The 127,656-nt window shown below is 34.4% G+C and overlaps 12 protein-coding genes, 2 long non-coding RNA genes, 4 other non-coding genes and 3 pseudogenes across 22 annotated transcripts; 13 read left to right on the top strand and 8 right to left on the bottom strand.

Annotated features, from left to right (window-relative positions):
* Window positions 1–9,243: 9,243 nt before the first annotated feature.
* On the bottom strand, window positions 9,244–10,917 carry LOC106423666. Its single transcript, XR_001284691.3, has 3 exons — window positions 10,384–10,917; window positions 9,550–9,571; window positions 9,244–9,467 (listed from the first exon to the last, which is right to left on the bottom strand). It is a non-coding gene; the product is annotated as an uncharacterized LOC106423666 (long non-coding RNA).
* Window positions 10,918–17,780: 6,863 nt separating this feature from the next.
* On the top strand, window positions 17,781–19,708 carry LOC106437890 (probable xyloglucan endotransglucosylase/hydrolase protein 32). Of its 2 annotated transcripts, XM_048752513.1 has the most exons (5): window positions 17,781–18,069; window positions 18,183–18,283; window positions 18,368–18,585; window positions 18,746–18,835; window positions 19,147–19,708. In XM_048752513.1, exons 1-5 carry the CDS (start codon window positions 17,856–17,858, stop codon window positions 19,511–19,513), a joined length of 990 nt encoding a protein of 329 aa, XP_048608470.1. In that variant the 5' UTR covers window positions 17,781–17,855; the 3' UTR covers window positions 19,514–19,708. The 2 variants fall into 2 exon arrangements, with proteins under 2 accessions (XP_048608470.1, XP_013734352.2); XM_013878898.3 differs by lacking the exon at window positions 18,746–18,835 and having other exon boundaries at window positions 17,785–18,069.
* A 7,790-nt stretch (window positions 19,709–27,498) lies between these two features.
* TRNAY-GUA lies at window positions 27,499–27,583 on the top strand. Its single transcript is given in 2 exon segments — window positions 27,499–27,535; window positions 27,548–27,583. It is a non-coding gene; the product is annotated as a tRNA-Tyr (tRNA).
* An 11,757-nt stretch (window positions 27,584–39,340) lies between these two features.
* On the bottom strand, window positions 39,341–41,076 carry LOC106451490 (aquaporin TIP1-1). 2 transcript variants are annotated; one of them, XM_048752512.1, is made up of 3 exons: window positions 40,609–41,076; window positions 39,732–40,117; window positions 39,341–39,573 (listed from the first exon to the last, which is right to left on the bottom strand). In XM_048752512.1, exons 1-2 carry the CDS (start codon window positions 40,990–40,992, stop codon window positions 39,746–39,748), a joined length of 756 nt encoding a protein of 251 aa, XP_048608469.1. In that variant the 5' UTR covers window positions 40,993–41,076; the 3' UTR covers window positions 39,341–39,573; window positions 39,732–39,745. The 2 variants fall into 2 exon arrangements, with proteins under 2 accessions (XP_048608469.1, XP_013748874.2); XM_013893420.3 differs by having other exon boundaries at window positions 39,341–40,117.
* An 8,083-nt stretch (window positions 41,077–49,159) lies between these two features.
* LOC106451488 lies at window positions 49,160–50,803 on the top strand (annotated as a pseudogene).
* A 5,159-nt stretch (window positions 50,804–55,962) lies between these two features.
* LOC106364201 lies at window positions 55,963–57,523 on the top strand (annotated as a pseudogene).
* Window positions 57,524–62,604: 5,081 nt separating this feature from the next.
* LOC125584725 lies at window positions 62,605–62,711 on the top strand. The gene has a single exon (XR_007321634.1). It is a non-coding gene; the product is annotated as a small nucleolar RNA R71 (small nucleolar RNA).
* Window positions 62,712–70,369: 7,658 nt separating this feature from the next.
* LOC106443521 (UDP-glycosyltransferase 73C12-like) lies at window positions 70,370–73,209 on the top strand. The gene has a single exon (XM_048752511.1). It carries the CDS (start codon window positions 70,774–70,776, stop codon window positions 72,313–72,315), a length of 1,542 nt encoding a protein of 513 aa, XP_048608468.1. The 5' UTR covers window positions 70,370–70,773; the 3' UTR covers window positions 72,316–73,209.
* A 1,404-nt stretch (window positions 73,210–74,613) lies between these two features.
* LOC106453690 (protein CHUP1, chloroplastic-like) lies at window positions 74,614–75,440 on the bottom strand. Its single transcript, XM_013802622.2, has 2 exons — window positions 74,979–75,440; window positions 74,614–74,868 (listed from the first exon to the last, which is right to left on the bottom strand). The coding sequence occupies exons 1-2, from the start codon at window positions 75,438–75,440 to the stop codon at window positions 74,614–74,616; spliced, it is 717 nt and encodes a 238-aa protein (XP_013658076.2).
* A 3,693-nt stretch (window positions 75,441–79,133) lies between these two features.
* Window positions 79,134–81,877, bottom strand: LOC106352309 (protein CHUP1, chloroplastic-like). Its single transcript, XM_013791962.3, has 2 exons — window positions 80,140–81,877; window positions 79,134–80,048 (listed from the first exon to the last, which is right to left on the bottom strand). The coding sequence occupies exons 1-2, from the start codon at window positions 80,878–80,880 to the stop codon at window positions 79,842–79,844; spliced, it is 948 nt and encodes a 315-aa protein (XP_013647416.2). The 5' UTR covers window positions 80,881–81,877; the 3' UTR covers window positions 79,134–79,841.
* Window positions 81,862–91,864, top strand: LOC125584274. 2 transcript variants are annotated; one of them, XM_048752510.1, is made up of 2 exons: window positions 81,862–81,979; window positions 82,118–91,864. In XM_048752510.1, exon 2 carries the CDS (start codon window positions 83,444–83,446, stop codon window positions 89,162–89,164), a length of 5,721 nt encoding a protein of 1,906 aa, XP_048608467.1. In that variant the 5' UTR covers window positions 81,862–81,979; window positions 82,118–83,443; the 3' UTR covers window positions 89,165–91,864. The 2 variants fall into 2 exon arrangements, 1 of the variants encoding a protein (XP_048608467.1); XR_007321251.1 differs by having other exon boundaries at window positions 81,884–91,278; window positions 91,417–91,864.
* LOC125584732 lies at window positions 84,086–84,192 on the bottom strand. Its single transcript, XR_007321641.1, has one exon. It is a non-coding gene; the product is annotated as a small nucleolar RNA R71 (small nucleolar RNA).
* Window positions 91,865–93,543: 1,679 nt separating the features above from the next.
* Window positions 93,544–94,703, top strand: LOC125584275. The gene is made up of 2 exons (XR_007321252.1): window positions 93,544–93,958; window positions 94,033–94,703. It is a non-coding gene; the product is annotated as an uncharacterized LOC125584275 (long non-coding RNA).
* Window positions 94,704–98,253: 3,550 nt separating this feature from the next.
* LOC106350826 (glutathione S-transferase T3-like) lies at window positions 98,254–99,147 on the top strand. The gene has a single exon (XM_013790666.2). It carries the CDS (start codon window positions 98,254–98,256, stop codon window positions 99,145–99,147), a length of 894 nt encoding a protein of 297 aa, XP_013646120.2.
* Window positions 99,148–100,951: 1,804 nt separating this feature from the next.
* On the top strand, window positions 100,952–102,775 carry LOC106352310 (60S ribosomal protein L24-1-like). The gene is made up of 5 exons (XM_013791963.3): window positions 100,952–101,343; window positions 101,645–101,720; window positions 101,860–101,961; window positions 102,046–102,194; window positions 102,268–102,775. Exons 1-5 carry the CDS (start codon window positions 101,333–101,335, stop codon window positions 102,410–102,412), a joined length of 483 nt encoding a protein of 160 aa, XP_013647417.2. The 5' UTR covers window positions 100,952–101,332; the 3' UTR covers window positions 102,413–102,775.
* Window positions 102,776–102,969: 194 nt separating this feature from the next.
* On the bottom strand, window positions 102,970–104,426 carry LOC106349090 (F-box protein PP2-A15-like). Its single transcript, XM_013788994.3, has 3 exons — window positions 103,940–104,426; window positions 103,697–103,815; window positions 102,970–103,607 (listed from the first exon to the last, which is right to left on the bottom strand). Exons 1-3 carry the CDS (start codon window positions 104,249–104,251, stop codon window positions 103,154–103,156), a joined length of 885 nt encoding a protein of 294 aa, XP_013644448.2. The 5' UTR covers window positions 104,252–104,426; the 3' UTR covers window positions 102,970–103,153.
* An 8-nt stretch (window positions 104,427–104,434) lies between these two features.
* Window positions 104,435–107,113, top strand: LOC106352311 (50S ribosomal protein L12-2, chloroplastic-like). 2 transcript variants are annotated; one of them, XM_048752509.1, is made up of 2 exons: window positions 104,435–105,664; window positions 106,551–107,113. In XM_048752509.1, exons 1-2 carry the CDS (start codon window positions 105,364–105,366, stop codon window positions 106,781–106,783), a joined length of 534 nt encoding a protein of 177 aa, XP_048608466.1. In that variant the 5' UTR covers window positions 104,435–105,363; the 3' UTR covers window positions 106,784–107,113. The 2 variants fall into 2 exon arrangements, with proteins under 2 accessions (XP_048608466.1, XP_013647418.2); XM_013791964.3 differs by having other exon boundaries at window positions 104,437–105,739; window positions 106,620–107,113.
* Window positions 104,660–104,732, bottom strand: TRNAR-UCU. Its single transcript has one exon. It is a non-coding gene; the product is annotated as a tRNA-Arg (tRNA).
* Window positions 107,114–107,313: 200 nt separating the features above from the next.
* On the bottom strand, window positions 107,314–109,679 carry LOC106349091 (leucine-rich repeat receptor-like protein kinase PXC1). The gene is made up of 2 exons (XM_013788995.3): window positions 108,296–109,679; window positions 107,314–108,208 (listed from the first exon to the last, which is right to left on the bottom strand). Exons 1-2 carry the CDS (start codon window positions 109,623–109,625, stop codon window positions 107,511–107,513), a joined length of 2,028 nt encoding a protein of 675 aa, XP_013644449.2. The 5' UTR covers window positions 109,626–109,679; the 3' UTR covers window positions 107,314–107,510.
* Window positions 109,680–115,601: 5,922 nt separating this feature from the next.
* LOC106352314 (AT-hook motif nuclear-localized protein 4-like) lies at window positions 115,602–120,167 on the top strand. The gene is made up of 5 exons (XM_048752508.1): window positions 115,602–116,091; window positions 116,494–116,561; window positions 116,947–117,078; window positions 117,255–117,416; window positions 117,492–120,167. Exons 1-5 carry the CDS (start codon window positions 115,851–115,853, stop codon window positions 117,693–117,695), a joined length of 807 nt encoding a protein of 268 aa, XP_048608465.1. The 5' UTR covers window positions 115,602–115,850; the 3' UTR covers window positions 117,696–120,167.
* A 75-nt stretch (window positions 120,168–120,242) lies between these two features.
* Window positions 120,243–124,434, top strand: LOC125584273 (annotated as a pseudogene).
* Window positions 124,435–127,656: the final 3,222 nt, after the last annotated feature.

Here is a 127,656-nt window from a genome sequence, read left to right as displayed (position 1 = left end):
TGAGAGATGTGAGTTGGGTTTGACATTTGGGAATGATTGTGTAATTGTATGTTTGGGAAAATGGTAGAACAATGGAGATTGAGCATTGTATGCATGAGTTGATCCCTTTCTTAAATATATTATGTGCAATGTCAAGTCTACTTGTTTCGAGAGTAAACCACCTTAAAGATCATATGTTTTGAACCTCTTGAATCACTTGAATAAAAGCCTTCCCTTACCCAACCAAATGATTTGGACCAACTGACCATTTGCAAGAATTCACCTAATGTTTTATGCTTAACGAATGTGAGAGCTGGTTGATTTGAATATGTGGATGATTGATGATGAGTGTAAAGGCAAAAAGAGTTGAGATAGGCCTAGAGAAGCTAGAGTGTAATAAGAGAGTGTGCTAATTGTGTGTGCTAGTTGTGTTTCTTTTGGCTATGAGCTCCCAACTTCAAACCTCTCTCCCTATGAGTTCTAGAAAGTTCACTTGTGGACAAGTAAAAGAACAAGTTTGGGGGAGTTGATATCTTGCATATTTACATTGTTTTATCCATTCATCCATGAGAATTTTCATCATATAGATTAGGATTTAGCCATGTCTAGGTTGTATTTTGCATTCATTGTCCTTATTAGGTGTTGGAGTGTGCCATGGAGTGATTTGAGATGTTTGGGAGCATTGTGATCCAAAAGGAGGTGAAAGATGAGCATGGATGGAGCCTTTAGAGAAATCTCCTGTTGCTAAGATTTTGTGGAAACACAGAAAATTGAGTTAGCTTTCTAATAGAAGTGGTTTCAAGTCATTTGGAGATGTAATGAAGGAGTTATGATCAATTTACTAGAGGCATATCCATCCTGGTCGAGCATCGCAGAGTGACCTCTCAGAGCGACCAGCCAGAGCGACTAGCTCAAGTCACTCCCAGCCAGAGCGACCAGCCAGAGCGACCAGCTCAAGTCACTCGCGTTTTGACGGGTCGAGACACAAAGAAACGCGTCGGGAGTGACCTCCTGGAGCGACTATGCTAGGTCACTCCGCGTGTTTTGCTTGGACGATTTTTATGTTATTTCAGGGGCCTTTTGGTCATTTGTTTTGATGTTTTTACGCTTTCTAAACCTAAGTTAAGTATTTTTGTAAGTGATTGGAGGCAGATAATCTCTTTTCGAGAGAGAAGAACTAGTAAAAACTTCTTTTGATTCAGATTTCATTGCTTTCATCTTGTGTTCTTGTTGATTTCTTATCTATTTCTCTACATGATTAATCTGAAATCCAATATGGGTTTAAGAGGAATCATGGAGATTAGTGAGTAATCACCTTTTGAATTCATGGGTTAGGGAGATTAAGGGTGATTAGGTTAGTTCTAGGATGTTTTAGTGTAGATCATTCTTGTTCCTTGCTAGTAGAGTATTCATAATGCATCTTCTGAGTTGGCCACTCAAAAGTTGATCAATAGACATTTCCCACCCAAAAGGTGTTTGATGAAATGCCTGAGACAACTCTCCTAGGCTTTTAGTATACTTTGCCAAAGACATTTGTTGTTAAAGGTGCTAAAATAGCTAATACACTTGTTAGTAATGATTGCTTTCATATTATTCAACCAAAGACATTTGATGTTTTAGATATGTTAGCAAATGAGCATTCATCTAGACATAGAGCTTGCTTAGAATTGTGTCTAGGCTTAAGGTTGATAGTTTGATTGATCATTTGTCATCCTTAGTTCGATACTTGATCACCCAAGGTCTAATCCCTATACCCATGAGTTCTCTTTTCCCTTAGTCAAGAAAGTATCATTCTGTTATTGCTTTCTAGTATTAGTAGTAGTTTAAAACCCATATAAATCATTGGTTGCACTTAGATTAAGTGAGTACTTGCATTCTCGGTGCTTTGATATCCCTCAGAACTGGTTCGACAATCTTTTATACTACAACATTTGTCTTAGGAGCCTTGAAAACTCTTAATATCAAGAAGTTGACACATATAAGTTCATAACATAAATTTTTAATACATAGACTAAACACTGGACGACTTACTTGAAGGTCTTCTGAAAGACTAAACACTGGACGACTAACTTGAAGGTCTTCGGGAAGAATAAACCCTGGACGACCTTCTGGACGACTTAATTGAAGGTCTTCTGGAAGACTAAACACTGGACAACTAACTTGAAGATCTTCTGGAAGAAAAAACCCTGTACGACTAACTTGAAGGTCTTCTGGAAGAAAATACCCTGGACGACTAACTTTAAGGTCTTCTGGACGACTTACTTGAAGGTCTTCTGGAAGATTAAACACTGGACGACTAACTGGACGACCTTCTGGACGACTTACTTGAAGGTCGTCCATGTCATTTCTTACATTGTGGTTTCGTATGGCATGTTTCCTTGCATTTTGAGCATCTATAAACTCTGTGTTGCTTCCGGGGTTTGCGTCCTCTCATCCTGGATAGCTCCAAACAATATTTCCATCTTGATTTCTTCTATCTTCCTGGACCACGCTTTACATCCGGAGGAAAGCATGTGCGTTCCTCAACTAGTTGTCCAACAGAAGGATATATATATTCTCTGAGTATCCTGCAAACAAAAAATCCTTTGAGTACACTGGACATACAAGTGTGGAGATATGCAAACCAACAGATGTTCCAGCAGATATAGGATGAGAAAAAGGTATTTTCTCTACTGCATAGACACCACAATCACACTTTCCATGTTCCAAATCAACCACACAGTCCATTTTGCCACCTTTCACAAAGAATCGCCATCCATCAATTGGTTGTACCGTCATCGTATCCGCTATCTCCGATCGAACAGCAAGCAAGTATTCTACACCTCGACTATGTTGAGTTGAGAGACTCAAAGCATCTTCTCTCCTTTTCTAAAACCACTTTCCTAGCTTCTCCCTTATGAACTCCAACAGGAACTGAACTGGAAATCCTCTAGTTCGCTTCAGAGTGGAATTAATAGATTCAGCTATGTTGCTTGTCTTTATGTTGTACATGTCCCCCTGACAATAAACCCTTGACCATAGGCTGACGTCGGCATTCTCCAAATAAGTTGCAAAGTCCGGGTTTGCACTCCGTATCTCAGCCATGTAACGGTAAAAATCTGAAACCGTATGAGCATAAGAAGCACCTTTAACCAAGTACAAGAGATGTTTCCCTTTATACTTTTTGACAATGTTATCTTGAAGGTGATAATAACATATTCCTCGGGTTGCCCAAGGAAACACCTTATCACACGCACTTTTAATGGCCATGTGCCGGTCGGAGACTATCACCAGAGGCTGCTCATAAGATACAGAACTACCCAATTTTGTGAAAAACCATTCCCAAGAAGGTTCATCTGCAGCATCTACGATCCCAAAAGCCAATGGAAATATCTGAAAATTCCCATCTTGTGCGGCTGCAACTAACATAACACCTCCATACTTCCCACTTAGGTGAGTTCCATCCACCACAATGACCCTTCTCTGATACTTAAAACCTTTGATAAAAGCTCCAAAAGAGATAAATAAATACTTAAATCCATTGATAGAATCAAGTTCTATAGCCGTGAAAGAATCGAGATTTGCTAAGGAGATTTGCTCGAGATATGATGGCAGACGCGAATACCCATCTTCTGCTGATCCTCTCACCAATGTTTGTGCATATAAAAGTGCTCTGTATGAAGTGGTGTAATCAAGCGTCATGCCAAACATGTTCTTCATTGCATCAGTGATATACTGCGGATTCAACCCATCAATGATTCAGACACGATCAATGAAAAGTCTACCAACATACTTCGGAGTACAGTGTCTCCGCTGAGCGAGTCGGTCTCCCACTGAGCATGTATGTTTTTCCACATACCTTGTTACCCAAAACGTGTTTGTCCCATGTTTCACACTCGCTCTGAAAGCAGTGCATCCTTGCTAACAAAACTCTGGTAGACATAGATACTGTTACCATTGACAACCACTAACCGGACATGTTGTCACAAGGAGAGTTTTCGTTGACTTGTATATTCTGAAGGAGAACCTAAACCTCACTGTTGTCAACCGCAGCTCTGAAAGCAGTGCATCCTTGCTAACAAAACTCTGGTAGACATAGATACTGTTACCATTCGATCTTCCTTCTTCAATCTTTTTGAAATCTTCAAAACACATATCATCATCTTCCTCATCCTCATCTTCAATATTTCCATAAACACTGTAATCCTCACCATTCTCGTCCGCTTCAGCAACAATAGAGATATCAGCATCCTCCTCCCCATCGTCCTCCTCCCCATCATCATCCTCCCCATCATGATTTTCATCTTCAACCAAATCATCATCATCATCTTCAAAACATTCATCAGCTTCATCAGCTTCATCATCTTCTTCCCTGAACTCTGAAACCGTTTCCACCTTGCTACGGCTTGATACACAAAGCCGTACTCCATGCGTTTTGGTTATCTCGAGCAAGTTTCGAACTTGTCTATCACTTGTAACATGAATAGGAGGGGCGTCTGGAGCCAGCATCATTTCTGCTGGTAATGAGTAGGTTATCTTCACAGATTTTGTGCTCATGTCCAGGTTATAATCTTCTTGAACCATTGCAAGAAGTTCAGCATGTGTCGAACCTTCCCTCAAAAACATGATTCACGCTCCTTTGACATTATCAACCACAAAATCCCAACGGCAATCTTTCAACAACCATTCTCCATACACTGCATGTAACTGACGCATCATCTACAAAAATTCAAAATAAAACACATTAGTAAACATAGAAAAAATGAAATTTTACTAAACATTGACGCAGACGACATACCATTAAGTCTTCTGGAAGACTTACCAGTAAGTCGTCCAAACATGTCATTTTTGCAATTGAATTTTAAATAGGACGAATTACTTGTAAGTCGTCCAGCTTTGTTTGTTAAAAAAAAAACTCTAGACGACTTACCAGTAAGTCGTCTAGGATTAAACGGGTTAGTTTTGCATTTGAATGAATTGTGTCAGATATTTGACTTTTCATGGACGACTTACCAGTAAGTCGTCTCTGGGTAAACAAAAATTTCAATATTTTATTAAAGGTAGACGACTTATTCGTAAGTCTTCTCAGGTTAGTTTGCAATTCGAAAAAGAAACTTAAATATTTAATTTTACCCAGACGACTTACTTGAAAGTCGTCTAGGTAGACGACTTACGAGAAAGTCGTCCGAGATAAGCAAGGTTTGACCAGAATCTAAGAAATAAATCTGGACTACTTTACTTATCCTGGACGACGACTTTCAAGTTCGCGTAAGTCGTCTGGGAAAAGTTAAATATTTAAGTTTTATTTTCCAATTGCAAAAGTAATCTGAGACGACGTCTAGCTTTAATAAAATATTGAATTTTTTGTTTTCCCGGAGACGACTTACTGATAAGTCGTCAAGGAAAAGTCAAATAGCTGACACAATTCGGTCAAATGCAAAACTAACCCGTTTACCAGTAAGTCGTCTAGGGTATTCTCTAGATTTTTTTTTAACAAACAAAGATAACGACTTACAAGTAAGTCGTCCGTTTGACCAGAAGACTTACCCGTAAGTCTTCTACAGCCAGACTACTTACGGGTAAGTCTTCTACGCGAACAGATCTGGAAAAAATTTCAATTTCATATCTTAAACTAGTGAGATGACTTACTTAGCACACAGAGTCTTCTCCAACCACCCAAAACCTCAAACAAAAATAACCCACCAAGAATAGTATGCTTGAATGGTTCTATCAACCATAAAAAAATTTGAATCAAAAGCTTGAGTTTTTTGGATGAATATGGAGGCAAAGTGAAAGAGATGTTGTTTTTAGTTCATAACAAGTGAGAAAGAGAGAGTGTAAATCGATTTGAGGTGCATTAAGAGCTTCAAATTGGTTGTTCATGGTGGTTGGTGTATTGATTGTAATGACAATCTTGTAAATACTTGAAGATGATGAGGTTGAGAGAGTAAAAATGCAATTTTCGAAAAAAGAAAGAAAAAAAAAACTAATGGCATTTTCCTGAATAATATGAACTTGTGGGGTGAATAGGACAAAAGAAAAATCCAAAAGAAAACATGGGTTAGTTTTAGGTTTGACTTTGAGTTTTGAATCAATTTTGAAAAAACCCTATTTTTCATCTAATGCAATATGATATACTCCCTCTGTTCTTTAAAATTACATATTCTAGATTTTTCACACGTTTTAATAAAATACATTAAATTTACATATTTTTTTGTGTTTATCTTGTTTCCATAATTTTAAGCTAATAAAAATTCAACTAGAACAATTAAGTTTTTTGAAGTTTGCAATTAATTAATAAAATATATATAGGAAATGTAAAAAATAGATCTTTTTGAAACACATTTTTTCTCTAGAATATGTAATTTTAAGGAGCAGATAGAGTATATCTTTAGACCGTTACACATGTATTTATTTTAGATCTTGGTGACAGCCCGAAGAAAAGCAGCTTTTTGTTACTATAGCTATTTTTGTTTACATTAGTTATTGGGCCCCCGACAGAATGTAATATTCATTCCCATTTTCGAATCCAATGAACACTTGTTACATCATCACATGCATTAAAACTTAATGGTTCATCTGATAAAAAAAATTAACAACGAGCTGAATTTGTTAAAAAGCTGGTAAAAAAATTGTTTTGAAAAAGTATTTACATAATCAAATTGTTTGAAACCGAGAATTGAGATGAATAGTCATTTCAATTGGTGATGATGAGTCCAAGTATAAAAATGAAAACTTTAATATAATTAAAACTATTGATAATTAATTAATTTAAAATAAGCAAAAATCTAAACGTTTTTTTACCAAAAAAAAAAAAAAATCTAAACGTTCTTATATTTAGATATTTCATAAAGCACATTATCCGTGAATAGCTTAGCTGAGAAATATGGTTGCTAATCTTTGTTCATTACAAGTAGAACACACTTATGACTTAACCCAGGAAGCAGAGAGGAGCTTATGAATTGGTTAAGAACTTTATGAATCTACTAGGGATATTCCGGCGCGTAGCGCCGGGTTCGGAGGTTGATTTTTCTTATGAATTCTATTTGTTTCATTTTGTTCTGTTAGTTGGTAGTTCATTTGAGTCTGAATTATTAGTTCTTGGCAATTAAGATTTGGGGGCCGTGAACTAATAATTGAATATATAAGTACATGTTAGTAGATCGCATGATGTCATGTCAAAGCGTTCCTTACTTTTGGTGAGTGAATTTTAGTTTTTTTGAGTTATGGGTTTGATGCAGTTTTTTTGGTTTACGTATGTATTAAGGTTTATATTTATTTGTTTAATTTTTGGAGTCAGTATAGTAGGGAGTAATTATATATTTTTTAACTTTAAGAAATAAATAATGTAATTATATTCTTTATTCATGATAGGAGAAATGTAAAATCCAGTTTGTTTTTAAAAAGCCAAGGAAACAAAGACATATTTTATTTTGATCTATTAGCAATGCAATCAACAAATTTCTCAACATTTAAGAAGTAGTAGCAATTCTTGCATAGATGATTTATTGTTTTGGAGGTCGCAACTTTTTGGGAGTTTGAGTGTGGCCATGTTGTTTGACGGCCGTATGGGCGTGATATGTGGGGGTCATATATTTCTTAGGTGTAGCTTAGAAATTAAGTTCTAATGCGGTAAAATGAAGCTTTGATCTTTGCTGACCAAGAGGTCCATATTCAGCATGTTAAAGCTTAGAATAAATTTTTTTGTGTGAATACCAAAAATTAAGCAATTAGTCTTAGGTAATACAAACATTTTTAGAGTTTGTCATAGCACAACATGGGCACATGAACTATTTTATTGTTTAAATTTTGATTTTTGTTGAAATTTTTATTTGTCGTTGGATATGAAGCTAAACGATGACTATATATGGGAGTCCTCTTTATGAAACTTTTGTATATTATCAATGCTGTCAAAGTAGAAGCACTTTTCTAGTGTTGAGGAGAGCAATAGTTTGCCTATAATAGTGAAATAAATTTTAAAATGGATTTGACATAGTAAGTTTGTTTTTCCCTTTATATAATCTCGACATGCTTAAGAATTAAAAAATTAGTTACTTTTATATAATATAGTTTTTTTAGATCATAAGTTTTAAGTTCAACTGAAACCTATTTTTATTAAGTGAATCTTTGGGGTTTTATAGTTCTTTTATGTCAAACGTCTTGTTATAATTTGTATTGAATATTACATAAATGTTTTTGAGAAGGAATATTACATAATTTGTTTTTATATATTTTGTATATTGTTTTTAGGTTCACTTGTTGATTTAGGAAGTGAAGACGAAGTCTTAACCTTGTAACAAAACAAGCACAATTTGTTTTAACCACAAATTCGTTGGAATTAAAAGATAAATTGTAAACCAAACCAACCACATGCACTAAATTTCATTTAGTAAGCTTTGCATCAACAAACGATAGAAACGGCAACCGATGACAAAATCAGATCATTGTCGGTTTGTAATCGCATAGCAATTAAGACTGGAAAGTGGATTATGGCTGTCATAAGGTGCTCACGTATAGAACCAAGTGTTATATAAACCATTTACATTTTTTTGTTCATTGCCGGGTTCGTATGTTTTATTCTCTAATGAATTCAAAATTGTTTGTAATCATGGAATCACGAGTATCTCTAAATAAGCTCTTACATCGTGTGTGTCCGTTCTTTTAGCTGTTTCAAATGATGTTGTTGGGAGATGATACATTTGATAGTAGATACGGGTTTCTAGCAAGCAAGGATTATGTTATTGTGTTTTGTAGTTGTGGGTATTTTTTCTTGTTCATCGGCATATATAGTTGTTTCAATTAAATAGTAAATTATTAATTTATTTTAGAGAAGTCGCTTAATGTACTATATCTTCAAAAGTATTTATGTTTCTAAATTTCCAACGTTGGTCTTCGTATTGTTTTGGTGCTGATTTTGAATTGTAAATTTACTATAATGGGCTAATTATAGATTTATTTTAGGTCAATAGATGTGTAATTCCATAGTTTTACAGTCATAATGAGTATTTTTATATTTATATAGTTAATGAATATACTGACACGTTCGTCATTCTATTGTTTTTAATTTTGTATCTCTCAATTCATTTTTTTGACATGTTTATTTTATTATTAGTGGTAAGTTTACTATCACATTGACGACAAAAAAAAGAAGCTTACTATCACATTATATTTATATCATATTTTACTATGATATTTATTTATTTATGGTTTCCTAGCCATTATGTTTTTCATTGCTGAGTAAATAATTTTACGTCGTTGATTTTTTTGTTTTAAAGAATACCTAAATAATGTAAATTATTCTTGTTTAATATTTTATTCAGTCTAGTTTTTGTTATACTACACTGCTAATATAAATCTCCTGCACTCCGAGGCAAACGTGCAGCTAAATCGACGGTCGAACCACTACCGATAGATTGATAGAGGATAATGTTCTCCTGCTTTGCTCCATAGTTCTCTTCCAGACATTTGTAAGCAGCTTCGATATCAGCATAAGTATTTTGTTCGCTGGGCTGCAACAAAACATAGATTTATATTAGCAGTGTAGATGGGCCAACAGAACTAAAGAGAGGCTTAGGATCTGTGGTTACTCACCTTCCCTGATGATTGACCATACCTGTAAACACCACAACATATTTAGAGGAGTTAAATAAGTGGAAAATGTGAACTTACGGAAGTAAATCCTACAATATTCCAGTTCAATTTTAAGATAAGACAGAACAAGGTTTATAGTTTATGCTTTGTATGAACCAAAAAGGTGTTTCATAAAAGAGCTACATTTTGACATTTCAATACTTTTGCCTTCAGAAACAGATACAAACAACAGATCTGAAATGTCTAGAAACTTTAAGTTTTTGGCCCAAGACCATTTTATGTCTACAACACAACCGAAACATCAAACTCAAACCCTACCTCAAAACTGCTTTTTGTCTCCAAGGACTATTGTAGATCTCGACTATGAAGAAACCATAAAGACAAAATCTTCCAAAAACAACAAAGACTTTTCCAGTAAATTTCTAGACTTTATAGAGTCTGCAAACCTAAACTTTCCGAAGATTATCAGCTTCAACACAATGAAAGCACAAACCTCTGCATCTGGAAGCTTCAAATCTACTTGAACAAATCCAGAAAACAGAGCAACAAAAAAAAATCAAAACTTTCTCAGAAAGATCTGTGCTTTAAAATTCAAAAGGGAAGAAAGAACTGAACCCATCAAATCCATAAGCATAATTTTGTCTGAGAATGATAAAGAGGACAAATGAAAAACTATGCTAAACGTATTAATCAACACAAGAACAACTGGTGAAAGGTGATCATTTATCTACTGAATCTACTGATATTCAGCTCTATATATGACAATCAATCATTTATCTACTGAATCTCACAAGATCTATATAAATAAAGGTGATGGATTTTCAGGACATAAACCTTTTCATCAAGAAGGAGCATGTCCACTCCCATCAGCTCTCCTCCCTTTGGGGTTTCCCATAATCGTGACGACCGTATCGGAACAACGACCAGTGCTAACATTAGAAAAAGGTCTGGTAAGCCACCATTGATGCAGGTTACGTTGTAAGAAGGAGATGATATTCTGTTGAAACAACTTGATCTGAAGATTTCTAAGACGTTATTTATAGAATTTTTTTTTTAGGGTTTTCATCTGGACTTTTGAGAAGGAGGCAATTGAATAAACTGTAGTGGGAAATATTGAAGGACCAATCAATGGTGAGAAAAAAAGACAAACTCTCATCGTCAAGGTAAAGTGTTACAGATCTGAAACCGTAGTGTAGGAAGATTTCAGAGATCGTGAACAGTGCAGGGGAAAGGCAGGAAGAGAGTTCTGAGTAGTTGGGCTTTGTGAATATTGGACATTGCCATCTTTGAGTATTTTTTACAGATTACGGGAAAGTGGTAGGATAAGTGCTGACGTGGCACAATTTGCCTTTTCCTCCATGGTGACCTGGCGCAAGGAAAAGAGAGAAAACCCTGTTTTATTTATATAGATAGATATCAAAAACAAACTCAATTTTCCCGCCAGACTATATATTAGTTTAAATACTCTCTGGTTGAACAGGATTAGATAAGGAAACATATGTTTAATGGAATGCATGCACCAAAACAATATACCTATTGTTAATCTCAAATTATCAGGAGCAAATAATTGAGGAATCTGGTCTATTAATTTAGGATTCTATTTTTTATCTACTATTAATAAGTCATAGTAAGATTATTTAAAGAATTAGTTAATATGACATATTTGATTATTTACATTAATAATAAACCAACTTTAAATTTGAATTTTATTTTTTAATTATAACAAATCTGTTGAGCAAGAATCTAACAAAATCTTTCTAAAAATTAAATATTTTTTTACAAAATAACAGATTTACTAATTTCGTAACTACTAATATAATATTATTATAAATCAATTTTAATTACAATTTTATTCTAAAACAATAAAATAGAAAAATATACTATTTTATAAATTTTATAATTATATTCTGTTTTATATAAAAATAGAAGTGATTTATGAATTAAATATGACAAAATTATATTAAATAGGTAAATTAACAAAAAAAAATTAATTGTTTCATTTAAATAAATTATCACTTATTATTAAAATGGGTTAAAATGCGAAAATTATATAATATTTTTATACAAAATATATTTATTAACACAAGTTAAATTTTTATATCTACAACTATATGTTCTCTTTTTATTTATTTTATATTGTTTATAAATGTTTATAAACAAAAATATAATAGTATATAGTAACTTTTAGTTCATATACTATTTTAAAAATATATTATTAGAAAACTATGAAATTTTAATAATTCATTTAAACTATTAATGACAGATCAAGTTTTAATTATAAATTTATTTTTATTTTAAAAATAACAAAATTTGTTGAGAAAATGTTTGAAAAAAATACCAAAAATTAAAATATTTTTATAAAATAATGTATTAATGTAGTAACAAAAAAAAATTCAAAATTCATGTAATCTTCCAAACTCAAAAATAGTTTTGTAATTTTCTAAAGTTTTCTTGGTAAAATATACAATCTTGACGATAAATATTCAAACTGAAAAATCAAATTATACAAAAAAATAAAATCATAAATAATAAAAAAAAACTTTTTATAATGCACCACGAAAAATAGATATATACTGTATGTTGTAAAAATTAAAGTAATCTAATATTTTGAAATTTTAATTAAAAAATATCGGCACGGATCAAAATCTAGTTGTTTTTAAAATCAAAGAGGCAAATCAATAATGAAATTGTTCAGTTGAAAAAATGAATTAATGATTTTTTTTTTTGGACAGGCGGTCCCACAACCGTCGATGATCATCAAGACTCTTGCCACCGTTACCGACAAATATAGTGAAAGCTTATATTTCATTTATTTACAAATATAATCATTTACTATTTACTTTTACATTAAAAACCGAATATTATTCAACATTGTCCTTTTGGGGACATCTGATCAATTTAATTTGGTTAGGAAATATAAAACTTAATTTTCAACTCAGTGGAGTAGGACCGTGGGACAAAAGAGGTTCGGAAGTATTCCATAATTCGAAAAATTGATTATAATACCCAAATTGTCTATTATTTTTTCAAAAATACATTCACTTAAAAATATTCTAGCATTTGAGTTTAAAATTTAGTTATTATTGTTTATGGTTTAATATTTAAAGGGTGTGGTTGAGTTTATAAACTTTTAAAAAAAATTTATAAATTATTCTTAAATATTTATAAATAATTTATGAGAATTAGTTTAATTTTTATCACAAATTTATAGTATTTTTGAAAATATTTATTTTTAAAAATTTAAATTTGAAAGCGGTATAATATTTATGGTAAAACTGAAATTTCCTCTTTCAAATATTATAAGAAATTTAACAAGCCTGCTAAATTCAAAATAATATATTTGCTGTGTTCCATCATAAAAATTAATTTACCACTGTCTCTGTATTTTCCAGAATATATATATAATCTCATAAAATAGAATAAAATAAAATAAAAGAATTGCAACTTGAAAAACTTTGAGAAAAATTTGGACATTCATTTTCGCCTCGATTTTAGTGTTCATATTGAATCTGAGTTCACGCGTTTTAAATATGTGTAGAATTATAAGTTAATTTTGGATCGCAGCTGTTGTGGTCAGTTTTGTTCTAAATATTTTGTACTTAAAAATACTAAAGCGTAAATATCATCTCTATTTTTCTATCCAAGATCCATAAATTTATTCAAAACTAAAAAATAACAACAAATAAACTAAAAAAATTTTAATTAAATATTTTAAAATTTAGATTTAAAATTTATTCAACTTAAAAATATTAAAATATGAAATTTATAAATAATAATTCGTTACAGCTAAATAATAAATGAAACATTGAAAAGTGAACACATATAACCTTAGTTATGGAGCTTTAAGATTGGAATTAGGATTATTCAAGTCGGTTCTTATCTTCTTCTTTTATTTTGAACACCCAAACATTATATTAAATTAAATACTAAACGGGTTTAAGAGGATCGCCAATGGTTATCCTCATTTTTTCCCTTATAATGAAGTAAACTCAAAATGAGTTTATATTTTGCTCCAATGGTTCTCTTGATTTTCCTCTCAGAAAATAGTTTCAAATATATTATACTATTACTACTTACTACTCCCTCCGTTCCAAAAATACATGTTCTAGAAAAAAATGGTTTCAAAAAGATACATTTTAAAAAATTTCCAACTAATAATAGCTAATTGTAAACTTCAAGAAAACTAATTGCATTTTCTGGATTTTTATTGGTTTAAGACTATAGGAAATAGATAATAATAAAAAAATGAAACAGATGGAGTATTAATTTTATAATAATTGTTATTTTTTTTATAAAACTTACGATTTTACCCAAATATGATTTTATTTTAATTAAATATTCTTTGTAGTTTAGTTTTTTTAAAAATATACACGGATTTATATAAACTTGTAATTATATTATGAAAGTATTAATAATTTCTTTAAAGTATAAAACAAATATTGAATTTTTTAGATATATTAAATTATATAAAAATTTAAAAACTAATTTATAAATAAAAAAGTTTATCACAAAATGAAAAAAAAAATTGAGGGAATACTATTTACAAACTCATTTTCCCTTCAAAATGATGCACAATTGAAAAGGTTTTTCTTTATTTTCTTATCTTTTTCCTCAAAATAAGTTACTATCGGAGTTCGGAGATGGTCTAGTTACATTTGAAACGCTTCTTATCAAGTTCTGATTTTATGTGTAGAATTTTTTTGACATTTTGATCGCTTTTGTTTCGTTTTTTTTTTGTCTGTTCCGATTCACGTTTTAGAATCGGGGTAAAATGTCCATGAAAAAGTAGATCAGATAAGCTTACCTCTTATACGAGTATATAATAAATGTATGTGAATTACATATTCATTGAATGTATTTAGTTTCACTGTTTTTTTTTTTTGAGCTTACCAATTTATTTACCATCTAGCATTTCCTTGGCCCTATCATAATAATGTTCTTATTTCCATCAAGTACGATGTAACTTAAAGGAACATACAAAAGAAAATTGGTAAGCTCAATATTCGATTAATCATTACAATTATACATATTCCGGTTAACACATTTTGTCATTTCTCTAAGCCCTAACACAGTCTCGGTTAGCAGTTTCATTCAATCAACAATTTTTTCTCATTTGCCATTAGTTTAATAGCTTTAACAACTTCACTTCATCTTGTAATATATTACAATCATAGCGAAAGAAGAAGAAAAATAGAGAGAAAATATAAGGCTGGTGGTAGATTTTGAAGATTATGAGACGCAGCGGTATCTGCTTATGGTTGTAGTAGGCCATGGCAACCAGTTTTGAAACCACTTGTCCTTGTATCAGTCAATTTTGTGTGCATGAGATCTTAACCTAAGATTTTCCATAAATTGATAGCATGCAAGTATATCACACGAGAGCAACGTAATAATGCTACTGCGGTTTTATATTTTTAGACTGTTTTAAGTCTTTAAGAGTTTAGGTGAGTGGACCACCCTCTTCGTTATGAATTTTTGTGAGTGGGTCCAAATACTGAATCTCATTTTCATCGTCTCTATTATTAAAAGAGAAGTACCCATTAAAAAATACCCTTAAGTTTTCTAACTTATTTACATTTTCATGCCACTGAGAATTAAATTAAGCTACATATTTTAATGTTTGTCTTTTCCAGTTAAATTAATGAGTTTTCCTCAATCAAATTTAAATTTAATGTCATTAAATAAACCTACATATTTTAATGTTTGTCTTTTCCAGTTAAATTAATGAGTTTTCCTTAATCAAATTTAAACTTAATGTCATTAAATGAACCTAAAAATACATCATATTTAAAGTAGCTTATTACGTATGAGTACAGCCCAATAATGAACTTGAATTTTATTTTTACGAAAACATGAATCACTTGACTTATGTAATATTTAAAATATATTAACTACAATATAACAAATGCATATAACCTACCTATACTTTAGTTTGAAATGATCATGTTCAAGTTTTATATAGTCAACATACATCATGCATCGATCGTTGTACAATATTCAAACCACCTATAGTTTTCGTTTTCTTTATAGGATGTATCAATCAACCAATCATCCAATTGATTTTCTAAGCTTTATAAAAAAAACAAATCAATAAATACAAACTCAAAATCCAATATCTTCTATTAATCAAAACAGAATATCTTCAATGTTGTATCTTTAATGTACCTATTAAATATAGAAACTGTAACCATAATTACACTAATTATAAGAATATATTTGATTCAAACCAATTGATTTGTTACTTCGGTAATTGATTAGCTTGCAGAAGAGGAAACAATAAATTTAAAATTTATAAGAATATAAAGATATAGAGATTCCAACCAATTGCCTATATTTGCGTATGATTTCCGCATAATAAGCTTCAAATTGAACATTGAAAAAGATAGAGATATTTTTTTTAATCTTTTACCGACACAAACTTAAACAAAACGAAGAGTTAAATGTAATTTTTTGTTACACTTCCCGAAAAAAAACGGTTACAACATGGACTTTCATAATATGGCCTTTTAACATATTAATGTTATGGACATTTAAAAATTATCTTGACGAAAAACAAAGACTATAAATAATTTATTATTAATAAAATTATGAAATTATTTACAATTTGATGACTAATTCATCGCCCTTTTTATATGTTAAATTTTTCATAAAAGTTTAAAAATCATTTTATTTTCTTTAAACATGTATAACTAATTTATAATCTTTTATGCCATTCTAAGTCATAATATAATATTTCTTCATATTTTACATTAATAACCATTGTTTTTATATATCGTCTACAATTCTCTAATTACGTCTATTTGTTCAATTTTTTATATGATATCGAATATTCATCGTAAATAGATTGTTTAAGATGCCAAAAAAATTATTTACTTGGTGAATATAATACATTAAATATTACAAATACATTATTTAGTTAAATAAATAACAAAAAACCAAAAATTCAAACCCGCGCTGGCGCGCGGGTCAGGGTCTAGTAAACACTTATAAGAGCATCTCCAAAAGTGAACTCTATTTTGAAGTTTCCAAAATTCTATATTTGAAGTTTAAAGATGTTCTTCTCCAAAAGCAAAACTTTAAACTCAAGTTTAAAACTATTTATATTTTATAATATGATCATTATATATATATATATTTTTTTTTTTATAACCGTAGTGTGATCCCAAAGGCTTTCTAGGCCCAAAGACTAATCACTACGAGGTCCGCAGGATCCTCGTTTTCACTTAAGGCGAAAAATTTGAATTCATAAAAATTTTGTAAATAACTAGCACATACATAAACATATTACAACAATATTAATTAATAAAATTTTATATTAAAATTTTAAATTTTAAACAAAATAACTTAATTAATATATATTAAACTTCAATCAAAATACCATATTATTCTATAAAGTGATTTTCATAATGCATATATGATCTACTAGTGCATTTTGAAGTAAAAATGGCTATCCTCATTTTTAATTTGTAGATTAGAGAAAAAAAATTGAAATTGGGTGATATAATACTTGTAAATACATTAGATAAGAACAAGAATGTAAAAGATAAACATAAAATATTGCTAAAAGACTAACTTTTATCGATGATATTAATGCTCGTGAATATATCCATATAAACAAGAAAGAATTGTACGAAAATACATCATCAACAACAACAACAACAACCATCTTCAGTTATACAAAAAAAATTGGACAATATTTAGAAATTTTGAAGGTTCCGGTTCAAAATTACCTGACTATTAGTGTTGTTGTAATATTTAAATTTGTGTAATAGTTATGTCTTCATGTAATTTTTTTAAAGCTTTTTGTTAAGTTTTTTTTGTTATCTAAATCTAGTTTTAAATATTTTAAATATTATTTTAAAGTTTTATTTAATTTTATGTATAAACTTAAATTTTGTAAACAAAATTTAAAATATTTATGAGACATAATTTTTATAAGGATTAAAACAATAAACAAGAAAATATTTATGAATCATAAATGTGATTTGTTATTATAGGGATAAAAATGCAAATAAAAATATGAAACTTCAAATTTGAAGTTTTGTGTAGTGAATCAAATTTGAAGTTTTGTGTAGTGAAACTTCAAATATAGAGTTTCACTCCTCAAAATTTCAAATTTGAAGTTTTGAAGTTCTTTTTGGAAAGCAAAAAACTTCATATTTGAAGTTATAGAATGTCTTTTGGAGATGTTCTAATATATGCCAAACTCATGTCCATCCATCCCCACACCATCTCTCTCTCTCTCTGCATTTATATACTCCATTCTTCTTCTCTCCATTTCACAAAAAAAGAGGAAAACCACAAAAATGGGTAGCTCTCTGATCTCTCTTCTCCCAATCTTCCACTTGTTGGTGTTATTAGGATCCTCAGTAAATGCTTATTGGCCACCATCACCTGGTTACTGGCCAAGCTCCAAGGTTGTTTCCTTGAGCTTCTACAAAGGTTTTAGGAATCTTTGGGGTCCTCAGCATCAGAGAATGGACCAAAATGCTCTTACCATCTGGCTTGATAGAGTCTCAGGTACTAACAATTCAACTCTGCTTTTCATTTTCTCAAATGTGTATTTCAAATTTGATTTGAATCTTATATGTCTTTCTATTTATAATGTACTTGGGGTGTGTGTATATATATAGGAAGTGGATTCAAGTCAGTGAAGCCATTCAGATCAGGTTACTTTGGAGCATCCATCAAACTCCAACCTGGATACACTGCTGGAGTCATCACATCTCTCTATGTGAGAGCTAGACTCTCTTAATTAGGACTTCTAACTACATTTAATTTGATCTTAACTAAAATTAATCAAATCAAATTTGTGCAGCTATCAAATAATGAGGCACATCCAGGCTTCCATGATGAAGTGGACATAGAATTTTTGGGGACAACATTTGGAAAACCATACACACTTCAGACAAATGTTTACATTAGGGGAAGTGGTGATGGCAAAATCATTGGTCGTGAAATGAAGTATCGCTTGTGGTTTGATCCCACTTCAGGTTTTCACCATTATGCTATTCTTTGGAACCCTAGAGAAATCATGTAAGCCATCTTCCACTTAATTATCTCATAAAAATACTTTTTAGGTTCTTAAGAGAGAAAGCTATGAACTTTATTTTCCTGGCCTCGGACCTAGGTGGATGAATCTAGTCGAGCCACATAGTAAACTAAAAAGTGAACTTTTATTATAAATTTAAAATAGTTTCCGTAGGGTTTCATTATTCGGGCAAGGACAGTTGCAGGTAGAGACAAACAAGACAGAGGCAATGACCGTACGACGTTGGACAATCAGGCATACTTGATTTCTTGTTGTTGTTTAGAAATAATTATTGATATTCTCATGTCCTTCGTGTTTGGGTCTAACCATAGTGCCAGCTTTACTAATTCTTCTAATTAAGTACGAGTCCTGGTGCGACCACATCGATGGGACAGACACCATATATATTAAGTATTTTGATTTATTTTGTTTTAAATCTCACAGTTTTATTATTTTATACGAATGGTACTATACAACATACATATTTTCCTATCTGAGCATATTCCTGATTTATTAAACTATATCAATTTTCAGACTAATATTATTTTCTCCATCTACAATTTCAGATTTTTGGTCGATGATATTCCCATAAGAAGATACCCAAAGAAGAGTGCGGCCACATTTCCTTTAAGACCAATGTGGCTTTATGGTTCCATATGGGACGCCTCTTCTTGGGCAACCGAAGATGGTAAATACAAAGCCGACTATAAATATCAACCTTTTAGTGCCAAATACACCAACTTTAAAGCCATCGGTTGCACTGCTTATTCGTCAGCACGGTGCCATCCAGTGTCGGCTTCACCATACCGTTCTGGTGGGTTAACCCGACAGCAATACCAAGCCATGAGATGGGTTCAAACACATAGCATGGTATACAACTATTGCAAAGATTATAAGCGAGACCATTCTCTAACGCCGGAATGTTGGCGTTAGAAAAAGATTGAGGGAAATTTCGAAGTTCCAGAATTTTAATTAAATCAAAGGAAGTACAACAAAAGCTTCGCAATTTTTTGGGACTTTTTCTGTTACTATATTATTGTGGTTTTTGTTTCACAAAATAAAAGTTTTTTTTTTACTTATTATCTTTGTGTAATGTGTAAATGTTTCAAATACTATGTTGTTGGTCAACTTTGCATCATAAACAAAATTGTTTGAAATGTTTTACGTTTTTCCATACCACTGATCACATTGACCTTGTCAATATGTATACCAATAACATTAAGAAAAATGGAGAGGTCATTGACCAAAAGAAAATGGAGAGGTCAAAGACCACTAGCTAGATCGATGGAAAAAAGTAAAGATGCCGAATATGTATTTATTAACTAGTAAATTTATCTAGCCGCCGTGAAATTATTATCGACAAATCTCAAACGACTACTTTATACTATTAGCCAACTTCAGCTTCTAGTTCTATGTTTTGGCTAAAACCCTCCATAAGTCTCCGGTATAATACTTGGTAGTTTGGTTCAAATCAATAATGCATGGTGATTCAAAAAGAATTAATTGCAAATGAAATTCACATTAAATAACAAGGGAAAACAATCGACAGAGTTTAAATGCATTTCAAAGAAATAAATGTCAGGACCAAAGTGACTAGTACGATAGCAACTGATCGAGATAGAAAAAAAAAATTCATATTAACTCGATTTGTTTCTTTATACAGGTCATTTCAATTAATACAATTTTTTTGAAAATGAATTAATACAAATTTTAACCAAAAGTTTTAATGCAAAATAAATGGTCTTATATACTACATGCTTTTAAAGAAGGTTTGCCACATTATTGTGGCTTATCGGCTATTCATCTTCAAGCTAGTTTGATTGGAGATATGCAATGCTGGGCATGACCCACACTGCTCTAGTATCATTGTTGACTTTATGAACTTGGTGAGTATGGTTTAAGAAAACAATTTGACTCTTGATATTGAATAAATAATACTATATCGATTTAAAAATGAAATGAAATCAAATTGAACCGAGATATAAATAACCAAAATAAAATTTGATTTCTTTTTGTCAGAAAAACATATATTTGAAGTAAATATATAATAGAATTATTCATTCTTTACCAATTTATAAACATTTGCATATATGTGACAATTATAAAGACACCTTTGTCAGTATATAATATTTTTATATTTGGATTTCTTATAACTTATAGATAAGCACCAATCAAAACTTTAATAGATGAATAAATGAGAAACTTATAATTTTGTTTCAAGAAATTATACCAGTGTGTATTAATAAAGTGCTTAGAAACAATTTCGACTTTTCTTTACTCCTAATCACCTATATCTTTCTGAATATATTATAGTATTCTAAAACAATATTTTCTCTAATTATTTTGGTGTTGTTTATAGATAAATGAAGAAAATGAAATGGATGAATACGACTAAACAATGAGGAGAAGAATTCCATCCGTGTTCCAAAAAAAAAGAAAAAAAAAAGAATTCCATCCGAATTTGGAAGATGCGTACAAGACGACTGAAAACACCAAACATTCGTTTACAAAAAGTAGCCCACAAAGTATTACTGACCCATGCTTCGCTTTTCCTCCTTTGATATTATTTTATGAGAACGTTGACATTCAATTAATTATAACATCAGATGTGGTTGTAGATCCTCGAATATAACTTCAGCTTCTTTTTCATTTTGGAATTTCTTTTATAATCTTTAAGAGCGTTACGAAATTATCTTAACCAAAATGAAAGCTTAGATGAAATCCATCTATCTATATATATTTTCAAGAATAAGAAACGTTTATTAAAAGTTAATTTAAACCTCTGTTTTGTAAATTTCCAAAAATGCCGTTTATAGAAAGAAAACTTTTTTTGTGCAACGAAGGCTTAGTCGAAATACAAAAAAAAAAGGAAAGGTTGTGTGCACTAAGTTATAGTCATAAGGCATTCAATATCATAGACATTTATGTGAGGGGCAGAGAAAGCCATGGACTCAAATGTAATGGATCTATGTGAATTTAAATCTGTGACCTCTTTGAGTATTAATTCATTCAAAATATTCAACATTTTCGAGCCGGAAAGTTTGAACAAAATAACGCAAACAATTAATGCGAAACAAGTTAAAAACATTGAAATTTTTTTGGAAAATTTGGATTCAAATCTTTCAATGCTAATAAAACCGCAATCCCTCGTGACTCGTGAGAGTCTAAATGCTTCCTAAATGTCACATAAGAAATCTAATGTCCTGAATGCATTGTCAGAGTCAATTCTGGATTTGTATAATAGTGTTTTTTTGACAGCGTATAATAGTGTAATATATGATATATCATTTGTTCCCAAATCATTACAAAATATATGCTTAATAGTTGTTTCTAATCCATAAATCTCAAGGTCGTCCTGAGCATTGTGACACTCGATACTATTTTGTAGCAAGTACATTGTTATAGAACAACACTTTAACTATCCTGTAAATTCATCTAAAACACTATAGCCTCCAGTGCCCATCGTAATGAAATTGTGAAACATCAAATATATCATCATGGTAACTCATCATTATGAACACTAATACTATAGACGATTTTTTTAAAGGGCTTTCTTAATTAAAATGATGAGCATACATAGAGGTTTACAGCACAAAAGAAGAACAAGATTGGAAATGATAAGTTTAATCATACTGTTAAATTCAGATTTATCATATAGACTTTCAACTTAAAATCAATTAACGATAAATGGAGTGGACCCAATCTTTTATATATTGTTCACGTGAATTCCCAATGTGGAAACTTAGATTCACTTATATTCACACACTCTTTATAGATCAAGGTGTATGTCCCATTAATATTTAAATATTATCAATACACTTGTTTGAGATAATGACTTTTCTAACCATTAATTTTGCGGACAATCATTATCGGGTCTGAGAGCACAAGTTACTTTTTGGGCCAAATTATAAGAATGTGAGGACTGAACCTTTTAGTAGTTAGGTTTATGAACTCTAATACCATGCTAAATTTTATGAATTTTTAATTTAAAACTAATTGCCAATAAATGGACTGGCCTAACCATTTATATACTAATGTTGGTCAAATTTAATATGGTATCAATGCTCAAACACACACTCGAGCAACTGAATCAAAATTGATCCGGCTCATCGAAAGACGCCTGATCGATCCTAAAGAGACTTAACTTTAATGGTGTGGCGGTCTGATCAAACCTAATCAAAGATTGGGTTATTGTCGAGATTGATGGTTATACAAACCATTATCGTAGAGTGGGGGTGGAGGGGCATGTGAGAATAAAAACTCTCACATCGGGAATTTCCATGGACATGAGTGATATATTAATGTTATAGTCAATCCATTTATCACCAGTTAATTTTAAATTAGAAGCCTATGATAAACTTGAATTTAACATGATATCAGAGTTTCGTTTGTTGACCCAAGTAGGGTGATCCAAAAAAGAATATTACCGATTCAATCCAAAAGCGGAATTCAAATCAAAATGAGTGGGTAAAAGACCAACACCCGATATATATATATAAAGGGTTATGGACAATCCACCTGGTACTGATTGAGTTTAAATTGGAAAACCATGAAAACCAGGACATGCCCGAACTTAACACGACATACACTTAATCAAATAGAAACATAGATAAGCTCTTACGACCACCACATCCGCCGCCCTAATAGGGTGACCCTATAATACTAAAAACATTATTATAAGAAAACAAACAAGCAAACGTAAAGCTTTCGAACTCTCACGTCAAAGCGATTTCATTGGACAGTGAGAGCATGATTAACCCGAACTCTTAATTTGGGGTTCTTAACTCATGATTTGATATTTTATTTGTTTTTTTTACACTTTTCGGCTAAGAACCGGATCTTATATATGTTATTTAAGAGCCGGTTCTTAACTTTTTTTAGTTGAAAACTAAGAAACGGTTTTTAACCGAAAGTTAAAGAACCCCACCCTAAGAACCTGGATTAATCATGGTGTGATGAGATCTGCAGATATTAGCCCTGTTCGTTGTTATATCGCGGCGGTAGCGTCTAGCGACTGATTTTACAAAGCAAAAAAGAAAAACTTAAACGGAAAGAAAGAAGAAAAATGGAAGAAATCCTTGTTTTCATGTCGCAGCCAAGAGAGAGAAAGGAGGAACACTGACGCTATTTAATTTGGCGACACAAATACCACCGGATTCCGTCAGAATAATTGACGCTGCGTTCTCTGTTTTAACACTGGCGGCAAGTTAAGCAAAAAATGATGAACAATTTCCAGTCGCTCATGTCAATTGCTGCGATCAACTAACGAACAGGGCTATTATAGTGGGCTACCACTGTCTTTGAGTGTCGACATACATTGTCTCCTTTTAAGTAATGTCCTTTTCCCTCTCTCTTTCAATGTTTTTTAAAACATTAATTTCATTGATTATTTAAAAAATTCTACAGTATTCTTTTTATGTTTCAATGATTTATCTTATATTTTTAGAGAATAAGATTTGAGTATTTCCAAAATCTATCTTATTAAATTTGAAACATCAACTTCTTCTAGGTGAATTTTTAAGGTGGACCTCGTATTTTAATTAAATGCCTATCTCTTATAAATTAAAGGTACCATAACCGACTTCATAGTTTTAATTAAATGCCTAATCCCTTATGAATTAGACGTACCATATCCAACCTCATAATTATTATTAAACGTACCATAACTGACCCTATACTGATATCTATGTTAATAAAAACTATACAGTTTCAGAATATAACCGTCGACTATGTCTTACAACCCTGTTAAAATCGGACTGAATTTTAGAAAAATAAACACAAAATAATAATCAACCACTAGACTATGCCAAACGAACAAGAATACATTATACATGCTCCAATTTTAATGTTTCAGCGATGGACACATAGATATCAGAACAGATGCTATAAAAATATTTTGTTAAAAACAAAATCACTTCTGAACATCGATTCATACCACAAGTTCATCTCAGTTACTCATTTTTTTTTCTTTTCAAACTGATCAAACACAATATTTCGATTTGGAAGTTCCTATATTTCTGTTAATAATTGATATATATATCTATAATTCCGGTATATTTCATAACAGAAACATCAAATTTTACTTAACAATAACATCTTTTATTAAAAACCCTTTCTCCAAGTCGTATCAAATATGCATAATATCTTGGTGACCATATTGCGTGATTGGTATTTATTATAGATTAGGAAATTGCCATAGGGAATATTTGTGTAATATATTCGATGCATATGATTATTTACATAACCGATATAGATATCTCGAATTTTACTTTGAAATAAAAACTTTTATGAAAAAACCATTTCTCCAAGTCGTTTCAATTATGTCTAATATCTCGGTGACCATATACTGTGATTTGGTATTTATTATAGATTTCTTAATTGGTTTAGTGAATATTTGGGTGGTACATTCGTTTCCTCGCCCCAAAATTAAACTATAAATACCGGTCTTCTAAATCATCTTTACACATCCACGATAAGCTCCAAAAAAAAAATGACGAAACCAAGCACTTTCGATTACTTAATGGTGTCAAACCATTAAGAAACAATTGGCTAATTCGTGTTAAAGTACTTCATGCTTGGAAACAAAACACCAGTTTTGGAGGCGACACATTTGAATGCATCTTAGCTAGGAATGTCAAACAGGTTGATCCGTCCCGTCCTGTCCCGTACCGCAGCGGGCTCGTCTTCGAGCGGGTCACTGCGGGTCAGGTCCGCGCGGGCTGTGGTCCTCAAAATGGCTGACCAAACCCGTACCACAAAACATGTAGGCCTTTGCGGATCGGCCCGCGGGACATAAAATTACAAACATACATATGGCTCCTGAACGCTTCAAGACATGATTCAGGACGCTTTATCAATTTCATGACGGATCAGTAAGTGAGTTTAGTCGAGGATTGAACTGGATAAAGCAATACCCTTGTTAGTTGAAGACTTGAGTTGGATCAAAACACTAGTTTATTTACTTTTGTTAGACTCCAAACATTTTTAAAATAAGCAATACTTTAGTTGTTGAATCCAAATATTATAACTCATAAGTTCATAACAAATGCTTTAGTTTTCTGAATCCAAAATTAAATAAAACCAACACCAAATCAAAGATGCGAATCCCAAAAATAGATTAAAAAAAACACCAATCACACTTCTTGTTCTTCATCTTTATCACCAACAAGCGACAAAAAGATGGAAATTTCTCTTCTTCACCATCAACTTCATCTTCTGAAAATAAGAATAATAGAAGTCAGTTAAAGATATATTCAAACCTAAAACTCCAAAATGTATGATAATGTGAACAAATACATATAGGTAAAACTATGAAGAACTCATGGCGGGAACTAGATCTTCTTCTTCGGTGGAAAGTGAGTTTTCAAACTTCTTATGATGCCTCGAAGAAGCTCCAACGGTGCAGATTGAAGGCGCTTGGGAGACCGGAAGCATCATCGACCCTAAAACCACCGGAGCTACATAACGTCGAATCACCTCCTCTCTCTCTCTCTCTCTCTCTCTCTCTCTCTCTCTCTCTCTCTCTATCTCTCTCCCTCTCTCTCTCTCTCTCAATGTTTTAGGCGAAAGCATAAATAGGGACTTAGGGCTGCGGGTCTTCAAAATCCTGCAGGTTAAGCCCATCCTGCTTTCGACCCGTCCCGCTTTCGATCCGTCCCACTTTGAACCCATCCCGCGAGGCCCGCAATTTTGCGGGCTTACCAAATGGAGGCCCAATCCCGCCCCGCAGCAAGCCTTTATGGGCCAGGCCTGCGGTCCAGGTCCTTGATTGCCATCCCTAATCTTAGCTGATGAAATTGTGAGTATTGTTTATTGTTATATTTTAGTTACCATCTTATAGTATTCATTATATAATTTGAATTTTTATGTTATGTTGGGTGTAAAGATTGCAGCATATTGCAAAAGGAATCAATTTTTTTTTTGTCTCCAACGTGATTTACCGGTTTGAGAGTGGAAAACTATCGACACTTTTTAAGTTCTAGCCGCTTCTGGACAATATCGCCCAACAATTCATCAATACAAATTGATTTTTTTCAGGCCACACAGTGGAAACTGGATGTAATTTTCTATCTGATCATCTTTTTCTTTCTCTTTCGAGTTACGATGAGTTAAGGAATATCGACGAGAAGAAAAATATTTTTCTTAAAGGTACACATGTTTATTGATTACTTTGTAATGAATATTATGATCTTATTAAAGTTTTGGACAGATCTTGAATTCTTTTGTCGTAAATTCATTATGTATTGTTGTTCATACAGATGTTATTGGACAAGTCGTGGATCTTCATGGGGTTCAAACGGTTCAAGCTTTGGGGAAAGAGAAAAAGAAAGTTCAATTTCGTTTGCTTGATTGCATGTAAATTACATGTATACGTTGGGACAGAATATTGGTGTTATGAATTACGTTGGTTCAAATTATGTTTCTAAAACAAATATAAACATATATAGTTTTATATATTACATAGTATAGTAATATTTTATAGTGTTATATTTATAACTTTGTCCTGAAAACAAACCAAACTGAAATATAATATATATCAAAAAATGTTTTGAACCATTACACAAAATATATTAAACGTCAGAATATAATAAACTCACTGAGAAATTATGTAATAATTGTTTAAAAAATTAACTTCATAATGTACACAACAAAATCAAAACACAACAACAAAATCAAAACACAAGTTTCATAGCAAATTTTGCATTACAATAAAAAAAACACAACCCGCATTCGCAAAAGAATGAAAACCCGCCCGCCGGCGGGTCATGATCTAGTAGTATCTTAAGTGAGAGTTATACTGTAAATACATGATTTAAAGGATTAACTCTGGTCATTAAATTATGAATGCAATGTTTAACCCAAAAAAAAGTGAGTATAAATGTCAATATAGATTAATAGATCATATAAACTTGCAAGTACCGACCTTAGCTCAGTTGGTAGAGCGGAAGACTGTAGTAGATGCAGATAATCTTTAGGTCGCTGGTTCGATTCCGGCAGGTCGGAATTTTCTTTTGCAGTTTCTCCTTTTTCTCTTGGGCCTTACTAATCTCTGTTTCTATTTTTTACTTTTTGGAAATACCTTGGGCCTTTTAATCTTGTAACGATAGGCCGATAATTCAACATATAGCCCTGGCTTAGATATAAAAATTTCAACGGTCAAATTTAGAAAGAATCGTGTATATGCATCAACGCACGCGGTTTCCCATCTATTTAATATGGGTCAATAATCCGATAATGTGTTGTTCACAAAATGTAGATGTTTTAAACTGGCTGTGGGTGCATTTTAATTAGGCGACGCATGAACTCGTAAGGTGTAACAGAGTTTAATTTCTGAAATGTCTTTTATTTGTATCTGGACACTAACATAGGATGGTATTTTCTCCAGCTTTGCTGTTAATTTCATGGCATTTGTTTTTTTATTTTTTTTTCTCGAAAAAAACAATGCAAATTTTCCGCCTAGTGTTTAGTTTCTCTTGTTACTTTATTTCTCCGTAAATGTACCCTCTTCTAGTTCATCGATTGTTGTACATTCTGCAGAGCCGTGTCACCCTTTGGTAAAAAAACAAGCGCCTCAGATTCTCTAGTTTTAGTCAAAACTAAAGGTCCCATTTATATACAAATGCATTAGTTAGTGTTATAAATGATTAGCATATGGTTTATATTTGGGGAATTCGTCTCAAAAAAATACGAACTTTGCAGGAATTGCCAAAAGAAACCTGGACATATTGGCTGACCAAAAAACCACCATAATTTTGTTGACTTTTTCAGTTTATTAAGCAACTTAAGATTGACTGACCAGATTAACACACCGTTAGCAGAGTTAACAGATATTTTAGATGGCATTAAGCAACGTTAATTGTGGGCGTTAATTAAAACGACCTCGTTTAATCTCTTTGTATGATTAAAGACAAATGAATGAAACGACGTCGTTTTAGGTAGCTTTGTTATTAAAAATATGTGCTTCCCGCGGGTCGAACTCGTGCACTCGTGATCAATGGTAGGGGTTGTGCCACTGAGCTAGTGGACTTTTCAAGGGATTGACGAACATAGTTATTTTTAAACTCTGAAATATGATTAACTGAATCAAAAAGAAACGACGACGTTTTCCCCTTCGTCTTTAATCTCTTAACGAACACGAACCCTAAATTCCCAAAATCTCAAATCGTGTTTCCTCTTCAAGCTCGATTCTCACCTTTCCTTCTTCGAGTATCGCATGATGAGTTTGTGTTGTGAGGATTCATCACCACCTTTTCCACCCTTCTTCGACTGTTGAACCGCTTCTTCACTCCCGTAATCGAAATTCCTCATCGCTCCCCAAATCATTACCTCCCTTCCATTCCTTGTGAACTTCGTCTTTACCATCTACAGAGACAGAGAAAAAAATCCCCAAATCGATTTGAATTTCTGAGAAATTAGGGTTACGTTTTGATTAATCTCCAAATCGATCATCCACATCTTTTGATCAATAAAACTAAATATGTATGGTATTCTTCCGAAAAGTCCACTAGCTCAGTGGTAAAACCCCCCCCCCCCCCTAAGGACTACGAGTGCAGGAGTTCGAGTCCAACCAAAAACAATTTTTAATAAACAAAACGACGGCGTCTTGAGATTTTGTCTTAAACAAAACAACTGGATGAAACGACGTCGTTTCACTAAACGACAGTATTTAACGGTGAGTTAACACTGTCGTAACTGTCGGTTAACGATGTGTTAATCTGGTCAGTCAATCGTAAGTTTCTTAATAAACTAAAAAAGTCAACAAAAGTTGAGGGTTTTATTGGCCAGGCTCGAGTACAGGTTTCTTTTGGCAATTCCTGCAAAATTCGTGTTTTTTTTTGCCTAATTCCCTTTATATTTGTGGAGATCTTAATAGATCGTATCTCTTTTTCTCTACATTTTCGTTTGGATTCTTTTTTTTTTTTTTACATCTACTCTATTAATTTAGAGTATTATTTGGACGTAATGTATGATAATTAGTTTTGGACCTATTGAAAAATTCATTAATATTAAATATAGTCACATGTTATCTGATAGTGTTATATAAATTAACCTTTTTAATCCATTACAAAATACTATTGATATATCATACGAACCTAAACACATGGCATAACCGATTTTCCATTGGTCTACAAACAAAAATTCAACTAATATCTTCATCCTTCACAAACATAATTCTAAACCATAATTGAATAACTTCATCCTTTCCCAACATATTTCTAAACCATAACCTAAATTTCATTGCTCTACTTACAGCACTTCAATTAATGTATATGTACATATATATGTTTGTGAAGGATGAAGATATTAGTTGAATACACCGAGCTTTACCAAAAATGATCTAAAACTTGATTTTAAATTCAAAGTATACTTTAACTTCAGTCAAATGCAAAAGTAACACAAAAGCCTAGTGAAATTACAGCAAACCTCTTATGACCAAACAAAAAACCAGTATGCATTCTTTCAAGGTTTCTCATATATTAGATCTTAAAAATAATTTATAAATTTTATAAAAAATACTTTTATGGGAGAAAATTTGAAATAATGTAACTATAAATACTTTTAAATGATATGAATTAAAATCTAGTAAAATTGAATTGTTTTGAACATAGACGAGTGAATTTAGATTGAATCATGATATTCTTTGGTTTAGGTTTGGTAACATATGTTATAGTATTGTGGGAGAAAAACTGTTTGTTCACTATTTTATGTTTCATTGTGTTATCGTGCTCCATATTTTTTTTTTGATGAAATGTTAAATTTATTAATCATCAGCAAAAATAATAGTTTTGTATAAAGAGGAAATAAAAATTTAGCTAAAGCCTTTTGTAAATATTTTGTTTTCTTTTACAGCTGCATATCCAAACATTAAGATGACGGATTTTGGAGACCATCTTGAGCTTGGGATTCTTCATGTTTCAATATGGCATCGTGTACAAGCTCAATCTCACTGGGAAGATCACCTCATTTGTGCTAAAGCTCAGTGTTTTACTTTGTCGGAGCTATTACACTCTAATACCTTACTATTATTGCAAGAGAGTTCATGTTGTTTGGTTGTGAGTTTTTGATGATAATCTTTGTTCGAATTCATCCATTGAACTTGATTTTTATCTTTCCTTTGAAGTATTTGATGATTTTTTATCGGTTTTCAAAGTAAAACTGTGTAGCCGATGATGAGGTAAATAATAACTTCCATGTAATTAGAGTTATTAATCCGTAAGTATTGATGATGAGGTAAGTGGTAACTTCCAAGTAAATAAAAGTTATTAATTCGTAAGTATTAGACTTTTAATTTAGTTGGATTTTTTTTTACTTTTATATATTTTGAGGATACGCTCGTCACCACGACAACTTTATATTTCCGATTACTTATGCTTTTGCATCTCCCTGAACATAGATGCTTGGTTGTCCTGGTGTAAGTTTTCAAAACTCTTACTTATTTTTAATTAGACAACGATCGAAGATAATCACAATTTTTCTTGCTCAACAAAATATTATGAAAATATTTGTGTTCCCTTAAATTAATAGCAGAAAATTTGGAAATTGTTAGAAAACGATATTAATATGGACCATAGTTACCGGTCTTCTATCAACAAGTTTGAATGGTTTTAGGTTTTTAGCCCTACCTATATGTTAAGAAATCTGATATGAAAAGAAAAATCTAAATGAAACATGGTTCGTAACTATAAATAGAAAATATTACACTATAGGGCAGTTTTCCACTTACTAATAACATTATAAGACAGTTTATGCTCCTTAGACACTTTCTATTTCTCCAATACACGTTTCACCTCTTCCAATTCATAAAAAAATTGAAATCTAACTAAATCTTAACTAAATAAAAAAATAATATTTATTTTTAATCTTTTTGATATGACAACTTATGGTTTCTCTCTCTATTTATTTATCTTTCTTTTCTACCATCAGATTCAGATATGTTCTCATGTCCCTGAGAATGATTTTTTTTTTTTTTTGTAAATTAAGCTACATTTGCGTAAATTTGTTTTTTTTCTTTTGTTCATTTTATTTTACTCTCTAACATAATAGTTTGAAGTATTTGATCTGTAACTTAGTGCTCTTATTTTCATTTTTTTTTGCTATTTTAGACTTTGGACAAGAATCATTTGCTGTTGACAAGATCTTGGAATATATTTTTTTAGCCCTTTCAAAGAACCCATCTTCTTAAGAAATAAGCTTCATGACTCTTCAACTATTTCCTTGAAGGAGTTTTTAGCTAAGTATAAGAAGCAGAGTTCATCAAGTTTTGTAGTTGAGGAAAGTGGAAGCTACCAGCTTAGGAAGATGAACTCAAGTAAGCCTTAAGGGCTTGGGCTTGTTGATGTATCTATCAGTATATCTGTAGAAAGACAATACTTTGGAGGTTTTACTAGTAATGTCTATGAATTATGTTCATTTAGCATTTGTCTAAAATCTGTGAAGTTTTACTGGTAATGTCTTCGAACTATGTTTATTTAACTTGTGTAGATGGGATGAAGGTGAAACCGACATAGATGAGTTCTCATCTTATGATGATATGCTTGCTGCACAAGATTTCACTCAACGATACAAGTTAAGAAGGCCAGAGAATATGTATTTCCAAGCTCATCGTTTTAGAAAACCTATTAGGTGTACAAGTGAACTAATGTACATGTAAGGTTTTGGGAATTTATGAACACGTGGATAGTGATAATTATGTGTACATGTTTGATAATTATGTGTACACGTTTGCAAGTTTTACTTTTTTGTACACATGTATGCCACAATTTCTATTGTACACATGTACACTCATGGATGTGCACAATTTTTTTGTTGTCGACATATGAGATTATGATAGAGATACGAAAGTTTATATATTTTTTTTAGAAATCTTTTTATTATTGAAAGGTCGTGTAATCATTGGCCCATCAATTCTAAAGTGTACATTTTTACCATACCTACAAAAATATTTCTATGTCATACGTCCAAGTTTTTTTTGTTCACATGTACGCCACAATTTATATTGTACACATGTAGACTCACGGATGTGCACAATTTTTTTGTTGTGGACATATGAAATTATGATAGTGAAGGGTAGTATTGTAATTTTATATATCTTCTTATTCATCGACTTCTTATTCATCGACACTCTCTTTCTACAAAATTTACAGCCATTTTTGTTTTCAGACATAAATCACCATTTTTGGGATGATTTGCTTTGATTCAACCTCGTTTCTTTATTATTACCATTCAAATATGATAGATTCTTGATATAAAAACTGATTTTGACTCAAATCACCATAACATAGATGTTTTTTAACTGACTTTGTGGCCGAGTGTACTAAACTCGCAGTGGCGGCGAAGTCATGATGTTCCGGTCTTGGTGGTCAGAAATAGTTTAGGATCAAATGAAGGACGACGAAAATGCTAATCCAAAAAAAGTAAACCAAAAAAAGTTCACTGTTTTCTACGTTTTCTGGGTTTCAACATTTTAAAAAATTTAAAACAAAAGCAAAAAAAAAAAAAAATTCTTGTTGTTACGCTTAGTTAGTTGTACATATAACGAAAAGATAACTAGATCTATAAGGGTAACACAAAAGAACTAATAATTACACTTTTCCAAGGCCAACAATGTATTTAACCACCAAAAACTACTTTAGTAGCAGAAACTACTATTTTGTGTAATAAAAAAGTCAAAAACTGACTCATAGCGTAAATCACTCCTATAAATATTGTTGAGAAGTGACGTCGTGGAAGAAAGGAAGACATTAAGGGGGTGGTATTGAATTCAAGAATTTGAAAGAATTCACATGTAATAACTTTTGCAGTATTTTAAATGATTTTATGAGATTTTAATGCAATTGTCTAATTCTTATGTTTACCTTTTGCCATAGAATTTAAGTGAATGTAAATTAATTTGATGGAATTCAAATGGTAATACTAACGCTATGAATGATAACAAAAAAATACACAACTAGTAGTTAACTCTTAGATATTTTTTTACCAAAATAAAACACTTTGGAAAATTTTACTTTTTGTAGATAGATTTTTTTTACTAAAGGAATCTTTTTGGGTGAACTAGCCATGGACATTCGGGTTGAGTAAAACTGATGACATTTTATTTTATATCAAAGTGTTGAAACTTGTTTTTCCGGATATTCGGGTACCGTTCGGTTTTCGGTTCGGTTACGTTTCCGATTCGGTTATTCAGATATAGAAATATAGAAACCATTCAGATATTTGAGGCGGTCCGATTTTGGTTTCGAATAATTTGGTTTGATTCTATTTCAGTTTTTCGGTTCCGGTTTTGGAAGAGGAGAGACATGAAATTGGGCTGGTGTAGGTGATATGTCTTCTAAAGACGTAGTGGGTTACCGTGGGGTCAAATTAGTTCTAAAAATAACAAATCCCTTCATAAAAGCAAGGAATTGATCCTTTGCATTTTACATTACATTTTCCATTAAATTCTTTTCAAATGACATTCCTATTAAATCTAACAAATATTGAATAACACTAGAATTTAAATGAATTGATAAAATATGCAATTGAATAACACAAGAATTTAAAAGAATTGATAAAATACACAATTGAATAACACTAAAATTTAATGGAAACCATAATTCCTTCAAATTCTATTAAATTTCTAAATCCAATACCCCCACCTAAAAAGAGAGTCATTTAACCCTAAGGTAATTTACAAGTTTTATCAACACTTTTAAGGCAGTTTGTTAGTGGTCAAAGACACCAATACCCCCTGAACGAAAACCAAACCTTTTGTTTTCTCTCTCTTCCTTTTTTTTTCTGGTAACGTGGGTTTAGTGTTTAATTTATTTGAAAAGTGAAAATGCATTGTTTTGTTTAATTATTTTTAATCTGAGCCACAAACAAAAAGTAACTTTATCTCTATTTGTTCTCTGAATTGAACCAACAAATGGAAATGTGCGGTCGTGAAAGAAATTGATATACCTTTGGCGGCGGCAAAGAATCCATATAAGTTGCAGAGATGAATTGACGAGATTGAGTACTCATCAGTCTCATATAAATAAAATGTATTATAGTTCTATATCATCTTCTCCGCCGTGTTTCTACCGCTTCAACCGAGCTCTACCATGAATCTCAAAATATTGTCTCGTCAGACTTGGAAAAAATATTTACAGCGTCGTGACCTCGCCTATCGCCATCACACCTCACAAATTTTATGGCGTTATAGTAAGCCTTTTTGCATATTTTTTGGATTTATCTTTGATGTACATGTGTACGCATAACATTATGTACACAACAAAGTGTACACAAACATTTTTTGGATTTATCTTTTGATGTACATGTGTACGCATAACATTATGTACACAACAAAGTGTACACAAATAACAATGCTTTCTACAAGAAAATTTACCAATGTGGCCCAAAACCATGTGTAGACTTACTGGCATATACACCATTTTCTATTGGACTTGATCAGTTTAGACATTTTCCATATGTACATTGGTTTACATGTGTACACATGTACACCTCACTAGTAGGCAGTTGTATGTTTCATTATGTACATCAAAATGTGTACACATGTACACCATATTTCTCAATATGCATTTATAAATTAATCAAGTTTGTTTATGAATAATATAACTCTAAAATCATCTTATTCTTTTTCAATCACATAAAATGGGAAGCAACAAAATTGTTTAAACGTTTCTGACCGACCGGCTTCTCCTTCTTCTTATACTTTGTCTTCTTATCTGTTCCGAGCATGCAACTTCTCAATGTTGAATTCCCTACTGATTATCCTCACTTTAATTATGAAGTGAAGAAGCCAACAAGCATAAACACAAGTGGGTCAACTCGTGTTATACATTGTACATACACTTTGAACATATAATAGGTGAATCCAAATCTAATAAACGAATCGACTATTGCCATCTACCATAGATAAAAAGAGTTTGAGTGAGGAGAATTACATTGTGGTTGATTTATTGAGCTGGGTAGGTGAAAGCAGGGAGCTCTGATATGCAAAAATCCATGTCAAAACACTTGTCGTTTTTAATTAACAGAAGAGGCTATGTTTTGGTCTGAACGGGGACATAGTTTAGATACTCGAAGTCGATGAGTATATCATAATCAGCAAACATGAACTCAAAATTGGTCTTAGCCGGCTCGTTAAGATCATTAGGAAGCATCCACAAGCACAAACCGAGTTCATCGAAGTTACCGATCACCGGAACAACTGTTAAATCCACGGTGACAAATGAGTTGAGGATTGCAAACGTTGAAGCTTAGGCTTCCAAACAAACTGATTATCTCAAAATCATATTTTGTCTTCACTATCTTCATTCTAGCCGTCGTCATATATGTCCTAATCGTCGTCTTCGTCACCATCGCCGTCGTTGTCTTTGTCCTCATCTCCTTCTTCATTTTCTTCTTCGGCTGGTTGTACCGGAGGCTGACTAAGGACTACAAAAACTGATCTCATTGTCATCATCTTCTTCTAAAATGATTTTGTTTTACAGAAAAAAAAAAGAATTTAGGAGGAGAAAGAGGAAATAAAAAACTAAAAAGAATGATATTGTTTTAATTTTTAAGAAATATAAGGAAAAAGAAAGAGAAAAGGAAATGATTTGTGACCACCTGATTGAATATTTTAGTAGTTAGTTAGGTTTCGATCAGATGAAAGTGTCTAAGTAACAAAAATAGCGGAATACTTTCTTAAAAATAATGCTGGAGAGAATGTTAGGCACCGGCCCATATGAATTCAAATTGTAAACAATTTCTCTCCGCAAACCCATGAACGTGTTACGTACGTGCATATGCAATATTACGTACGCATTTTACTTTTTATATAGAAGGAAAAAAATTCGAAATAAAACCATATCTTTTTTTACAATTTACAATTCGAAATAAAACCATATCTTTGTGAAAAGAAGTTCAATATCTTTCACTATGTGATCTCTTTCGGTTGTATAAAAGAAAGAAGATGCAAGCAAAAAAAAAAGTTAAACGAGTGAGAATATTTAAAACTGTTTTAAAGAGTCATGAGGTATATTTTCCTCACTAAAACTTATACATATGATCATGGTTCAACAAAATTCATGAGAAAATCAAACATATCATTCCCAGCTCCCTAGAGACTGTAAATAATTGGGAGAGAAAGACAAAACAAAAACAGAAGAAAGTGGGACCAAACACAAATAATTTCATGCAAGGTCACTTCCCGGCTTATTTACTTTCTAAGCAGATAGCGAGAGCTGTCCTCTTTTACGGTCCCATTTTCCCATCACTTTTGATAGTTTTTTGGCTTTGTCCCTCGTGCGAATCTCTATACCATATTATTTTTTTGTTGAAATTTTTAACATTTTTGATATCTATTTGCGTGTCAGAACGTGGTTAATTCAATTAGTGCCTTGATGATCTTGTTTAATTTGCATGTATTTTCAATTTTTATAGTATCACTATCAGGGAAACATGGCTATAAGTAAATGCCAAGAAGTTTGATCTAAGTGCTTTACTCAAAATATTTAGTCTTTACTCCGATAGAGATTTGCTAGAACATTGTTACACGAAATACTCAAATATTCCAAACATTGTACTAGAACTCGGTTCAACTTTCACTGTAGATTGATTAGAGAAATTTTATTTTTTTCGTGTAAGGAAAGTATGCGTTGAGTTCATGCGACCGACCTCTTCTACTTAATACAATCAGTTTTGTAACTTATAAGTGCCGTATGATTTGCAAAACATGGCGTGACTCATGACTGTACTCTTTGTATTATTCAGTCACAAAAGTTCAAAATAACATTTCTAGGGAAAAGGGAAGGTACAGAATGTTAGGTAAATTTTGCCATATACGCACATGGATCTCGGAGTATTATTGACATTATAATAGACAAAAAAATGTACGTAGTCGACAGTAGAACACTAGAACCATCGACCTTTCTTAATAAAACTGTTGCAGGCTCTGGCTTTACGAAATGATCATATGCTTATTACAAGAGTAGGTGAGAAAATGATATCTACATGGGTGTTAACAAAACTAAGAACCTACATGCATGGTGAATATAATCTTCAAACTAATTTTTAACCTAATTATTGACACATTCCACACATATATGAAAACAATATTTTCTTTTGTAAAGAACCATATAGTTCGACGATGAATTTCATTCCTCGATTTCTGTTGGGAACAAAATTATTTCTAGTTGGTCATCCGAATTTGATTTTTGGTCTATGCAGTTTATGAAAGTCCAGTAACAAATTTACATGATGTATCTATCATAATATTGGTGTTTGTTGGAATTGTGTGAGCTCATGTCCAACTCTATATTATCCGATTAGTACGATATTGTCTATTTTGAGCCTAATTAGCTAGCCCGCATGGATTTACTTTTGGGCTCCTTCCCAAAAGGCCTCGTACTAATTAGAGTTGAACATCTCTTTATATATTAAACAGTTTTTGTCTAATTTTTCAATGTGGGACTTACTTTGATATCTCACATTATCTCCCTCAAACTAAGGACTATATTCATCTCGTGTCCCACAATTGACTTTCAGGATCTTCTGACTTGATCTCTGCTACATACCTCTCAATCCTAATTCGATGGGCCCCGTTCCTACTCGAAGAGTATTTTGGTCTTCTTACAGATTTCTCGTCAACCTGGCTCTGATACCAATTGTTGGAATTGTGTGAGCCCATGTCCAACTCTATATTATTCGATTAGTACGATATTGTCCCCTTTAGGCCTAATTGGGTAGCCCGCATGTATTTACTTTTGGACTCCTTCCTAAAAGAATTCGTACTAATTAGAGTTGAACATCTCTTTATATATTAGACACTTCTTGTCTAATTCTCCAATGTGGGACTTAGTTTTATATTGCACATTTTTTTTATAAGAACTAGCACTTCTTATTAGATTTAGAAACTCTCTCAAAATTAAACCTCTCAATGTGTTTCTCTTGGTAGAACATCTATCCATGAGAACTCTTTTTATAGGACGAAGCAACATCTTTTCCTGATAATAATATGGAAACATTCATAAGCTCGATATGTTTTCCTTTTTCTTTAACCCATCAAACTTCACTTTAATGAGTTAACTTGTCACTCAACTTAATTGGAATTATCTGACAGTGTTGGTAGATTTACCAAACCAACTAGCAAAACTTACAAATAATATCTTGTTACATGCTTACAAGAAAAATCATCTAAAACCTTTATTCCGTTGAGTTGTGATTCCTAACAACTAATGTAAATATACAATGTGTTTGTAATTAGTTACACATTCAACCGTATATAAAGCTCGTAAGAATTATTTTCTTTAGGTTAATTTGCTTTCTAGCATGTTTTCAAAGTGGATATTTCACTCAGTTCTACCATTTGAAGTATCTAATTATAGCTTCACAGAAGTTTGGGAAGGTCTTGTATATTCGTTTCTTCTATATATGATTCATCTTTGTGTTTGATTTGTAACTTCAAATAATTCCCATTTAAGGGAAGAAGATGAATGAAGTATTTAAAACAAAAAACAATACTATAGGTGTTACTGATATGTTTGACGTTAATTAACATACCGAAACTCAGTATCAAAGTTTTCTAAGGCATTTTAATTACCTTAACACCAAAATGGTTTTTATATTGTTATTATTAATGATAAAATTGTATATTCATAGTCTCTTTTCTCATTTTAAGAAGTTATGTAATAATCGAATCACATATATAGGTCATTAGAATACAATTATTGTCGAATATACTATACAACAACTCCATTTGCATAAGTCTCTGGATTTAAATAGGTTAATGTCTAATAAAGTGATAAGGACATAATGGACATTCAAGATGGAAAAATGGCATACAATTGGGACAAGCTTAAGATGAGATAGATACGTAATCGGTAATTCACAGTATAGTTGCAATTACCACTCTAGAAATCAACGGAACAGATCCGACGGTCATAAACCCATGTTGATACGAAATTACTCAAACTGAAAAACAAAACATTAATATTCAAAGACAACAAACTAAGTAGCACATGAGAAACATAGTAACAAATGTTTGGCCAGGCAATTGGGTATCTAATTCCCATAGTAACAAATGGGCTACTTCGCGCCGAGGGGTTAGTCCCCTGGAAGTTGAGATCCCTCCAGGTTAATCAAAAAAAAAAAAAAAAAAAAACAAACTAAGTAGCACATGAGAAACATAGAGACATCCATTCAGTAGTCGGTGGTGGGGAGCTGTTCATGTGTGGTGTTGATGAAGAAAACCTCGTAGATGAGTCCGGCGACTCCACCGCCGATAAGAGGTCCAGCCCAGTAGACCCAGTGGTTGTTCCACGACCAGCTCACCACCGCTGGTCCGAAAGCCACAGCGGGGTTCATGGAGGCTCCACTAAATGCCCCTCCGGCCAAGATATCGGCACCGACTATGAAACCTATTGCAATAGGAGCGATTGTTCCAAGACTCCCGTTCTTGGGATCAACGGCGGTGGCGTAGACTGTGTAAACTAGCCCAAATGTCATTACGATCTCGAAAACCAAAGCATTTGAAACTCCTACTCCCGCTGAGAGGCCAAAAGCCGGCACCACCTAGAAAAATCATATTGTTAATTCTACTTGACGAAGAAGTTAGGGAAAATCTAAGTTAAAATAGGAAAATTCTTATATGGCACCAAAAATTATGACAAAAATAGCATACAATTTTTCAAAATAGCAGTTTTGAAAAGATAAAATTACTAAATTACTTTGAACCTTAAACTATTACCATGACCCAATCCACTAAATTCTAAACCATAAAATCCTAGGCCTCATAAACATTAGATCCCCCATTACAATCACTAATCATAAATCTAAATATAAAATGAAAATGAAAAAGTCTTTTTTAACTTTTAATAAATGATATTTTTATTTTTTTTTGGTTTTTATTCTATTTTGTAATAAAAAAAATAGTGCTATTATAGGTATATTTCTTTAAAATAATTAGGTAACTTCAACTCAAAACATTTTTTTATACTATGCTTTTCTTCCAACGTGACAAAATTAAATATAAAAATAAAGAGCAAAATAGTAACGTTTCGTACCAAACCGCCGGTGGCGAACTTTAGGAGGAGACAAGCGACGACGGAACCGAGTAGCTGAGCAATCCAGTAAAGAATACCACGGAGGAGAGTGATGTTACCACCAACAAAAGCGCCGAAAGTGACGGCGGGGTTAACGTGTCCACCGGAGATGTTGGCGCCGACTGAGACAGCGACAAAGAGTCCAAAAGCGTGTGCAAGTGCGGCGGCTACGAGGCCGGAGGGAGTGGTGCCTCCATTTTCAGTGAGCTTGTTAAAAGCCATCCCGGAGCCTGAGCCGGCGAAAACAAAGATCATAGTTGATATAAACTCAGCCAACGCCGCCTTTAAGGCGTCGGGACGGGTGGCCTCATCGGCACGACCAACGGCAATGTTTCTGATCGGCATGATCGGAGAGAGACTGAACGGCTGAGATTAAAACTTGTGGATGATAGAAGAGTGAGATGGATTGATGATTTTTTGGTCTCCTCTCTACTCTTACTTATATATGAGGTGGCGCCATGTTGGTAACTGGTTACCGGTTGATAAATTATGAAGAAATAAACAAATATACAATAAATATGGTTGGAGATTATTTCATTGGGTCGGGTGAGTTTCAAATTTGTTTGAATATATTTAGGAACCGGCTAAACAAGTAATATCGATGTATGTCCAGCGAAGCGTAGCCGACCTATCTACGTGGAGGATAATGACTTGTCATGTAACTGCATAATGGGGCTTTTGTCCTTTTAGATTCTCTCTCGAGAATGATCTAGAGGTCAAAACAGGTCAAAAGGAAATACAATTTTCTTTTTGTTCGTGGCGGTAAAAGTTTATTTTCTCCAATCTTTTCCAAAATTTTCATGAATATTTTATTTTTCTACATAAAAATAAGAAACTAATATAAAAAGCTTTTTCTAAGTTTGTATTTCTTTTTAGTTTCAGCCTCCAGCATTAGTATCATTGTAAGTTTGTAACCAGTGTTAAGTCCAATAAAGAAATTCACCTCGTCAGCAGTAGACCAGACCTATCTTTAAAAAAAAAATTACCTCTAGTAGAATTATAAAGAAAATCCCTAAAAATTAGAAGAAGATTTGATATAAACAAGTTCAATATTTTGTTAAAAAAAAAGTTACTTTCGTTGATCCTTATACTTGAAAAGAGAATTCTGAGTCGATAAGTCACGGCTGGTTTCATGAATATAATATCCACAGTGACATTACATACTAACCTTCTATTATGGACAATTTTTGTATGGACAAATACTGTTTATATTATTGTTAACGATATTTATATAGCATTAATAATCTTTTTAACAAATCATGCGTTTTATTTTAGTGGCTTATTCGCCTCACTATACGAACAAATTATAAGATGTTATCTTGTTGTCTATGATCGTTGTCCTAAAAAAATGAAATTCACTAATTTAGTGACATGGAAAGCTTTGTATTATAAGTCAGGATATAGTTCAAAATGTTGTAAAACGATGGACACGCAGAACGTTGAATTTTGTATCTGCTATAAGCTTATTTCAATAATTACACACAAAAAGCTTATTTCAATAACTATTGAATAATTTTCTTTGGTGCTCCAATCACTTAAGAGAAAGACAGACGGATAACGGGGATGATTGGTCGGGGCTGTAGATGTTCTGGACAGCCAAAATTTAGTTTACATCTATATATGTCAACCAATCGAGCTTTGATTTCTTTAAAAAACTCGGAGCAAAAAAATCTCTGCAAAATCAAAATATGGCTGTAGAGAGCTTTATTTCCAGAGCAAAAAATTAGTGCTTTGAAAATCTACAACAAGAAAAAGTACAGCAAATAAATCTAGAGATTAAATTCTACCAATCATCCCGTTCGTTAACTCATTGTCTAAGCGTTTGCATTTTGGTTTGTGAACTAATAATATTTTGGGCAAAAGGTATTTGCATGACGGTCCTCCACTTAAGAAAAATAAAATCATTTATGAATGAATACCACTACGTTACAATCTGTTCCTTTTATGCGTGTGTTACGATTTGGAAAACTAGAGAGGCTAAAAAGTGGAGGAAATAAAATAAAGGAGTATATAATAAATATATAGAGGTAGTTTTTTTATTTATAAAGATATATATAGAGGTAGCTTCTTGTTTGAATGCTGTATACAAAACTACAATTTTGAATGTTATTATATGCCGTAATATTTCATTAGTGTTTTATATTAATACGAATCTTTAAAACATTGTTTCAAGTTTTATGAATGGTTCAGACAATTTAACTAGTACTTTATATAGATAAGATCCCAGTTTTGTATAAATTGAAAGGGTTTAAAGCAATTGCGTTATTGTGAACACACAAGGAACGGGAGTCGTGTGTGTTTGGAGAAACATCTAATTTCATTAACCAAACTAACTATACATTGAAAAGTTGGTCTTATCATATAACACGGGATGAAGTTGGATCCCTTAAAATGTTTCTTTAAAAAAATTTATATCATCTTTTCAAACGAATAACTGCTAAACATGTGAAACTTTTCTTTGATTTATAAAGTTGTACTATATTTTTACCTAGATCGCTGTGCACTGTTAGGTGCTTAGATAGATTCATTGTTTTGGGGATGATCGCATTAAACACTGATAGATAATAGCTCACGCCTCTATCAAATGGTTTGCATTCTGCATAGCTTATTCGATCTATCACGAGCGTTCTAGTTCTTTCTTCTCAGTGTCACATGTAACTCTACAAACCATAGTAGCAAAACACTGACCATCATTTAGTCAAAAAAAAAATACACTGACCATCATAAATACTTCATATTTGATGGATGACTCTTGATTAGCTGATTTTCAACTTCAAATTCTCTTAAACTGTGAAAGGACCCACCGTACACGTGGATAAATAGGTTCGGTCATGATAAACTTAGCCAAGTTCAAGAAAAAACTTCTTGGATCCCGATAAATGATCTAAATCGAAAAAGTTGGTTTTTAGAAATGTTTTTTGATAAACAAAAGACATGAAACCAATGGTTTAAAAACCAGAATCGAAACTGAACTGGATAACTATTTAAATCACGGTTCAATATGATATAACCGGATCAAACCTAGCTCAATAACTTGATTTAATATATTTTTAGTATATAAATTTAAAATTAGTATTAGTAAATATGGTACAAAATTAAAATAGAAATAAATACCAAATATAAAACATAATAAAATATAAAACATAATAAATATAAATTAGTTTTTAATTTATATGATTGGTTTATGGATTTTTGATTTTTTAAATGGATTTATCTAATTTAATAGTTTTGAAATTCTACCCGGCTACATGAATGGTTCATGGTTGAACCAATTATTAGATTCGATCCGCCTATATGACCGATTCATGTTCGAAATTGGTTCAACCAGCGAATCAGTTCAGTTTTGAAAACATTGCATGAAACTACTATAGTCGTAGTGACTTCAGTTTCTCTACTGTAACAAGGAAAAAACTACTGAAGTATTGAACTAATAATTTCTTATTGAACCCTTTTACATAAATCTGTGAAACGTATTTTTTCTCCTTTTGTCTTGTTAAATTCCTAGCAATTAAATATATCAGAATTTAACAAGTTCATTAGGTGCTCATCATCTTTACTTTTCTACTTCACTAATTATGAAAACTAGGAGTTTTCGAAATAGTAATTTTTAACATGACATTTTTTATTTCAAAAGAAAATTTTGATTTATATTTCAACATTATTAATTTATATTTTAACTTCAATTGTTATAAAAAATCATATTCAATTGTTATAAAAAATCATAAACGTATTTTTGTAATCTTATTTCTTTTGATTTTGTATAACTATTTAAATTTGATTTTATTTAAATTTTAATAAAGATAAAATTAGATTTTATAAAAATAGTTTTAATTATATTATTCTGTTTAATGATTATTTATTTTAAATATATATATATATCTTCCCATCTAATTTAAAAAAAAAAATATATATATATATATATATATATATATATATATATTTACATATAAATATAAATTCTAATAAATTTGAGACTTTGTTTGTTTTAGTTAAACTGAAAAATCTTTTTGATAATTTAAACGATGAAGATGAACAGATAAATTTAAATAATGCTTAAATATTAAACTATCAATTTTTTTTTGGATTAGTGTTACTTTATTTAGTTTATTTTTATTAATGTGAGATACATATATACATATATATTATTATTTTAATTGTGATATATGAATTATTAATATATTTAATAGTTTACCATAAATAAATATTTATATGGAAAATTGACATTAATGATGATATATGAGTTATTTTTATTACCATATTTAAAATCTCTGCAAAAAAATTTAAATTTTTATAAGGAAATTTTACATCTCACAATTAATATGATGCCATGTCACTATTTTCTAAAATCATGTCATTTATTTTAAGTGCTATGTCATCTTTTTTCAGATTGTAATGACGACATGTGTATAAATCACTTCGCAAATATAGTATAAGAGATAATTAGGGTTGGTGTACTTGATCATACTATCTTTTCTGTCTTACTTTTGGGTGAATTGTGGGGACTGTGGTCGGTGTAGTTACTAGTATTGTATTCTAGTGCTCTAAATCTATACTATTAAAGCAGGATCCTATTGTCATAATTACCTTAGGGGCATGTTTCCTTCACTAACATTGCATGTTTCATTAAGGGCAATTAAGTAATATTAATAACAAATCTATATTGGGTCATTATTTTTGGATCCAGCCCAAATCATTTGGGCCTATTAAAAAATCAGATTCAATTTTCACCTTTTTTTTTCCTTTGGACCATTGAGTCCAAGTTCAAATAATTTTTTTTCAACTATTCTTAATTATTATTTTTTCTTTTCTTAATATAATTTAAGCATTCATAAAAATAATTGAATTTTTTTATTGAAAAGTATAAATCTTTATTAAAAGTATATAATTTTTTAATTAAAATATTAACCCCATAATAAAATTAATTTATCAGAGTTATACCAACTTAATTCATTAAAAAAATAAAGTTTAATTTTTTTAACATAAATAGTCATTTAAAATGAAATACGATAAATAAAGATAAAATTTTTAAGTCTTTTATAAAATAAAATACAAATGTATGAAAATGTGACATTTACTAAATATTTGTCAATTGAAAAAAAAAAACAAAAATAAACCCGCGCTTTGAAAGCGCGGGTCAAAATCTATACTATTAAAGCAGGATCCTATTGTCATAATTACCTTAGGGACATGTTTCCTTCACTAACATTGCATGTTTCATTAAGGGCAATTAAGTAATATTAATAACAAATCTATATTGGGTCATTATTTTTGGATCCAGCCCAAATCATTTGGGCCTATTAAAAAATCAGATTCAATTCTCACCTTTTTTTTTCCTTTGGACCATTGAGTCCAAGTTCAAATAATTTTTTTTCAACTATTCTTAATTATTATTTTTTCTTTTCTTAATATAATTTAAGCATTCATAAAAATAATTGAATTTTTTTTATTGAAAAGTATAAATCTTTATTAAAAGTATATAATTTTTTAATTAAAATATTAACCCCATAATAAAATTAATTTATCAGAGTTATACCAACTTAATTCATTAAAAAAATAAAGTTTAATTTTTTTAACATAAATAGTCATTTAAAATGAAATACGATAAATAAAGATAAAATTTTTAAGTCTTTTATAAAATAAAATACAAATGTATGAAAATGTGACATTTACTAAATATTTGTCAATTGAAAAAAAAAACAAAAATAAACCCGCGCTTTGAAAGCGCGGGTCAAAATCTAGTCTATATTATTAAAGCAGGATCCTATTGTCATTTTTACTTTAGTCTGTCTTTTTTTTTCTAATATTGCATGTTTCATTAAGGGCAATCAAGTAATATTAATAACACATCTATATTGGGCCATTTTTTTCGAATCCAGCCCACTGTCCATATCAGATCTCTCTTGGGCCATTTGGGACGATTAAGAAATCAGATCTAATTCTCATATTTTTTTTTTTGGACCTTTGAGTCCAAGTTCAAATATTTTTTTTTCAACTATTCTTAATTATTTTTTTTCTCTTTTCGTAATATAATTTAAGCATTCATAAAAAAAAATTGATTTTTTTCATTGAAAAGTATAAATATTTATTAAAATTATATAATTATTTTATTAAAAATATTAACCACATAATAAAATTAATTTATCAGAGTTATACAAACTTAATTCATTAAAAAAATAAACTTTAATTTTTTAAACATAAATAATCATTTAAATTTAAACACGATAAAGAAAGATAAAAAGTTTAAGTCTTTTATAAAATAAAACACAAATATATGAAATATGATATTTACTAAATATTTGTCAATTAAAAAAAAAAGAAAATAAACCCGCGCTTTGAAAGCTCGGGTCAAAATCTAGTTAATCTTAAAGAGGATGTAAATAATTAATAATATAGTAATAATCATCATGGAAAAATGTTTTTTTAAGCTAAAAAAATAATAACTATGTCCCATTAGGATAATTCATATTTTGTATCGTTTTTGCTTCTAATGTCCTTTAGTAATTTCGAAAATAAATTAAATAAATATTTTACAAACTAAAAACATTGGAAAAATAGTAACTACTAATGAAATACTTATATGAATTTAGTGGTATTTTTTCAGCTCTAAAAATGTTTAAATCATAATTTCAAATTTTGTTCTACATAAAGTATAATCGGTATTTTACGAAATAGAAAATGAAATCTCTTTTTTTCATTGAATCTACTATGTTTAGAATATGTGATTTACGTAAATAATAGTACTTTAAAAATATTTAGAATACATATTTTGCGCTTAACCTATCACTATAATATCTGTAGAAATTAGAATTTACAGATTACTATAAATCTAAAATTTGCAGAAATCAAAATCTACACATTACTATAAAACTAAAAACCTGTGGAAACCGAGTTCTACAAATTTACTGTATTCTACAGATAACAATAACCAGTTCCGTAAATATGAGAAGAAAATATTTGGAAATATTTAGTGTCTATATATTAAAAAATCGATTTTTCAGAAAGAAAAAAAATTGTGGCAAGCCTTCTTCTCACGCCACCTTCAACTTTTAGGGTTTCTTTTTCTTTGAAATTTTTTAATGTTTCTTTTATTTTAATTACTTTAATTATTTATTATATTTTAATATTTTAATATTCAACAATTGTTTTGTTAATTGTAATTTCGAATTTACAATTAAAACTAAGGATATTATTGTCATTTTGAAAATAATTAACCTAATAGGACGTAAAGTATATGAAATTATTTTAATGGGACATAGTAACATTTTTTTTTGTCTAAAAACATTTTTTCCTGATCAATTAAGAGTTAACATTTTCTCCATGAAAAAGAGTAATCAAATTTTCAGGTTATATATGTACAAATTATTTATGCATCGTATGTGAACGACCAAATTCATTTCCGTTTCTTTTCAACGACTCCTCAATTAAAAAGCAAACATTTCTTAATTGGTGACTCGGTGATTACTGATTATTTATATCCAAGACGGCAGTTTTTAATTATTTGCAACATCTAGTTAATAGCGACAGCTAATCTAACAGTATATATATATATGAAAGTGTTTTCATTTTTGTTTTAAGTTTTAACCAAAAAAGTAAACTAAACATCTGAGAAATATAATTTTTCCAGAAAAATGAAAAATGACTTTACAATGTGAAAAATAAAATGGCTTATTAAAAAGTTATAGAAAAATATTATAAATGATAGATGTAATGATTTAAAACATTTTATATGCTTGGCATTACATGAATGATTTCATTGTTTCTCGACATTGTATAATCTTTACAGAATTAAAATATCAAAGGTATGTTTTCTGGAAACTCTATTTGATCAGAAATCATGAAAAGTTGTGTAGTGTATAGAAATGTTTCGGGATAAAAGACATTAAAAATATTATGCCCATCTTAAAATTGAGCATAGTGAAAACATGTTTCAAATGATTTTTTTTTTTTTTTTTTTTTGTAGACTAACATGTTTCAAATGATTATGATAAAATCTTATATGAACTCACATTTAAAAGAAACGCTAGTTTTTTTTTTTGAAACTAAGAAACGCTAGTTCGTCATCGAATATTTTGTATTAATGATATTTTGTACTTATGTTTCTTGTAAATTATAATTGATTAAACGTAATTTTAGCCAAATTTATTTGTAAGATAAACTCACATACACTGGGAAATTCAAACAGAATAAAATATAATTTCTAAAAATGTAATTAAATTTAAATTAATGTTCAATAAAAACTAGATTATTTTATTATAGAATGTCGTAAAATATTATTTTATTATAGAAATCACAAAATTGATTTAGTTGATTTATGTGCATTTGTCTTCTTCGAGTAAAGTGTTAGAAGATGGAAGATGGGCCACAAACGGACAAACTAAGTATTGGCCAAGAATGTCTTGTAGTAATGACAATCTGTGGACTAGATAGGAAGTGTTTGGCAAGTAAATCTATTAACGTCATCTCTTACGTCTTGAGTTCAGTTTTTTTTGTTTGCTCTCCACGCCAGTTTATTCTATATAAGCCCTTACAGATATAATCCAAAAATCAAACCAAAACTTGAGAGTTTCTTTTTACAGTTCAATCATCAGCATGGGTTCTGAAATAGCCAACAAAACTTATCCACTCCACTTTGTTCTCTTCCCTTTCATGGCTCAAGGCCATATGATTCCCATGGTTGATATTGCAAGGCTCTTGGCTCAGAGCGGTGTGACCATAACAATTGTCACCACGCCTCACAATGCAGAGAGATTCAAGAATGTTCTAAACCGTGCCATTGAGTCTGGTTTGCCCATCAAACTTGTTCAGGTGAAGTTTCCATCTCAAGAAGCTGGTCTGCCAGAAGGAAAAGAGAATATGGATTTGCTTGACTCCATGGAGCTGATGTTACCTTTCTTCAAAGCTATTAACATGCTCGAAGAACCGGTCCAGAAACTCATAGAAGAGATGAACCCTCGCCCAAGCTGTCTAATTTCTGATTTTTGTGTTCCTTATACAAGCAAAATCTCAAAGAAGTTCAATATACCAAAGATTGTCTTCCATGGCATGTCTAGCTTTTGTCTTCTATGTATGCATATTTTGTGCAAGAACCTTGAGATCTTGGAGAATTTAAAGTCAGACGAAGAATACTTCACCGTTCCTTATTTTCCTGATAAAGTTGAGTTCAGAAGACCTCAGGTTCCTGTAGAAACATATGTTCCTACAGGAGAGTTGAAGAAGTTGGCAGAGGATATAATAGAAGCTGATAAATACATCATATGGTGTCATAGTCAACACATTTCAAGAGCTTGAGCCTGCTTATGTCAAAGACTACAAGGAGGCAAGGTCCGGTAAAGCATGGGCCATTGGACCAGTTTCCTTGTGCAATAAGGTGGGAGAAGACAAAGCTGAGAGGGGAAAAAAACCAGACATTGATAAAGATGAGTGTATCAAATGGCTTGATTCTAAGGAACATGGCTCGGTGCTCTACGTTTGCCTTGGAAGTATATGTAATCTCCCTCTGGCTCAGCTCAAGGAGCTTGGCCTAGGCCTAGAGGAGTCCAAAAGACCTTTTATTTGGGTCATAAGAGGTTGGGAGAAGTATAAAGAGTTAGTTGAGTGGCTCTTGGAGAGCGGATTTGAAGAAAGAATTAAAGACAGAGGACTTCTCATCAAAGGTTGGTCTCCACAAATGATCATCCTCTCACATGCTTCTGTTGGAGGGTTCTTAACGCACTGCGGATGGAACTCAACTCTTGAAGGGATAACCTCTGGTCTACCTCTGCTTACATGGCCACTATTTGCAGATCAATTTTGCAATGAGAAACTTGTTGTGCAAGTACTAAAAACCAGTGTGAAAGTTGGGGTTGAGCAGCCTATGAAATGGGGGGAAGAGGAGAAGATAGGAGTGTTGGTGGATAAAGAAGGAGTGAAGAAGGCAGTGGAGGAATTAATGGGTGAGAGTGATGATGCAAAAGAGAGAAGAAGAAGAGCCAAAGAGCTTGAAGAATTAGCTCACAAGTCTGTGGAAGAAGGAGGCTCTTCTCATTCTAACATCACTTTACTCTTATAAGACATTATGCAACTAGCACAATCCAATAATTGATTACGTCATTGTTAAAGGAACGTAAACACTTATCTTTATTTTTCCTTTATTTGGAAACCGGGACTTAATAGTCAACACGTCCAGCATCAGACAAGTCGTGATGACTTCCACTTTCTGAATATTGTATAATTTCTGGGTTCACCCCTTCGGATTTACCCAAAGATTTATAGTTTATCCAAAAATTTAGAGTTTATCCAAAAGTTTAGAGTTTACCCAAAGGGCTTAAAGTTTACCCAAAGATTTAGAGTTTATCCAAAAGTTTAGAGTTTACCCAAGGGTTTAAGTTTACCCAAAGGCTTAGAGTTTATGATTTAGAGTTTGGGGATTAGGATTTAGGGTTTAGTGTTTTGCTGACGACGTTAAATTTTTTTTTTAATTTTTTTTCTGTAACTACTATTTTTTTTTTTACTTTTTTATTTTAAAAACATAATATAACTTGTCAATATTTTATTTTTTTTTCTAAAATATATCGAATTTGAAATAATAAAATTCTATTAGTTGGTGAACCTAGGGTAAAGGGTGAACCCAAAAGTAACTCATTTCTTTATTCTGTTTTAAAAGCACCTTTATCGCAGTGTTTTACGCATTTCTTGAGGGAGGAGGACCAACGAAATTGTCAAAACCGAGAGAAAAAAGTCGCCGAAGAAAAGACGAATTTGGTTTTCAACTTTAACGGTTTGGTTCTCAAAAAGAGGTTCTGAATAATAAAATATTGTTAGTTTAATTGATGTTGATTAACAAATTGTAAATGAAAAGCAAATTACATGTTGGGACTATTATAGTTAGGTCTGAGACGGATCGTGTATCCGGGCAATTTAAAGGTATCCGGATCCGGATTCTTATCTGGTGGATCCATAATTTTACTATTCTTATTCGGATCCGGGGATCTCGGATATCCTTTTAAAAATTGTACTATCCGGCGGATATCCGGATTTGAATTCTTAAAATAAATAAAAATTATTATTAATATATATAAAATATGAACAATAATTTAAAAATAAAAAAAATATAATGTTTTTAATTATTTCTATGTATAATACTACAAAATTTACATAAAATTTATATATACTATTATAAAAATGAAAATATATTAAATAAAATTAATTTTTATATATAGATATTACTATTTTTAGAATATTTATTAATAAAACTTACGGATCCGGATATCCCGACTAAAAAATTAAGATATCCGGATCCGAATCCGGTTTTGACAGATCCAACATTTTACTATCCGGATCTGGATTCGGTCCCTCCGGATTTCCGGATTTTCGGATCGGATCCGGACCGAATCTCGGATCAAATCCGGATCTCGAATAAAAGTTCCAGGCCTAATTATAGTCTTATGCCTTGATAAGCGGAAGGAAAATCTCACGTAAGTTTTTCAAGTCCTAATATGAGATTTTTTTCTTGTTCTCTTTCCAATTTTAATGTTCTTTAATTACTAAATTTTTAGTAAGATTTATGCCTTGTGTGTGCTAAGATAGTCGAAATCTGAGTTTTAGCCTTTTTGATATAGTTAACTTAACCACGTATGTGGCAGTCCAGTTGGTTTAAGCGTAGGCGTTGGTGTTGTTGTGCTCCTGAATTCGATCTGGGAGAGATGTTTTACGTCAAAATGGTATCAGCGCCAGCCGGATCCCGGACCTAAGGATTAAGGTTCTTGGTCAGAACCTCCAGATAATAAAAAAAAAAATAGTTAACTTTTTTTTTCTGTTCATTGCTTCTATATTGCTCACTTTCCAATAACCTTTCTAATATTTATTGGACTATATGTGTTTTTTATAAAAGTTATCATCTCATCATCTATAGACATTTTTCATGTATATACTTATATTTTAAATGTTTAAAACAAACATAACTTATTTGAACTTATCATAAAATATCTTAAGAGATACGTTAAATAATATGTATATCATCTTTTTCAAATATTATAATAATAATAATAATAACCTTTCCAATAATATGTATATCATCTTCTATATTGCTCACTTTCCAATAACCTTTCTAATATTTATTGGACTATATGTGTTTTTTATAAAAGTTATCATCTCATCATCTATAGACATTTTTCATGTATATACTTATATTTTAAATGTTTAAAACAAACATAACTTATTTGAACTTATCATAAAATATCTTAAGAGATACGTTAAATAATATGTATATCATCTTTTTCAAATATTATAATAATAATAATAATAATAATAATAATAATAATAATAATAAGTATATCATACAAATTACATTTATAGAGTGTAATGCAAGTTTTCTAGGATTCTTATTCAATTTTCCAATATAGAGTTATATTCAATATATTTTTAAGAAAAGTATTTTTGTTTGTTGTATTGAAGTTGTATAATACTATAATAAAATCGTAGAATAACATGTTACTAGGTGATTTTTTCGTGTTCATGTTGTGTTACAAATATTTATAAAATAATTATATTATAATTATTGATTGATATTTTATTTTAAAATTTCAATCATTTTTAAATTATATGTATAATTTATATTGATAATATTACATTATTTTAATTAGATATAATATTTTGGATATGTAGTATCTATTCGGTATGATTTCACTTGGGTATATTGGATTGCATAAATTTCTTTGAATCACTTATAATATTTTTAGTTCTAAACAAATGATAATTTTGATTAATTTTATTATTTTCATTTAGTTTGATTGTCTTAGATGTAAATATATATATTTCGAAAAATTAACTAAACTGTTAGATTCAAAAGTAGATTTTTTTTAGTATCAAGATTATTTTTGTGAACTTTCTTTTTTTGTGAAACCATAGTATATATAAATATATTTTCGTTTTTCAATTCTGAAAGCGGATATTCTGAAAGCGTTCTGCTGGGAGGTGAGATGCCCTCCGAAGATTAAACACTTTTTATGGCAAATGGTATCCGGATGTATAGTTGTTAAGAAGAATTTGCAAGCAAGAGGAATGAAGGGAGATATTTGTTGTGTTAGATGTGGAGCTGAGGAGGAATCAATAAATCATGTGTTTTTTGAGTGCCTTCCTGCGCGTCAAGTTTGGGCTTTGTCAAAGATACCGTCTAACCCAGCCTACTTCCCCACTAGTTCTCTATTTACGAATATGGATCATCTTTTCTGGAGGGTACTCCCGAAGATGGAAGATCATCAGTTTGCGTGGATATTATGGTATATTTAGAAATGAAGGAATAATAAGGTTTTTAATAATTTGGATATTGACCCAAGAGATATACTTACGCTTGCAGAAACTGAATTAACACTTTGGGCTGAGGCTCAGGTGATGAAGACTAAGCAGATACCACAACAGACTGAGGTTTTGAATCGTCAGCCGCGGGTTGGTCGTTGGTGCTTTATAGATGGTTCCTGGAAAGATAAAGAACCTTATTCAGGTCAACGATGGTATAGCATACTCAAGGGCTTTCAGGGATTGATGGGTGCAAGGAATTCTAGGGCATGTATTTCACCTCTTCATGCAGAGATGGAAACACTGAAATGGGCTATGGAATGTACGAGGAATTTACATCAGTTTCAGGTTACTTTTGCTACAGATTGTTCTCAATTGGTGAAGATGGTTTCAGAACCAGAGGAATGTCCGGCGTTTGAGAGTTATCTGCACGACATAAAGCTACTAAAGACACGTTTTACTAGCTCAGAGATTATTCATGTACCCCGGACACAAAATCAAAAGGCGGATAGTCTAGCACGATGTGCCAGAAAACAATCGTCTTTCGTCGTTCACATGGATGCGGAGTTACCGGATTGGTTCGCAGAGTCTATATGAGTCTGTTTGTTGATGACAAAAAAAAAATTTCGTTTTTCAATTCATTTCAAAATTTATAAATATTTCCTTTTTATTATATATGTTATTTAAAATAAAATTAAAATTTATAAATGTTTCTTTTTATTATATATATGTTATTTAAATAAAAAGTAAACTAAATTAGGTATACTATTTTAATTCATTAAGGGTATATTTGTAAACCATGTGAGAAATAGCGTGAGCTCGACATATAGGAAACTGACTTCTTAATTAATATTATAGATTTCAATATAAAATCGACAAATGGCAATCCATGTAACTCTTTAGAAAATTAGACCATGTTAAATTTGGGCCGTTAAATTAACTATCTTTTTAAAGAATAAATTCATCTCAGTGTTAATTTTTGTAGATTTTTACTAGGTAGTCCAGGAATTTAAGCTATTTAATTAATTCTTTGTTGGTATAACATATTAATTTTTTTTGTTTTTAATTATAAAATGAAAATATGCACAAACCCTGCTTTACAGATATCCTCGACTGGGCTCTTCTGATTTTTGCTGCTTCTGATAGATATAGCCGTCATCAAAGAGTTTAGTTTGATTTGGCGGCTTTGAATTGAACTTTAAAATTTCAAACACAACTTGATTTTGGTAATGTCTGAGAGAGTCCAGTTTGATTTTGTCTTTGAACCGTAAGGTATTGAATAGACTTCGTGTTGCGGATCAAGTATCTCATATTAGTTCTCAATAAACAATCTCTTGTAGTAAGCTTTTCGGCAAATAAAGGACACTAGAAGCCGAAGAATGGTCAGAAAAGGACAACAGAATGTAGTGGTGACAAAATGTCCTCTTGTAAATAATATGTCTTTCATGCACAACAGTGTTTACGTCATCTACTACATCATTTTGTTGAAGGCTTTTTTTATGAGAAAAAGATAAAAATATCAATAAATCAAGTTTTTGTTCCCAAACTAGCACTCAAGGTCAAAAGTCACAAAAATAGCACTTAATGTTTTATCAAAAGTCACAAACTTAGGGTTTAGAGTTAAAGGGTGGGGTTTAGGGTTTAGGGTTTAGGGTTTAGAGTTTAGGGTTTAGGGTTTAAATTTTAGGGTTTAGGGTTTAGAGTTTAGGGTTTAGGGTTTAGAGTTTAGGGTTTAGAGTTTAGGGTTTAAGGTTTAGAGTTGAGAAATGAGGTTTTGGGGATAAGATTTCAAATTTTGAAAAATAAAAAAATTAAAATTTTCAAAGTATAAACTTAGAAATGTGCTATTTTGGTCATTTTAGTTTTTGAATGCTATTTTTGTGATATAAACTTAGAAATGTGCTATTTTAGAGATTTGCCCTTTTTTTTATCTCCATTCTTCTTATATAACCTCAAGATCACACACCCACAATATCCAAGTAGAACAAAACTTGAACGGTCCTTAATTATTGACTTGGAACCAAATATTGCTTCCCAAAACCCCACCAATATCATCCTCCTCTTCACTTTGTTCTCTTCCCTTTCATGGCTCAAGGCCACATGATTCCCATGGTTGATATTGCAAAGCTCTTGGCTCAGCGTGGTGTGACCATAACAATTGTCACCACGCCTCACAACGCAGGGAGATTTAAGAATGTCTTAAACCGTGCCATCGAGTCTGGTTTGCCCATCAACCTAGTGCATATAGACTTGTCATATCAAAAATTTGGGTTGCCAGAAGGACAAGATAATATCGACTCGCTTGACTCCATGGAGCTGATGGTGCCTTTCTTTAAAGCGGTTAACATGCTTGAAGAGCCTGTCATGAAGCTGGTAGAAGAGATGAAACCTAGACCAAACTGTTTGATTTCTGATTTATTGTTGCCTTATACAAGCAAAATCGCAAGGACGTTCAGTATACCAAAGATCGTTTTCAATGGAATGTCTATTCTACGCAGAAACCTGGAGATCTTGAAGAGTTTAAATTCCGACAAAGAGTACTTCTTTGTTCCTAGTTTTCCAGACAGAGTTGAATTTACAAAGCCTCAAGTTCCCGTAGATGCAGATGCAAGTGGAGATTGGAAAGAGTTTATGGACGAATTGGTCGAAGCAGAAAACACGTCATACGGTGTAATTCTCAATACATTTCAGGATTTAGAGGCTGCTTACGTCGAAGACTACAAAGAAGCTAGAGCCTGGAAAGTATATTGGACCAGTTTCCTTGTGCAACAAGTTAGGAGAAGACAAAGCCGAGAGGGGAAACAAGGCGGTCATTGATCAAGATGAATGTTTTAAATGGCTTGATTCTAAAGAAGAAGGGTCGGTTCTATATGTTTGCCTTGGAAGTATCTGCAATCTTCCTCTGTCTCAGCTGAAGGGGATCGGGTTAAGTCTAGAGAAATCCAAAAGACCTTTTATTTGGGTCATAAGAGGTTGGGAAAAGTATAATGAGCTCGCTGAGTGGTTCTTGGAGAGCGATTTTGAAGAAAGGATCAAAGAGAGAGGGCTTCTTATAAAAGGATGGGCACCTCAAGTGCTTATCCTTTCACACCCTTCTGTCGGAGGATTCTTGACTCATTGTGGATGGAATTCGACTCTAGAAGGAATCGCCTCGGGTGTTCCATTGCTCACTTGGCCGTTGTTTGGAGACCAATTCTGCAACCAAAAACTGGTTATTCAGGTTCTCAAAGTCGGTGTAAGCTCTGGGGTTGAAGAGGTTATGAAATGGGGAGAGGAGGAAAAAATAGGTGTGTTGGTGGATAGTGAAGGAGTGAAGAAGGCAGTGGAAGAACTAATGGGTGAAAGTGATGAAGCAAAAGAGAGAAGAAGAAGAGCCAAAGAGCTTGGAGAATTTGCTCACAGAGCTGTAGATGAAGGAGGTTCTTCTCATTCTAACATGACATTCCTCTTGGAAGATATATCGCAACTAATAGCACAATCCAAAAATTGATTACGTCATTGCTAGAGATGTTTGGTTTGCAGTTTTTTCTTACAAATATATGTTTATAATTTACTAATATTGTTTTAAGTTAACATACGTTGATCATATTTGTGTGTTTATCAAGTACTTACCAGAATTTAGCAAAAATATCTAAAAAAAGTATTATTTGTTGTGAAACTAGAGAATAGAATCTATATCTTTAAGGAGCCCTTTATATATATAGGGAATTACATAGTCATAGAATAATGGAAAGACTAAAGAAAGTAAATACAAATATGGAAAGAGTACAAATCATAATCTAATAAGGAAAAAACAAGATGCCGATTCTTTCTCTCTCTCTTCTTACGGTCGACTCTCTCTCTCTAGCATTGGGCCGGTTATGGACATCCACATTATGATTTATAACACTCCCCTTTGGATGTCATAACCATACAGAGATTGTAATACGCTTTAGATGTTGCCTCATTAAAACCTTACTAGGAAAACCCAGTAGGACAAAACTATGGTGAAGGAAAAAGAGTACAACATGATGTTAGGAGTTTTCAAGGCTCCTAAGACAAATGTTGTAGTATAGTGATTGTCGAACCAGTTCTGAGGGATATCAAAGCACCGAGAATGCAAGTACTCATTTAATCTAAGTGCAACCAATGATTTAGATGAGTTTTAAACTACTACTAATACTAGAAAGCAATAACAGAATGATACTTTCTTGACTAAGGGAAAAGAGAACTCATGGGCATAGGGATTAGACCTTGGGTGATCAAGTTTCGAACTAAGGATGACAAATGATCAATCAAACTATCGACCTTAAGCCTAGACACAATTCTAAGCAAGCTCTATGTCTAGATGAATGCTCATCTGCTAACATATCTCAAACATCAAATGTCTTTGGTTGAATAATATGAAAGCAATCATTACTAACAAGTCTATTAGCTATCTTAGCACCTTTAACAACAAATGTCTTTGGCAAAGTATACTAAAAGCCTAGGAGAGTTGTCTCAGGCATTTCATCAAACACCTTTTGGGTGGGAAATGTCTATTGATCAACTTTTGAGTGGCCAACTCAGAAGATGCATTATGAATATTCTACTAGCAAGGAACAAGAATGATCTACACTAAAACATCCTAGAACTAACCTAATCACCCTTGATCTCCCTAACCCATGAATTCAAAAGGTGATTACTCACTAATCTCCATGATTCCTCTTAAACCCATATTGGATTTCAGATTAATCATGTAGAGAAATAGATAAGAAATCAACAAGAACACAAGAACATAACAATCAAAATCCAAGAGATGAACTTCTCAAAAGAGTTTTTGTGTATTTCTCAATAGATCAAAAGATAATCTGCCTGCCGGCTACAAAAAATGTTTAAAACATAGCTTTTTCCAAGTGCAAAACGTCCAAAATAAATTGCAAAAAGGTCCTTGAGAAATCATGATTTTCGGCAGCAAAATAACGCGGAGCGACTTGCAGGTGTCGCTCCAGGGCCGATTTTTGGTGTCTCCGGGCGAGAGGTCCCGAGCGACTTTGGTGTGTCGCTCCAACGGGTCGCTCTGGATCGGGAGCGACCTTGGTAGGTCCCTCTGAGAGGTCGCTCCAGGGTCATCTAAGACTGTTCGGAGTAACGAGAACGCGAGCGAGTTCATGGTGTCGCTTTAGGAAGGTCGCTCTGAGAAGTGGGACACAGCGACTTCGTGATGTCGCTCCGGGAGGTCGCTCCCATGCTCGGTTCGTCCAATGGTCACCTTTTCACCTCTTTTGAGCTCCAAATGCACTCGAATGTCTCCAATAACCTCATGTGGTACTCCAGTACCTAATAGAGACTCATGTATGCAAAATGCAACCTAAAAATGGCTAAATCCTAGTCTATATAATCAAAATGCACATGGACGAATGGATAAGATAATGGAAATATGCAAGATATCAACTCCCCCAAACTTGTTCTTCTACTTGTCCACAAGTGAACTTTCTAGAACTCATAGGGAGAGGGGTTTGAAGGTGAGAGCTCATAGCCAAAAGAAACACACAAAGCACTCAAATCAACATCTAAATTCAGCATTAGTACACCCTCTCTTATTATACTCTAGCTTCTCTAGGCCTATTCAACTCTTTTCATCCCTACACTCATCATCATGCATTCACACATGCAAATCAGCCAACTCTCAAGTTCATTAAGCATAGCATCAAGTGAATTCTTGCAAATGGTCAATTGGTCCAAATCATTTGGTTGAGTAAGGGAAAGCTTTTATTCAAGTGGGCCAAGAGGTTCAAAATCCATGATCTTTTAAAGTGGTTTACTCTCAAAACAAGTAGCCTTGACATTGCACATAATATATCTAAGAAAGGGATCAACTCATGCATACAATGCTCAATCTCCATTGTTCTACCCTTTTCCCAATCATACAATTACACAATCATTCTCAAATATCAAACCCAACTCACATCTCTCACCAAAAGATCCTAAAAACTTTAACTCCTTCTCTTTGAAATCTACAAGGGATTTTCCACAACCTCAAAACATTACTTAGCTCCTAACAACTTTGCTAGCCCCATTTTTCTTTCTTTTTCTTTTATTTTTATATTTTATTTCTCTTTTTTTTTTTTTTTTTTTTTTTTAGATGGGGGCCAAGACTTTTCATAACTTGAGCTAGAGGTTTTTCTTCTTATCCCAATAAGACAATTCACTTAAACACAAAGAGTCATTTCTTTTCCTTTTTCATTGCTCCCAAATCATAATCACAACTCTCACCCCCCACCTATAGCTAGACAATAGAGTGTCCAATCTAGCAAAAGTGAAGATCAAGCATTGGTGTTCCCGATACTCTCAACATTATGCACATGTAAGACTTTCCGAAGAAGGCCTCACTCATCAAACAATGAAAGCTTAAAAGAAGGGAAATGTTTTGGGAGTGGTCTACCACTAGAGTTTGTCAAAATAAGATTGGCATAAAGGATGTGACAACTCAAGTGTGTATAGCCATGACTCAGTACACAAGGGACCATGAGCAAGAAGCATTAAGTTCGTTCAGTTCAAATAAGGTTGTAGTTGGCTTCAAAGACTGAGTTTCAGCAATCAACAAGTTTCAGGAAGAGTCTTCAAGGCTCGAAGCATACAAGTGTTTTTGAGAGGTGCATAAGCTATTCAAGTGCAAAGTAATGTTCTTTACAAGGCATTTCAAATCATTGCTCCCAATGCAAGTAAATGCAACCTATATGCTCTAGACTCTCCTAGAAATGCCAATGATGCAAACTAAATGATATTATTTTTTTTTATGCAAATATATATGTATAATGCAATGCATGAGACTCAAAATCATCAAAGCAAACGTGATCAAATACTTGGTACCTCCCCCAAACTTAAATGACACAGTCTCTGTGTTGTCAAGGAGAGAGAGATACCCAAAAAGAGAAAACTAATATGCAAAAACGAAATGGTATATACAAGAGAAAGTGGTGGGTTACCTTCTATAGAGAATGAGTAGAGGGAGATGCTCCCTCCTCATCGTCCTCAGGTGGTAACTCTTCAAGGTGCTCATCAGTAAGAGTGCCCATCTCTTCAATGTAGAAGGCTTGCCCGAACACAGTTGGTTTCTTCATTCTCTCCTTGATGTCAAAGTGGAGAACATGCCCTTTACCCAAATGGAGATCAATCGTGCTCTCTTTCACCTTAACAATTTCTCCTGATGTAGCTAAAAATGGCCTTCCAAGAATCAATGGTTCGTGAGCCTCCTCACCCATCTCAAGCACCACAAAATCTGTAGGTATCTCATACCTTCCAATCTTCACAGGTAGGTCCTCTAAGATGCCCACAGGGTACTTCACTGAACGATCAGCTAACACCAGAGAGAGTCTACACTTCTTGTACTTAGTGAATCCAAGCTTCTTTGCAACAGACAAATGCATCACGCTGACACTAGCTCCCAAATCGCAGAGACATTTCTCAAATACCATAGGTCCAAGAGCACAAGGTAGTGTGAAGCATCCTGGATCCTCTAACTTCTCTGCAACATCAAGCCTTTGGATGATGGCACTGCACTCATGGGGAAGAATCAACATGAAAGCATCGATGATGGGAATTGCAACCTGAGCTTCACTCATTTGCTTGTCAAACAAAGCCTTGTACTTCTCTAGCAGCTGCCTCTTGAATCTACCAGGGAATGGTAGTTTGGGTTCATAGGGAGGAGGAATAAAAGAATTCTCACTTGCTGGAGCAAGAACTTCACCATCCTTCACTGTTTTCTTCTCTTCCCCAACCTTTCCTTTACCCTTGGCTTCCACAATCTTCTCCAAGATTTCATCATTGATTTTTTCATCAACAATCACCACTTCATCATCTAAGTTGATGGCCACCTCCTCACCTAGTTTCTCAGCATCCCTGGTGAGGGTTGTAGGAGGTAACTGCTTACCACTCCTAAGGGTGATAGCTTTGGCCTCCTTGGGGTTTTGGTCAGATTTTCCAGGTAGAGATCCTTGTTGGCGAGTCTGGTGAGTGTTCATGGAAGCAAACTGATTCTCTAAATTCTTGACTGTAGAAGCAAGATGTGAGAACTTGTTGTTGAGCTCATTGTATCTCCATTCAATCTTGGAATGAAGGTTTTTCAACTCATAACCAACATGCTTCTCACTTCTAGTCTGAGACTCCAAGATTTGTTTCAGCAGGGTGTCAGTGCTGCTCTCTTGAGGAGCAGAGGAACCAGATGAGGGGTTTTGCTGAGGTTGATAGCTGCCTTGATGGTTGTTTCGAGGCGGATAACCACTCTGTTGGTTGTTGGGATAGGATTTCTGTTGGTAGTTGTTGTACTGAAAGTTGGGCTCTTTTTTGTACCAGCTACCATTGTTGTTGATGAAACACAGCTCTTCCTGACCTTCCAAACCCTCAACCTCATGGACAACAGGTGGTGTATCTTGGCTTGGGTTACCAACAAAGTGCAGCTGCTCTTGTGTGGCTTTATCAGCAAGGAGGATGTCTATCTTATCCTGTAGAGCTTTCAACTCCTTCCTCGTCTGCTTATCATCTGTTCGACTGCTTCTGTCGTGGTCTCCACTGTAGACTGCATCACTCTTTACCATGTTGTCAAACAGCTCCTCTGCATCTTCCTCAGTTCTTCCCAAGAAGAACCCATTGCTAGCTGTATCCAGTCTGGCCCTGTACTTAGGAAGAGCACCACGGTAGAATGTGCTCAGCAAGCTCTCCTTAGAGAAACCATGGTGTGGGCATTGAGCTTGGTAGCCCTTGAATCTCTCATAGGCTTCACTGAATCCTTCCAAGTTCTTCTGTTGGAAATTGGAGATCTCATTTCTCAGCTTAGCAGTTCTTGAGGATGAGAAGAATTTCTCTAAGAATGCTCTCTTGCAGTCATCCCAAGTGGTGATAGAGTCGCTGGGTAGAGACTTCTCCCACTGACGTGCCTTATCCCCCAAAGAGAAAGGGAATAGCTTGAGCTTTAAAGCATCTTCGGACACACCATTGGTTTTTGACAACCCACAGTAGCTGTCAAACCTGTCCAAGTGATCAAATGGATCCTCTAGAGCCAAGCCATGATACTTGTTGTTCTCAATCACGTTGAGGAGTCCTGATTTGATCTCGAAGTTGTTGGCTACTACAGCCGGTGCTCGGATTCCCAATCTATGACCATGTATGTTGGGGCGGTCGTAAGTGCCAATGGGTCGAGCTGCCCGCGGTTGGTGTTCTGCCCCTTGCGGTGGATCTGCCATATCAATATCCAAGTGGACTTGGTGTTCTTCTTCTCTTCTACCTCTAGCACACTCCCTCTCAAAAGCTCTGATGTCTGCTACTATTGAAACTAGGTTTGATGGACCCCTGCTCCTCAAGTTCATACACCTGAAAGTGAAAGGTAGGTGAAGAAGAAGAATCAGTAACAAAACAAAATTAAAATGACTTAGTCTCAAGCAAGTGACAAAATCTCAATGTTTAAATCTACTTAGAATTTGGCAACGGCGCCAATTTGATGTTAGGAGTTTTCAAGGCTCCTAAGACAAATGTTGTAGTATAGTGATTGTCGAACCAGTTCTGAGGGATATCAAAGCACCGAGAATGCAAATACTCACTTAATCTAAGTGCAACCAATGATTTAGATGAGTTTTAAACTACTACTAATACTAGAAAGCAATAACAGAATGATACTTTCTTGACTAAGGGAAAAGAAAACTCATGGGCATAGGGATTAGACCTTGGGTGATCAAGTTTCGAACTAAGGATGACAAATGATCAATCAAACTGTCGACCTTAAGCCTAGACACAATTCTAAGCAAGCTCTATGTCTAGATGAATGCTCATTTGCTAACATATCTCAAACATCAAATGTCTTTGGTTGAATAATATGAAAGCAATCATTACTAACAAGTCTATTAGCTATCTTAGCCCTTTAACAACAAATGTCTTTGGCAAAGTATACTAAAAGCCTAGGAGAGTTGTCTCAGGCATTTCATCAAACACCTTTTGGGTGGGAAATGTCTATTGATCAACTTTTGAGTGGCCAACTCAGAAGATGCATTATGAATACTCTACTAGCAAGGAACAAGAATGATCTACACTAAAACATCCTAGAACTAACCTAATCACCCTTGATCTCCCTAACCCATGAATTCAAAAGGTGATTACTCACTAATCTCCATGATTCCTCTTAAACCCATATTGGATTTCAGATTAATCATGTAGAGAAATAGATAAGAAATCAACAAGAACACAAGAACATAACAATCAAAATCCAAGAGATGAACTTCTCCAGAGAGTTTTTGTGTATTTCTCAATAGATCAAAAGATAATCTGCCTACCGGCTACAAAAAATGTTTAAAACATAGCTTTTTCCAAGTGCAAAACGTCCAAAATAAATTGCAAAAAGGTCCTTGAGAAATCATGATTTTCGGCAGCAAAATAACGCGGAGCGACTTGCAGGTGTCGCTCCAGGGCCGATTTTTGATGTCTCCGGGCGAGAGGTCCCGAGCGACTTTGGTGTGTCGCTCCAACGGGTCGCTCTGGATCGGGAGCGACCTTGGTAGGTCCCTCTGAGAGGTCGCTCCAGGGTCATCTAAGACTGTTCGGAGTAACGAGAACGCGAGCGACTTCATGGCGTCGCTTTAGGAAGGTCGCTCTGAGAAGTGGGACACAGCGACTTCGTGATGTCGCTCCGGGAGGTCGCTCCCATGCTCGGTTCGTCCAATGGTCACCTTTTCACCTCTTTTGAGCTCCAAATGCACTCGAATGTCTCCAATAACCTCATGTGGTACTCCAGTACCTAATAGAGACTCATGTATGCAAAATGCAACCTAAACATGGCTAAATCCTAGTCTATATGATCAAAATGCACATGGACGAATGGATAAGATAATGGAAATATGCAAGATATCACAACACGTATTACTCCCACTGTTCTGAACAACTCGCGGCTGGCCTCATGAACAGCCAAGATCTCCGAATGGTTTGAAGATGTGGCCGCGATCGTCTGCTTCATGGAACACCATGATATGGCCGTTCCACCATGTGTGAAAACGTAGTCTGTCTGTGATCGAGCATTGTGTGGATCCGAAAAATAACCTGCATCAGCAAAATCAACAAAACCTTCTTTGTTTTGGTTAGTATAAAATAAACCCAAGTCTATCGTTCCTTGCAGGTAACGAAGAATATGTTTAATCCCATCTCAGTGCCTTTGGGTTAGACAAGAGCTAAATCTAGACAATAGATTCACGGCAAAACATATATCTGGTCGTGTGTGACTAGCCAGATACATCAAAGCTCCTATGGCACTGAGATATGGCACTTCGGGACCAAGGACATCTTCATCGTCCATCTTAGGACGGAATGGATCAGTGTCCAGGCCGAGAGACCTCACGACCATGGGGTTAGATAAGGGGTGAGACTCGGCCATGTTGAATCTCTTGAGTACATTTTCTGTATATGCCATTTGATGCACAAGGATTCCATCTCTTATGTACTCAAGCTGTAATCCCAAGCAAAACTTTGTTTTTCCAAGATCTTTCATCTCAAATTCTTTCTTAAGATATTCAACTGTTTGGGAGATTTCTCCAGAAGTTCCTAGGATATTTAAATCATCAACATATACTACTATGATCACAAAGCCCTGGCCGAATTTCTTTATAAAGATACAAGGGCTGATCGGATCATTCTTGTATCCTTCTTTCACTAAGCACTCACTTAGTCTATTGTACCACATTTCCGCATGATTGTTTCAATCCATAAAGTGAATTATTCAACTTTATACAGTGTTGTTCTCGAGTACTCGTTTTTTTTTTCCAACTCTATACCCTCTGGTACTTTCATATAAATCTCATTATCCAGTGGCCCATATAAGTATGCAGTTACAACATCCATTAACCGCAAGTCTAATTTTTTTTTCTCTTATAGCCATACTTATCAGGAATCTAAAAGTAGTAGCATCCACCACAGAGGAGTATGTCTCCTCATAATTTATTCCTGGTCTCTGTGAGAATCCTTGTGCAACAAGCCGTGCTTTATATCTAACGACATTACCATGTTCGTTTCTCTTTCTCACAAAGACCCACTTATGGCCGACTGGTTTAGCATCATAAGGTGTCCGGACTATTGGTCCAAAGACATCTCTCTTCTTTAAAGAGTTTAAATCCACATTTATAGCTTCTTTCCATTTGATCCAATCTGATCGTTGAGTGCACTCATAAATAGACGTGAGTGTCATGATCCACATTATCATCCATGATTTCAAGTGCTACATTGCATGTAAATATATCATCAATGTCGACATTCTTTCTGTTCCATTGTATCCCAGACAAGACATAGTTTATTGGGATCTCATTATTATCAGGACCTTCAGTACCTTGAATCTTGGCGTCCCAAGAATAAGTATTAGATACATCAGGGCCGGACGCATCTAAGCATTCATGATCACCCGCGATCGCTATTAGGGTTTTGGGATCGGCCGCAGTTAAGTCCCGGGATTTAGGAACGGCCGCGGTCGTGTCTAGGGTTTTAACAACCTTGGTTTCGTTATCTGCACTTTTCTTAGTTTTTCGAGGGTTCTTATCTTTGGAACCTATTGGTCTACCACGTTTCAAACGTTGTCTAGACTCTGTAGCAACTTGATTGTGTCCCTCTTGAACATCAATTCTGATTGGTGCATTAGCAGCTGGTATATATGACTTAGTCACTCTTTTCGGGTCCGCAAAGGAATCTGACAATTGATTAGATATCTTTTGTAAATGTATAATCTTTTGGACTTCTAAATCACAATCTTTGAGTCCGAGGATCTTGCCAATATAAGAATGTTTGATTCCATGTAATTTCTTTTACCAGTTTACTGCTATCTCCCCCTAATGTTGGATGTTCGTTCATCAAAGTGACAATCCGCATACCTGGCCTTAAATAAATCACCCGTAGTTGGTTCAAGGTATTTTATAATCGTGGGAGAATTATATCCAACATATATACCTATTCTCCTTTGAGGTCCCATCTTTGTTCTCTGTGGTGGTGCAATTGGCACATAGACGGCACATCCAAATGTCTTAAGATGGGATACGGCTGGCTCATGACCCGTAAGCAATTGTGATGGGAGATATTTATGTTCACTAGACGGTCTGATACGAATCAGTTCGGCCGCGTGCAAGACCGCGTGTCCCCAAGCTGTGGCCGGAAGCTTAGACCTCATAAGCAATGGTCTAGCTATTAGCTGAATTCGTTTTATGAATGATTCTGCCAAGCCGTTCTGTGTATGTACATGTGCCACGGAGTGTTCCACACTTACCTCCATGGACATACAGTAATCATTAAACGTTTGGAACGTGAACTCACCAGCATTGGTCTCTATCATTCCGACCTTAGCATAGTAAAAGGCCAGTAGAGAGCGCATGTATAGACTCTAGGACTTTCTTATAGCCTTGGACGATCTCTATGATCTGAAGGAAATCTTTGTTTCTTTCGCCCTTAGTCTCAATATGAAAGCCATTCATTCGAATGTCTTTAAAGCTCAATAGGCTTCTCTTAGAGCTGGGTGAATACAATGCATCAGATATCTCTAGATGCGTACCCTTAGGCAATAGGATGTTAGCCTGGCCGTAGCCCTATATGAGACTGGCTATACCCGGAATGATACATTAGAGACTTCATATAAAAACTTTCATTCGTTAATAAAATAATTTCAAAGCAATCAAAACATAGAAAACATAAAGCAAAGAACACGAAAACATAAATGTTGAATTCAACTTTATTCTTTTAAACAATCTAAAGTTTCATAATCCATAAGATTGTCTTGGTCATGATTGAAATCATCTTCACCATCTTGATAAGTCATATGAGCTTCAGGATCCTTCCCTTTCAAACTTTCTTGGTAGAGGTCAACGAGATGTTTGGGAGTCCTACATGTCATAGCCCAATGATTATCCATACCACATGTATGGCACACGGATTTGGTCGAGTTTTGTGGCTTGAAAGATGTACCACGGCCTCGCCCATGTCCACGGCCTCCATAGGAGCCACGGCTATATGAGTTGCCTTGGCCTCGACCAAACGAGTTTCGGTCTCGACCACCACGTCCATGCCATTTTCCACGACCACGGTTGTGTTGACTATCACTCTGGACATGGTTCGACTCTTTCTTAGCCTCTACGGTCGCATGTGCCTCAGGTAATGGGTTTGTTCCAGGAGGTCTCAATTCACTGTTTCTCATCAACAGTTCATTGTTATGCTCAGCGAGCAAGAGACAAGAGATCAGATTAGCATAAGTTGTGAAGCCCTTCTCACGGTACTGTTGTTGTAACAACACATTGCTTGTGTGGAAGGTGGAAAAGGTTTTTCTCAAGCATATCCTTATCCGTTATATCCTCACCACACAGTTTCAATTTTGAAACTATTTTAAACAGGGCCGAGTTATACTCGTCAACGGACTTGAAGTCCTGGATTCTGAGATTCCTCAAATCATACATAGCCTTTGGTAATAACACCGTTCTCTGGTGATCATATCTCGTTTTCAACTCTGTCCAAAGGTCTAGAGGATTCTCAATAGTCAAATACTGATCTTTGAGACTCTCAATAAGATGATGGCGTATAATTAATATTGCACTGTATCTATCTTTCTCACTTGCATTATTGCCCTCAGTGATACATTCACCGAGTCCCTTGGATTTTAGGATGATCTTAGCATCAAGTGTCCATTGCAAGTAACTATCTCCAGAGAGATTTAGGGCAGCAAAATCCAAATTGTTGATTTTCGATATCTGAAATCATATGTTTCATAATTTAGATTTAAAAGTGTTCAAGCGAATGCAATCAATATGCTCAAGCAATCCGGATTCTAAGTATGATGCAAATAGGTCATTCGTAAATGATGCATACATGTTCAATCTTAGCATTCGGATTCTATATGCAATCAGTTCGTACTATTATGCATGCATGATGCGAACAAGCCGCACGGCTAGAATCTTAGCAAACGGTTTCAATGCAATCAATACAATGGTCATTCGTTTTCAATCTTAGCAAACGGTTTTCTAAGAGTTCAATGTGTAATTGCAATCAAACAGTCGAGCAATGCATCAATTAGGGTTCATTCGAGAATGTATGAAAACTATCAATACTAGCCGGATCATTATCAAGACGAGAATGCATAAATCATTTAACCTAGCTAACGATTTCTATTTCAATTCAAGCACTCAGTTTTAATCAATCAAACAAGATAGTATTCGATTTTAATTTCAAGACATTAGGGTTTCGATCAAACAATCAATACGACTTCAATTTGAAAATCATTCAATCGGTTTTATCAATTCAAACAACCAAATTCAAGAATGAGATTATCAATCCTAGCAATCGATTTCTATGTGATCAAATTCAATACGGTTTTAACTAATCAAGGCTAGCATACTATATCCAAACATACAATCATTCAAACAATCAATTTCGATTCAAAGTATTAGATTAGGGTTTCAATTTTAATTCATCCAATCAATCAATTTGATTTCGAATTAGGGTTTATAAAATCGAATGTGTTTTAGTATTAGGATTTTAAATAAAATTGATTTCATGCATTCATGCAATAAGCATGTATGCGGCTAGGATCATGGATATCAGGGTTTCGATTTTGATCTTAGATCATTGGGGTTTTGAGATTCAAAACCATTAAGGTTTCAATTTTAATTGATCAAACAATCAATCTTGATTAGGGTTTGGGGTATCGAACTTATGATTATGAGCTTCGATTTACTCATTGGGGTTTTGATCTATTACCCTATGGTTTTGATTTCAACATTAGATCATACTATTAGGGTTTGTAGTTTTTATGGTTTCGATTCTTATCAAACAATCAAATTCGATTATGGGTTCTCTTTAAGGTTTCGAATTACGTTAACCTCAAGTAGGGTTGAATGGACCACCAAAGAGATGAACCGCAAGCTGGAACTGATCAGAACGCAAGCTGGTGTTGTCGCGAGCTGTCTGATTGCTGAGATCGGGAACGCGAGCTGTCCAACGTGCTGATCAGGTCGCGAGCTGTCCACGAGCTGTCTGAGATCATCTTGTTTACGAGCTAAAGGTTGAACAAGCCGAGATCGTCTGAGTTAGGATCATGAACGCCTTAAGATGAAGATGATCGGGAACAGATTGCAAACAAGGATCGGGATGTAAGGTTTCGCGATCGGGATTAGGATGGTTCGCCGGTAAGGATTATCGCCGATTAGGGATAGAGTTTTAGGCAGATTGTTTAGCTTAGGGATTTAGAGTCTATCGTGATGATAACGTGTTGTGAAACTAGAGAATATAATCTGTATGTTTCTGTATTATTCATAAACATAAGGAGCTCTTTATATATAGGGAATTACACCGTCATAGAATAATGGAAAGACTAAAGAAAGGAAATACAAATATAGAAAGAGTACAAATCATAATCTAATAAGGAAAATGCAAGATGCCGATTATCTCTCTTTACTCACGGTCGACTCTCTCTCTCTAGCATTGGATCGGTTATCAACCGGACCGGTTATGAACATCCATAATATGATTTATAACATTATTCTTTTTGAAAATTTTGACAGTCGTACGACGGGCGAGTAAATTTGTGAAAAAAAGGAAGGATATACTGTAAATTTGTGAAAAAAAGGAAGAGTCTAATTCCAAATACATAATTATGCCAGCACGTAAAAGTTTACTAAGAAGCAAATCTAAATATACAAAATAGTCAAGAAATACAAAATACGTAATGAAAGTATTCAGTGAAAGTCCAGTACTTATTAAGTTATCATTGGCAACCATATTTAAAATGATTTCTTACCAGTTATAAGTTATGTCACTTTGGTCAAGGTCTTTTCCTTCCTCTAATATATTTGTTACTATACACGATTCTTTTGCACATATATATATATATATATATATATGCTTACGCACCACACTCATTGCTCAAGACCAAACCAAAAACTAGCAGTCATGGCTTCTGAAGTTAGCCACCACTCATATTCTTCGCTTCACTTTGTTCTCTTTCCCTTCATGGCTCAAGGCCACATGATTCCCATGGTCGATATTGCAAAGCTTTTGGCTCAGCGTGGTGTGGCCATAACAATCATCACAACTCCTAACAACGCAGCGAGGTTCAAAAACGTCTTACACCGTGCCATCGAGTCTGGCTTGTCCATCAACCTGGTGCATGTCAAGTTTCCACATCAAGAAGCTGGTTTACCAGAAGGACAAGAGAACGTAGATTTTCTTGAGTCGATGGGGTCGATGGCAACTTTTCTTAAAGCGGTTAACATGCTCGAAGAACCGGTCCAGAAGCTTATTGATGAGATGACACCTCAACCAAGCTGTATCATTTCTGATATGTGTTTGTTTTATACAAACAAAATTGCTAAGAGGTTGAATATACCAAAGATCGTTTTCCATGGCTTTTCTAGCTTTTGTCTTCTGTGTATGCATGTTTTACGCAATAACCATGAGATGCTGGAGAATATAAAGTCAGACAAAGAGTATTTCCTCCTTCCCTCTTTCCCTGACAAAGTTGAATTTACAAAACTTCAAGCTCCTGTGGATACACATCCTGAGGGAGATTGGAAAGATGTGCTTAGCAATTTGGACGAGGCGGACACCACATCCTTTGGTGTTATCGTCAACACCTTTGAAGAGCTCGAACCAGCTTATGTCAAAGAACTCAAGGAGGCCAGAGATGGTAAAGTATGGACCCTTGGACCTGTTGCCTTGTGCAACAAGGTGGGAGCAGATCAAGCTGAGAGGGGAAAGAAGGCAGACATTAACCAAGAAGATTGTCTTAAATGGCTTGATTCTAACGAAGAAGGGTCAGTGCTATATGTTTGCCTTGGTAGCATTTGCAATCTTACCTTGGATCAGCTCAAGGAGCTCGGGCTAGGCCTTGAGGAATCCAAAAGACCTTTCATTTGGGTCATAAGAAGCTGGGAGAAGTATGATGAGCTAGCTGAGTGGATCTTGGAGAGCGGTTTCGAAGAAAGAATCAAAGAGAGAGGCCTTCTCATCAAAGGATGGTCTCCTCAAATGATTATTCTTCAACATGTGTCTGTAGGAGGGTTCTTAACCCATTGTGGATGGAACTCAACTCTTGAGGGGATAACATCTGGTCTACCACTGCTTACATGGCCGCTATTTGCTGACCAATTCTCCAATGAGAAATTGGTCGTGCAGGTGTTAAAATCCGGTGTTAGAGTTGGGGTCGATGAGCCTATGATATGGGGTGAAGAGGAGAAAATAGGAGTATTGGTGGATAAAGAGGGAGTTAAGAAAGCAGTGGAAGAGTTAATGGGTGATTCGGATGACGCTAAGGAGAGAAGAAGAAGAGCCAAAGGGCTTGGAGAATTAGCACATAAGGCTGTGGACAAAGGAGGCTCTTCTCATTCTAACATCACTTTACTCATAGAAGACATTATGGACCAAGTGAAATCCAGAAACTGATTACATTGTTGTCTTGATATATTATGTAAGTTTTATTCAAATTATCTTCTTCTTTTTGTCAAATGTGAGTTTTAAGCTCCAATATTTTCCCTAGTCTCAATTCGAATTACTTTTTTTTCAATACTCCATCTCGTGTTCTAGCACTCTTCTTTACTCTAGTTCCAAATAGGCGCAACACTTACGTAACCAAAAGTTTTGGCTTCAATACTATAGAACATGTGTTTCTTAACCAGTTTATGGTAACTGAAATACTTCTCTTAGATTATGGGAGGCCAGAGTTCAAATCCTTCCACTGAAATTTCAGGGTTGGAAAAAAGAATTCAGTACTAGTTGGCTATTATGAATGTTATAAATAAATAACAGAAAAAATCATACAGTATATTGTAGTTCATTTTTTACATGCATGAGATTAGAGGACCTCCTAGACTCCTAGTATTACACAAGGTTCTTAAAAAATACAAAATAAATAAAAATTATTAAAAATGTGTATCGTCGTCAGATTTCTAGAAAGTAGTGAACTTTCAGAGCTAATAGGCGAGCAAGTTACCAATGGAAAGCGATGAAGAAGAGCAGATGGTTTTCTTGGATCGTACAACTCGAGCAACACGGGGTAAACGGTAAGAGAACCACTCAAGCTAAGCTTCTATTACTTGATCAATGGGTTTAACCGTTTAACTAGAGCTGTAAACTGGGTTAGTCTACGTCCATTAGCTCATATCCATTTGTCCATTTATTGTTTGCGGTCAGAAAGTGACCATGTCCGTTAAGAACCGTCCATTAAGGACTAGACTCACTAACACCCATGTTTAAATGGGATGCCATAGAGTCCATAATAGACCATATAAGAAAAGTTTAAATTTTGCGGTTTTGGCGGAAAAAGTCAATTTTGCGGTTGTGGCGGGGAAAATCGATTTTTTCAGTTTTAGCAAAAAAACCAGATTTTCCGATTTTGGCGAGAAACCCCGATTTTGAGGCTTTAACGGGAAAACTCGATTTTTGCGGTTTTAGCAGGAAAACTCGATTTTTGCGGTTTTAGCGGAAAAACTCGATTTTGCGGTTTTGGCGGAAAAACTCGATTTTGCGGTTTTGGCGGAAAAACTCGATTTTTCGGTTTTGGCGGAAAAACTCGATTTTGCGGTTTTGGCGGAAAACTCAATTTTGCGGTTTTGGCGGAAAAACTCAATTTTTCGGTTTTAGCGGAAAAACTCGTTTTTGCGGTTTTGGCGGAAAAACTCGATTTCCGGTTTTGGCGGAAAAAATCGATTTTTGGTTTTGGCGGAAAAAATCAATTTTTAGTTTTGGCGAGAAAACTCAATTTTACGGTTTTGGCAAGAAATCTCGATTTTGCGGTTTTGGCGAAAATTTTGATTTTGCGGTTTTAGCTGGAATACTTGATTTTATGGTTTTGACAAAAAAAAACTTAATATTAAGATTTTAGCGGAAAAAATCAATTTTGCGATTTTGGCGGGAAAACTCAGATTTTAGAAACTTTAGCTTTTTGTGACCATTGGACCGTCCATGTCCACATAGTCCAAATCCATTAACGCCCATTACCTATTTGTCATGTGATTCTTATCCATTTATAATCTGCATGGACAAATAGATGTCACCAAATTAAACCCATTTATATTTGGACATTGGCGACCAATGGTTAGCCCGCCCATTTGACAGCTTTACGTTTAACCTACGCAAGCTTAGCTTCTAGTTGTGACCATTGGAGGTCTATTTTGTATAAAACCATCCACAATAACATTGCATAAATCATTTTTATGATTAGTGGAGCCAATTTTAATTGAGTAGTTTGATTAACGATGGAGAAAAGAACTTGAAGATCTTTAAATAATTAATAAGACGATTCAGTGTGGTTGAATCTTCATAAAACTGATAGAATTGAATTGTTGATAATTATTACATATTCATTCCATTCCTTAATGATAAATTTTTTAGAAAAAAAATTGTTTCAGAAAGATGCATTTTTGTGTTTTCTATGAAAAAATTGTAAATTTTTTTTTTAAAAAAATTGATTTTATTGAATTACTATTTGTTAAAAATTATTGAAAATTACAGAAAATGATATTATTACGGTAGTTTAATGTGTTTTTTTAATAGGTGTGAAAATACTAAAAAATTTATCTTTGTAGAACGGAGGGAGGAGATAATAAGTCAGTGTTACAAGAAAAAACATTGTCATGACTAAGGAATTTTGGAGAAATGCTTAAAACATTGAAATTTATGTGAAGCAAGAGACTGTTTCATTTACACGCTAGAACAAGATCTTCTTGAATGAAACATCCCTTCTTAATTAGGCTCCACCTTCCAAGAGTGCCCTCCAACACATATCTTCAGCTTCTTCATGAACCTCTTGGTCCTCTTCCCCCATTCATGCTTCCTATCAGCTACTACTGTCGACAATGCAAGAGCACCCTTATAATTGGTTTCGTTTCTCATCACCTTGTGCCTCAAACAAGCATATCTCCATCTGAGGTAGATCAATTCCGTCTTCAAATCCTTATGCTCTTTTAAGACCCTTCTATGATCTTCTACACTCACCATCTTCGAAACAACAAGCCAATCAACATCACATGAAATCGAATAATTGCCGATAAAAAAAATGGAAAAAGAAATCGAATAATTTAATTTGTATCCTAATAGTCAAAAGTTACCTCTGATTCTGAATTTGACTTCCTCAGTAATTCTTCTTTTTCCTCTAGCAACACATCAAGGTTAGCTTCCAAACCTTTCACTTGATCTTCAAGTTCCTTCACAACGTTGTCCTTTTTCTCAAGTTCATGAAGACACTTTAATAACTTCTTTTCCACGCTAATAATCTTCCTGCTCTTCTCGATTACAACCCGGTGTAATTGCTTCACTCTTCTCCTGAGCTTCCTACTCCTCTCCAGTTCACTCTCTTTTTCTTTTTCTTCTTCTTCCTCTCCATCGTTGTTTCTGCTAGGTGATAAAGACGACTCTTTATTGCTTGTAGAAGAAGTTTCCTCTTTATCTTCTTTCCGGGAAACGAACATGGCTAAGATCAAACCAGTTGCTGATAGTGCAAGTGCAACACCAACTCTCAGAATCACCAGCTTCATAGCCCCTCCTCTTTCTCTTGGACCTGAACTATCCATTACTATCTTCTGTAACTTTCAATTACAAATCTTTCTTTCTTTTAAGAATTAATCACAAATCTTCTTTTTAAGACTTAGTTGCAAACTTTATTTTCCCAGTAAAATTTTTCCTCGTTTGATTATATGATCAAAACTTAGATGAGAGGAGCTGATGGATCTTGTGCGGCTTTGATCATATTTAAATAGTACTGTATACAAAACGCGGTCTTTTATTATAAATTTTATTACAGCTTTGTTGTGGAGGAGCATGTCTTGTAACTTGTAAGACAAGTCTTGTAAGTTTAATTATTATTTTCCCTTAGTGTGTTTCTCTTTTTCTTTTAATTAGGTTTTTATTTATATAAGGGAATCAAATGAGATCGGTTGCTGTTTGACCATTGCTTGCTTATTCGCTTGGGCATCGGAACCTTTAACCTATGTTTCATTAGCCCATATATACAGCTCCTGAAAGAATGCATTCTCTCCACTAACACGACATATGTGTGTACTCACTCGCACGTACGTACGTCATGTGCATATTATGCATGCTATATATGCTGCTATACAAGGGCCATACTGTTACGGCTATTCAAAATTGAAACCCACAAAATATAAAAGTTTAATTCTAAAACAATAAGATTCTAAACACGTATTATACACGACAATTTATTTTGATACGCGTAATCCACGATTATTTTAATTTAATTTCATGGGAAAAAAACTAGAAGTATATCATAAACGACAGATCATATTCACGAACTTGACTGATTTACGAGTCAACTGTTCTCGGAGAAATTAATTGAAAATAATTACTTAACCCTAATTAAACATATAAGTATATAACTAGTCTAGGTGAGAACGCGACTTAACGTGATTAGTTTGTTGGCAAAAAGAATCAACATGATTAATTTACATCTTCAATAGTATAGTCTCTATCAATACATTAGAACCTAAATATATTAATGCGTTTTCATGTCTTCGGTCACATCCACACATTTAGGAACTGAAATCATCGTTCAAATAAACAATTTTCTTGATTGATCTTAAATACATGATGTAATGTCTTCAGTCATACTTTATACATTTAGGGATAAAAGTCAATATATTCAAATACATGTTTTTCCTTGATTTTATGTTTTATTCTATTGTTTCTATTTAAGATAATAGATCATATCCCACACATTTAGGGATTTGAACCAACATTCAAATACGTTATTTTCTTTCGTTTATCTTTTTTTTTTGGAATTGAAAAAAAAAGAAAAGAAGATAAACCAAAGAAATAACGTATTTGAATGTCTTCGGTCATATCTTTACTGAAGAGAAGAAGAAAAGGAGGAGGAGTTAATGGGTGAGGGTGATGATGCTAAGGAGAGAAGAAGAAGAGCCAAAGAGGTTGGCGAAGTAGCACATAAGGCTGTGGAAGGAGGCTCTTCTCATTCTAACATCATTTTACTCATAGAAGACATTATGGAACAAGTGAAATCCAGAAACTGATTAATTTCATTGTTGTTTTAACATACTACTAGACCCTGACCCGCGCGCCAGCGCGGATATGAATTCGGTTTTTGGTTATTTATTTAACAAAATGATGTATTTGTAATATTTGATGTATTATATTCACCAAGTAAATATTTTTTTGGCATCTTAAACCATCTATTTATGATGAATATTCGATATCATATACAAAATTGAACAAATAGACGTAATTAGAGAATTGTAGACGATATATAAAAACAATGGTTATTAATGTAAAATATGAAGAAATATTATATCATTACTTAGTATTGCATAAAAGATTATAAATTAATTATACATGTTTAAAGAAAATAAAATGATTTTTAAACTTCCATGAAAAATTTAACATATTAAAATGGGTGATGAATTAGTCATCAAATTGTAAATAATTTCATAATTTTGTTAATAATAAATTATTTATAGTCTTTTTTTTCGTCAAGATAATTATTAAATGTCCATAACATTAATATGTTAAAATGTCATATTATGAAAGCCCATGTTGTAACCATTTTTTCCGGAAAGTGTAACAAAAAAAATTACCTTTAACTCTTCGTTTTGTTTAAGTTCTGTGTCGATAAAATATTAAAAAAAATTTCTCTATCTTTTCAATGTTCAATTTGAAGCTTATTATGCGAAAATCATACGCAAATATAGGCAATTGGTTGGAATATCTATATCTTTACATTCTTATAAATTTTAAATTTATTGTTTCCTCTTCTGCAAGCAAATCAATTACCGAAGTAATAGATCAATTGGTTGGAATCAAATCTATTCTTATAATTAGTGTAATTATGGTTACAGTTTCTATACTTAATAGGTACATTAAAGATACATTGAAGATATTATGTTTTGATTAATAGAAGATATTGGATTTTGAGTTTGTATTTATTGATTTGTTTTTTAATAAAGCTTAGAAAATCTGTGGGATGATTGGTTGGTTGATACATCGATCCTATAAAGAAAACGAAAACTATAGGTGGTTTGACTATTGTACATCGATCGATGCATGATGTAAGTTGACTATATAAAACTTGAGCATGATCATTTCAAACTAAAGTATAGGTAGGTTATATGCATTTGTTATATTGTACTTAATATATTTTAAATATTACATAAGTCAAGTGATTCACGTTTTCGTAAAAATCAAATTCAGGTTCATTATTGGGCCGTACTCATCCGTAATAAGCTACGTTAAATATGATGTATTTTTAGGTTCATTTAATGACATTAAGTTTAAATTTCATTAAGGAAAACTCATTAATTTAACTGGAAAAGACAAACATTAAAATAGGTAGGTTTATTTAATGACATTAAGTTTAAATTTGATTAATGAAAACTCATTAATTTAACTGGAAAAGACAAACATTGTAGTTTAATTTAATTCTCAGTGGCATGGAAGTGTAAATAAGTTAGAAAATTTAGGGGTACTTTTTAATTGGTACTTCTCTTTTAATAATATAGATGTGAGTTTTATCAAATTATCTTCTTCTTCTTTTTTATCAAATGTGAGTTTTAAGCTCCAACATTTTCCCTAGTCTCAATTCGAATTACTTTTTGATTTGAATGAATTTAAGTTTTTTTTGTGGTACTAATACATGCATTAAGAGATTATTTCTCTACTCCCAAACCAAAACCTCATATACCCTCGAGCTTCTTACTTCCACACTTGGTCATAAGACTTAGTTAGTTTCTAACATTCTTCTCCACCATTCTCTGTTGCACCTGCCAAGACATATGAGAATCTCCATGCCTTCTTTTGTTCTTCTCTCTCCACACTGCATAAATCTCCCCTTGCAAAGCATATCTAAGGCAAAAAGTTTAACCTCCCATGATTCTTCTCTATGATAATCAACTTGATCTCACTCCATTAAGTTGTGTCGGCACTGTGAAGTATTCCTTTCGTGAGAAATTCCCATACATGAGATGAATAGATGCACTCAAAGTCAAGAACAAGTGATCACGCTACTCCGAACTGTTATTGCAGTGAACACAGCTTGTATCAATTCGATTTACTTTTTTTCGTACTCCAATTCGAGTTCTAGCACTCTTCTTTACTCTAGTTTCAAATAGGCGCAACACTTACGTAACCAAAAGCTTTGGCTTCAATACTATAGAACATGTGTTTCTTAACCAGTTAATGCTAACTGAAATACTTCTCCTAGATTATGGGAGACCAGAGTTCAAATCCTTCCACTGAAATTTCAGGATTGGAAAAAACAATTCAGTATTGGCTGGTGGCTATTATGAATGTTATATATAAATAAATAACACAAAAAAAAACTCCTACAGTATTTTGTAGTTCATTTTTCACATGTATGAGATTTGAGGACCTCCCTAGATAATACAAGGGTTCTAAAAATATAAAGTAAATAAAAATTATTAAAAATGTGTATCCTCGTCAGATTTCTATAAAGTCGTGAACTTTCAGAGCTAAGAGGCGAGCAAGTTACCAATGGAAAGCGATGAAGAAGAGCAGATGGTTTTCTTGGATCGTACAACTCGAGCAACTCGAGCTTCTACTTGATCAATGGGCTTAACCCACGCAAGCTTAGCTTGTAGCTGTGACCATTGGAGGTCTATTTTGTATAAAACCATCCACAATAAATCATTTTCATGATTAGTAGAGCCTTTTTTTAATTCAGTAGTTTGATTAACGATGGAGAAAAGAACTTGTAAAAGATCTTTAAATAATTGATAAGACGATTCAGTGTGGTTGAATATTCATAAAACTGATAAAATTGCTGGTTATAGAATTGTTGATAATTATTACATAGATAATAAGTCAGTGTTACAAGAAAAAACATTGTCATGACTAAGGAATTTTGGAGAAATGCTTAAAACATTGAAATTTATGTGAAGCAAGAGACTGTTGAATGAAACATCCCTTCTTAATCAGGCTCCACCTTCTCAGAGTAACCTCCAACAGAACCCCTTCCCCCATTTATTCTTATTATCAGCTGCTACTGTCAATTCAAGAGCACCCTCATATTTGGTTCCGTTTCTCAAGAGAACCTCCTTCCTCAAACAAGCATTGATCCATCTCAGGTAAGTCACTTCTGTCTTCAAATCCTCATGCTTTTCTAAGACCCTTCTATGATCTTCTACACTCACCATCTTCACAAAAGCCAAAAAAAAAACATGCCAATCAACATCAAATGAACTCGAATAATTGAATTTGGATCCAAAGAATCAAATTAAAAGTTACCTCTGAATTTTCTGACGATTTCATGTATACTTCTTTTTCCTCTTGCAACAAATCAAGGTTGGCTTTCAAATCTTTCACTTGATCTTCAAGTCCCTTCACAAAGATATTCTTTTTCCCCAGTTCATGAAGACACTTCAATAACTTCTTAACACTCTTCCTGCTCTTCTGGTTTACAACACGGTGTAATTGCTTCACTCTTATCCTGAGCTTCTTTGTTTCTCCCTCAAGAAGCCAATTCTTTGATCTCAACTCTTGGATTTCTCCAACCAGTTTACTATACACGATCACCAATTCTTGGCCCCTCTTGAGTTCTTCCTCCATGGCCGAAACTTCTCTACGGAAGAAATCTAATTGAGACCTTTCAAGAACCAACATGCTTTTTTGCTCCATTAGCATGGCTTCTTTGTCTTTAAGAAAACAATAATGTTCGAAACGCAACTCCGTCTCGTGTTTCTTCTTCTGAAGTTCCTCTAGTCTCGAATTCAAGATGATAATCTCTCGCTTTTGATGATCAACAAGACTCTCTTTTTCTTCGTTTTCTTCTTCTTCTCCATCGTTGTTTCTGCTAGGTGATGAAGAAGACTCTTGATTGCTTGCACAAGAATTTACCTCATTATCTTCTTTCCAAGACTCGAACCTCGCCATGATCAAACCAGTTGCGGATAATACAACAGCAATACAAACTCTGAGATAAACCGGCTTCATAACTCCTCCTCCTTCTCTTGGACCTGAACCATCCATTACTATATTCTGTAAATTTCAATTACAAATCTTTCTTCTTTTTTTTAGAATTAGTTACAAATCTTTATTCTCTCAGTAAAATTTTTTTCCTCGTTTGATTATATGATCGAAACTCAGAATAGATGAACTGATCGATAATGTGCGGCTTTGATCATAGTTAAATAGTGTATACGATACGCGGTCTTTTATTATAATTTTATTACAGCTTCTGTTGTGGAGGAGACGTGTCTTGTAAGATTATTCTTTTCCCTATGTGTGTACCTATTTGTTTCCTTTTAGTTAGGTTTTTAATTTTTGACCATTGCTTCCTTACTCGCCTGGGCATCGAGCCTATGTTTGATTAGCCCATACAGCTCCTGAGAGAATGCATTCTCCACCTTACAAGACATATTTGTGTACTCACTCTCACGTACGTACGTAACGTGCATATTATGCATGCTATGCTGCTACGAGTGCCAAACTGTTACGGCTAATCAAATTGAAACCCACAATTATGCAAATCTGATTCAAAACACGTATTATACACTATAAATTTTTTTATACGCGTAATCCACCGTTATTTTAATTTAATTTCATCAAGCAAAAAAAAACTAGAAGTATATCATAAACGAAAAAATCATATTCAAAAACGCGACCTATTTGGATGATTTGGGATCAATTACGCGTCAATGTTGTCGGAGAAATAATGAAAAAGAATGACGTGCCTAATTATAACTAGTCTACGCCCGTGAGAACACGACTAACGTGATTAGTTGATGTGTTGTGATTTTGCATAGTTTTAGCTTTGTTATTTCATATATATTCATGCATTAACCTTACATTTATTTGCATTTAGAGTCTATTGCATGTACATTTGCATCTTGTAGGTGTTGGATGAATTGTTTGGAGTTTTGGAGGTGATTAGAGCACAAAAGGAGCTTTCGAGGAGTCTTGAACCGAACGTGTGAAAGACAAGCATGGATGAAGGTCTTAAAGATATCTTTTGAAACTTGTCTTTTTGGAAGACATGGTAAATTGAGTTAGCTTTACAATGGAGGTGGTTTCAAGTCGTTTGGAGCTGTATTGAGGGATTTATGATCAAAATACTACACACATATCAGTATGACATTCCTAGCGGCCACCCTAGCAACATCAACAATAGCCTTCGAATTTTAAGCCTTTAGACTCATTTTTATTCACTTAAAACCTATAAAACTCATTACTATTCATTATTCTTCTTATTTTTGGTATTCTAAAGGTGTGTGCAACATGGAGAAAGTGGAGAAAACTTTAATGAGTGAGTTTTATCTCTTTAAAGCTTGCAACATGGGGGATGGGTTGTCTATCATGAGTTTGGTGGCTCTTTTGGCCTAACTTTCTCTACCTTTTCTGAAGAGGCAAGACTACTTTGGCCATATGAAGGGGCAAAAGGTGTTCTATAATGGAAGAAAGTGGAGAATAACTTTTATGAGTGTGTTTTATGCTTTATGCTTTCACATGATGGATGTGTTGTCATCCTCCTTTACTTAGGCTATAAAAGAGACTGCAAGGGGAAGGAGGAAGACACAATACACAGAGTACAATACAACAAAGAGTAGAGAGTGAAAGTTTTATAGTTTCATATTTTGTATTTTGAGAGTTTGAGAAAAAACATTTGTTCTTGGAGTGTTCTTGAAGTTTATGTTATAAAGTCTTGTTTTCCTTTAGCCATTCTCTTCATCTAATTTCTGTTTTTTTGTTTTCATATATCATATCATCTTGGTTATGCTTCTATCCATCATGGGATTAAGTGTAAACAAGATGATTAGTGAGTAATCACCCTTAGGATCAATGGGTTAGGTAGATTAATGGGTGATTAGGGAAGAGTTAAGGTGTTCTAATGGTTAAATGCTTAGATTTCTATGCTTACTAAGTATTCTTAATGCTAGATTAATTTTGGCCATTTTAATCTAGATTCTAAGTGTTTGTAGGGCATCGAAAGTGTTTGCATAATGCTTGAATGGACCTAGTAAAGCTCTAGCTTGAATAACCAAGGAATTGTTGTTAGGATTGCTAGATGGTTAGTAGACTAGAACTTAATGTATGTTTGAGTGAACAAAACGAACGGAAGTTGATGTTTAGTTCATAATTGCATAAGGGTTTCTACCACGGGAGTGGATTAATCTAAATTGAATGAAATCTAGACCTATAGAAAGTTAAGATTATTTGAAGTTAGACGCCTTGATTTAGAACTATCACCTTGAAATCAATTGCCTATATACCCATTGGTTCTTCTTTGTTATATTTGAATTAAAACTCAAGTTATTTCGCACTATTACTTGTTACAAACAAACATCATTTGATTGCACTTAGATTGAGATAAATGGCTTGCATTCTTAGTGCTTAGAATCACTAGAGATTGGATTGACATCTTAAGTACTACAACACTTAAGGATTAAACTTATCCTTTATCAAGTTTTGGCGCCGTTGCCATTCTCTAGATTGATTTTGACATTAGGATTTGGTCATTACTTGAGACTAAGTCTTATTTTTCATTTTTAAGTTACTAATTATCTATCTTCATCTCTATTTGGATGACAGGTGCATGAACTTGAGAAGCAAAGGATCAACAAATCTTGCACCAAGAGTGGACAACATCAAAGCCTTAGAAAGAGAGTTGGGAAGACAGAGAAGAGAAAGAGAAAAGCAAGCCCACTTACATAGATTGGGGCTTGAGATGGAGAGAAACCCGAATCAACCGGAAGGTGTCTATGAAGTTGATGATCATAGACAAAATGTCCAAGGAGTTCCTCCTGGAGCTGCTCAAGAGGAACATGGCCAAGGAGCTGCAAACCTTAGGCCTCAAAATCAACAACGCCTGGGAAGATCCATTGGCACTTATGATCAACCTAACATAAATGGGAATAGGTTGGGCATTAGGGCACCGCCAGTTGCCAACAACAATTTCGAGATCAAGTCAAGCCTCATCAACATGATTGAAAACAACAAGTACCATGGACTTGCCTTGGAAGACCCACTAGATCACCTTGACAGATTTGATAAGTACTGTGGCTTGTCAAAAACAAATGGAGTTTCAGAGGATGCTTTCAAGCTCAGATTGTTTCCCTTCTCTTTGGGAGACAAGGCTCACACTTGGGAGAAAAACATCTCAAGTGATACTATCACCACTTGGGATGAATGCAAGAAGGCCTTCCTCAACAAGTTCTTCTCAGCTACAAGGACTGCCAACCTTAGAAATCAGATCTCTGGTTTTCAACAAAGAGGACTTGAAGGATTTTTAGACGCATGGGAGAGATTCAGAAGCTACCTGTCTCAATGTCCTCACCATGGCTTCAACAATGAGAGCTTGCTAAGCACTTTCTACAGAGGAGTCTTGCCTAAATTCAAAAGCCAGCTTGACACTGCAAGCAATGGAAACTTCTTGGGGAGGACTGTGGAAGATGCTTTAGAACTCTTGGAGAACATGACACAGAGTGACTCTGTCTACAATGATGAATATGATAGAAGAGACAGAGGTGGTGGAGGAGAAGATATGACCACAAAGAGAGAGCTGAAAGCACTTCAAGACAAGATTGACATGCTACTATCAGAAAAGACCAAGAAAGAGGAGTTACATATGGTTGCTGAAGTTGATAGAGTAGAATGCCAAGAAGATATGTACTATGTCAATGCTCAGGGTACATGGTACAAGAAGGAGCCTGACTATCAATACCAGAACAACTACCAACAGAAACCCTTCTACAACAACCAACAGAAGCCATTCAACAACTACCAGCCAAGACCATTCTACAACAATCAGCCTAAGCCATTCTACAACAACAACCAAGGTGGTTACCAACCCAAACAGAACTTCCCTCCTGGATTCTCACCAAAACCAAGTCAACCTGCACAAGACCAAGCTGGATCATCAACACAACCTCCACAAGAGAGTAGTACTGAAGCTATGCTGAAACAATTATTGGAGGGACAAGCAAGAAGTGAGAAACAATTAGGGTATGAGCTGAAAAATCTCCACAACAAGATTGATGGGAATTACCATGATCTAAACAACAAGTTCAAAGCCTTGGAGAACCAGTTTGTCTCTATGACAGCCAGCTCAAGTCGCCAACAAGGTTCCCTACCTGGAAAGCCTGAACAAAACCCAAAGGAGACAATAAAGGCAATCACCCTAAGGAGTGGAAGAGAGTTGCCTCCTAAAGTTCTCATTAAGGATAATGAGAAACAAGGTGGGGAGGTGGTCATCAATGTAGATGATGATGTGGTGATTGTGGATGAGAAGACTAATGAGGAAATCTTGGAGAAGATAGTTGAAGCTAAGGGCAAGAGAAAGATTGGAGAGGAGAAAGTTGAGAACAAAAATGAGGCTGCTACATCAACAAAGGAGAAATTGTTCACTCCTCCTCCCTATGAGCCAAAGCTTCCCTTTCCTGGAAGATTCAAGAAGCAACTCCTAGAGAAGTACAAAGCCTTGTTTGACAAGCAAATGAGTGAAGTTCATCTCACCATGCCCATAATTGATGCATTTATGCTGGTTCCACAATACAGCAAGTTCTTGAAAGATGCTGTAGAACAAAAGAAGAAAGAGATGGAAGGGATGGTGATTCTTACTCATGAGTGCAGCGCCATTATTCAGAGACTGACTGTCCCAAGGAAGCTAGAAGACCCTGGTAGTTTCACCCTGCCATGCGCCATTGGACCTTTGACATTTGAGAGATGTCTATGTGATTTGGGAGCAAGTGTCAGCCTCATGCCACTATCCATTGCCAAGAAGCTTGGGTTTACACAATATAAAAAGTGCAAGATCTCTTTGGTGCTAGCTGATCGATCTGTCAAGCTCCCCATTGGCATCCTAGAAGATCTTCCTGTCAAGATAGGAAATTGTGAAGTGCCTACTGACTTTGTAGTGCTTGAGATGGATGAAGAGCCTAGAGATCCTTTGATCTTTGGAAGACCTTTCTTGGCAACTGCTGGAGCAATGGTGAATGTGAGAGATGGCACAATTGATCTCCACCTTGAAAAAGATCACACTCTCCATTTTGATATCAAGGAGATGATGAAGAAGCCCACAACTCAAAGAGAAATATTCTACATTGATGAGATGGATGTCTTGGCTGATGATTTCCTTGAGGAGTTAGCGATTGAGGACTCTCTTCAACATGCCCTGACCATTGAAAGAGAGACCCAAATGATTGAAAACAAGGAGAGTGATGAGCTAGTAAGAAGGCTAGATGTTCACCTTGAGGAGGATGGAGAAGATGAGTTCATGGAGTTGCCACAAGTGACTCAACATGCTGCCTCAGCAGACATTCAAGAGAACCTCCATGAAGCTGATTGGAGTGAGCTCAAGGCACCAAAAGTGGAGCTTAAACCTCTTCCCGATGGTGTAAGGTATGCTTTCCTTGGACCTAATGAGACATATCCTGTCATTGTGAGTAGTGAGCTGACTGAGAATGAATTGTCTATGCTTTTAAATGAACTTAAAAAGTATAGAAAAGCACTAGGATACTCACTTGATGACATTAAAGGAATCTCACCATCTTTGTGCATGCATAGGATACATCTAGAGGATGAATCTAAAACTTCAATTGAACACCAAAGAAGATTAAATCCTAATTTGAAAGATGTTGTTAAAAAAGAGATAATCAAATTGTTAGATGCTGGTGTGATCTATCCTATCTCTGATAGCAATTGGGTTTCACCTGTGCATGTAGTTCCTAAAAAGGGTGGCATAACAGTTGTTAAGAACGAAAATGATGAGTTAATACCAACAAGAACAATAACTGGACATAGGATGTGCATTGACTATCGAAAACTGAATGCAGCCTCTAGAAAGGATCATTTCCCTTTACCATTCATTGATCAGATGTTAGAGAGGCTAGCTAACCATCCCTATTATTGTTTCCTTGATGGATACTCTGGATTTTTCCAAATCCCTATACACCCAAATGACCAAGAGAAAACGACATTCACTTGTCCTTATGGTACCTTTGCATATCGAAGGATGCCATTTGGACTGTGCAATGCACCAGCAACATTCCAAAGAGCAATGATGTCGATTTTCTCTGATCTTATTGAGGATGTAATGGAGGTGTTTATGGATGATTTTTCTGTATACGGTTCTTCGTTTGCTACTTGTTTGTCAAATCTTTGCAGGGTATTACAGAGATGTGAGGACACTAACCTGGTGCTCAATTGGGAGAAGTGTCACTTCATGGTCAAGGAAGGGATTGTTCTTGGACACAAAGTTTCTGAGAAAGGAATTGAAGTGGACAAAGCCAAGATAGATGTCATGGTTGGTCTAGCTCCACCAAGAACAGTGAAGGATATAAGAAGCTTCCTTGGCCATGCTGGTTTCTACAGAAGGTTCATCAAAGACTTCTCCAAAATAGCTAGACCATTGACCAAGCTGCTGTGCAAGGAGATCATCTTCAACTTTGATGAAGAATGCCTAGAAGCCTTTAAGAAGCTGAAGGAGGAGCTCACCAGTGCCCCAATAGTTCAACCACCAGATTGGAGTCTACCCTTCGAAATCATGTGCGACGCCAGTGACTATGCTGTGGGGGCAGTCTTGGGGCAAAAGAAGGACAAGAAGACACATGTGATCTACTATGCTAGTAGAACACTTGATGATGCCCAAATGAAGTATGCCACAACTGAGAAGGAGCTGTTGGCAATTGTCTATGCCTTCGAGAAGTTCAGGAGCTACCTGGTAGGGTCTAAGGTCATTGTATACACTGATCATGCTGCACTACGACATCTACTAGCCAAGAAGGATGCCAAGCCAAGGCTGCTCAGATGGATATTAATACTACAAGAGTTTGATCTCGAAATCAAGGACAAGCCAGGAGTGGAGAATGGTGTAGCTGATCACCTTTCAAGATTAAGAGTGGAGTGTGGGATTCCTATTGATGAGGGACTCCCTGAAGAGCAGATTATGGCTATAGAAGCAATGGTCACAGCTTGTGAGACTGGAAGGAAGATTGAAGAAATGAAGGCAATTGATGAAACAGGCCCATGGTATGCTGATCTAGTGAACTACTTGGCATGTGGAAGGGAACCATTGAATCTGACAGGCTATGCAAGGAAGAAGTTCTTCAAGGATGTGAAGAGATACTACTGGGACGAGCCTTACCTCTACACTCTTTGCAAAGATCAAATCTATAGAAGAGTAGTAGCTCAAGAGGAGGTGGAAGGAATCCTCACACACTGCCATGGATCAGCCTATGGAGGTCACTTTGCCACCTTCAAGACTGTCTCCAAGGTGCTACAAGCAGGATTTTGGTGGCCCCATATGTTCAAAGACACACAAGAGTTTGTGTCAAGGTGTGACCCATGCCAAAGGAGAGGGAACATCACCAAGAGAAATGAGATGCCTCAAAATCCTATCTTGGAAGTGGAAGTGTTTGATGTGTGGGGCATTGACTTCATGGGACCATTCCCATCTTCCTATGGTAATGAATACATTCTTGTTGCTGTGGATTATGTCTCCAAATGGGTGGAAGCTATAGCCAGCCCAACCAATGATGCTAAGGTTGTCCTCAAGATGTTCAAGAGCATTATCTTCCCAAGGTTTGGAGTCCCAAGAGTTGTGATCAGTGATGGAGGCACCCACTTCATCAACAAACTTTTTGAGAACCTTCTTAAGAAGAATGGTGTCAAGCACAAGGTGGCAACTGCTTATCATCCCCAAACAAGTGGCCAAGTTGAGATTTCCAACAGGGAGATAAAGTCCATTTTGGAGAAGACTGTGGGGACAACAAGGAAGGATTGGTCTACAAAGCTTGATGATGCACTTTGGGCCTATAGGACTGCTTTCAAGACACCCTTGGGAACCACTCCCTTCAATCTTGTCTATGGGAAAGCTTGCCATCTGCCAGTGGAGCTTGAGTACAAGGCATTATGGGCTGTTAAGATGCTGAACTTTGACATCAAGAGTGCCAAAGAGAAAAGACTTTTCCAACTCCATGAGCTTGATGAGATTCGACTTGATGCTTTTGAGAACTCAAGGATTTACAAAGAAAAGACCAAGGCATTCCATGACAAGAAGATCCTGAAGAGGGAGTTCAACATTGGAGATCAAGTGTTGCTCTTCAACTCTCGATTGAAGTTGTTCCCTGGAAAACTTAAGTCAAGATGGTCCGGCCCTTTCAAGATCAAAGAAGTGAGGCCATATGGAGCAATTGTGCTTTGGAACAAGACCGGTGGGGACTTTACAGTGAATGGCCAAAGAGTCAAGCTGTACATGGCGGCCACACCTGAGAAGGAAGGAACCTCGGTTCCACTTACCGATCCCAAACCAGCCTAAACCAAAAAGGGGTAGTCAAGCTAGAGACTTAAAACAAGCTCACTTGGGAGGAAGTCCCACATCTATCCCTATATATATTACTGTTTAACTTGTGTGGTTTTTCTTTTGTGTGTTTGATAAGTGTGTTTAAAATTTTCAGGTGATTCTCCACTTAATCAAAGAAGAAAGATGGCCATCCAGCAAACCTACAAGTGTTAAAATTATTCAACTCCATCTAGCAACTCCAAGCTAAGTGTCTCTACAACCATTGGAAATATATAGTTTTCATGTTTGTTTCTTCTAGACCTCTTCTTTCACCTTGCTCTCACACAAGAGACTGTGTGAAGTAAGTGTGGGGGGGAGAGTCTACTTATCTCACATGTTTTCTGTTTTGTTTACTTGTCATAAGCATTGCATATCCATTTGCATAGAAAATCCATAAAAATTTGCAAAATTCCAAAAATTACAAAAAAAAAAACATTTAGTTATATCATTTGCATCTTTAGGTTTGAGTCTAGATCATATAGAATGCATAGGTAAAATCCTTACAAAGGACTCATGCAATGAACTCATTGTTGATACCCTTTTGAATCATAATAAGTAGCTTGAGCTTCTTCTGAATTTCTTGTAGACTTCGAGCCTTGAAAACTCCTCTTAAGACTCATTGAATCTTACTCTTTGAAACCAACTCCGATCTTAGTTGACTTAAATGAACTTAATGCTTCTTGCTTATGGTCTCTTGAGTACTAAATCATGGCTTTACACACACTTGAGCTTGTATAAACCGTTTTACCAATCTTTTTGACAACTCAAGTGGTAGTCCATACCCTAAACCCTTCCCTTCTTTCAAACCATCATTAATTGTTGAGTGAGGTCTTTTTGTGAAAGCTTGTCATGTGCAAAATCTTGAAAGTATTAGGAGCGACATTGATTTGTTCTCATCTCTTGCTAGCATTAGGACCTCTTTTGGGCTAGCATCTAGGATGGTGGTTGGAATGATGTGCTTTAATTATTTTGATCTTGGGGATTGAATTGGGAAAGATTATGTAAAGGAAATGAATCAAAAAGTGTGTCTAAAACAATTAAAAAAAAAATAAAAAAAAATTAAGAAGATAGCTCAGATTGTGTCAATAAAAACCCCAAAAAGAAAAAAAAAGAATGGGGAAAAGAAAATTTTGAGCTAAGATACATAGTTGTTAAGACAAAGAAAAGAAAAGAGAAGAAAAGAGTGTTCATTGGGTAAGAGATGAAAATGGGTGTATATTTGGGATTTGAGATGAAGAAAAGAAAGGGTAGAACTTAAAAATTGTCTAGGAAAAGGGTAGAATGATGAGAACCGATTTATGTATGCATTAATTGCTTCTTTTCTTAGATAAATTTTGCATAATGATCAAGCTCCTATTCTTGAGTGTAAGTCACCATAGCAAAAAGTATTTGGACCCTTCTCATTCTTCACATTAAGCCATTTTTTCTCACCAAACCAAATGATTTGGACCAATTGGCAATTTGCGAGAATTCACTTATGATATTTCTTATTGAATGTGAGAGTTGGTTGATTTGAGGATTCATGATAATGAGTTAAAAGATCAAAGGAATTGATAGGCCTAGAGAAGTTAGAGCTAATAAAAACATTTTGCTCTTGCTATTTGGTATGATTTTGTAAGGATATCACAACGATGGCATTGAAGAGTTTCTTAAGGTCATGAATTTCCATGTGTGTATTGAAACATCACTTCCCATGTTCTTGAAAGTTTACTTGAGGACAAGTAAAGGACTAGTGTGGGGGAGTTGATGTGTTGTGATTTTGCATAGTTTTAGCTTTGTTATTTCATATATATTCATGCATTAACCTTACATTTATTTGCATTTAGAGTCTATTGCATGTACATTTGCATCTTGTAGGTGTTGGATGAATTGTTTGGAGTTTTGGAGGTGATTAGAGCACAAAAGGAGCTTTCGAGGAGTCTTGAACCGAACGTGTGAAAGACAAGCATGGATGAAGGTCTTAAAGATATCTTTTGAAACTTGTCTTTTGGGAAGACATGGTAAATTGAGTTAGCTTTACAATGGAGGTGGTTTCAAGTCGTTTGGAGCTGTATTGAGGGATTTATGATCAAAATACTACACACATATCAGTATGACATTCCTAGCGGCCACCCTAGCAACATCAACAATAGCCTTCGAATTTTAAGCCTTTAGACTCATTTTTATTCACTTAAAACCTATAAAACTCATTACTATTCATTATTCTTCTTATTTTTGGTATTCTAAAGGTGTGTGCAACATGGAGAAAGTGGAGAAAACTTTAATGAGTGAGTTTTATCTCTTTAAAGCTTGCAACATGGGGGATGGGTTGTCTATCATGAGTTTGGTGGCTCTTTTGGCCTAACTTTCTCTACCTTTTCTGAAGAGGCAAGACTACTTTGGCCATATGAAGGGGCAAAAGGTGTTCTATAATGGAAGAAAGTGGAGAATAACTTTTATGAGTGTGTTTTATGCTTTATGCTTTCACATGATGGATGTGTTGTCATCCTCCTTTACTTAGGCTATAAAAGAGACTGCAAGGGGAAGGAGGAAGACACAATACACAGAGTACAATACAACAAAGAGTAGAGAGTGAAAGTTTTATAGTTTCATATTTTGTATTTTGAGAGTTTGAGAAAAAACATTTGTTCTTGGAGTGTTCTTGAAGTTTATGTTATAAAGTCTTGTTTTCCTTTAGCCATTCTCTTCATCTAATTTCTGTTTTTTTGTTTTCATATATCATATCATCTTGGTTATGCTTCTATCCATCATGGGATTAAGTGTAAACAAGATGATTAGTGAGTAATCACCCTTAGGATCAATGGGTTAGGTAGATTAATGGGTGATTAGGGAAGAGTTAAGGTGTTCTAATGGTTAAATGCTTAGATTTCTATGCTTACTAAGTATTCTTAATGCTAGATTAATTTTGGCCATTTTAATTTAGATTCTAAGTGTTTGTAGGGCATCGAAAGTGTTTGCATAATGCTTGAATGGACCTAGTAAAGCTCTAGCTTGAATAACCAAGGAATTGTTGTTAGGATTGCTAGATGGTTAGTAGACTAGAACTTAATGTATGTTTGAGTGAACAAAACGAACGGAAGTTGATGTTTAGTTCATAATTGCATAAGGGTTTCTACCACGGGAGTGGATTAATCTAAATTGAATGAAATCTAGACCTATAGAAAGTTAAGATAAATTGAAGTTAGACGCCTTGATTTAGAACTATCACCTTGAAATCAATTGCCTATATACCCATTGGTTCTTCTTTGTTATATTTGAATTAAAACTCAAGTTATTTCGCACTATTACTTGTTACAAACAAACATCATTTGATTGCACTTAGATTGAGATAAATGGCTTGCATTCTTAGTGCTTAGAATCACTAGAGATTGGATTGACATCTTAAGTACTACAACACTTAAGGATTAAACTTATCCTTTATCATTAGTTTGTTGGCAAAAAAAAAAAAAAATCAACGTGATTAATTTACATCTTCAATAGTATAGTCTCTGTCAAAACATTACAATATGAGTATTATAAAATATATTGATGGGGTTTCATGTTCAATCACATCCCACGCCTTTAGGAACCGGAATCAACATTCAAAGATATAATATTCTTGAATGATTTAAATACATGATGTAATGTCTTCAGTCATCTATCTATAATAATAAAGGAGACTTTTCTCCCTCAGATGCCACATCAGATTTAGAGAAGGGGCAAATCATTCCACGTGTCAACTCTATCGATCGAAAATATTTAAATGTACGGGTTATCTTGCATTTGGGCTTATAATGGAATGTTAGTTGACGGGCCCAGTTAGAAATTTGAAAGCTCGGGACCAATTAGGTCAACAAATCCAATGTCTCCGTCGTCTCCAATTCCCATCCACCATCGCGTCTGAGTAACCGAAGTTATATGCTGAACCTCCACTATCTTCCGATTAATTGTTAGCTGTTAATATTTGCATTCAAGCAAAGCAATTCACTGCTTTCTCATCCTTCCAACTTCCCACCTTTCGTCGTGCTTTCATACACTATATATATGAAGCAGAGGAAGAGGTCTCTGCACATCTTTCCGCTTAATTTTTCAACTATATAGTATATGAAAGCATGATGAAACTCTCATTTGAGAAACTCCATATTACGAGCTAATAAAGGGCCGATGGAGCACTCGAGGATTCCACCACCGTTGGTTTCGCTAAGGCCAACAGTGAAATCAAGGTCTTATTCTCCTCATCTTGAGAAGTTGAATATTATGATCTATGCGTGTTATTGATTCATGATCTTTATACATTAGGATTTATATATTGCGATCGGCAAGGCAGCAAATTATATCGAATCTCCTCCCAAAGAACGTCATGTTCGCAGTAAGTATCCTCTGCAATTTTGAAACTAGGATATGATTCAAGAACTACTAATAATTTACGATGTGGTTGTGTTTCTACAGAGATATTCTCGGCGACACTGTAATACAACCACAAGCAGATGGTGTTTACAACATCCCTGCATTGTCAAAGAGATTATCCAAAACTCGCACTTGGGTTATAAGTTTATTTCTTTCTTTGTAAGTTTCCTCTGAACAAGATCCTATAAATGTGTTTCCATTTTGACAAACACATGTACGTACAGGTAAGCAATGAAGGTGTTGATAATCATTCACAGAACGTTAAGAGAGAACTTTAAGAGATGGTGATCCTATATTCATAGAAGATCTTTTAAATTACACTCACGGAAGACACATTCTCAAGATTTCTAAACTCAAACTTCAAAGACGATACATGCCCTCTTGGTAAACTGAATCATCCCCTATAGATATGCATTTATCTCATCATCTCTTGATTTATCATATTTTCTCTTATGCAGCCTGGGATTGCTCTGCTTGGGATAGAACTTACACGCTCTTTCTCGAAGAGCGGCATGAATGTTATTATGTTTTAAAGTATGATATAGAGGCAGAGCCTTTGGCAGGAGCTTAAGATGCAGCTTCCAAGGTGATAACAATCCCGGATATGATATACATGGAGCGTTTATGTTGATCACACTATTATATGGTTCATGCACAGGGGATGATAACAATCGTGAATATGATAGACCTGAAGCTAGGGCTGTTTCATCTAAACCTTTGAAAAGATTGTCCAAAATAGTCCCAGCTACCTGTGCTGGGATGGCTTCTTCTTGAGATGCAGAAAGATCAACAGCCTCTAACAGTCTCATTCGTGTTGAACCTGTGCATGGTGCAGATGTTCAGGAGGAAGGGCGCAATGGCAAAAAGCCACGCAATGCTTAGCTTCCCAGCTTAGGAATGGGCAAGACCAAAGCTGACAACTGCTCATCCATAGGTTTTTTTATCTACTCTTACGCTAAAAGAAAATTGACTAGGATTAAGTTTCGTTCTTGAATCATGTCATTGTTGGTTTTTTATCTTCACATTTTGATATCTTCATCACTACGTAACTTATTGGGTCCATTCTTTTTCTATAAAATTGTGATCCATCCAACTAGCCAATTTGTTTAGTAAATATCACCTCCTGACTTTTCTTACGTGGTTGACACCACAATCATATACAAAACCATTACCAGCCCAAAATTTTTAATTGTAAGATATTCTGCGTTATGGTATCCTCATGATCAAACCGATAAAAACGAGGTTTCCAAGTTAATACGATCTTTTTAATAAAACACAAGGAGCTTAATATAACTCAGTATCTAAGGAAGTTTAGCTAATCTCAATATCTAAGGAAGTTTAGTACCTTCAGTGAAAAAAAAAGCCCTTCAATGATAATTAAATTTGTAAAGCCTTAACGGGCTCCACAAAAAATACGATGTCTGATCAACTCAACTGATTACCGGAATGTCAGGATCAGTTTTTTTTGTTTGGTAAAAGATGTCAGGGTCAGTTGTTTACCATTTCTTCTCACCTTGATCGAACTGACGTGTTGTCTCTCCGGTTATGTTCTGTCAAAGGATTGACTAGCTTGAAAGTTTGAATTACTGTGGTATCTCCTTTAAAGTGTCTGTCCGGCTACGTACAGAGTTTTTTCGCTTAACAGAGTTTTCCTACATTAAGCTAACATTATCGGCTTAAAGTTTTGTTTAGGCTACGTCCAAGCAGTAATATTTAATTCTTGGGTTTATTATTCCCGAGCAGCAATTAAAAAAAAAATTCAGCCACAACTTAGCACCTTACATTACATTAGCTTTAACAAATTATTCCCAACAGTTTTTAAACGTCTGCACTACAACAAATAAAACAACCTGCCAGACTTCTTGATCTCAGCACAGATTCACTTGAATAATAATACGAATATGGTCATCGTTCAAAATTGATAATCTTGGTTATATATATGCACTTTTATATATAAAAGTTCCACTTGGTCCTACATCTATTTTTGATGTAATTGCACCATCTATCTTGGTTATTTATAAACAAAAAATTTTCAAACACCCGTGAAAGTTATGAATTCAATGATTCTAAAACTAAAATAAAATTTTGATTGGTAATCCATTGAAGAATATTTAACCGAAACTTATATAAGTGAGATAAAAGTTTATTTAGATCACGGGTCCAATTAGTTGAGTTATAAATGCAAAACATTTGTTGTAAGAAGTTATTATGTAATTTTTAGTGATTTAGTTGTAAGTTTTTTTATGTAGAGAATATTATAACATTTAAACCGTTGCTTTTTGAAAAAAAAAACATTACGTAAGGCTGTAGATTTAGGAGGAGGGTCCATTATACTACTTAAAGACTAATTGGAAACAAAGCTATAAAAAGTAGTAAGCGAGATGAAGCTTTTCTATAGTCCAATCAATCAAACAGCATAATTAAAATGTAATTAACTTTTGTTCATTTTGTTCATCATCTTATATATTTTTTCCAATAAAAAAATATTAAAATTTGTATACTGAAATTCAAAATTCGTAAGACAAAAACATTGAATAATTAAAATAATTTAAATTTTATAATTATATATCTACTTATATTTTATAATAAATTATACTATTTATATATTAAAATAAACATACAAAATATATAATTAAAATTAAAATTTAAACAAAAAATCCCGGGCGTAGCCCGGGCCAAACCCCTAGTAATATATACATTTAGGTATTGCGGTCAATATATTCAAAGACATGTTTTCCTTGATAATATGTTTTAGAGCATGATTATCGGGAGGTTCTTAAGGTAGGGTTCTTAACGGAATATAAGAATCCGTCTCTTAACTTTTAACTAAAAAAATTAAGAACCGGCTCTTAAAACTCTTATTTAAGAGCCGGTTCTTAGATTTTTTTAGTTAAAAGTTAAGAGACGGATTTTTATATTCCGCTAAGAACTCCACTCTAACATTTTTTTTTTCAAATTTTTTATTATATTAATGTAAAGAAATGAGTGGAGAATCGACCGTTGCTCATGCTGTAACATATCAGTTCATATCGTATTTAGACAAAAAAAAATCAGTTTAGATCGCATAATATTCATTTCTTTTTCATTATGTAAGTTCTCTATTCTAACCCAGTCCATCAGACGTTCTTAAATAGGTTTGACGTACTGAAAAATCTTATCCAATAGGCCTTAAATAATGAACTGTTTCTAATAAGCCCATTATATTCCTTGAAAGCTAGAGTTTAGAGGAAATTTATATGTGTCTTAGACCATAATTATCGGTGACTCTTAGTGAGTTTTTAAAGTAAATGCCTGAATTAATTAAATGAAAACAAAATAAAAGAGGAGATTACCGATTCTTATTTTGGGATTTTCGGAACCATTTTTAAATGTCACCTTCAAAGCCTCCTCTCTTTTTTATTTTTTTATTTATTTTCTTTCTTTCTTCTCATTTGTCTCTTCCTCTCGTTTTCTCCGTCTCCAAAAGGCGATCGCGACGACGACTCTCCTCACGGCGTGTTCCCCCGGCTTCTACCGTCTGCTCCGTCGGAAGACCGATCGAAACCACCACGGACGACCACAGTCTCGGTCCTCACGGCGTCTATGTCTGTCTTCTCCGTCAGAAGACAGATCCAAACCCACCATGGACGACGATTATGTCGGTCCTCACAAGTTCTCCTCCGGATTGGAGATTCTCTCAGGTTTCCGGTGATCGCTGCGGTGGTGAAGAAGTTCATGAAGGTAAGCCCCATCCATCGTCGATTCTTATTCCATGCATCTCTGATTCTGTATGATTTGAGCGCGTAGAGCGATTAGGTATCTTGGACTATAGGCGATTACGGTTTTCAGGTTTGTGGTCATTGTAAAGCTTTGGTCTTTCATCGAAATTTGGTAGGCTTCTTGGTGGGTTTGTCTGATCGTTTAGTTAAAAAGTTACATGTTTAGTGGGTTTTGTCTGTTCGTTTTATTACGATCAGAGTCGAGTCGAGTAAGATTCATTACAGTTTCTGTTGATGGTTAAGAGCTTACGTTGTACCATCACTTGTCGAAATGCCAGATGAGATTGTTATGTTTTAATTGATGTTTTGCTTCTAAGTAAAGACCAGTGTTGACTGTGTTGTTAATTATGGCAGGGACCAAAGCTCCTCCTCCCGTGTTTTCGAGAAGAGTTTGGAGATAGGAAGATCACAGTCTTTCAGCTCTCGCCTGAAGCTCCTGCTCCTGTCGGTGAAGCAACTACTACTTCCGACTGGCGGTGAGGTAACTTCCCACAAAACTTCTTGTAATTTCTTTTTCTTAATTGCACCAACTGGATAGTAGTTATTAGGTTAATAAATGCGTGTAAGAGTTAGGTTGTTGTTAGTATGAATGCTTGCGATGAATGATTTTGATGAATGGTTGGATAAAATGCTTGTTTGATTGTAACTCTAGGACTGTGTGGTAGTAATAAATATGTTTAGGTACTTGTCTACTCATCTCAACTCAAATTAAGTGAAAGAGTAAATACAATTACAAGACCCGTATTTAACTAGATATTCTTCTTCTCTTCTCTATTAATCCTCCTGCTTTCTCTCTTTCTTTTAATCTTCATACACGATCTTCTTCTTCCCTTTGATCTGTCCTACAATATGTCCTCCAATTTAGTTAATCTTCTAACTAGATATTCTTCTTCTCTTCTCTATTCTATGACATTTTAGGATATGGATTCCACGAATCCATATAGTATGTCAGCCAATTTTGTTGACCTCTTGAACAGCCAACAAGAGAGTGTCGTTCCTGAACCCTGTCCCTATGCGAGTTTTCAACATGTCGGATCATCACATCTCCCTGAAAAGGCAAGCTTCTGTGAAGACTCAACTACAGAGCGTAGAGAAAGGGAGAAGTGGACAGTCACAGACGATCTTGTGCTCATTAGCGCCTGGTTAAACACCAGCAAGGACCCGGTGGTGGGCAATGAGCAGAAAGCAGGTGTGTTTTGGAGCCGCATTGCGGCTTACTTCGCAGCCAGTCCAAAGGTGGAAAGAGGTGCAAAGCGAGAGGTTATTCAGTGTAAGCAACGATGGCAGAAGATGAACGATCTAGTCTGTAAGTTTTGTGGATCCTATGCGGCTGCAACTAGACAGAAAACAAGTGGTCAGAATGAGACTGACACTGTGAAACTGGCACACGGGATCTTCTACAACGATCACAAGATCAAATTTAACCTCCACCATGCTTGGGAGGAACTGAGGAATGACCAGAAATGGTGTGAAGTTGCTAGAAGGAAGATTGATGGAACCAGCAAGAAGAGAAAGTATGATGATGGAGCTCAATCAGAGAGCTCTCAAGCAACGTCCGCTCTCGGTGATCAACCCACCAAACGTCCTCCTGGTGTTAAGGCGGCGAAAGCAGACTCTGGTAAGAGAAGCATCGCAGTTGACCAGGCTGCCTCTGAGTTTCAGACCATGTGGACTATTAAAGAGAAAGACATGGCTGCGAAAGAGAGACTTAAGAAGATGGGGTTGCTTGAGAGTCTCATATGCAAGAAAGAGCCACTTTTTGAATACGAGGAAGAGAAAAAGAAGAATCTAATTAATGAGATGTTGGGTAATTAGTGTATGTAACAAACTTGTATGTCGCATGCTAAATCTTCGGTTGTCAAGTTCTGTTTCTAGTAGCAAAATCATGTTATGTGTTTTATGTGTTTCTGTTTCAATGTTATGTGTGTTTCTGTTTTTATGTGATATATGATAAGTTCAATGTGATATGTTTATGCTCAATATGATATGTGTTTCATGTTTTTAGCTCATATGTGACATGTTCAATAATTGTGTGTGTTGTGTTTCTGTTTCTATGTGCAGAGATATGGAGAGAGTGTCACGAGAGTGGAAGAGAGTGTCACGAGATGTCTGTAAGTGGACACAAGATGCCACGTTCAGTCACAAGAGCATGCACAAGAAGTCACAAGTTCTGTTACTTTCGGTGGAAGAGAAGTTTGTTTGTGTCACGTTCAGTCACAGGAGTTTGTTTTTTGTGTCACGAGCTGTGTGTATGTGGGCTTCTCAGAGTCACGAGTTTGTCTCATTATGTAAATAATGAGTTTGATGTTTCTAGTTTGTTGTTTTCCTATAGTCACGAGTGTAATATGATATGTCTTTTGTTATATAAACGGTTCATTCACCAAGCATTTGAATCACAAATTCTTCTTCTCTTCCTCTCACCAACTACCAAAGAATCAATTGTTGCTTCTTCTCCTTCTCTCTTAAGTTTCTTTCTCTCCATTATATTTTTGTTTTGTTCTCTCCTTGAAACTTAAATAAGTTTCAGTCTCTCCTTGAAACTTAAATAATTTAAAAAACTTTCCATATCTTGATCACAAATATGGCTTCTTCATCTCATAACACTTTTGAGGGAGAGGGAGTTGATGATGAAACGTTTGATCAATATTTCGATCAATATTTTGATCAATATTTTGATCAATATTTCGATCAAACGTTTGAAAATTTATCCATTGATTGTGATCGAGAAGTCGAAAGAAAAAAAAGAAAAAAACGACTTCATATCGAACGGAATCGTGAAGAAGGCGATGTACGTTTATGGAATGATTATTTCAGTGAAACTCCGACATATCCTGAAAATCTCTTCCGGTGACGATTTAGAATGACCAAGTCATTGTTCATGCGTATTGTCCCACCGCTTGGAAAGGACAATATTCACGTGGTTCGGAAAAACCCACAATCGTTTTAGAGGCGGTCGCTTAGTATGATCTTTGGATATGGCATGCGTTTTTTGGACCTCCAGGTACCTTAAATGATATCAATGTTCTTGATCGCTCATCTGTTTTTGATGACATTATAAAAGGTCAAGCTATGCAAGTTACTTACTCTGTCAATGGAAGGGAGTATCATTTGGCTTACTATCTCACCGATGGTATTTATCCGAAATGAGCTACTTTTATCCGAAATGGGCTACTTTTATCCAATCTATTCCAATACCACAAGGTCCAAAAGCGACTTTATTTGCTCAACATCAAGAAGTTGTCCGAAAAGATGTCGAACGTGCTTTTGGAGTCTTGCAAGTTCGTTTTGCCATTGTTAAAAATCCAGCATTTTTTGGGATAAAGCCAAAATTGAGAGGATTATGAGAGCATGTATCATACTCCATAATATGATAGTAGAAGACGAACGAGATGGATATACTCATTTTGATGTTTCAGAGTTCCAACCGGGAGAAGACACCGGAACTTCACATGTCGATCTCACGTATTCTACATATATACCTTCAAATATCGCCAATATGATGGGTGTTCGAACTAGAATTCGTGATAGACAAATGCATCAACAGCTTAAAGCTGATTTGGTTGAACATTTGTGGAGTAAATTTGGACGTGATGAAGACAACAACTGAGTTTGGAATGTTTCTTTCAAAATATTCTCGATTATTGTACTAGTCTTTATTTTTATGTTTTTTTTTTAAATCTATATTTTAAATGTTATCTTTTAATATGTTTTCTAATAAATAAATTTTATCTTTAAAAAACATATTTTTTTTAGAACCCCTAATTAAGAAACTCACATTGGACCGCTCAAAATGAGAGTTTCTTAACTACAATCCTTAACCCCACTTAAGTACAGTTAAAATATTAAATAATCACTAAAAAACCCTTTACGGATAATGGGATAATTATGCTCTTAAATACATATTGTTAATCTTTTTTTTTTTTTTTTTTGTCAAATACATATCGTTAATCTAAAAACATAGATTTTTAGGATAAAAAAGTTCCAACGCGGCGGCGGAGCCATGGTTCTCAAGTAAATCAATCTTAACCTCTTTGCCTTTCTTCTTCCTGCTTAGCTCATAGGTCTTGTTGCATTGTTGTTACTGATGCCGCTTTGCTAAATGTTTTTTTTTTTCATTTAATTATTTTTTACATTATGATCAAAATGGTCTGCAACGAGATAGGTTTGTGTTCGGTAATAACTAGATGTGCTTGTTAATCTTGTGTTGTGTTGTGTCTGTCTCTATTTGAAATGTGTGTCCTGTTTTAACTGGAGTTGGTTTTTGATTGAGACATGTTGAGTGATATGTCCTAAGAACTTGTTGACTATGTAGGACTGAGCTTTGCCGATTCAGTGGTCAGAAGATTTACCCAGGCAGGGGGATCAGATTCATCAGAGCTGACTCTCAGGTACATTGCTCACGCTCTTTATTGATGTTTATTCGGCAAAGCTCAGTCCTACATTGCTCTACGTGTCTTCCATTTTTTTAAACTAAGATTATGTTTTATTTATGGGTCTTTATTGATATTTATCATGATGATTCAATAGGTGTTTTTGTTGGTTAACTCGAAATGTAAGCATTACTTTCACAATAAGTTGAAACCGTCGAAGCTTGCATGGACCGCCATGTACCGTAAACAACACAAAAAGGTTTAAGCCTCGTTTATGGCATGGTTCGTGTATAGTTGTGTGTTCTGTTACTTTGATTCTAATTTGTATGTTTTTTTTGTCCAGGATGCTGCACAAGAGGCTGTGAAAAGGAGGAGACGTGCAACCAAGAAGCCGTACTCTAGGTCTATCGTTGGCGCTACTTTGGAGGTTATTCAGAAGAAGCGTGCAGAGAAGCCTGAAGTTCGTGATGCAGCCAGAGAAGCTGCCCTACGGTTAGTTTTCTTTGCCCAAGACAACTGAAAAGATGTGAACAGACTCTAAAACGAGTTTTGATGATTGTTGCAGTGACATTAAGGAGAGAATCAAGAAGACCAAGGACGAGAAGATGGCAAAGAAGGCCGAGTTTGCTTCCAAACAACAAAAAATTAAGGGCAATATCCCCAAGGCTGCCGCTCCCAAGGCTGCAAAGTTGGGTGGTGGCAAACGTTGAATTGTGTTGTAGACTTAAACCAAGAACAGGAGCAGACATGACATTCATGTTACTTTTTGAATCAAAGCTACATTTCTGGACCAGTTTGACATCTAGTTGAGTTGGCATTGAACAGTTTCGGCTTTGTGGATTATAGGTTTAGGTCCATAACTTTACGATGGTAAAAAAAAAAACAGAGACAGTGAAATCTATAAGCTTTGTTTTTCGGATATTTGACGATCAAGCTTTTGACATAGACTTGAAACTGAGCGCCAAGTGCCAAGCCGGTGAAGACAAAACCTTACTTTCCTTTTGCCATTTATTAATTTTTTTGTGGCAATTAATGTCAGGACTGTCATTGTCTCCCAATCTCCATCGTGAAAACAAAACTAGCATTCAATAAGAAATGGACTTCCGAGTAACAAACACGTCTCAACAATTAACAACACTACTGGTCCCTTAACAATCGAATCAAAACCCTTTTTCTCTCAAGGAAGATTAGTCAAAGCAAATCTATGTACCCACTTAGATTCTTCCACTTGGATCTCCGTAAATTGTATCCTTTCAATATCATGCTATGCAGAGAAAATTTGATTTTCACATGGAGTATTACGTAAAAAACCAAAACTCAGATCAAGTTCACAATGTGCTATACCTAATTCAAGAACCAGCTAAAGATTCAAGACGACACAGTTTTACACCTTCAAAAGTATGTAGTATGTACAAAAAGTGTTGGATGTACATTTCCTTTCTTTCTAACTATTACTTCACACCAGCTTTCCTTTTGTTGCGTTCCTTCACATCTGTTGGGATTATAAAGACCGAATCCACACAGATTCCGCCTTTCGAATGGGTGCAGTCGATCTGTTTCATCGACCATTGTACCTCCGTTGTTGGCTCTGAGCAACCCACAACAAACTCTCCAACCTTATAGTCTCTCCAGGACTCTCTACCTGCTTGCTCTCCTTCTTTATCGGCCAAGTAATACTCACACGACGCCTCTTGCCCGTCTGAAGTCGAGAGTGAGAACCTCACAGGCTTTATCTCCCAACCGTGCGTGTGTTCGAAGTGGCAAACTCGTCTCCCCAACCTTTTCGAGAATCTTCCGAGGTGTATTCTGAAGGACAGACAGTACGTACCAGGAGGAAGATTGAACCTCACCATCCCATCTACTTCAAACCACCAAATCTGCTGTAAGTAGGCTACAACATGGAACCTGTCCAAAGCAAGAAGAAATTAAAAAGCATCAGCAAAGCTTTTGACACACAATCTAAATTAATCAGTAGTTGAATGAAAAGTCTGTACCTTGATTCTTCAGTATCAATCCAATTCCAATACCTGCGGTCTTCAATTCCAGTAATAGCCATCCCTTTTGCCGAAACCGCCATACAAACCCGTCCTGTCACTCTATCAATCCACACTTCCTGCATCAAAAAGGAGACATCTTTAGCGTAGAGACCTTAACCCTCAATTTCACCCCATACCCACATCAAAAAGTTGACCATAGAAACAAACCCTAATCCCTAAAGTTTCAAACTTTCAACGGACCTTGTTACCATCGTCGAAAGGGATAGGACGAGAGAGCAAAGCGAAGACACCCTTCTTGGATAAACTCCGGTACCTCTCCACCGGCAACAGATCGAGAAGATCCTTGTAGTTACTCGGCAGCTTCCTCTCCCACACGGAATCGGAAGAAGCCGCGCCGCGGAACGCTCGATTCAGGCGAGCTAGGTTGCAAATCTCCGGCGGGGTCAGGTGGAGGATCACGCACGCGACGCAGCTCTCCGGTATGTCGCCGAGGCTTGGTCCGATCGACGAGCCGTTGTGCTCGCCGTTGAGGTTCGAGAAGGACAACCCCATGACTCTCTAAAGAGACGCCTAGACGCGAAGAAGAGAGAAGAAGTGGTGACGCTCGAGAGCCATAGCGATGGAGAAAGCTTTGGTTTTTATCTCATCGCGAACGATCTCTGGAGATGATGATGATAAGCAGGGGAACACGCTTGTGGGAGACGAGGACAAACATTTGGGGGAAGGTGTGAGACAGAGACAGAGACAGAATCAACGTCTTTATAGCTTGCCACGTGGAGATCGGGGAACTCGTTGGATTGTTCGAAAGAATGTGATTAAATTACAAATCGCTATTACTCTAAAACCAGAAGAAGATAGTTTAGTTTCGAGATTACGACCAACAACAACAAACAAAACTTTAATGATTCGAATGGGAAGTTGACTAACTTAGTCAGATGTGGAAAGATATTAAAAAGTAATCACGCCCGGTGGGACTCGAACCCACAATCGTTTGATTAGAAGTCAAACGCCTTATCCATTAGGCCACGGGCGCTTTTGTTCTTTTGTATGCTTATACACGTATATAATAGAAACGATGATGGAAGACCAGAAAGAGCAAACCCAAATGTCCTGTTTAGTTTGTATATACAGAAGAATTTTAGGGTGACACAAATTTACCATTACACCCTCTATTTTCACATCGAGAAATCTAAAACTCATTAAAGAAAGTTTTTTTGTTTGTTGTTACAATTGATAACTACGTACAATCCTTATGTTTAAGATCTTATATAAGTCCCGTCAACAAGAGCACTTAAACCGGTTTACCTTCTAAGATTCACTCAAGTTCCAACAACTGAAACAACTCTAGAGATGTGAAACGACTATAATATCAGGAACGGTCAACTTTACTAATTTCAGAATTTGAAGAGTGTTTGCTATTTTGCTCCGTTTCTCTATAAATTTCTAGGATTTGCTGGAATAAAGTTCTGAAATATAAGTGCACTCTTTAGAAAAAGGAAACTCAATTAATTCGCTAGTTCATACTATAAGGATATAAACATTAATCATGGATCGTAAACACAATACTTATAGGGTTTATAAATCTTCTTATTCCCTGGTGCAGTCAAGCAACACACAGCGAGACACAAAAGAAAACTCAAAAAGAAAGAAACCAAAGAGTGAGAATGGTAACTATGACTCTTTCCTTGGCAACCCCAATCTTTTGCTCGTCTTTCTCTTCCACATATCGCTTTGGTGCTCCTAATTCTTGCACCCCAAGCCACCGTGCGGCCGAACTCAGTCCCATCTCCGCCGTCAAAGCTCCCAATAAAATCAAGAAGATTGGATCCGAGATCTCGTCTCTGACACTCAAAGAATCTCGCATCCTCGCCGACTACGTCCAAGACAAGTTCGGTGTTTCGATACTCTTTTCGGCGACTGCTGCAGCGGCGGCTGTCTTCTCTCCTCCTCTCGAGGACGGTGATGATGTGACGGCTACTGTGGAGGAGCAGACCAAGTTCGATATGGTTATCACTGACGTAGCCATCGGTCATCGTATTGAAGTGGCTAAAGCGATGATGGCTCTGAGCGTGCCGTTGAGTCAAGTGAGAGAGCTCACTGAAGATTTTCCGAAGATTTTCATGGAAGGCGTGACGAAAGATGAAGCAGAAGAAGCCAAAAGACAGCTCGAAGAAGCTGGCGCCACGGTATCCATTGTTTTAAGTTTTGGCAATCTGATTTCCTTACCAGTGCTTTTCTGGAGTTTCTTTTTTGTGTTGCTAGTATAACTAGCAAGTGTTGGATAATTAATCCTGATTTAAACTTTGTGAAATTGTTGCAATCTGAATCTATTTGGTTTCTCAGAAATAACTTGAAGTTGAAACTGTATGATTCAACCTACCAGCAATCTATATTAATATAAAAATCTTATAAAATGAATCCATGCTATTAGCTCTGTTCTGTTCATCAATACTGCGATCAGATCAGCTTCAGAAAAAAAAAAAAAACACACTAAGACAGAACCAAATTTGACGAAAGCAAAAGATTAAAGTAGCCGCCACTGAAATTTCTGAGATACAAAATCCAGATGTAGCTAACGCCAAAATTTCTAGTGTCCGTTTCACTCTCTGCTGCTTGCCGCGCGACTGAAAAACAAGTTGACATTGTTTCAAGGATTTTGTGTCCGCCATGGTTGATGAATGTTATTTTCTTGACGCTGACGCTGGTCGCGGCTTTGATGAAAAGAACAGAGCTCATATTGGCTAATCATGTGCTAGGCCCATTACATTTTTGCATGGCTTAAACTTGGTTTTAAATTGCGCAGTTTTACTTGCCACGGCACAAGTCTAAACATCTTAACTCAAGTTTAAACCGGCTACCGTGGACGAGCAGACCAAGTTCGATGTGGTTATCAACGGCGTGGCCAGCTCTCTCCGTATTCCAGTGGTTAAAGCGATTAGGGCTATGACTTGCTTGCCGGTGATGGAAGCCAAAGAGTTCATTGAAGATCTTCCGAAGACTTTCAAGGAAGGCGTGACTAAAGATGAGGCAGAAGAAGCCAAGAGACAGCTCGAAGAAGCTGGCGCCACGGTATCTATTGTTTAAGTTTTAGGAATCTGATTTTCTTACAAGTGTTTTTCTGGAGTTTCATGGGGTCTTTTTGTGTTGTTGGCATAACTAGCAAGTTTTGGATAATTGTTGATCAAAGCTTTTTTGAAATTGTTGCAGTTTAAATCCATTTGGTTTCTCAGAAATAACTTGAAAAGGAATTATTGTTATTGTATGGTTCCAACTATCAGCAACCTATAATATAAGATCTTATAAAATGAATCCATGCTAGTTTATAATTATTTGCCAATCATGTGCTAGATCCATTACATTTTTGCATGGCTTAAACTTGGTTTTAAAATTACGCAGTGTTACTTGCCACGCCACAAATCCAAACATCATAGTCCTCAAAACCCGACAACCATATTTGTCGGAAATGGTTATTTCTGATGAATTTAGTTCCATCGAGAATTTCTATATTTTTTTGTAGTCTAATTAAGGCGAAGTAAATCCCTTGTCTTGGTGCGCATTTGCCTTAAGCGAAAGGCGTGAAAAGTGATTGAGAGAGTAATTAACGAGCACTTTCCTCACACTAACCGAGAATGGGTTTTATTAACACAATACTTTAATAAACAACCACGAAATTACAAATCATGAGAAGGTGACAATAACATGTTACATGGCTAAAAACTCCGACAAAGTTGCAAACTGGAGATCTAAGCAAGAAACTTGAAGTGGCACACAATCCAGCAATAGATATATTTAACAAAGCGTCAGACACAATTCAAACATGGCCTAAGTCTTCGGTGGTGGCCAACGACGGAGACATCGAGTTCCTTGACTCATCGAAATCCTCTCCCACCGGCGATTGCTCAACTCTAATCTCCTCAACCATCTTAACAACCTCAGCCATTGTAGGCCGTTTCTCCGGCTGCGGAACAACGCATGCCAGACCAATATGCAGCATCGCCACCATCTCCTCCTCTATGTTCTTGTACCTGAGAAGCTCCGGATCAAAAACTTCAGCCGTCCATTCCTCCTTCACCACCGACCTCACCCATTTCGGCAAGTCAACCACCGCTTCCTCCTCTTCCTCCACCGCCACCGAAGCCGCTGATCTAGGCCTAGAAGGAGACGGGTACACCGAGGGAGCTTTTCCAGTCAAAACCTCCAGGAGAAGAACACCAAAGCTATACACGTCAGCTTTCTGAGAAAGACGTTTGATCTCTGACTGCTCCGGCGCACGGTAGCCTCCTAGGCGAGCTATAGCGTGCACCGGGTTTAGAAGGAGGGATAGTCCGAAATCAGCGATCAGTGCGACGCCGTTTCGGTCTAGAAGAACGTTGGAGGACTTGATGTTTCCGTGAGGAATCTTGGAGATGCTATACTCGTCATGAATCTTGGCCAAGCCTCTCGCTGCTCCTAACATTAGACTAATCCTCGTCGTCCAATCCAATGGTATCCTCCCAGGACCTCGATTCCCTATAAAGAAATAATTAAAAAAAACTAATTTAATTCGCTAATAAGACATAAAATAACACTTAAACTAAGTTTAGAAAGAGAGATAACCATGTAGAAGTGAGTGTAAGCTTCCGTTAGGGAGATACTCATAAACAAGAAGCTTCTCTTCTTTAGCGTAATAGTAAGCTCTGAGTTTCACCACGTTCTGATGCTTAAGCCTCCCGATAATCTCCATGTACTGCTCGAACTCCTTCCTCGGACACGGGTTCGCGTCTTTAAGACGCTTCACCGCCACCGTCGTTGTCCCGTCGTCGAGCACCGCCTTGTAAACCGTCCCTAAGCTTCCTTTCCCGAGCATCTCCGCCGACGCTTTCAACAGATCCTCGAGCTCGAACTGCTTCCTCCTCTCGAAGAACACGAGCCTGCTCCTGTCGGTGGCCGACGTCGCGTCGCTCTCTTCGCCTCCTCCTCCTCCGTAGCTGCTCCGTCTCTTCCCTTCTCCGCCGGCAAAGCCACTCTCCAAGATCGCGGATTTCGACCCGCCGCCACGGTCTGACCTCCCGCAGCAGAAGGCAAACCCGAAGGAGGCTAGGACGATAACCGCTACACCGCCGCCGATGACGGCGGCGATGGCTCCGGCTCTTAGCCCTCGGTGGTGATGAATCGTCCGATCTCCGGCGACGACCGGAGAATGCGGAAGCGACGTCGGGTTCGACGGAACGATTTTGTCAGTGTCGGAAGACTCCGGGTCGTTCGTGTAAGAACAATCCGGTAAAGGATCCGACCCGCATAATCCTTCGTTGCCGGAGAAGCTCAATTCTCCGAACTTCTTCACTACACCGTCGGTGACTTTCCCGTGCAGTTCGTTGTAAGAGACGTTAAGTTCAAGAAGCGAACTCACCTGAGAAAAATCCGGGATCCGACCCGTTAACTCGTTGTCCTGGAGCCTGATCGTTAAAATCCGGGTCAACCCGAGAATCTCTCTGGGGATGACTCCTCGTATGTTGTTGTCCGAGAGATCAAGACGGATCATTCTCTTGAGAGAAGAGATCTCTTTAGGGATCTCACCGGAGATATCGTTACCGGCGAGGTAAACGAGTCCGAGGTTGGTACAGTTCGTGAGGGGCGAAACGGTGCCGTTTAGTCTGTTGTCGTGGAGGTCGAGGAGGCGGAGCTGGTCTAAGGAGGAGAGAGAGGTTAGTGGTCCTCTTAAGGAGAGGGAAGGGAGAGAGAGTCCAGTGACGCGGCGAGAGTAGGGTGAGCAGTAAACGCCGCGCCAGGAGGAGGAACAAGCGTCGGAGCCGGTCCAGTTTGCGGCGAGGTTGCCGTGTGTGTCTGTCTGGATGCGGAAGAGTGTAAGGGCGTTTGTGTCGTTTAGAGCGGAGGAGACGGAGAGGTGAAGAAGAAGGAGGAGGAGGAGAGGTAGTGGTTTAGCCATGGCGTATTGGCGGGAAGAGAAGAGTGAGTGTGACGAGAGAAATGATATTTTGAAACAGATAAATAAATGAAATTGATAAAAACGACAAAAAAAGTATGGAATCTTGCATTTTGCTTTTTCTTTTCGTTTTTTAATTTTATTGTATAAAACAAAAACTGAAGAAAACAAAAAACAAAAGTTATGTACATAACATTGATTAGGAAATCAGGAAGATAAATAAAATAATAGTATAGGATAATGTATGTTTACTTTTATGTTAAAATTGCATATAAACATACAATTAAATAACATATGTTACGATATTTTTTTATCATATAATATCAACTGTAATTTTCCTTAAATTAGTTTTGGATCTACTTTGATATATGTAAATAAATAATAATATGATGGTAAATCATGAGAAATTCTTGGGTTCACCAACCAATAGTGGTTGAGTATTTAATATTTGATATTTTTTTTAAAAAAAAATAAAATTGAATATCCAAATTAGATTATATTTTAAAAATAAAATAATAAAAATACATAAAAATAGTTACAAAAAATAAATTAATTAATATTGTTAAATCTTCAGCAATATACTAAACCATATACCCTAAATCCTAAACCCTAAACCCTAAACGTTAAACCTTAAACTTTGGATAAACTCTAAACCGTTGGAAAATCTTAAACCCTAAATCATACATTAAAAACTAAATTTTACTAACACTAAACCCTAAATCATAATCACTAAACCCTAAACCTTTGGGTAAACCCTAAATCCTTGGGTAAACTCTGAACCCTTGGATAAATCATAAACTCTAGGGTTTAATTTTAAATATTTTTGATTTAGAGTTTATGATTTATCCAAGGATTCAGGGTTTATCCAAGGGTTTAGGGTTTAGTGATTAGGGTTTAGGGTTTAGTGTTATTAAGATTTAGTTTTTAATGTATGATTTAGGGTTTAAAATTTTTCAATGGTTTACGGTTTATTCAAGATTTAAGGTTTATAATTTAGGGTTTGGAGTTTATGATTTAGGGTATAGGATTTAGTATTTTGCTAAAAGTTTATCAATATTTATTTATTTATTTTTTGTAACTATTTTTATGTAATTTTATTGTTTTATTTTAAAAATATAATCTTATTTGGAAATTCAATTTTGTTTTCTTTTTTAAAAGATATCAAATATCAAATACTTAAACACTATTGGTTGGTGAATCTATAGGTTGATCCTAAGGGGTGAACCCAAGAATTTCTAGTAAATCATTAGTGAGAAGAAATGCAAAAAGGTGAAAGTAGGAACGGTGGTTGTGTGAATGATTGCTGTTCTCCACTCCTAGGTGTGACTTTGTATGGGTGAACATAACCCTACAAAGCCCCAAAAGTTTACCTAAAGTATGAAAAAGTTATCTACAGTAAATAATGCATTTCTTTGCGTCTCTTTGTCAGAAAAAACGAAGTTATTGGTGCAATTCGTTTCGATATTTACATCCCAGGTCACTCTCTTTTTTTTGTCGACTCTTTCATGTTTAAATAGTCCACATTCGGTTTCAGATGATAAATATTTTCAGTGTTATCCGTATATAATACAATACAAATAGTCTTAGCTAATCAACTCTTTCATGTAATAAAATATAATGTCTAAAAAGGAAATGCATGATTATCATGGACACAAAGTTTATGAATAATCAATTTGTTGTGAACAAAGACTGATAAGTTCGAAAAAAGCAATTTCTCAAAAAAAAAGCAAGAAAATTTAGAATTTTTTTTTATTGAGCCATATATTCTAAGGTATACATTGATTGTTAAAATAAATATTTACAATATCTTACATCCGTATTTATATAGTCTTAAAATATATCACTTTTTAAAAAGAAAACTACATTATCTATTAAGAACGATTTTTCCTAATTTTAAAAATCATGTACCTATTTTAAAATTGATTGAGGTATATATTGATTGTTCAAATAAAATAATTTATAATATTTTACATCCGTTTTTATATAGTCTTTAAATATATCACTTTTACTTTTTAAGAAAACTACTTTATCTATCAAGAAGAATTTTCCTAATTTTGAAAATCATCCCATCTTAAAATCATTATTACACAATGCATGCCTCCATGTAGTGTTAAGATTTTTGTTCTTGTTTGCAACTTGCAAGTTTAGCATTAGGTTGACTGTAAAAGTTTATTGTAATACCCAAACTTGTCTCATGAATGGATTAGTAATGGAATTTAATTTTCTAGGCAAATTAAATTGCAAAGCTTTTTCGTGATCTAATATTTACTTAGGTAATCTGGAAGGTTGGTAGCTCTTAGTCAAATTTTAATAATTGTCAGTTTAGCATCAGTAATCAAAACATTGCTAGAGCTTCAGTTTAATCCACCATTTTTACTCAAATAATATATATCAACATCCTTTATACCATAAATTTCGACATATCGTAAACACATCTTTGTTTTATAAATACAGTTCATAACTCAACTTACAACATGTATCGATTCTAATGTTGCTTTTAGCTTCAAAATCTCTAAAACTTGACTTTATAATACATAATTAGAACAAAGATAGTCGTTGTTCTTTTTGAGAAATAGTTGTTGAAGAAACTATACTGAACTAATATCGTTTTATGTCAGCATTGTTTTTGAGGATATACTTCCTCCTGCTACATATCATCGTTTATGTTTTAATAAAAATTCCATAAACCCAACATTCTCAAGTATGAACTGTATATTTTTTTAAACTATAACTATTTTCTCTCACTATAATCTGTTGATTCAGTTTAACTAGTGTACCGACAAAAATTAACAAACAACATGGCGAAGGTATGCTTGGTACGACGCGACAGTTGATGATGTTCGTAAAACAAAAGGGACAGAGTCAGCCTTGCACCTTAACTTTTCCCCCAATTACATAACCTTTCCCTTTTATTTTTACCAACCCGACACTTCTTGAGATGTTAACTAATTTATAAATGGAGAAAAGGTAGGCGTGATTGGCGTTGTGATTTTCACCTGTTTTAAGAAAAAGGTGTCGTCAAAGTTCACAGAAACTTACTAAAGTTTTGCATCTACTTTCTTACTAATCAAAGTTAAAAAAAAACTATAGATTTGCTGTATAAGAATGGAGATTTGCATTTGATGGATGGAATAACTAAGATGCAAGATCTCAATTAATTTGATGGATGGTAGTAGTAGATGTAAATCTTGTTGAAAATCAACAATGTTGTCGTGTTTTTCTATTTATTGCTGCTAATACTAAGATATAAATTGTAGCGACTAACGATACAAGTAATGTATGTCGATAAACCATTTTTAATGCAAATTATGTAGATAGAAGACATCAAACTACCATGTCTAGAATAAAAGTCTAGTGGTTGCTTGTAGAAGATGCGCTTAGTTGTAGAGGATAGCTAAATTAACCAAAAAAACATATATGAATTATGAATAACGTAAGATTCTAGTCAGAAAATAATTATCAATTCTTATTCTGGTCGAAAATCAGCTCAATTCATCTATGGATAAACGTTCCTATATAAAAATCTTTGGGGTTCATAGACAGACTACTGTATCCAATAAGAACCTTGGTGAATTTCTATATTTCCCACAAAATGTTCAAGCTACTTTATTGGGCCTGGGCCCATTTGTATTAAAGTGAGCGACATTAATTTGAAAGAGAATGAGTTTGGTTTTGTGTAGAGAAGAGATTCGTCTATTTTTAAACTGTACCGTTTATTTTGTTGACATTTAAAGTTGTTCAATTTTAAATTTTTAACATCTTACAAAAATGTTTGTGGATATTGCTTTTTCGCTACTATGAAAATGTTATTTCACAAACCTTTTTAACAAACCAGTGGCCAAAAAAGCTCATGAGCTTCTTTCATGCCCCAACACTTTCAGGTAACTGATTGATTTGTTTATCGTAAACATTCGCATCATATCCCAGCTATAATAACACTAAGAACTTTGTGGTAGGATATAATTTAGAAAACAAAACGGATGCTTCTGTGTATATTAATTAATACTACGTTACTTTCCGAAAGTAAGATTTTTTAGAACTTTTTCTTGTTCCACAAATATAAATTTTCTATATTGTTAAAGTATTTTTTTATATTTTGAGAAACATTAATTGAGAATATTTGAATTGATTAAATTTCATTGGTGGAAAATTATTGAAAAATGTATAATAAAGTAACAAATAAATTAAATTATAAATATTTATTAAATTTTTATTAAGCGTGAATACTTTAGAAAATCTTATTTTCGGGAAGAGGGAGAGAGGATGTGTCATGAGTCTGGGGAGATGTGTTGATAGTAAAGTACGACACAACATTTTGGTTTGACTGACATAAGAAAACCATATATATATTAACATGTGACAAGGAGGCACGAAGATTAGATCAAAGAAAAGCAGAGCTGCATCCTGCATGCATAATATATATCGCTTGCTGCTCTCATCAGTCAAAGAAAACTAGAGCTATATATATATATATATATATATATATATATGGATGTTGCGGTGAAATCTGTCATTATGTTCTCTCCATATCTTATTTCGTCTTCCCCAAGAAACAAGTCGATCTCTGCGGCAGAGATCATGAAGGAACAAATAAAGAGTTTTGTGCTTTGGAACTCCCTTTTAACCAACACAAAACGATGCCACTAAACCGGTGGTTACTTAATTTTCATCTTATATTTGTTGTATATTTCAGAATTCTTTCTGTCCACGACCATTCATTTCCCCAGCGAGGTGAATTTGGACGTGCTTGAACTAGAGACTTCTTGCAGTAGGAGCCTAGGAGGCATCCTCCAGTGATCATCAACCCAAAGAGAGTTATTAATTGATATAAGATTTTCTTATGTCAGTCAAACCAAAATGTGATTTAAACTCCGAACTACTTTTAGATCTAGTTCGGAAGAAAAACCCTTAACTAAAATTTAATGTTTTTAAACCCTCAACTAAGAATTTTTTAAAGTTAATAGTTTCATTAAAAAGTAAAAACTATATGTAGTTATCCAAAAACATGTGTCATTTAATAAAGTAAAAAATGGAACTCTCCTTTCCTTGAACCCAAATCCCTTGCATCCACATTTAGTCATTTGCCACTTGGACTAATTAAGAATCAGTGCTTATGTTCCCATCTTTATTAATTTAAAGCTTTTGGTCTATTTGATCTCAAATCTCGAAGACAAAGACAACTCCTTATCTTCAACCAACCGATAGTGAATAGAAATCTATTTTAGCCAAAGCGATGAAACCGGTTCAATCATCACCAAGAGTAACCGTTCCGGTTAAGAACTGGCTCCGCTCCGTCGTCAACCTCCTCCAACAACACCTCAGATCCGAAATACTCAGGTCTAGAGTGAGGTAACAAGATCGCAGAGCCTGTGGAACTGTCTACAAAGTGAGCGACTGTCTGACGTCTCGCTTATACGTGCTTTGCAGAATCAAATGGACCATCAAATAAAAAAGGATGTAACTACTAACAATGTTTCTCAATTACAAATGATTAACTGTGAATGTAAGGGAACCTGGGTTCAATCAAAGGGAAGCTCTTTTTCTTACTATTTTTTTTGTTTTTAAACTATGTGTTGTTTTAGATAAAAATCGTGTTGTTTTGAATAACTACATGTCATTTTTTTCTTGTTAATGAAACTCAGAGTTTTAAATTAAAGTTGTCCATCCACGAAAATTTTAACAGAAGGGTTAATACACTAACGGAATCTTAGTTGAAGGTTTAAAAATATAAAATTTTAGTTGAGGATTTTTCTTCCGATCTAAAAAATAGTTTGGGGTTTAAACCACTAAAAATCCTTTATATAATTAAAAATTATTGGAACAATATATTTTTTCTATATAAATTTATATTAAGTAAAAGCAATGAAATTTATTAATAATTTATTTCCATCTCATTTACCTTATCAAAAACAATTTTAAATTTATTACATATATCTATATATAGAAATAAGAAATGAACATATCTTAAAAAAAAAAAAAAAAAAGAACATATCTTAAAAAGTCAGACAAAATTTACTCCATATATATTATTTCTAATATTATATACCTATTTAAAAGTTAATTAAGAAAGAACTCAGACCAAGAAAATATTTCCAAACTATAAAGATATTTTCCCATTTTTTCATGGTCATATAAGGGACTTTATAAAATCTCAAACTCTTACCTCTCAATTTCAATCTATATATACTATAAGTTGTCCAAAAAACAAAAAAAAAATCTATATATACTATGGATCTCAACGAGAGCTCCAATTCTGTCTCAATGTCTGACTCAAGTTCTGACTCAAGTTCTGATTCAAGTTGTGACTCTCCCTCTCCCGTCAGGGTACGGGCTACGGTTGGGGAGGAGACCAAAGGGGACGATACGTTGGTGCAGAGGTCCTGCCTGTACGATCCCAAAGGGAAGTCGATCATACCGTCTGGAACACAGGAGAGATCCTCGACGATGAGGTCGTTGAGTATGGGAAGAGGTAAAACTTTGAGATCTCTTAGTCGGAATAACTACAACCATTCGATATTTGATGTTTGAAGGGACATGGGATTATGAATATGAATATGGATATGTAAATTAATGTGGGGATATGGATATGGATATGAATATGAATATGAATAGGGCTTACGTTTTCAATCAATGGAACTCATTGGGAAGATATTTATCTTGTGTTAGGTCTTAGGAAAATTGTTCATTGCCAATATATATTGCGCAAACTATAGGGAAATTAATTGAAAACACTATAGGAATCATATTACATATTTGATCTTCTGCAAAGAAAATGGAGAAAACTATTTGTTTTCAAACAATAGAGTTCAGATATATATATATATATATATATATATATGTGGTAAACTATGAACGTGTTTTGGATTTGAAGCTGATCCGACTAGGAGACTTGGAGGAGGGGACTTCAAGGCACATATGCTCATGATTAATGCCCGAGAGGTACATATAACACACCTCTTTTAATTAAGTGTGCTGTTGTAGAATTATAGTTTTGTTGTTTTTATGAAAATATATGGTATAACAATTTCAAGATTAAAAATATAGTTTAGTCAAATAAATTCAATAAATTTTAACTTTGACTAGTGCAATAGATTACAACATTGTTAACATATATTATTAAATATTTTTAGTGTAAAATTTTTGAGTCGAGACATTTAAGATAAATACAAAATATTGAATGACTAATTTTGACTAGGCTGTGGTTTATCAAATGAATTAATTTTAACAATTAATAATAAGCTGATATGATATGTCTTTGTAGCACATGAACATTACGTATTGAAGATGCGATGGTTATATTTTGTATTTGATGGTCATTTTTCAGGATATCATCGAGAAGATTATGTCCTTCACGCAGAATGGATCTCGTGGGATCTGCGTTTTGTCAGCAACCGGTGCGGTTTTTAATCTCAGGATTCAATCGCTCGGCTCTAACAGAAGAGTCCTGACGTTCAAGGTAATTATATAATGAACTCGGTCTTGTAGTCCGATTTTGGATTCTTGAAACTCAATTAGTGTATATATATTATAACTTGTTTGAACATGAGAATATAGGGTTTTCAAAATGTAAAGATCCTCGTTAGCCACCGAGTTAGATAGGATATATAGGATGACCATAACACTTTGGTGCAGGATTGTTATGAGATAATCTCGCTGACCAACACAGTGGAGATAACTGAAAGTGGAGGAGTGAGAAATGAGACAGGAGTATGGCGTATTACAATCGGTGGAGTTGATGGTTGTGTCTTTGGTGGTAATTTAGTCGGTAGACTCACTGCTGCACGTCAGGTTCAGGTAAGAACAAAAGAAAGCATCTTCTTTGTAATGTTGAAACATTAGAAGCTCTTATATTATGGTTCATTTTTATAGGTTGTGATTGGAAGTTTCTGGCCGTTGATCGCAAATCCGTCTTTGAGGAAGAAAGATACGTCCACATCTGTGCTTGTTACACCGACAGTACCAAACGCAGTTGGTTCCTCATCTGGAGGACAAGTCCATCAACCAGAAATGAGAGACTCTTCTCATTTTTCGAGCAGCGAGTGGTACAGGAAATATTCTGGATATAACCCGTAATCTCATCTGAATCTAAGTTAATAAAATCCTTGAAAGAGGATATTTTCTGCTTTTTATGTTCTTGGGAGTGTGTAAGACTCAACTGATGTATTAAGTGCATCCAACAAGACAAAATTTGGTTCAAGTCATATTTTCAGTGTTGTCTCTTTTCTTCTGAACATTCATCAAATATTTGGTACATTGGTTTCTTTATAATCCAATGGAGATAATAAAAACTCATTTTCATTTTAAAAGAATTCTTGTCTTCTAATATCATTAACCTTGCTAAAACTTAAACAAAACATTTCAGAGGATTTAATAATTGATAAAAAAATATGTTGGGTTCAAAAGTATTGTTAGAAATATGTTCAATACTTAGTAGAAACCTAAAATCGGAGTTATTTTTTATAGAACTAAACTAACAGATTATCTCTTTGCATAAAAATACCAAAATAATAAAATAAAATAAAAATTAGCAAAAGAAAAGGATAATATTCCCTTACCACACTGTGCGGTAGAAAGACCAGTCCGTATGAGAAGAACGGTCATGGGGTGACCAAAAGAATGCTCTTTTATATAAGCTTGAACAACCGATGAATTTGCGAGATCATCCAAGTAAGAACATAACTCTCCCTTCTGGATCTAACAGAATCAAAACCAAACCAACTATAACAAAGATCATGGCTACAGTTAAGAGATGAAACCGTCAAGTAAAAAATGATCACATACCAAAAGAATCATCGTATACATATGTAGGATGGTAACTCACTGGAAACGCGCATGTATAGTCCGGAATGCACATCAAAATCAACTACAGTTAGGAGCAAAACCTAAACTAATAATAAACATTTTTGTAGAGATAGAGGATTAAGAATAACTTTGTATGGTTCATCAACAAAAGAGTCCTGACGTTCAAGGTAAATTTATAATATAATTGGTCATGTAATCCGGTTTTGGATTCTTGAAACTCAATTAGTGTAAGAGTATAAGTTATTTGAATATAGGGTTTTCAAAAAATGTAAAGATCTTGGTTAACCACAGTGTTAGATAGGATATATAGTTAGATGGTAACACTTTGGTGCAGGATTGTTATGAGATAATCTCGTTGACCGGCACAATGAAGATAACTGAAAGTGGAGGAATGAGAAATGAGACATGGAGGATGGCATATTACAATTTGTGGAATTAATGGTTGTGTCTTTGGTGGTAATTTAGTCGGTAGACTCACTGCGCAAGTCCGGTCCAAGAAAGAAAAAAAGAATAACATCTTCTTTATATTTGGTTGGAAGAGTTAATATTAATTAGGAATTTAGGGTATTTAGTATTTGGGCTCTGATACCATGTTAGATTCAGATTAATTATGAACTTCCAACTTAAAACCAATTTACAATTAGTGGATTGGTCCTAACTTTTTATATATATATATTATTTAATGTTCCTTAGAATTTTCGCTGTGGGAAATATATCTTAATATAACATCATAAGTTTTCATATTATGATTCACTTCGGTAGTTTCTGGCCGTTGATCGCAAACCCATCTCTGAAGAAGCAAGAAACGTCCACATCTGTGCTTGTTACTCCCACAGTACCAAACGCATTTGGTTCCTCATCCGCACGACCGCATTACAACTCCATCAACCAGAAATTAGAGACTCTTCTCACTTTTCGAACAGCGAGTGGTACAGGCTATATTCTGGATATAACCCGTACGTAATCTAATCTGAATCTAAGCTTATAAAATCCTTAAAAAGAGGATATTTGCTTCTTTTTTTAATGTTCTTGGAAGAGTGTAAGACTATTGATGTTTTAAGATGCATCCAACAAGACAAAATTTGGTTCAAGTAATATTTTCAGTGTTGTCTCTTTTCTTCTGAACATTCATATAAAGCATTTGGTACGTTTCTTTATAATCCAATGGAGATAATACAACTTATTTTTATTTAAATAATATTTTTGTCTCATAATATCATCAACCTTGCTAAAACTTAAATAAAACATTTGAGAGGATTTAATATTGATTCTCATAATGGGTTCAACATTATTGGTAGAAATATATCCAATACTTAGTAGCAACCTAAAATCAGAGTTATTTTATAGAACTACACTAACAGATGATCATATGAAAGATAATAATCCTTGCATTAAAAATAAATAATATTAAATTAGCAAAAAAAAGAAGAAGATAATATTCCTTTATCACTGAATGCTCTTTTATATAAGCTTGAACAACCAATGAATTTGCGAGATCGTCCTAGTAAGAAGAGAACTCTCCGTCTGGATCTAACAGGGTCAAAATCAAACCAGCCATAACCTAGATCATGGCTAGAGCTAATAGATGAAAACGTCAAGTAAAAAACGATCACATACCAAAAAAATCATCGTATTCGTCTGTAGGATGGTAACTCACTGGAAACACATATGTATATTGTCCGGCATGCACATCAAGATCAACTACACTTAGAAGGAAAAACTAAACTAATAATTAACATTTTTGTAGAGATGTACAGGATTAATATTATTTTGTATGGTTCATCATCAATGAAGATAGTGTTTGAAGCAGAGATCCTTTAAAGCACTGAAACACTTTGTTCAAAAACACCATATATCAATGAGTTATAGATGATTTTATTTTTAAAGAGTTTGGAGAGGAATATAGATTGTAAGGAGATGCTCTTAACATAGAGTCTTCTTTTGCTTTCATATATTTTGTATCCATCGTAACGTTTTGGACAATTTCATTCAGTTTTGATGGTAACGCAAGAGCGTAGTCTTGTTTTTGAGAAGCTAACTAGTGCTTAGTATATAGATACAGTTTCATCACCTTAACCTTTGTTCAGTGTTGGCGGTATACGTGATGGGGCAGATGCACCCATGTTAGGTTGTACAAAAAAAAAGGTTAAGGTCAATTTTAATGTACACAATGATATTGGCAATTATTAAAGAATAAAATACAAAATAAATTCCAATTCAAACCATGCCAAGAACGTGAAACCCTTATTCTAAACAAATAGATCTACGAATCTACGACACTCTCTTTTTAGCCACAAGATATATTTGGCCATTTAATTGGCAGGTTTCTACAAATTGTGCAAAATATCATGGCAATAATTTTTTTTTTGCTTTTGTATTGTTCTGTTAGTTTTAGAGATGATATTTAATCTAAATAATATATCACATTTTCTGAGTTCTTCTTCAATTTGCATATAGATAAAAAGATATAAAATATAATTTTGTGATGATTGTTTTTCTATATAAACTTAGAGTATAAGTCTAAAAGTTCATCACAAACATATAAACTTCATATACCTGTTAAAAATATATACTTTTTAGAGGTTAATCTCTTTAAAAATTTGTAATACAATATATATATATATATTTAATACTAGCTACTTATTTTTTATGGGTCGAAATACTAGCTACTTATTTAAGGCATTTAATTTATGTTAATGTTTTTGATTGATATTTAAAATTTCCTACGGTGAAAATTGTTGGATTGTTCCGCTCCACGAGTGAAATCCAGCTGCCTTATCCATTTCTTCTATAAAATTGTGATAAATCTGAAAAATATTCATCTAACAAAACATTTTAAGAAGCATAAAAGGTAATGGCGCCGAATGTTGCTATCGAACATGATTCTTACAGTGAGCTAAAGGCTTTTGATGAGACAAAAGCGGGCGTGAAGGGCCTCGTTGATGCTCAAGTCACTGAAGTTCCTCACATCTTCCACGATCCTTTAGGTACCTCAGACGACAAGAAACCTCCTGTTTCTGCCTCTGGTTTCACAATCCCTAAGGCCTTCAAGCTGAGGCAGCATCGCGTGAAAGGTGTCGTTAAGAAAATCAAACACGCAGCGGAGAAAAGGGGATTCTTCCAGGTGATCAATCATGATGTTCCCTTAAGCGTTCTTGAAGAGATCAAAGATGGGTTCCTAGGTTTTATGAGGAAGATCTTGAGGTGAAGAAATCTTACTTCTCCCGCGAATTGTCCAAGAGATTTCTCTACTACAGCAATTTCAATCTCTATAGTTCGTCGCCTATTAACTGGAGAGACAACTTTGCTTTTTTCATGGACCCAAACCCTCCAAAGCCTGAGGACCTTCCAGAAGCATGCAGGTGACTTAACACTCAGTTTTACTTCTTGTGTTTACATGTTAAACACAAGCTTTTGCTCACTCTTTCTCTGTTTGTTTGATTTGTTTCTTGCTCACCTGGAGAACACAATTTTCTTTAATTGTCTACATTTGCTTATATTTCTTGTTTATTTCAAACATACGAACTTACACATGCTTATAGTAGATTCTCTCTACTACTCTGACATACACTTTAATAACTATAACTTTAGACCTTATTTCTACTAACAACTCTTACCAACTCTAACAATAATTATATGTACTAGCTAGAAATTAACCAATTGGCTTTAACCAAATTAAACTAGTTGTTGCTTCTGGACTTTATCCTTTGTATCTATAGTCAGAACTCACTATTTGGTTTTGTCATGTAGCACTTCTCATGATTTTTCCTTCATTTATAGGTTTTAAATAAGGATTCGATTCCAACAAACACACACATATATAGATACAAGTTGTAGTGGTTCACTGATTGCAAAGACTCATTTTGGGACTGATTGATTTTAACATCATATATATGATTTTCAGGAATGAGGTGCTTGAATCCTCGAAACATGTGATGAGCTTAGGTGGTTTGCTCTTCGAACTTCTCTCAGAAGCTCTTGGTTTGAGCTCTGAGATCCTTAAGAGTATGGGTTGCATGAAGGGCGTACGTGCTTATGCTCAGCCATTATTACCCGCCCTGTCCACAGCCGGACCTAACTTTAGGCACAAGCAAGCATTCCGACCCAGTCTCAGTCTGGCCGGAGCTGTCTTTTGCTTAGTCTCAGTCTCTACCTCTTTCCTGTTGATCATTATTTGCTGGTTGGATTTTTCTGTTTAGTTTACATTTCTGCATTTCTATTACCTCGTGAATCTCTGTAACTTCTGTCAAAATTAAAAATCTGGTAATAATATTTAACATTTTATCAAAAAAAAAAAAAAAAAAAAAGCTTTTGCTCACTCTTTCTCTGTTTGTTTGATTTGTTTCTTGCTCACCTGGAGAACACAATTTTCTTTAATTGTCTACATTGCTTATATTTCTTGTTTATTTCAAACACACAAACTTACACATACTTATAGTAGATTCTCTCTACTATTTAAAGCTCATGAACCCTAGCATTGAAGATTGTAAAAGAGACTAAAACCTATGAATCTAAACTGAAACGACGTTGATGAATAAATGAAGAAGACTCAAGCTTCCTCTTCTTTGTATACCTCTTGCTGGGAAAGGAATCGAATCAGACAGCGGTGAATGGTCTGACCATGAAATGCTACCCGGACCAATCATCACATCAAATTAAGATAGTAAGTTAGTAATACATGTGGCCAGGAAAAAAACATATTGTACTATACAAAAATTTCTTCTAACTGAATATAGTACATTCAGCTAATCATGATTTTTGTTTTATTCATATAACACGACGGCGAATCAAATTATGCATATAACACGATAACACTCAATTAATTACAACATACAAACAGAAAGAGACAACGATAAACCGAAGATGGACGTCGTAAAAAAAACAGTGAAATAAATATGGGGGATAAGTGAACATTTTCTTTTTTTATATACGATACATAGTATAAATCATCTTCAAATAGTACATAATAGAGGATCCATTCCATTCACATATATAAACTAATAAAGTTGTTCATCATATAAAAATAGTATACATCTAATAAATGAATTGATGATAAATAGTATAGAAACTCTATATATAGTATAATTGTAAACCCACCTCCAACTCTATTTCACCCCTAAATACTAAACCCTAAATACTAATCACTAAATCCTAAATTCTAATATAAAAGATAATATATATTTATAATATTTTTTAAACAGAAAATAGAAAGAACAACAATGTATCGGGCATAACAACGATGGAGAATAAGTGAAGATTTTATTTTTCATATAAAATACATAGCATAAACTCTCTACAAATAATATATCATAGATGTTCTATTCCATTTACATACTCAAAGTTAAAGATAAACATCATATAAAAATAGTATGGAACTGACTGTGAATTAATAGAAAAATAATATAATCATAAACCTTCCCTCAAACCCTCATTTCAACCTTTAAATACTAAACTTTAATCCCAAATATAAAATACAGTATACTTATAATATTTAAAATCAAACTAAAATCTAAAAACAATATATAACATTTTAGTAAATAAACTATACAATATTAAAAGGCTTGTTAATACTATACTATATATGCTTATCATATAGTATAAGCCTAAAATTTACGGTGATAACACAATTTTCCTTTCTGTCTTTGATACCAACGTAGTTTCTGAGTCATATTGGGAGATAATTTGTGGTGAAACAAGAAATCAATAAAAAGTAAAAATATCACTAACGAAGAAAAGCAACAAGAGAGAAGATCAAAAGTGATGATACCAAAATTCGATGATAGACAATAAGGAGAAACACAAAATAGCGATTAAGGTGGATTCATCAGAAATGAAGTGATTTGTTTTCAATAATGTAACATTGCTGATGAAATGGGAAAAAAAAACACAAAAAGATAAAAGAACAGAATAGAAAGAAGAGATGCAACCGGTAAGAAAAATAAAGAAAAAGGATAGAATCGACATTATTATAGAATATACAAAGAATATAACTTTGACTTTTTTTAGTTAGTTTGTGAATTATAAATTTTTGGCTTAATGAGATGAATATACAAATTCTGGAAGGAAATTAGGTAAGTGTGAAATTTTTTTAATAATTTGCGAATCGGTAGTCTGTCATGCGATCAATGACATTCTTACCCTCATCGAAATCTGACACCCTACGCTTCTTTCTGCACATCTGGATAATAAATATTGCATGTAGAGTGCGTGGTACATTTAGGTAGAGGACAAAATAGCGAGTGTGTACTGTGCCCTTCAACTATAACGAACAGCGAAGTGGAGTGGCTAATAATTGGGTACTGTGCTCTTCGATCTTAAACCAGCACTAACCAAACAAAATATTTTTGAAAACTAAAACCGGTTTGAAAAAAATATATTAAAATATATTTAGCTTCTGGGGAAGCTTTCAATCTGTGTACAAGAACAGATAGTGTTATGAAAATAATGAAGTGGATATACGTGGCAGTCAGCTGTTGAATGCTGGTGAATCATCATATGTTTTCTGCATATGTCTCTGTTTGCCTTGACCTTCACAACTATGGCTTCTCTGTATATAATAAGACACGGTAAACATTAGGTGGGCATTTTTGAATTTCTGAGTTTGTAGTACTCATGTGATATAGTACATTTTTGAGTTTGTAGTATTCATGTGATATAGTACATTTTTAAGTTTGTAGTATTCAAGAATGTATGTTAAATATCTGGATATTTTACTATATCCGACAAGAATGTTGTGTAACCGGTTATAAAATTATCTATTATATAACCGGAAGCTTGTGTCACCAAATCTTAAACCCAAACCTTATAGCGTCTAGGTTTAAGGTTTGGGTGTAGGGTTTACGGTTTGGCTTTATGAACTAGGATTTGAGTTTAGGGTATACAGTTTGAGTTTATGGCCTAGGATTTGGGTTTAAGGTATACGATTTGGGTTTAGGGACTAGAATTTGGGTTTAGGGTATAGGGTTTGGGTTAAAGTTCTAGAGTTTGGATTTAGGATTTATGGTATATGATTTAGGATTTAAGATTTAGGGTTTAGGGTTCAGCTGGCGGCGTTAACGTCGTTAAAATTGATGTTATTCTTTTTCGGCTATTTTTTAAAAATTTAATATATTTTATTTAAATATTTATGTGGCACTTTGATTGGTCTTAGATGGTAAAGTGAATTTAAAGGTTCACCCTATGGAGTGGATAACCAGTTTTAATATCATATAGAATAAAATCATGGGAATAATCATCATCCATGAGGATGTATGAAGTTGTGATTTAGATGCCTGAAAAATTACAGAAATGTAACTTAAGTCTAATTTAGGGTCCACTTACAAACATTGAGAATGATTCTGACCGGTTTTCATGCATAGTATCCGAAAAGGACAAAATATGAAACGTTAAACCCACAAGGTTATATGATATAATAACTGGCTATAAAGCTTTGAGGAAAGGTATTATGGTAGAAGATGTGGGAGCCCATGTAAAACAAATAAGAGTCTGACAAGAATTGCATGATGTTTCAACAAAGTTTCATAGAGAAAAGTAGAAACTGGCTATATTTAAGCAAATAACATTGAATTAAATAACATTGAATTTTGAGACAACATTCTAAAGTTTCCGGTGGAACTCGTACATCATAACAACAGCCATTTGTGCTTCTTCATGTATATCAAATGGGGTGATGCAGGTGCACGTCTCCGGTCCAAACATGGCAAGCGTTTGTATTAGGAGAGCTACCATAAGACCAGAATCAACTAATTTGGCATTATGTGCAACGCCTTTGATTCTTCCATCAACCGCTTCAATGTGACCAGAGTATTTCAGTAAGAACGGGGACATTTGCGAAATTGGGAGGAGGTCTTTGGTCAATGGCTTACAATGTATATTGTTGCAAACCTTGGCGGGTAGTGGTTGGTTCATTTCAGCAATTTTAGTAATGTCTTTGCTGGAGAATAGATTAGCAACGTTGATGACGCTGTGGGAAAAGTTAAACCAGTTACAACGAAAACAATACAAAGAAAGTGGGGGCAAAACCAGATATTAATAGCGATAACTGGTTATGTCTTGAGATAGTAAGCAAACCATTGTTTCTTTACTATCCGGATAAAAATTAAAATTAATGTATAGACGGCATATAACCGGACATAACCAGCAACACTGGAAAATCCGGAAAATATCCTTATTAGTCTAAGAAACAAAAAAAAATTTAAAAAAAAAACAAGATTGAAACAGTAAGCATATGAACAACAAAGTATAAGCATCTGGAGGTCAAAAGACCGAGCATGAGTTATGTTCTATTCCTGAATAGAGAAACCTATGGGAGAATAAAATACCTAAGAAACAGTACAATTATTCAATCAATAAATATGAGATTTCAACGATTAGATCAATGGGAGAAGAAACAAACAGATCGAACGAAAGCCCTCTCTAAAAATCACATAAGACTGAAACAGTAATCACGACGATACCCCTACAAGTAGGCGTGTGACTTTTATCCGAGATCCGGATTCGATCCGAGATTTGATCCGGATCCGATCCGAAAATCCAGATATCCGGAGGGGCCGAATCCGGATCCGGATAGTAAAATGTTAGATCCGTAAAAGCCGGATCCGGATCCGGATACCTTAATTTTTTAGTCCGGATATCCGGATCCGTAAGTTTTACTAATAACTATTTCAAAAATAGTAATATCTATATATAAAAATTAATTAATTTAATATATTTTTATTTTTATAATAGTATATATAAATTTTATGTAAATTTTGTAATATTATACATAGAAATAATTAAAAACATTATATATTTTTTTATTTTTAAAATATTTTTTATATATTAATATTATTTTTTATTCATTTTAAGGATCAAAATCCGGATCCGGATATCCACCGGATATTACAGTTTTTAGAAGGATATCCGACACCCGGATATCCGAGAACCCCGGATCCGGATAAGAATAGTAAAATTATGGATCCGCCGGATAAAGATCCGGATCCGAATACCTTAAAATTGCCTGGATATCTGATCCGTCTCAGGCCTATCTACAAGGATCTGGAGAAATACCTCGGATGGAGACAATGAATCAAAGCTCGGGATGAAGAATTTAAGTTTTGAGAGAGAGAGACGTGCGTCTAATTGTGTAAACTGTGAAGTCAATAAATATAAGGAAGTCCTCGTAGATAATGGATCTTGTCTTCTACAAGTGTATTGAGAATGAAATTGATGGCTATCTCGTCGATTGGTATGT

The sequence above is a fragment of the Brassica napus genome, chromosome C3 (genome assembly GCF_020379485.1).
Source record: "Brassica napus cultivar Da-Ae chromosome C3, Da-Ae, whole genome shotgun sequence".
Classification (NCBI taxonomy): Eukaryota; Viridiplantae; Streptophyta; class Magnoliopsida; order Brassicales; family Brassicaceae; genus Brassica; species Brassica napus.
This window is presented reverse-complemented; position numbering and strand designations above follow the sequence as displayed.

Bases quoted from the DNA above. Each gene is read 5' to 3' on its own strand.
- LOC106437890 (XM_048752513.1), top strand. From the start codon at position 17,856: ATGGGTAGCTCTCTGATCTCTCTTCTCCCAATCTTCCACTTGTTGGTG. The intron at 18,284-18,367 runs GTGAGAGCTAGA...AAATTTGTGCAG, and splicing joins GAGTCATCACATCTCTCTAT to CTATCAAATAATGAGGCACA. The intron at 18,836-19,146 runs GCATACTTGATT...CTACAATTTCAG, and splicing joins GTACGACGTTGGACAATCAG to ATTTTTGGTCGATGATATTC.
- LOC106352310 (XM_013791963.3), top strand. The intron at 101,721-101,859 runs GTACATTGCTCA...ATGATTCAATAG, and splicing joins TCATCAGAGCTGACTCTCAG to GTGTTTTTGTTGGTTAACTC. The intron at 101,962-102,045 runs GTTTAAGCCTCG...TTTTTTGTCCAG, and splicing joins ACCGTAAACAACACAAAAAG to GATGCTGCACAAGAGGCTGT.
- LOC106352309 (XM_013791962.3), bottom strand. From the start codon at position 80,880: ATGGATGGTTCAGGTCCAAGAGAAGGAGGAGGAGTTATGAAGCCGGTT. The intron at 80,049-80,139 runs GTAACTTTTAAT...GCTTTTGTGAAG, and splicing joins AATCGTCAGAAAATTCAGAG to ATGGTGAGTGTAGAAGATCA.
- LOC106451490 (XM_013893420.3), bottom strand. From the start codon at position 40,992: ATGCCGATCAGAAACATTGCCGTTGGTCGTGCCGATGAGGCCACCCGT. The intron at 40,118-40,608 runs GTACGAAACGTT...TGATTTTTCTAG, and splicing joins AGTTCGCCACCGGCGGTTTG to GTGGTGCCGGCTTTTGGCCT.
- LOC106352314 (XM_048752508.1), top strand. From the start codon at position 115,851: ATGGATCTCAACGAGAGCTCCAATTCTGTCTCAATGTCTGACTCAAGT. The intron at 116,562-116,946 runs GTACATATAACA...GTCATTTTTCAG, and splicing joins TCATGATTAATGCCCGAGAG to GATATCATCGAGAAGATTAT. The intron at 117,079-117,254 runs GTAATTATATAA...ACTTTGGTGCAG, and splicing joins GAAGAGTCCTGACGTTCAAG to GATTGTTATGAGATAATCTC.
- LOC106349090 (XM_013788994.3), bottom strand. From the start codon at position 104,251: ATGGGGTTGTCCTTCTCGAACCTCAACGGCGAGCACAACGGCTCGTCG. The intron at 103,816-103,939 runs GTCCGTTGAAAG...TTTTTGATGCAG, and splicing joins CTTTCGACGATGGTAACAAG to GAAGTGTGGATTGATAGAGT. The intron at 103,608-103,696 runs GTACAGACTTTT...TGCTTTGGACAG, and splicing joins ATTGATACTGAAGAATCAAG to GTTCCATGTTGTAGCCTACT.
- LOC106350826 (XM_013790666.2), top strand. From the start codon at position 98,254: ATGGATTCCACGAATCCATATAGTATGTCAGCCAATTTTGTTGACCTC.
- LOC106352311 (XM_013791964.3), top strand. From the start codon at position 105,364: ATGGTAACTATGACTCTTTCCTTGGCAACCCCAATCTTTTGCTCGTCT. The intron at 105,740-106,619 runs AAGTGGCTAAAG...CTCTCCGTATTC, and splicing joins AGCCATCGGTCATCGTATTG to CAGTGGTTAAAGCGATTAGG.
- LOC106349091 (XM_013788995.3), bottom strand. From the start codon at position 109,625: ATGGCTAAACCACTACCTCTCCTCCTCCTCCTTCTTCTTCACCTCTCC. The intron at 108,209-108,295 runs GTTATCTCTCTT...ATTTCTTTATAG, and splicing joins CTTACACTCACTTCTACATG to GGAATCGAGGTCCTGGGAGG.
- LOC106443521 (XM_048752511.1), top strand. From the start codon at position 70,774: ATGCTTACGCACCACACTCATTGCTCAAGACCAAACCAAAAACTAGCA.
- LOC125584274 (XM_048752510.1), top strand. From the start codon at position 83,444: ATGAACTTGAGAAGCAAAGGATCAACAAATCTTGCACCAAGAGTGGAC.
- LOC106453690 (XM_013802622.2), bottom strand. From the start codon at position 75,440: ATGGATAGTTCAGGTCCAAGAGAAAGAGGAGGGGCTATGAAGCTGGTG. The intron at 74,869-74,978 runs GTAACTTTTGAC...GTTGTTTCGAAG, and splicing joins AGTCAAATTCAGAATCAGAG to ATGGTGAGTGTAGAAGATCA.